The sequence below is a fragment of the Oryza glaberrima genome, chromosome 1 (genome assembly GCF_000147395.1).
Source record: "Oryza glaberrima chromosome 1, OglaRS2, whole genome shotgun sequence".
Taxonomy (NCBI): domain Eukaryota; kingdom Viridiplantae; phylum Streptophyta; class Magnoliopsida; order Poales; family Poaceae; genus Oryza; species Oryza glaberrima.
The window spans coordinates 31875424-32013243 of NC_068326.1; the positions used below are offsets into that span (position 1 = coordinate 31875424).

Sequence of the window (137820 nt, forward strand, 5' to 3'; positions counted from 1 at the left end):
TCTCAGTTTGTCCTCTCGGGGAAGATGATATCATGCATGTAGTAACTTGTGAACTCCATATTCCTTTCAGTAAATACTTTCAGCTGCAGAATATCAACCAGCTTATCATTAGACTAAACTCCGAAGAACATTTCAGCAGTTAAGTTGCCAAGTAAACGGCACATGTGACATGTTGTTCGCTTTGACCGATTACTCCCACAGAAGAAAAAAGAAGAAACATTTTTCTCACACCAGTACATTTCATACGAGCACGATTGTCACCAAACCATCTAACTCAACTGCGTCAGGCTTATATTTTCAATTAGAACAATGGACGAAACAAATGCGAATGCATTATATCAGCTGGCCAGTGGAAGGAAGCAAGAGGCAACTGGGTGCCATTGAGTTTTGGCCTCATGCAGAAGGATCTTTTTCGTGTGTCGCCGGCTCCGCCATTTGCTGTGTATATAGTGCACCTAATGTTACCTGATGAAGCTGTTAACAATACCTACAAAAGGAAGAAGCCGGCCGGCCATGTATTAACAGAAATTGGCCTTCCTGCCCCACTGAATGTGACCGTCAATTGCATAATTTACGTTGCATGATGTCACACCGAATCATTTTTCGGTGTTTACTTTGTTGGATCCAGCGGAGAACATAATCCTCTACAAAATCTTGGCTTCTTGCTGACATAACTCAAAGCTTTCACTGTCCTTGAGAAGCCTGCAAAACAAGATTTTATATTCATGTTCTATTGCTTACAATCAGATTTCTAGAGCTTTTTCTGAATCAAATTTCTGGAAGATGAAAATTTGAAACAAGACCAACCATGGAAGCATTCACAGGCAGTTACTTAGGAAAATATGTCGATCCATTTTCTGATGCCATATCCCATCAGCAAGGTTGGCATTGGCAGGCACTTTGACTTAGCCTGAAAACTGTTGTTTACAGCTCCAACGGTCCCAACTATACAAGGGAAAACAGATATGATAAGAACAGCCTGAGCGATTAACACAGTGTCTGACATGCAGGTACAGGACAAAAATATCCAATCAATGGCCGTATCAAAAAAATAAATTAAGTAAAAGCACAGAATATACTGACCAAAAACGTATAAAAGCCAAGAACGTCCAAACCAAGAAATTCTGACTGGATCAAAACCCAGAAGGTGTTCCCAGATAAGGCTCCATAGATAAAACAGGCAAGAAGTAACTGCAAGTAAACGGTTTCTTAAATCATTTCACATTTTGATCAGCAACTGAGCTCTTCAGAGGTTTCTTTTAATTAAGCCTCCCACTACCACGCATACATGCATTTTCTATGTGCATGTTGCTTGGACCTGGTAAGCATTCTCATAGGCAGTGTTTGATAAGAATTCCCTTGAATCAAGTTATATAAGGTTGTCTTGTTTGATTAGCTATTTTCTTTGCCTGGTTGCCAGCCTCAAGGAGGGAGACGCCATTTGGCATCTACTCGAGTTTGTTCACTGCACAGTGCTCTTCGACAAGAACAATCAGCAGATTTTGCTATCCTCCGGTGTGAATTTGATTTGCGTGGAGGGTGACACCGTGTGGTACGATGGTGGAGATGCAGTCGCTGCTACTTCTGTTCATGCTCTTGGTGAGCCTACGGCTAAGCTTCAGTCAGACAAACCCTCAAGATGGTAAGTCTTTGATCTTTCTGCTTTTCAATAGGTTACAGGAAGAAAGGTGACATCTTTTCCAGGATTTGTCACTCAGACTGGCCATTGACCTGAAAACAAGGTGAGTAGGATTAGGTCTGCCAGAAGTACAGCAAGAGAAGAATCTATTTGTGGAGCATGAATGACTAGATGCTACAGAAAAACAAAATCCTTAAAGGCATAGCCTTCTTCCATCAATACTATGTTCTCCTTGGGTAGTTATGCAACAAATTGTGATCATTTGGTTATTTCCATCTAATAACCTAGGAAGATTTTTTTTATGATCAAATTCATAGTGTCATGTACAAAGAATAGTTTCCCATGATGAAAAGGGGAGCTGCAACAGCTATATTTCATGCACGCACGATCAATAATTTTAGAGAGATGACTCCTTCCTTTCCTGCAGGAGCGAATCCATGTAAAAGCCATGTGATGCACCGGACACAGGCGAAACTTTTGAAATCCCATTAATTTTAGCTAATGTTAGAATGTAAACATAGTATTATATCCATAATTCATACAGGACACCTGGTAATTTTTGTTTTTAGATTCGCCCCTGCTTTCCTGGACCATACTTTTCTGTGAAATTTTCCATGATGATGATAAACTAATGGATGATATTGACCTAATAGGCCAAAATGACTTGGATCAACCACTGGAGTTGTTGACACATTTTTCTTGACTAACATTTGTTCCATTTATTCTACAGTTTCTGCACTCCAGGCATTGATGAAGAATTGGCAGAATGAACCGCAAAGCTGGATGGGATCGACTGATCCCTGCACCTCCTGGGATGGAATTTCCTGTTCCAATGGGAGGGTGACAGAAATGTGAGTGCTCAACTTCGATTCATCATTTTTGTACTTATTTTTGAGACAAGAACTACACCGAAACCTGGTATTTACAGGAGATTATCAGGCATTAATCTGCAAGGCACATTAAGCAACGCAATAGACCAACTTTCTTCTTTGACATATCTGTAAGTCCCTGCTTACTGAGTTTTGAACAAACTACCACACTGCAAAATGCTTTATGCTGCTGATGTAAAATAAACTACATCCAGGGATCTGTCTAACAACCTAAATCTTGGAGGTCCACTTCCTCCAAGCATTGTGAATCTGAAGCAGCTCACAACTCTGTAAGAACAGCTTGTCACTATAAGAAAACATTTCTTCCTTTTTGGTCTGTGGAGAGGACTAAGAAAAATAGGGGAAAACACTGATTTATATCTTGGTTTTGTCAGGATTTTACTTGGATGCAGTTTCACTGGTGATATTCCAGAGCAGATCGGAGCATTAAGGCAACTCACATTCCTGTAAGAAACAACTCAAATGTGGGCAGATATATTGAATGGACAGCAATCTCTTTATGATATGATTTACTTTAGCCTAAGAAATGCTCTCATGCAGGGCCCTGAACTCAAATAAGTTCACTGGTGGAATCCCCCCAACACTTGGCCTTCTCTCTAAGCTTTTCTGGTTGGACTTGTCAGACAATCAGCTGTCGGGGAAAATACCGGTTTCATCAGGTTCAAACCCAGGGCTGGATCAGCTTGTTAATGCAGAACATTTGTAAGTTCTCAAATGGTGTACCAGTTCTAGAACAAAAGAATCAAGATATACTGCTGCTTAATGGTATCCTCATATGACTCATACATTTCCAATCAACAGCCATTTCAGTGAGAACCAGTTGACAGGCCCAATTGACGAAAAGCTTTTCAGTGAAAAAATGAACCTTATACACGTGTAAGCTGCACACTGTTTGTTTGTGCTTGGTAGTATCATCTTGCCATCACCTCACTGCCTTCAGTAATAATTGTCAGGATATTTGACAACAATAACTTTACTGGACCTATCCCAGGATCTCTCGGGAGAGTCTCATCAATTCAAATTATGTAAGTACCTCGTAATATGATTTACCCTATGTTTTGACCCCCCTTTGAACAGTTTCATGTTTTTTTTTCATGCCTATTGCAACAGCCGACTAGATCATAACCAATTTAGTGGTCCAGTTCCAGGAAGTATAGCAAACCTATCTCGTCTGATGGAACTGTAAGTGATTACCATCAAGGAACATCAACAAATATTTCTTATTCCTGGAAACAACATTGCAAATATTTGTTTTTGTTTTTGCAGGAGCTTAGCAAGCAACCAACTGAATGGGACAGTGCCAGACCTCACCAGTGCAAATGCTCTCACTTATGTGTAAGGAAGAAAGTATATGAGCATTTAAGGTTAATGATTCTTTGAGTTATGGGAAATTTTCTTCCTTCTTACAGGGACCTAAGCAACAATAACTTCATGAGCTCACCAGCACCGCGATGGTTTTCAACATTAACATCCTTGACTACCTTGTGAGTTGTCTGATGACGAAAAAACAGTGAGTATCAAATGGACTTAGTAAGATACATCACAATTAATGTTTCTATTCATGTTGACAACTTACAGATTTATGGATAGTGATCATCTTACTGGAACAATCCCCAGTGCCCTGTTCAGTTTCCCGCAATTGCAGCAAATGTAATTTCCTCATGGATCATGCTACAGCTCTCTGATAGCATCTCTAGCTAAAAGTTTAACTTCAGTGAACTTATGCCTTCTGATGTTATAAATTGGAATGCAGATCATTAGCTAAGAATTCATTCAGTGGGGAACTTAATATGAGCAGTAACATCAGTTCACTACTGCGGGTTGTTAATTTGACAAACAATCAGATCTTCAACGCTGAAGTTGACCCAAGCTACACCGGCAGCCTCATGTAAGCATCATTCTGTACTGTATAAGGGTGTACAAGTGAGTGCATGCATTCTCACCCAACGTATTCTTTCCTTGTCCAGACTATCAGGCAATCTTATATGCTTCAACAATATCAGTTTCTGCACACTCAAGCAAAAGCAGCAAGTGCCATACTCAACAAACCTAGGTCCATGTGGTGCCATTCCATGCCCCACTGACCAGTCAGCAAATCCAGTGGCTTCACAGAACTGTGCTTGCGCCAGCCCCTTCCAGGGTTTGATGATCTTCCGAGCACCAGCCTTCTCTGATGTGACCAGTCCCAAGTCATTCCAACCTTTGGAATTTACTCTTGTTCAGAACCTTAGCCTAGCTCCAGGATCAGTTGCCATTTCCAATGTTGAGTTCAGTCCAGGGGAGCCACTAACATTCACAGTGAAGGTTTTTCCAGAGAGCGGAACAAGCTTCAATCACTCAGAGGTTATCAGAATCAGTTCTTCTTTGGTCAACCAAACCTACAAAGCTCCAGCTTATTTTGGACCATATAGCTTCATAGCAAGCACATATTTTGCAAGTATGGCGTTGTTTAGGTCTGCAATTTCTTTTGTTTGCTTTATTTTCAAACATTACATAACTCATTCATTTCAGGCCCCAGTGGTAAAAGGTCGTCAATGGGCAAAGGTGCAATAATCGGAATAGCGGTTGCTGGTTTTCTCCTTCTTGTTGGCCTTATCCTAGTAGCAATGTATGCTCTAAGGCAGAAAAAAATAGCTAAGGAGGCAGTAGAACGAACTACTAATCCTTTTGGTAATGTGTTATTTCATCATTCAGTATCCATCCAATAGGGAAGTGTTAAGCATGATTGCTAATCTGTGCTAGTGAATGCTCTGGTGCCACAGCATCATGGGGACAAGGTGGTAAAGATAATGGAGATGTGCCACAGCTGAAGGGAGCAAGATACTTTGCATTTGAGGAACTGAAGAGGTGCACAAACAATTTCTCAGAAACCCAAGAAATAGGATCAGGAGGATATGGGAAGGTATATTGGTGAATGAATTTCCATGCTAGTATAGTCACAAAAAGAAACAAGGATTTCCAAAAGCATTTAATCTATTATCTTTTCTGTTAAAAGGTGTACAAAGGAATGCTTGCAAATGGGCAAATGGCTGCAATAAAACGCGCACAGCAAGGATCTATGCAAGGTGCAGCTGAATTTAAGAATGAGATAGAACTACTTTCCAGGGTTCATCACAAGAACCTGGTGAGCTTAGTAGGTTTCTGCTATGAACAAGGGGAGCAGATGTTGGTTTATGAGTACATTCCTAATGGGACCTTAAGGGAGAATCTGAAGGGTATACTTTTCAAACTTCATCACCACTACTACCCCCATTTATAACCTATTTACATAATTAATACATGCTACAACAAAAGGACATGGGGGTTCATCCACATCTTAACTGCAGGTAAAGGAGGAACGCACTTGGATTGGAAGAAACGCCTTCAAATTGCAGTTGGCTCTGCTAAAGGTCTAGCGTATCTTCATGAACTTGCTGATCCACCAATTATCCATAGAGATATCAAATCAACCAATATCCTTCTGGATGAAAGTCTAAATGCAAAGGTTGCTGATTTTGGTCTTTCAAAGCTGGTATCTGACACACGAAAGGGCCATGTTTCTACCCAAGTGAAGGGGACACTGGTATGTACTTCTGGAACTTCAAAATGCATAACTTTTATTGACAAAAAAGATATTTCTAGTTGATTACTCTTCTGTGTTGATATCTAGGGTTATTTGGATCCTGAATACTACATGACTCAGCAGCTATCTGAGAAGAGTGATGTATATAGCTTTGGAGTTGTCATGCTAGAACTGATAACGTCCAGGCAGCCCATAGAGAAAGGCACATATATTGTCCGTGAGATCAGGACAGCAATAGATCAGTATGACCAAGAGTATTACGGATTGAAGAGCCTAATTGATCCAACAATCCGGGATTCAGCAAAAATGGTTGGCTTTAGGAGATTTGTGCAGTTGGCTATGGAATGTGTAGAGGAGTCTGCTGCTGACCGCCCGACAATGAATGATGTGGTGAAGGAACTTGAGATTATAATACAAAATGAAGGGGCACAGTTGCTAAACTCAGCATCTTTATCGGCTCAGCAGTTTGGATATGCAGAGGGTAGAGATCCAGATCCTTATGGAGATCATGTGCCTATCAATGATGACAGCAGCAGTGGCGCTTTTGATTACAACAGTGTATATTCATACTCAGTTGTTGAACCAAAGTAGATATGATGTATTGGTTTTGCTTATCTCCTACTCATTGTAAAGGACAATATGTATTCTACAATATCATCTTTTCTGTGTTGATAAAAACCAAGGTCTTGATTTTTTATAAGCATACACTGGCCAGATGAAACAGCAGAGGATGATCTTTCTATAGAATCATTCATGTCATTCTCTTCATTGAAAACCCAAAATAAATATATTTTTTGACCATTCGCATGCATGTCAAGATAAATATTGTTTTGTAATTTAATATGTTTCCACTGATGTTTAACTCAAGTAGTTACCAGGTGCACCTCATTAATTTTTCTCTAAACAATCCTACATCAACATGATGCCCTTTCATAGCATAAAAGTTAAATATTAATGACAACAGCTGGAACAATAACAGCCTCTGATTGGCCAATGGGATTAATGAATAGCTGTGAAAATGCTCTCATTGTGGATACAAGATAGGATTAGTGAGAGAAACATGTATTTAGAATTTATTTTAATTGGTGGTGTCATGGTTCAGAAGATGCTGCCTTGTACATAGGAAACATCATTTTTTAGATTGAATTACCAATTGAAAAGATCCAGTTCCATTACTATTTATCCATCACAACGTGTGCTAACTGCTCAGTGTGCCTTTTCTGGGAGAAAAAAAGAACAGGTTGAATTCTAATCCCCACTGAAAATGTCTATTGTGCTAAATTAAGGCAACCTTACACCCAATCAAGGAAATGAGATAATTCAAAGCTGCATTCTCAAAGTTAATGATACAGGAACTTTACCTCTTAACGGTTAAAACAAGGAAGTACCTTTCATTGACATCGAGATGAAAGGATGCTTGTTACCTTATATTGTAATATATATTCCTTTTGTCACAGGAATACTAACATCATATTCCTGTGACAAAAGGAATATGATTTTATTGACTACTTAACAAGAAATATATATTACAATATAAGGTAACAAGCATCATTTTCATCACTGTAAACATGTGCAGACGAACATATTTCAACACACACACACACACACATATAAAAGAAAAAACGAAGAACCATCTGTCCCAAGCACATATGAAAATTTTATTTCATATCAGGTCACCAAAGATTAAAGCAGAGTTAAGACATGAGAAGGTTCTCACATAACTACATTTCGGAACAGCCTGCATAGGAAGGTTTAAGAAATAACATCTGTGTGAGAGTCAGTTATCCTTATACAACTTGGTTGTCTTGCTTTCCATTGCCCATCGCTTTTCCTCCAGCTCTGAAACCAAAGCTGCAGCTGGTTCTCATGAGGTATATGCAAGCATGGATCGGTTGACCTATTCTTACTTCCTGAACATATCGCTATGTACTTTTTTGCACATTTCTTTCTTAACTATTCGCATTCTGTATTCTGCAGCAAGTAAATTTATCTGGAATGGAAAAGGATGCTCAGGATTGCTCTTGGCGTAGCCAGAGGACTAGTATAATTCATGAACTTACCAATCTGCCTATTATCCATAGAGACGCCAAGTCAACAAATATCCTTTTGGATGACAACCTTAAAGCAAAGGTTGCTGATTTTGGTCTGTCGAAGCTAGTTGCAGACACCAAAAAGGGTCATTTGGAACTTTTTTTTTTTTTTGTGAACGAACCAGCACAGTTTGCGCCAATTTTATTGAATATAGGAGGAGTAAAAGTTACATGTACTGATGTACAGAAAAGAAAGAACTGTACAAAAGGGGAAAGGCCTAAGGAATTAAAAGCGGTAGGTGTTTCGCTCCCGCTGAGGCCCTAGTTTTGGCTTCCTCCGTTTGGAACCTGAGACATGACACAACAGTCCTCACAAAAGAGTGAGCTGTACAGCTTTGGTTCTGTCATGATTGAGCTACTAAGCAGAAGGCTTCCCCTAGCGAAGGGCAGATTTATTGATCAAGGATGGCAATAGATGCAAGCAACTACGACTACTATGGCCTGCAGGGCATCATCGACCTAGCTATCGACGACGCAGCCATCTGCTACAAAGCTTGAGCCTGCAGGGGCGACTACCGTGCACCCGTATTTTGGTTCGGTGGTTGCAACCAGCACAAGCAGCAGTAATACCAACATAGTGGAAGACCCTTCCAACCCTGAAATTAAGTAATGAAAAAGCACTAAAAACTTCAGAAGGAATCGCTCGATTTCTCTCTAAGGCACGACGTTTTTTACGCACTAGTTTCCTTGATCCTTGCTCCTATTGCACACATTGTTTCTCAAGGAATCAAGGATTACAATTCCCAAAATTCCCCGGTTCTCCAAAATCATAGGTCACCTTCTGAATAGCCAACAGCGACCAGGAATTCATCCCGTGAAGGAAAAAGAAAAACAAATCATTCACGAACACATCGACCTCCAAACAACATCACAGAAATTCATACTCCTAAATTACTGAGTTTGAGTCGGATGCAGTTCGAAGACTAGGGCATGGATTACACTAGCGAGATTGCGAGAACAGGGAGAAATGCAGCGCACCTGTGCGCCGCTCGCCGCTCGCGGATTTCAGCGCGGGCTCGGCCGGCGGTGGCGCGGAGCGCCGTGCACTTCCGCCGCGGATTCGGCTCTACTCCTCTCCACTCCACTCCCCCACCTCCCGTCTCTGCCTCTCCCCTCGCGCCGTCAGCTAACTTCCCTGCGAGGGCTAGTGTGCCTCTCCCACTAGGGGTAAATCAGCCCAAAAGGCCCAACTATCGAGACATTTCATGGACAAGGCCGAACGGGCCGGCCCAGACACCAAGAACCATCTCGTCCCACGCGGCGACCAGCACCGACGTGGCGTGCGTGCGTGCGTGCATGCATGCATGCGGCGGAGGAACGAGTCAAAGGTTGGGGTGAGCCCCCGGCGGTGCCGAGGCGAGCGGACGCGCGGGCGTTGCGGCCGTTGGGGCGAAAGCCGTCCATCCGCCCGCCCACGGAGGCGCGCCACGGACACGTCCGGCGCGCTCTCGCGGGCACCGCTCCTTCCCGCGGCCGCTCCACGCATATAAGCCACGCCTCCTCCCGCCTCCCCTCCCCACCACCGTACACACCCCCACCCTGCCTCTCTCCGCACCGGTCTCGCACCCACCTGAGACCGGCCGCCGTTTCTCGGTCTCTCTCTCTCCGCCCGCTCCGGCGAGAGGGGGTGCCACACACACGTTCGTACGGGAGGATCAGGGCAACAAGTGACCGCGCGCGTGCGTGCTCTCCCCCCGACCGATGACAACGATGCGCGCCTCCGCCGCGCTGCTGCTGGTGGCGGCGGCGGTCCTCGCCGCCGTGCGCGCCGAGGACCCGTACCACTTCTTCGATTGGAAGGTGACGTACGGGACCAGGACGATTATGGACGTGGCCCAGAAGGTGATGCTCATCAACGACATGTTCCCCGGCCCAACTATCAACTGCAGCTCCAACAACAACATCGTCGTCAACGTCTTCAACCAGCTCGACCATCCCCTCCTCTTCAACTGGTACGTATACGTACATTGGTACATGCAAGCATACATCGATCCGTTATTGATGTTGAGCTGATCGATCATTTTGGTATGTACGTGGCAATGCGACGCGATCCAGGCACGGGATCCAACAGAGGAAGAACTCGTGGATGGACGGAATGCCGGGGACGAATTGCCCGATCCAGCCGGGCACAAACTGGACGTACAAATGGCAGCCCAAGGACCAGATCGGGACCTTCTTCTACTTCCCCAGCATGGGCATGCAGCGCGCGGCCGGCGGCTACGGGATCATCACCGTGCACAGCCGGCTGCTCATCCCGGTGCCCTTCGACGAGCCGGCCGGCGACTACCCGGTCCTCGTCGGCGACTGGTACACCAAGGACCACACCGTGCTGGCGAAGAACCTCGACGCCGGCAAGAGCATCGGCCGGCCGGCGGGTCTCGTCATCAACGGCAAGAACGAGAAGGACGCGTCCAACCCGCCCATGTACACCATGGAGGCCGGCAAGGTGTACCGGTTCCGCGTCTGCAACGTGGGGATCAAGACGTCGCTCAACGTGCGCATCCAGGGTCACAGCCTCAAGCTCGTGGAGATGGAGGGCTCGCACACCGTGCAGAACAGCTACGACTCGCTGGACGTGCACGTCGCCCAGTGCGTCTCCTTCCTCGTCACCGCCGACCAGAAGCCCGGCGACTACCTCCTCGTGGCCTCCACCCGCTTCTTGAAGGAGTACAGCGCCATCACCGCCATCGTCCGGTACAACGGGTCGAACACGCCGGCGTCGCCCAAGCTGCCGGAGGGGCCGAGCGGGTGGGCGTGGTCCATCAACCAGTGGAGGTCGTTCCGCTGGAACCTGACGGCGAGCGCGGCGCGGCCCAACCCGCAGGGGTCCTACCACTACGGGCAGATCAACATCACGCGCACCATCAAGCTCTGCACCAGCAAGGGGAAGGTGGACGGCAAGGAGCGGTTCGCCCTCAACGGCGTGTCGCACGTCGACGACGCCCAGACGCCGCTCAAGCTCGCCGAGTACTTCAACGCCTCCTCCGGGGTGTTCGAGTACAACCTCATCGGCGACGTGCCGCCGGCCACCACCGTCCCGCAGAAGCTCGCGCCCAACGTCATCTCCGCCGAGTTCCGCACCTTCATCGAGGTCGTCTTCGAGAACCCCGAGAAGAGCATCGACTCCTTCCACATCAACGGCTACGCCTTCTTCGCCGCCGGGTAAACACATGCACAAACGTATAAAGTTCCATGCTCGCTCCGTTCTTGGTGATCGATCGCCATCGCCATGCATGAATATATGGATGTGTGGGTGCGTGCAGCATGGGGCCGGGGATATGGACGCCGGAGTGCAGGAAGACGTACAACCTGCTGGACACGGTGAGCCGGCACACGATCCAGGTGTACCCGAGGTCGTGGACGGCGGTGATGCTGACGTTCGACAACGCGGGGATGTGGAACATCCGGTCCAACATGTGGGAGAGGTACTACCTCGGGGCGCAGTTGTACGTCAGCGTGGTATCGCCGGCGAGGTCGCTCCGGGACGAGTACAACATGCCGGAGATAGCCCTCCGCTGCGGCAAGGTCGTCGGCCTGCCGATGCCGCCGTCCTACCTCCCCGCATAATAAAGCAGAACCCCCAACCAATCTCAGGAACCCATCCATGGTGCTAGCTGCTGCTGTACACACAAACAACGCAGGCGACAGGGAGAGCACGAGTTTTTCCGTTTCCTTTTTTCGTACGTCCCCCCGTTTATTCTTCTTGCTCGGTTTACTTTCTCTTTCGAGGAATAAAATTGGGCTTCAAGATCGACGGCTTCAATTACCTGATGTCGTCACACCGGAACGAGGATGAAAACACAGCAAGGAGAAAGATTGGCCGGCGAGATGCATGGAATGCATACAAAAGCTCGAGATGCCCTCTCGAATCGTCGTTGCATGTAGTAGGAGTATTGATTCTACCTGATCGTCAATTAATTTATCCCCCAGTTAATAAGTCCTTCAAACCAATTGATTGTTCTGTGTCTATAATATATATGTACATGAGTATCTCCTCTCGATTGTTTTAATGTAATTTTTGGTTATTTCTATCCTCGATTTTGTTCGGTACTTCACCTTTGTAAGCTGTTGTTCCGATAGATGAAAATCACAGTAGTATATGAGACATATGGCATGTGCAATTCAGTGTACCTTTTGAATTCGATCAGATTTGCATTTTCAGTGCCATGCAGCAAGTGATTTGCGTTTTGTGCAATTCTGTATGACTCTGTTTTCTTCAGCCAAAAACAAGCATATGCCTGGCTAGCTGGTATCCCATATAACTTTACTAATACGTGGGCATTGATGTATGGATCGAATGCTATTAGCTTTGCCAGATATTGTAGAGTAACGGTTTCAAAAAGATATTGTAGAATAGAGTAGTACTCCCTCCATTTTTTAATAGATGACGCCGTTGACTTTTTCTCACATGTTTGACTATTCGTCTTATTAAAAATTTATGCAAATTTATAAGATATAAATCACACTTAAAGTACTATGAGTGATAAAACAACTCATAACAAAATAAATTATAATTACGTAAATTTTTTGAATAAGACGAATAGTCAAACATGTGAGAAAAAGTCAACGGCGTCATCGTTTGGATTGTGGTCAATTCTTGCCCTACCAGTTATTTGATAGTTTTGAATAGTATTTACTAACTATTTGGATTGAGGCCAAATTATGCCAATTCAATAGAGTTGAAACAATACAATCCAACCAAAAAATTGATAGGACTTAAAAACAAAACAACCCATAGTGTAGAACGTGATTTCACCGTTACTCGCGAGGGAACATTCTCAAAGTTGTTATGCTAGCAAATGCTGCTTTTATCCCTCTTCCTGTGTATCCAAACAGTGATGAGATGCAATTGATAGTGCAATGGTAAAAGATGTGTGGTTTCAACTCTATAATTATGTGTTCAATCCCCAAAACACACATTTTCTTTTTAAAAAATATTTGGAGGGATATCTCTCCCCCCAAAACACATATTTTTCTTCTTAAAAAATATTTGGAGGGATATCTCTCCCTCTAAATCTCTTTTTTTTACGGAGGGTGTACATCCAAATGTTTGGAGGGATATCTCTCTCTAAATCTCTCTCTCTACGGAGGGTGTACTTCCAACCTTGTTGTATTCAGGTGCAGGTTTTGCCCTTTTTGGGGTTGGGCCTCGAATGTTAATTTTAAAGTATATTGTGCACCTTCTTAGGATGAGTTCTTTTCAGCAAATCAAAACGACAAACGACATCTTTCTTGTATTTCATTAGCATATGCTTCCCAAATTGCCAAACAATATATTTTGTGCAAAATTGTATATATAGAAGTTCTCTTTTTGAAAAAAATATTTTTAAGTTTATAATAGTTAACACTTAATTAGTCATGCTAATGATTATTCTCGTTTTGCATGCGGCGAAAAAGATTAGCCAATCTGTCTTCTCGAACGAAGCCTTTGATCGAAAAGGTAGAGGTACCTCATCTGCAGGGTTACTTAGGAATCCATAAATGTACCATATCTTCTTCTCTATCTTTTTACTTTTTGAATTTTAGGGACAACATCCTCAGGTATTAATCTATTGAATTATTAAAACAGCTTTAAAAGAGCGCATCATATTCATTGTGGTTACTACATATTTCCACATTAATCGAAGAAAAAAAGATCTTAATCGTTAAATCATGGTGGGTCCGGATTGTAACGGTATGGATTGCTTGATATAATTGTATATAAAATAAAATATAATTGTATATAAAATACAATTATATCTATAGAAATAGAAGTTAAAAGTTTGATATGAAATCTATGTCTATAGAAATAGAAGCTAATAGTTGTATATGAAATCCAAATATATTTCTACATATAATGATTTCTATATCTTTACTATTATAAAAATTGAAGATGTTTTTGCCGGTATTTTGGTACGTCATCCGTGTATGAGTCGGTTTTTTAGTTCGTTTAGGTTTTTAAGTTCGTTTGCTTTTGGAAATACATATCCGTATTTGAGTCGATTTTTAAGATCATTCACTTTTGGTAATACAGAAGGAATCATATAAGAAATCTGTTTAAAAAAAACTCGAATGCTAACTTAAGACGATCGGACTCCTAACTGTAGCTCATGATTTTCTAAAAATATATATATCCAAGCAAACTCCCACAGTGAATTTCATTTTAACTAAACCATATAACAATAATAAGATTAAAATAGACTTCACTCGTTGCAACGCACGAGCATTTTTTCTAGTAGAAATAAAATTTCAGAGTTGTATATTAAATCTAAGGCTTGTTTGGCATGGGTCTAGTTTCAACTCCACCTCTCCTAGAGCTGGAACCCAACCGTTTAGCTTCACCGAAGAAGGAAGTGGAGCTAGCTGAAGTGCTCTAACAAAATAAACTAGATAGATGGAGCTGGATTTAGGTTTCTTCGCAACTTTACTTTAAACCCTATTCCTGAAGTTAAATTTAGAAGTTTGAGCCTTATCAAATGGGCTCGAATTATCTAGCTCACGTGGTGCCGTGGGGCAATCCCATAGTTTGTGTTAACTTAGAAATAAAATGTACTTAGCAAGAAGATTACACATTTTTTATAATATGTATTCTGCTCCATACATATATGATTTAAGGGTTAATTAGATTCATATCATTAAAACTTTATCAAATTGAAAAAAATATTGCTACAATTCGTGTGTACCACTACATTTGTCTCGGCCCCTCCACTGCTATCGTTGTCATCCTACCGGCCGCCGCCGGAATCGCCGGGCTAGATGAAGTGTTGCAAAAAAAGATAAGGGTGCGTTTAGTTCACGTCAAAATTGAAAGTTTGGTTGAAATTGGAACATTGTAACAGAAAAGTTGGAAGTTTGTGTGTAGGAAAGTTTTGATGTGATGGAAAAGTTGAAAGTTAGAAAAAAAAAGGTTTGCAACTAAACTCGGCCTAAGTCTCTAACCTATGATTCGAAGGTAAAGACTGGTGGCAATAGCAGCCTGCTCCAGTCCATATCTGATTGTTTCTACATATACTCCATGACGTTGTCATGTAGTGCCGTGTGACTGCATAGACCACGGAGAATACGACTCACGCAAGGCCGCCAGCGGCAAGCGCCACCGCCCTCTGGCATAGGTCCGGCCAAACCCCTTTTACTTGTAACCTTTGTTTTTAATTTCGTTTAATACTTTAGTGTTACTAAATTATTAGATACTAGCTGAATACACCTAAGTTGCGACGGATTATTGTCAGTATATCGCAGTGAAGACAATTTGTCACTGAACATTGCACTTTAGAGGCTCCTGATTATAATAAAGTTGATTGCCTTGCCGATGATTATAGTGCTACAATCGTCTGTGTAGACTTTGATTGTCTCGAGTATGGAGAAAATGTGTAGGTCTTTCAAAATAAATTGATTTTATAAATAATATTTATTCGGCTATGATATATTTTGGTACAGAGTGATTGGAACATTAGTGCCTATAACAAAATCATTCAGCAAGGGGACTAGCTGCTAGCCTTAAGCCTACCATTGTCAGTCTGTGAGCGGACAAATGTGAGCAAGGTACGCGAGGGAGGAGAGAGATCCTCTGACGTTAAGTTAGAGAGACTTGGTGGCTGATATGTGGATCCATAGATAATGGATCCCACATGTCAGTGTCCATATCACGCTGTGCAGTAACGTCAGAGGAACTGGTTCCCATGAGGGACAGAAGGCAGTATTTGAATCTAAAGGGCACATGCTACACACCGACAATTAGGGCCCACACGTCGACGATAGGATGGTGGTGGCAGTTTACTGCTACCACCATTAAAGTCTTTTAAAATAGTATGGATTGATAAGTACAACAGTGCATCGTAAAATATTGTTCTATTTTACGTTGCTATAAAATATATCATGAATTCATATGAATTATTATCATTTTATTTTTGCCACTTAAATTAGGGCTCGGTTTAAATTTCACACAGGCCTCCCAATTTAAGGACGACCTGTTCTTGTATTCTTTTCTTTGTAACTGTTGGAACACAACTTCGGCCAGTCAACTTCGAGTATCTGATCCACCCAAAACACCCAAAGGCAGTCGTCAGGAACCGATATGTTTTAAACGTGTTGCACATTTGAGCGTCGTCCCCTGTTTTTTCTAAGCATACCACGAAGTTCCAAACAGCAGTGGGCAGAAAGCGCAAAATTGATTATCTCGACCATATCTCAGTCAAACTCAAACAGCCAAACATAATCCAATGCGATTACACGAAGGTCGCTATCAGACAAATCCAAGCAGAAACAGGCACAGCGATCTGGAATTCTTGATTCCTGAATCTTGCCATCTTGATTCCAAGAAAGCGACGTCCCGCTTAGCAGCAGCGGCCGCCGTATCATGCCAGGCATCTTCGTGCGCAAACAGGGTAAGTATCTTGACTTAAACCAAAAACTGATGTCAACTTGGGTCACCTGGCCAGGCGGCTCAGACTGAGTTCTTCTCCATTCTTTTCCAACTCACCTCTTATTTTTCCGCACATACATTTCAAATTACTAAACGGTGTGTTTTTTACAAAAAAAAAATTTCTATAGTAAAGTTGCTTTAAAAAAGTTATATTAATCTATTTTTAAGTTTATTAGGTTAATGCTTAATTAACATGTGTTAATGGGTAACACCATTTTCAGTACGGGGAGGTGGAGTTCTGAACTCAGTCTCAGGGTGTGTTTAGTTCACGTTAAAATTGAAAGTTTGGTTGAAATTGGAACGATGTGATGAAAAAGTTGAAAGTTTGTGTGTATAGGAAAGTTTTGATGCGATGAAAAAAATTGGAAGTTTGAAGAAAAAGTTTGGAGCTAAACTCGGCCTCAGTAGAGCTAGAGGCTAGAGCCGTGGAGGCGCGGGACATGCTGGCCTACGCCTCGCCGGCGCCGGCATTATATTCAAGAATTGTGGGTGGCGGAGCGGATCATCCGCCGTGCGCGGGCATCAGGTTTCAGGCTCGACGACCCTGTCTGCTTTTGGACCATTGCTTTCATCCACATGGAACCATCGGCTCAAAACTGCAAGGCCCTTCATTAGAAAATGAATCTCGGCCTGATTGCGATCAGACTATTTTATTTTCAGCTTATGCATGTAGACTGGTTGACCATTTGTGGAGTTCTCATTTTCTTTTCTTTTTCTTTTTCCCATTTGTGGAGTTCTCCTTCAGGACCGGCCGGTGCATTCTCTTGAAATGAATCGCAGTTCTCTCTTGCTTTGGTTTCAAAAGGTGCATGTGTATGGTAATGTCACAGTAGTTTACAACTCATGGGAGATCAAACACACCATCAGAATGCCCTGGTATCGTTCTGTCCTGTTTTGAACAGTAATCACCATCACACACTAGCAGATCAGGCACAATACAGAAAATATATGGCAAGTATTCGAAATCGACCAAAAAGACCATAAAGCTAATGAATCTGTCCACATTGCACAGTAGATTAGCAGTGGCTGCAGAGATACACAGCTCTCGGTAAAGCTTCTGGTCATATGATCATACATGCAAAGCTTTCCTTCCAACTATCATGTGCTTGTGCTTCAGCATTGTTACAAAAAAGGATTATAGTAGCTATTAAACCTACACATTTGCATAATGGAAGACCATAAAAAGGGTCGCAAAAGAAATATGTCCACCTCGGCAATGCAAAATATCAGCTTTGCTAGTATTTTCTTGATCATTACTCCAAGAAAATTGAACAAGAAAAGAAGCAATGGTAGATTAGTGTTTGAGCGAAGGTTGTCATTTGTTAACGGACAACTCGTGAAGGTGAGCCATGTCAGGGTTGGGAGTTTGGTTTGTGCCACACATCTTCTCCAAAGGACCTTTACAGCGCCTCTGGAGCTCCAGGTACCTATCCAGGTTGAAGTTCTGCCTCTGAATCAGCTTCTTCTGCCGAGACTCAAACAGCCTCTCCATGAAGTCTCGGTAAGTTGGATCCCTTGATGTGATGAGGAAGTAGGCATACCCTACAACCAGGCCTGTCGTGGTGGTGAAGAAGGTGATGGGCTCCATGACATCCCACGAGAACTCCCAGAAGGTGAGCCTGAAAAAGAGCCCAACCTGTGTGATCAAGAACCCTAGCCCAGACCAGAGGATTCTACGAACTTGCTTGTGTGCGAGCTTGTTTATATCTTCCAACTGTGTCTGCAGCTTCTTGAGTTCTTCCTTTCTTGGATCATCCTCAGGTGTCAGTGCGAGTGGCATAGCTTTTCTTACAAGATCCACGATCTATAAGAAACAAACAAAAGGAACTAGTTAGTGCTAAGTTTCTTTATTTTTATTATTATTATTATTATTATTATTATTATTATTTTGCTAGCAAGTTAATGCAAAGTTAAATATCAGATAAAGTTGCTTGCTGTTTAGAGTAAAACCGCGTAGAGAACTTCTGCAAACCTAAAGCCTGCACTGATTGATTTGATGCAAAATCGTAAAAACTAATTCATACTTATCACAACTAGACACAACACAGAATACTGCACAGATGAACAATTTACTCACTCCATTTCATATTGTAAGGCTTTCTAGCATTACCCACATTCATATAAATGTTAATGAATCTAGACACATATATACGCTTAGGTTCATTAACATCTATATGAATGTAGATAATGCTAGAAAGTCTTATATTTTGAAACGGAGGAAGTACCTTTTAGTGAATCAGTTTGCTCATTACCAAGAAATGGGGCTTGCTATCAAACAAGTGTTATGCATGATAGATTGGTTGTCTCATACTACATGATAATGAAAAGAACTGTTGGATAAACCTAGTCAGACCCAGCAGGCACTCATCTACTTTTACTAACAAGTCAGTAATTAACTAACAGGGACCCGAGAGGCCAAGAGCCCAAGACTAGAAAGCACTGTAATGAATATGCATCAGCCTCTACACGGCAATGAGCCAGTGACCCACCATCGACCATCCCATATGACACCGAAAGGGCAAAGGAAAGAAAGGTAGAAGAGAAAAGCATTCAATAGATTCTTTATCAGCACACTTAATCGGAAGAATTCCTCTCCATCGAAGAAACGAGGACGGCTTTTACACCGGTGCGGTCCGCGTGCGCACACCTGCGCGGTGCATCTTGCACGCACGCAGTGAGCCACCAGATGCCACCACTTGGAACCGCGTCCAGAAGCAAGCGAGACCTTTCCTTTTCCTGCAACAGGTGGATTTGCCAAGAGGTCCAAACAGTACGGCCAGTCCCCACGATGGTTGGTCAGTTCCCATCAGCAGTTAAACGGTACTACACAACAAAGCTGAAGATGGATGGATGGATGAAATTGTCAAAAATATGGGGGGTAATTACTCATTAGAGCGATTTGGATGCCATTAGGCAAAACCCACTAAAATTAGGGCGTCAAACTTGGGCCAGAGTTTGCATGAGATGCATGCAGCATTGGACCACCGATGGTTAAGTGCACTTCTGCTCGCGGGAGATCTACCAAATGTTGCATATCAACATCACAAATTCAGTACCAGGGGGCCAAGGATCTGTACTTTAGGCGTTAACCGCGGAGTGATCTGTTCCTAGTGGACCATATGCTTCTCCGGCCGAATTGGGGATGCGCCAAACAAATCTCTGGGTTGCACCGAAAAAACAAAAACGAAATCTAATCGATCAGGAAGCTAACATGGGCTGTCGGCCGAACACACCAAACTTCGAATCGGCCAAGTCCCACGAATCGCCGAGCGGCGAACGCAACAATCCAAAAAAAGGAAGAGAAAAAATTCTGGAAAAAAAAACAGTGAGGTGGGCGAGGGGGTGAGCTGACCTTGTCGGGCTGGAGGTAGACCTTGTCGCGGAAGAGCAGCACGACGCCGGCCTCGTCGAGCGCGCCGGCGAGCGCCGCGGCCTCGGCGCGCGTCCTGGCGGCTCCGGCCTCCTCGCACGCGCGCAGCAGCTCCGCGTACGGGATCACCTCGCCGTCCCCGAGCTTCCGCTTCAGGGCCTCCACGTTCGCCAGCCGCATCAGCCTCCTCGCCTCCTCCGCCGTCACCTCCGCCTCCCCGTCCTTCCCCGGCACCGCCGCCGCCGCCGCCGGGAGCGACGCGTACCAGCACCTCTGGAGCTCACGCGGCGTCACCCACCTCCGCGACGCGGCATGCTTCCCCGCCGTGGACGCGGAGGCACACGCCGCGGTGGCGGTGGTGGTGGTGGCGGCGGCGCGGAGGAGGGAGCGGGAGAAGCGCCACATTGACATCTCTCTTGGGTGAATCGCGCGGGCGGGAAGTGGAGGAGAGGAAGGGGAGATGATATGGGGGAAGGGGAGGCGGTCAAAGCGGGAAGCGGGAAGTATGGCGATTGGAGAGGAGAGAAAGGAAAGGGAAGGAGGGGAGGGGAGGAGGAAGAAGAGGCGGAGAAGGGGTCGGGATTCGTTTGGTTTATTTTTGGAGGCGAGGGGTTTTCTGAACCTCGCTTTCCATTTTATCGATGGGTTGCTTCCTGTATACCTGTACTGTACACACAGGGAAAGGGGCATAGTAGTGCACCTGCTCCTCTGCTGAACGGCCGCTGCCGTGCTTGTGCTATTGCAAAGGAGAATTCTCCCCGTAAAAAAAAAGTCAAACTACGTGAACACGTGTATTCAGATTCATTTCTAAAGTTTACTCCATTTATTTTAGGTTATAAGTCGTTTTAACTTTGATCAAGTTTAACTAAGTTTGTAGGAAAATATAATAATATTTTAATACTAAATTAGTTTCATCAAATCAATAATTAAATATATTTTCATAATAAATTTGTCTTGGGTTAAAAATGTTACTATTTTTTCTACAAACTTTTATTTTGACCAAAGTCAAAATAACTTATAACCTGAAAAGGAATAATTCTTTTTTGACAAAAGAGTACTAGTATTTACTCCGTGTTAATACTAAAACAATGATTCTAAATATTTTAAAACATCTATATTCTAATGTTTTAGAACCTACAATAAATTTAGTCGCATGTAGGTTATAATATCTTAGAACAAAAGTACTCCACATCCATTTCATGTTATAAGATATTTTGACTAAAGTCAAACTGTTTTAAGTTTGACTAAATTTGTAGATAAATATAGTTATATTTATATTACCAAATCAGTTTTATTAAATTAATAATTAAATCTATTTTTTTTAAAAAATATTTTGGGTCAAAAATATTTTTATTATTATTTTATAAACTTGATCAAACTTGAAGTAGTTTGACTTTGACCAGACTCAAAACATCTTATAACCTGAAATGGAGGGAGTAGTAATAAATTTCTTCCATATGCCATTATGCAAATAGTGGTAACAATATGCTAAATAGTCAAAACGGTGACAGAGTATGACGATATTGTTTATGCTCATGGCAAAATTCAACTCTAAAAACGTGGCATCCACCAAAGGGGGAAAGGAACAAAAGCAGACGATGTAGTGGTGGAGCTTAGTTCTTGTCTTTATTTCAGAAATTTTCCTTTTAATCCCATATTTGTTTTCTTAATTTTTGTGGGGGAGCCCGTCTTTGTATCTTTATTATGTTTTCAAACGTTTAGTATTCTGTTTTGTTTTCTTTGTATGGCTCTATCAACTTGATATAATCGTCTGACATTAATAAAAGCTTCCTTTATAAAAAAGAATCGTATTCGTCCATATATGCAAATACACTTGCTGTTGAGTACTCAACGCCATCACAAATTATATAAGAGCATGTACAATGGTCTTTATTAGTGGTCTCTCTCTATTACCATGCAAGTAAGTTTGGTAATATGGAAGAAAGATAAAGGAGGAAAGAGAAATATAGTTGTTATGCATGGTAACTGTTCACAGTCGACTCTTCGTATTTATTAGAGCAAATTTTGTTGTATGGTGGTGAAAGAAAGAAAAGAAGAGTAAGAAAAAGTATTTTGATATACTAATGGTAGAGATCATATTGTCTTCAACTATTGTAGGACGTTAGTCTCTAGATAGCATAGAACTCATACCTGTCTATACCTTTGTACATGCTTATGTTCATATGCAAATAGTGATAACATAGAATAAGCAATAATGCAAATAGTCAAAATAATTGCAGGACACTGTTCATACTCAGACCAAAATTCAACTTAACGTGACTCCTACTCAGGGAAGGAAAGAAAGACAAACGTCATGATGGCAGGCGTTAACACTTTGTCTTCCCTTTTATTTCAAAATTGTCCTTCGCCCGTATTCGTTTCTAAATTTTGTTTCAAAACGCTCAAGACTAGAGTTTAAATCTTATCATACCAGATTTTAGAAAACATAGGTCACGTTTGGAGAGCTAGAAATTGGGGTTTTAGCACCTACATTCTCCTAAAATTTACAGCTTTGTAAACCATTTGGATTCTCATCGACCATACAAAATATGTAGTGTAAATAACATATAAGGTGTATGGCAAAATCTATTGAAGAGAAAGTATCTCTAAAATCAGTTTATAACCCAAGTTAATAAGAAACAGGGCGATTCTCATTTTTGGTCAGGTCTTATGAAGGTCAAAGATACCTTCTTAGATATGGGTTCTTGGATTGTAAATAATAGAAAACAAATAAGGTTCTGGGAAGATAAATGGCTAGGAAACCTGGCTTTTAAAGACAAATATCCATCTTTATACTCTATTGTCCGAAGGAAAAGTTCTACTATTGTTAATGTTATGAGATATGTTCCACTCAATGTTTCCTTTAGGAGATCATTAGTTGGTCAGAATCTTGCATATTGGCATGAATTGTGTGCTTCTATTGTACATATTCAATTGAATCAATCCTCTGATAGCTTTAGATGGAATTATCATCAGAATGGAATATTTTCTGTTAGGTCGATGTATCTAGCTTTAATTAATAATTGTTATATTGAGAGAAATAAGATTATTTGGAAGCTTAAGATGCCACTTAAGATTAAGATTTTTATGTGGTACTTGCTTAAAGGGGTTGTGCTAACCAAGAATAATTTGGCAAGACGAAATTGGAATTGCAGTTTAAGATGTTTTTTATGAAAAATAAGACTATTCAACATCTTTTTATAGAGTGTCATTATGGAAAATTTGTTTGGAGAGCAGTACAGTTCTCTCTTGGTTTATACCTTCCTACTACCATATCTAATATGTTTGATGGTTGGCTCTTGGGGGTAGACAAGAAGAAGAGTAAACTCATACTTGTAGGAGCTTCTGCCATATGTTGGGCTCTGTGGTTGACTAGAAATGATATGGTTTTTGACAAATCATCATCTATCTCATATATGCAGGTAATTTTTAGGGCAACATATTGGCTCCGATTTTGGGCACAGCTGTAAATGTGTGAAGATGATCGAGAGCTTATGAAAGTTGCATGTCGTAGGCTTGAGACAACAGTCATGCAACTCCTTGCAAACTATGGATGGAGATTCACAAATAGACTTGAATAAATGTGCTCTTCTTATCTTAGTTTGATCTTTTATTTTGTTGGGTGTGTTTAATTCATTTGAACTACACTCAGTGTTTGGGTGTTACTTTTGTAATAATTGGCTGTAACTCTGATGAACAAAGGCCGGGATGTTTTATTCCATTATCTAAAAAAAATAACATATATATTGTGGAAATTTAAAAACTATCGTAGATAGGATGTGAAAATTAAAACATATGATATTTTTTTACACGTTACCATGAGTGAAAATTAAAACTGACTCTTGAATTTACATCATACTAAGAGTTAATTTCACTTGTAACGATGTAGACGAAATCTCAATCATTCAATTTTGCATCGTACAGTAGTTTTTTAAGTTTCTACTACATATGATTTTGATCACATATTTTGCCCTGCCAAACTTTTTCCAGGATTGATTTCTATAGCTATCTACGCGCTTTACCTGACCATCCGGACGATGTTTCCACAAAGAAAGAGAGGGGCGAGCGAGATTCGGAGGCCAAAGAGGAACTACCATTAACAGCAGGAGGAAAAAAACTTGGAAAGCGAAACGCTCCCGGACGGAGTCCACTACTGGTCGACACGTCTTTGACGCTGCGCTCGCATGTTCCGCGGCTAAGGCAAAGCTCACGCCCAAACGCTTGGCCATTTTTTTTCTACCACCACACACTGCCACTGCTATTGTCACCCCTAATTGTCGAGGAGGTTTCATCAGATCCACTACCAACCCCACAAAGGCCCGAAGCACCAAACTACCAATCCACAGGTTTTATAACAAGAGCAAATGATTTGATTCGTTCAAAAAAATAACAAATGATTTGCTTATCGATCCACGAAATGCACGTGGAAGTCCACGAAAATTGCTGCAAGTTGCCGACAGTTCGATAGTACAATATTACTGTGTGTCTGTAGGTGAGCAGCTCCAAGCGAGGAGTGACAATGCTGTTATAAGATAGTGTACAGTTGCCTGGATGGACGATTAAAAAGAGGAGAGGTTAGAATTATTGTAGTGACTGCAGTATGCAGGCTACTCTACAATAAAGCTCTCACACTCGCAGGCAATTAGAATTGAAAAGATATACTACTAATGAATAGAAAACGCCCAAATGTAATGTAAGTACAAAGGATGTTTAACTTTGATCTGTCGAAAGTTAGACGCACTAACAATAAAAGTGAACAAAACCTCCTTCCACCTTCCTTGTAAGTTCTACTCTGCCTTTCCGTTTTCACTTTGCTGTCTCCTTTTAGACAGGGTCTTCAACATTCCCTTGAATATCTTCCAGAACCAAAATAGGTTCATCACTGCCAGCGCCGGTGGCACCGTCAGTATACTGTAGAAGCCCAGGGGGAAGATGGACTTCACCTGAAAGTATGGCATATGCGTACAGAGAGCATTAGAACAGAAATGTAACAAGAAAAATATTGCCGGTAAAATGTAAAGGTAGATGAATTTAATAGCTATATTTGATTTGATTATCTGGGAAACCTGGTAAAGTCATGCATACCTGATCAAAATGGAAGTACATGTGAGTGAAGAAATATATGAACAAGATTACCCGAGCAACCTGCAAACCAACCAAAGGTTTGTAAATCACGTGTTTCAAAAGAGCAATAGGAGAGCTGAAAATTTGATTAATTATTTAAATCAAGTCATCATGGGTTATACCAGCCATCCGACAAACAGAGCCAATCCATTGTATAAGTAAAGGTTATGCGTCTTCTTACCAGCAACCTCCAAATACCTGCAGCAGACCATCATGAATTCAGAATGAGCAATAGCTTCATCAGGATAAACAGATTTAATAGAACTGGACATTACCATCTAAGGTTCACAAAGGGAGTGGTGGCTTCAGTAAAGAGAACCATGAGTATGTACATGTGTGCTTTGCCACTCAACAGAGCAAGACAGATTGCATACATCGAAAGTCCATGATGCAGGAGCTGAGATAAAATAAATCCTGGTCAGGGAGAAACTGAGACAACAAGTTTTACAGATAGCCAGTATATTCACGTGCACTCACTCTAACAGTGTAATACTTACATATTCCTTTCCACCTAAAGAGGGGAAATACCACAGAATCATCACCAAATCTGTCAAAAAGTAACCAATCGAGACCTGCACAATACATGAATTTAAAATGATACATTATACGGTTATCATTTGCATGTTGTGCCAGTTGATGCAAAGAACAATATGAAGAACATTTTTTAGATTTTCTTTTTATTTTGTTCTGAAAGGTGTGCATAATTAAATTATATGAGAAAATTTAACTTTCTCAGAACAGAGCAGGAAATGAACAGCTTACCCCAAACATGGCATCAGATAGCCATGAGTTTCTATCAATTATTATGTTGCTATGGAAGAGGTCAGATATCACAACCAGGTAAATAGAAACAACAGCTGCAACCAATGCATGGAATGTAGAGAAACCCCTATCAACAAGTGGCATCATGTAGTTAGACTCAAAATGGAAAACAAGCAACAATAATGACAGCAGATAAATAACAAAAATTGTGTTGGAGAATATCTTACCTATTATTCCATTCAACCTTTTTCATTGGGCTTAAATTGTCATAACCCTTGAAGCAATGAGAGCTAACCTTTTGAGTTATGTCATATACCTGGAAGGGCAAAATGATGAGTGTTGGTAGCAAGATACAATGAATTCTAAAAGAGATAAAACTATCTGCTTCAACATTGGTAGCAAGATATAGAATATCATTTTCAGTTTAGGAGACAGTAGTTAACGAAAATAAGAGGCAGCTATTGCCACCATTGACTATTGAATATATGATATGTAACCTAAGTACCACTCTTATTCACATAAGACATAACCCATAACAGAGCATATTTTTCACACACCTTTGATGTGAAGGAGGATGGCGTATACTATGAAGAGGATATCACGTCTAATTTCAGCAATCTGTACTTTTAAAAATAAATTAGCACTACCATGTGATCTAGGGAACAAACTCCGCAACTTCTGCATACGGATAAATATTCCCCTTTGCAGATGGCATGTACTCGTTTATATGCTTCATAGAACTTACATTGAGATCTGTAAATCTCAACAACACAAAGGACAATGCTCAACTTGGTTAAATAAATCGATACATGCATATATCTTGAGCAGATTTCTTTTGTTAATGCGTGAATGTATCTCCAACTAACCTCACATTGGAGGATGCATGTCTAATTGAGGGAAACATACTACCTTGCATAAATAAATTGCAGCATAAGTTTTCATGATATTGGTATTAGGCACATTGAGAAAAACAAATACTTATTCCTTTTCGTGCAAAAAAAAAATCCTTATTCCTAACAGAACTGAATGTGCCCGGCCAATGTTTCCTTCTTTTCCTTCTATGAAGTACAGTGCAGAGAAACAGAACAGAACACGACAAATGACGAGAAACAGTGCAGACTACTCCAAAATAACTAGAGAACCTTTGCCAGAGCACACGAGTTATACTGACTGCACTAACTAGAGAAATTCCAACAGGAGAGCAGTAATTACACGAAAATGAGATATTTCGCTTAAGCGAAAACTATTCAACAATCAACACTGTCTTGCTCAGCTCAGCACGGTTGAATGTCACATTCTTGCATTGAACCTACGGCCTATCAATACCAGGCAGCCACAAATCATGAATCAGTTATCACCAATTGACAAGTATAAGCACCATCATCCAGACTTCCAGAGCTGTGGCCACCCGCATTAATTTCACCAGCTACTAACCTCTTATCTTCCTAACGATATTGACACTTTAACAGTAGTATTTGGACAACCTCCATGCAACACAGAAAGCAACATGCACAACTAATTTCATAGAGAGAAAAAAAACAAAGAGTAAATTTCACAAAACTACATATTTTATGGTTCAAGTTGCAGAAAACCACACATATTTTGACACTTGGCACTTAAGTACATATATTTTGGTAGTTTAGTTTCACAAAACCATACTATCGATGAATGGATTCACTTGTGATATGACGACGTGGTTGTTTCATCTAGTATGAGGACGTGGCATCATATTAATTTCGTGCGATGGCTAGTAATAGAATGTCATGTCCTCGTCCTAGGTGAAACAACTACATCATCTCGCGGGTGAATCTATACATCGATAGTGTAGTTTTGTGAAACTACACGACCAAAATATATGTACTCAAGTGCCAAGTGTCAAAGTGCGTGTGGTTTTCTGTAACTTGGACCATAAAATATGTAGTTTTGTGAAATTTACTAAAAACAAAAAACCGAGAAAAGCATGAACATGGCATCAAACTAGCAGACTAAAACTGAGCGATTGAAGTGCTGAAAACTAAGCCAGAAAAAGAAAGAGGGTTAACGGGTTAAGTGGACATCTTACCGCGGCGCACATGGCGATGCCGGCAAGAACCGACACCGGCCACAGAATCCGCTCCTCGCTCCCGAAATTCCCATCCATCCCTCCTCTATCCGCTCAAATCCAATCTAACAGAGTTAATAAAGAGAAGCGAAATTTCAAAAGAGACTCCTCCAAGAAAACAACCTGCACTCCCGAATAATCCGGAAACACACCGCTCGTTCTTTAGTTCTCTTGCAAAAGATAGATTCGCCATGGGCATCAAGAATTTGGTGCGTACTTACCTGGATGAGATTGGGATGGGGAGTGACCCGCGGCGGTGGTCGCGTCTCTCCTCGTCGTTCGCTTTTGCTTCTGTGCTTGTGCTTCGCGCGGGTTGGGTTTTCTTCCTCGTCCTGCTCGGCTGCTCCTGCCTCTTCGTTGGGGGGTTTTAAAAGGGGAGGAGACACACACCTCACGAGAGGACGAGGCGAGTGGCACACTAGTACACGACCATCTGGTCCATCTCCAACGCTAGGCGCTACGGGGGATTGATTTGTCCTCCTTGACTCCTTGTGCGTGCACTCGTGCTGGACCTGGACCATGGGAGTCGTCATTAGAAATTTAAACGGAAATAGGATGTGACGTACGGCAGTTTTTTTTTTCTCTTTCGACAGAGAGTGATGGTGCTTTTTTTTTTTCCCAATCTTCTTTCACGTATTTTGGTCGAGCTAAGCTAGAGCAATTAAGAGGTGCTTTCAAGGTTCATGTGCGATCTCACCTCCTCCATGTCTGTCCTAAGTAAATAAAAGCACGTAATGGTGAGGTACCATATTTAGAATTGAACATCAGAGTGTTGTGCTAGCTAGTGTCACCAACAAAAGCGGAACGACTAGGCAACGCATCATAGTATCATACCATATACATATATGCTCTTCAAAGTCATTAAGAGTTCACTTTGATGCCATTTCAAATCATACTCTTTTTTTTCTAAAGTTAACGAAAATGTGCATTTATTTGTATCTTATCAAATTTTAGTAAATATACTAAAAATTTGGCAACTGCACAGTAATGATCAAAATTTAGTAGCATGTACGTTGGTAACAAAGTGAACATATTCAAAATAGCTATCTTGCCAAAATTTGACAATATTACTAACCTTACTAAAATTTTATTATTGCTTTGGTAAAGTTTGAAATGGCATCAAAGTTAATACACCCTAAGCCAAACTAATTGTCAAATGAACCTCTTGGCCTCATTCCTCATTTTAGCAATATACCTGGAGAGACGTGTTAGAGGCATCAGCATATAAAAAATAATAATAATGTATGACATGATGTGAAAAAAAATCATTAGTCAACTATTTCACCGAACTCTAGAAAGAACCTTTGCATAATTCAACATATTATAATTATTGGCGTGGTACAGCCGTACAGACTACAAGATTCACAGAAGAAAAGGGCCATTCCAATGAGTAACTGAAAAAAAAAACGTGTCTAACTCCGTGAAGAAAAGCTGTTCCAATGGATTTTTTTTTCTCTAGAACATATAGTAGTATAATCCAACCAATCTACTCGAAAAAAAGGCTACATTTGTAGCACAATTATGTTTCTGCACAACTTATTAGTTTGCTATGTCAATAGAAAAATAGTAGAAGCCAAGAACACAGATCTTTCCAGGGGAAAAAACAAATGAACATAAGCAAGCTGAGAACGATGTTAATAACAACGTAGGGTGGTTTTTTACAACTCGTGTATCTCTACAACAGTTATTTTTTTCTTTAACTAACACACTACGATATCCAAGTGCATATATAATTTATATATGACAAGGACAATAATATATTTAGTCGATTATGTCATGTAAAATAGCACGCCTAATCAACCCGTTTTTAAAGTTGTTTATAATGTGGTTGGAGATAACGTACAACCGATACATATACTTTATTTTCTCGAAAACCAGCCAACTAACTGAATAATCATCCCTACATCTGCCATCTACTACATTGTATCATAAGAGCAAGGTCAATAGTAGTGCTCGCTACCGGCGGCAAAAATACCATGTCAGCATGTTGCAGTTAATATTCAAAACTAGCTCGTACAGTAGTGAGCTGCACTCCATCTCTACATAGCTTCCAATGACAGTTTTTCTATTTTTTTAATCACAGTTTCCCTGCTCAGTCGATTTTGGTCCCACGTAAAACATTATTTTACTGTCACCTGTGCTACTCGCGCATGAAAACTTGTACTGGCGCCAGGCGGTAGATTAGCCGCCGGCTTTATTCTCTTTCCTTGTTTCTCTCCCTTTCACCTAGGAATTAAATGATGTGGCATATTTTGAAGCCTGCTGAGTCATCCAATTGTACCTGCTCTAGCAGTCCCTTTCCATATAATGTCAAGCTACTTGCATTGACATTGAAATTTCCTAATCAATCGTGAACATGCATAAGGATATATGACGTCCGCCCGGGTTTTATTCGTAGTACTCCCTCCATTTACTTTTGATAGTCATATTTCATCTTGTCACACACACCAATAATAAGTAATTCTACTTATCATCCATTTAAACATATTACTAGTCATTCATTGTAAACAAGCGATTCATAAATATTTACATTTCTCGATGCCCATGTAGCCAATCTTGTGTAGAGGAATGGAGAGTCACGTATTAAATCCAAGAAAGTCATTAAGAGGATAGATTGTTGGATTGAAATATGGCTATCAAAAATAAATTTTTCAAATTTGAAAATATGACTATGAAAAGTAGATGGAGAGAATAACTCATATACGGTCGGTGCATTTATCTCCGGCTTAATTAGTAGATCAAAGTATACGGGACTTTGTCATTGTCATTCAAAGAGAAAATTAAGCAAGGCACAGACGCGACATCGTGCGTCGTAATCTTTGTTAGTCACACGCTAGGACGACTGCGCAGCAACACATCATAACGCTAAACGCTCCCCGGAATTACGCAAGTACGCATTGATTAGTTAGGCACGCCGGGAGCCCGGGACAGAGTTGGGGCAACACACGAACCAAATCCCCAACGCACCCAACCAACCCGCCCTCCGTTCCACGCACACGCGCGCCACACGCCACGCGAGAAACGAACGGCCGGTGCGATGCGACGCACGGTCGCACCACACGCGCTTCCCTTCCACTGCTCGCTCCGATGGCGTGTGGCTGCGCGCCTGCGCCCCCGGGGCCACTCCGGCGTTTCGTGTGGGCAACTGGGCAACCGCACCGTTCGACGGGCCGAGGGGCGACGAGGACTCGGAGGCGGGAGCGCTGCCAAGGCGACGGACCGGCGTTGGGTGAGAGATCGCAGGCACCTGTCCCACGGGCCAGGGGTGCATGTGTAGCGGAGGTGTGTCATGTGTGTGGTTTGGCTGGTTGCTTCGCGCGAGCTTTTTATTTATTTATTTATTTATTTATTGTATATTTTCTATTCAGCCTCTACATCTAATTGGAAATATGCGACCAATTAAATTAGAAACTTAGCCCCGCAAACAACCCAATCTAAAATTTGCTCCTATCTACTTAAATACCTTAGGGTACTACTTAGATCGCTGCAACCACTAGGCTACCTTCGCACAAGCTATTGGTGCGGCATTTAAAATAGGCAAAATTTGCTACAGGACACTCAAAAAATGTGTAATTAGCTATGTGACATTGTAAAATCATGAATTGGCTACAAGACACTCTAAAAAACATGTAATTTGCTGAAAACACTCAAGCTATTATTTTATTATTTCCAAACAAAACGGAGAGAGAAACAACGAAAAAAACCAGATTTTCGGCTCCCAACGGCTCGCTCCGTTCGGCTCGATCCCCTCTCTAATCTGCTGCACGGCCGTCACTCTTGTCTGCTCGCCGCCATATTCTATATTCCACCGTCTTCTCCTTCTCGGTTTGATTCGCGTGCACTCCGCCGGTCGTCGTTGGATTCTGAGCTGCAAGTCTGCAACGTGGGTGGATCCCTGCGTGCGCGTGCCGCAGCGCATTCTCGCCGACTACGGTGGAAAGGTGGTCTAGAACCCTCACCACCGGTGGCACTAGGACGCCCAGGCGAGCTCGGCTCCATGACTCCGGCAACCTCGTGCTCGAGAACTACAGCGGCAACGCGGTGTGTCGGTGTAGTAGAGCTTTGACTTTTCCACCGTTGCCTTGGTACTCAATATGTACTAGCTTGCATTCAGATTGCAATATGTACCACTCCAAATAAATAGATGCAAGAAAAGGCAACAGCAGCAAGTGGTCGTGCTCTAGCTAGCTCCGGGTGGTGGTTAATGAACCCATCCATACCGGACCTAACCCTCTTGTGGCCGGGCATGACGGATGGTGCCGAGTGCCGACGAAGCCAACATCGGAGGCACTGGGCCGTTGTCGTTGGAGCCGGCGAAGAGCGAGGAGAGATCGCCATGGCCATTGGAGCTGTTGCGGCGCTCACGCGTCATATCGCGGAGGGCGGCGATGCCGGAGATGGTGGTGCGTGCCAACTGGAGCGCTCGCTCGCCATGGGGTAGCGTCTGTCGATTAATTGAGATAGGGGCAAAATAGTACTTTTCTTGTTGTTTCTCACTCAATCCACACTGGATATAATAAAATAAGGTGTTCGGTGTCCAGTAGCTAATTACCAGGTTTTTGCGGTGTCCTATAGCCAATTCACGTATTTGCAGTATCTCATAGCCAATTACATATCTTTTAGGTGTCCGATAGCAAATTTTTCCTTTGGAATAACTTCACCTTAAGTGTCTATCATATTTTGACGTTGGATTTAAATTACATCATTAACCCAATGTATTTGAGATCCTAGCAGTTGATTTTAAACTTTTAATTGGCATGGTGAGTTGACAACAACCAACACAGCTGAGTCAGCATGGGCTCCATATGTCAGTGGCCAACTCTTCTTCCCCCTATCCCCTCTCTACCCCATTTCTCATTCGACCATCTCTCACCCAACCTATTGCTTCTTCTTCGAGTCCCCATCTCCAGCTTCGTCATCATCCCATCTGGTGTTGCCGCCTCCTCGGCTTGCTGGTCAACACGAAGAGGAGGTCAATAAGGAGGCGGATGAGCTCTGTAAGCCATGGAGCGCGAGACGTGAGAGTAGAGGAAGTGAATAGCTTTTTGTTCCCCTCGTGGATGTAATCAAATGGCAGTGAATGGAAGCAATCAGCACAGCGAGGAGAAGGGGAAGGGGAAGGGGAAGGGCCAGCTGCCACCCTCCAACAGAACCATCGCTCTAGCTCAAGCTCCTCACTTGTTGCTGCCGCCCTTCACCGGAACCACTACTCCAACTCTAGCTCGAGCTTCCCACTCACTGCCATCGCCGCCCCTTTCCTCTTCGGCCATCGTCTCTATCCACGCCTCTCATCCTGGATTTATGGATAGAGTTGGGAAAAGAGGGGAAGGAGGGAAGAGGAGGAAGAAGAGGCTGCTGACATGTGGGGCGCACGTGGTCCCACGCTGACTCAACTGGGTTGGCTGCAAAATCAAAAACTATACTATCCTGGGACCTCATGTATACCAATTTTGTAAGTTGAGAGACACATTTTATCTGGTATCGCGGTCAAAGGACACAATTTAAACCCGGCCTACATAGGACCTAAAGTGAACCTATTCGCAGCATTTTCCGTGTCCCTAAGACCACGGCCCAAAGGGTTGTTTTTGGGCCATGTGGCACGTCTTCAATCCATGCATGCATGGTATGGGCCTTGTACAGAACGCATGGGCTGCATGGGCCAAAATATAACACGAGATTTGGGCTTCAAATGCAATTTCCGGCCTCAACGAACACCACGCAACGCGGACATGAAAAATCGGAGACCCTCCACAACTCCAAAGTCCCCGGGCGACCGGCCAAGAAAGCAGCACGACGTCGAAATCGACCCCCCCTCTGACCTGTTCCTCCCTCCATTCGGGCCATCTCTCGACCTCGTCGCCACAACCACCATCTCCCCTGAAACCAACACCGGCAAAACACAAAGCAGGGGAACCGGTGAGGGGCCCCCGTGCGTGCGTGCAGCGTGCGTGCGTGCGGACGTGCCATGCGCCAAGATGGCCTCGACGGTACCGGCCCTGATCGCCGACGACCTGCCGACGAACGTGACGTCGCAGATCACCGATGCGGCGCGCCCCAAGACCACCAGCTCGGTGGTCTGCTACTCCCCGATGATGATCACCACCAACGGCATCTGGCAGGGCGTCAACCCGCTCGAGTTCTCCCTCCCTCTCTTCATCCTCCAGGTCGCCGTCATCGTCGTCACCACCCGCCTCCTCGTCGTCCTCCTCAAGCCCTTCCGCCAACCCCGCGTCATCGCTGAAATCCTCGTAAGTAAAAGATTAACGTGCCCATCAATCCCTCTCGTCCATCAGATTCACGGCGTGCATGCGATGCCGATGAATTCACCGGCGTTGTCAGCGTAGGCCGGGGTGGTGCTCGGGCCGTCGGTGATGGGGCAGGTGGAAGTCTGGGCGACCATGGTGTTCCCGCAGCGCAGCCTGCTGACGCTGGAGACGGTGGCGCACCTCGGGCTGCTCTACTTCCTGTTCCTGGTCGGGCTGGAGATGGACCTGGACGTGATCCGGCGGTCGGGGAAGAAGGCGCTGTTCGTCGCCGTGGCCGGCATGGCGCTGCCCTTCTGCATCGGCATCGCCACGTCCTTCATCTTCCGGCACCAGGTGTCCCGGAACGTGCACCAGACCTCCTTCCTGCTCTTCCTCGGCGTCGCGCTCTCCGTCACGGCGTTCCCGGTGCTCGCCCGCATCCTCGCCGAGATCAAGCTGCTCAACACGGAGCTCGGGCGGATCGCCATGTCGGCCGCCATCGTCAATGACATGTGCGCGTGGATCCTGCTCGCGCTCGCCATCGCCATCTCGGAGGTGAACAGCACCGCGCTGTCGTCGCTGTGGGTGCTCCTCGCCGGCGTGCTCTTCGTGCTCTTCTGCTTCTACGTCGTGCGCCCCGGGATGTGGTGGCTCATCCGCCGCATCCCCGAGGGCGAGGTCGTCAGCGACATGCAGGTCTCCCTCATCCTCACCGGCGTCATGCTCGCCGGCGTGTGCACCGACGCCATCGGCATCCACTCGGTCTTCGGCGCCTTCGTCTACGGGCTTGTCATCCCGGGCGGGCAGCTCGGCGTGGCGCTCATCGAGAAGCTCGAGGACTTCGTCACGGGTCTCCTCCTCCCGCTCTTCTTCGCCATCAGTGGCCTCCGCACCAACATCTCCAAGATACGCGACCCCATCACCGTCGGCCTGCTCGTCCTCGTGTTCACCATGGCCAGCTTTGCCAAGATCATGGGCACCATCATCATCGCCGCGCTCTACACCATGCCGTTCCGCGAGGGCATCGCGCTCGGCTTCCTCATGAACACCAGGGGTCTCGTCGAGATGATCGTGCTCAACATCGGACGTGACAAGGAGGTACAAAACACATACTAGTATTTGACACACGTTGATCTCCTCCTCTTCTAAGCTCCGTAATGGCCGCCAATGGCGTTCGTTGTAGGTGTTGGACGACGAGTCGTTCGCGGTGATGGTGCTGGTGTCGGTGGCGATGACGACGCTGGTGACGCCGGTGGTGACGGGGGTGTACCGGCCGTCGCGGCGGCTGGTCGGGTACAAGCGGCGGAACCTGCAGCGCATCAGGCACGACAGCGAGCTCCGCATGCTGATCTGCGTGCACACCACCCGCAACGTGCCGTCGATGCTCTCGCTGCTGGAGCTCTCCAACCCCACCAAGCGCTCCCCGATCTTCATCTACGCGCTCCACCTCGTCGAGCTCACCGGCCGCGCCTCCAACATGCTCGCCGCTGCCGCCGCGTCGGCCTCGAAGCAGAACCGGAGCAGCTCATCCTCCACCCTGCCCCCCGTCACGGAGCACATCTTCAACGCCTTCGAGAACTACGAGAGGCACACCGGTGAGCATCGCAACGCACGCCGCGCGGTTGCTTGAGCTGACACGGGGTGCTTGTGTGACGCAGGAGGCATTTCCATCCAGACGCTCGCGGCGGTGTCGCCGTACCAGACCATGCACGACGACGTGTCCGTGCTCGCCGAGGACAAGCACGTCTCGCTGATCGTGGTCCCGTTCCACAAGCAGCAGACGGTGGACGGCGCCATGGAGCCGATCAACCCGTCCATCCGCGGGTTCAACGAGAGCCTCCTCTCCACCTCGCCGTGCTCCGTCGCCATCCTCGTCGACCGCGGCCTCAGCGCCGCCGCGGCGCGCATGGCGGCGCTGCACCGCGTGGCGCTCTTCTTCTTCGGCGGCCCCGACGACCGCGAGGCGCTCGCGTACGCGTGGAGGATGGTCGAGCACCCGGGCGTCGCCCTCACCGTCGTACGGTTCGTCCCGCCGGATTACCGGGTAAGGTCCTACTCCAACACCAACTACCGGTCGGTCGCCTCCGACGCCGACCCGCGCTCGATCGGCATGGACACGGAAGGCAAGACCGAGCTGCAGATGGACGAGGAGTACCTCGGCGACTTCAGGACGCGCAACATCGGCAACGACGCCATCTCGTACTCCGACAAGGTGGTGGCCAACAGCGAGGAGACGGTGTCGGCCATCCGGAACATGGACGACAGCCTCCACGAGCTGTACATCGTCGGGAGGCGCCCCGGGGAGGCCGGCTCGCCGATGACGGCGTCGCTGGAGGACTGGATGGAGTGCCCGGAGCTGGGGCCCATCGGCGACATGCTCGTGTCGTCGGACTTCTCGATGTCGGTGTCGGTGCTGGTGGTGCAGCAGTACGTGGTGGCCGCGGCGGCGCCCGCGCCTGCCACCACCGCGCCTGCCGGGAACGCCGATCCGGTGCGCCAGTACGTGAGCAACGCAAACCAGCGGCCGTCCGCGGCGTACCGGACCTCGGCAGCGTCGACGGCCAACAGCAGATGGTCCGGTGGTGGCACCGTAGGCTTCTGATGATTTGATATGTGTACGTTCCTATAGCTTAAGCTGTGTGATTGTAGTAGCTGCTCGTTACTCCTCTTCTGAACGTGGAGGAGGAGTTTATTTTGTTGTCTTATCGATCAGATAGCATACTGCCAGTTACTCAATTTCAAAGGGAACAAGTTTTTTAATTCGATTATCAAGTTCAGAACAAAACAAACCAGTCAGATATTATTGGAGTCCGTCTTGCACAGAGTATCACCAGGAAACAGAAATGGTCAAAAATTTTAGAAATCTAATGTTTCCGGAAGAGACACGATTTGTTCGTGTTTTACATAATTCATTCACAAGGACCGTATATGCTCTTGGTTTGCTCGGAATCTGACGAAGCCGCATTATGAAACAAAGTAAATTCGGGTAAGCCTCAATCCCACATCCATGTGTGATCAATATTTCGAACTAAAATCCCGGCCCATTAACATAGATGGGCCAAGATGGCCCAAATAAAGTCAGAAAATCATGAAACCCATATGCTCGAATATTTTTAGGGCCCGGTGAAGTTTTTCCGGACCACTTGCAAGCCCACCACTATCGGCTCATCCATCAGCTATCGCCTATGGGACTAGCTTAGCAAAATCGATCGCATATCGGGCTAACGTGTGTTTGTGAATGGCTCGGAGCTGTTAAGCTATCGATTATCATGTCATACAAGCATATATGATGTTTACTGACCAACATCACAGCTTGCTCGGCGTAACATTATTCATTGCTGTTTAGCTATAGTAATTAGGAAGCAAGTTTGGCCAAGCTCAGGGCCTGTTCACTGATACTATTTTCAACCTTACTAAATTTTGTTAAAGTTATTAAAAAGTGGCTATATTTAGTTTGCTATTAAATTTTAGTAACTATATAAGAAATCCTGTCAAATTTTTGGCAAGTTTGCCAAAATTTTGGCAACTATATCAAAATTTTGGCAAAATTTGGGGCCTGTTCATTTTGATGATTTCTTATATAGTTACCAAATTTTGACAGCAAACTAAATGTAGCCACTTTTTTTTTTGACAACCTTACCAAAATTTGGTAAGGTTGAAAATGACACTAAAGTGAACAGGCCTTTGGTAAGGTTTTTTTTAGCATCAAAATGAACAGGCCCTCAGCGTTACATCAGCGGATTAGACATTGCCCGCTGAATTAATTAAGTTCTAGTAACATTTTGAAAATAACATAATAATAGCAAAATATGGAGTGTATACCATATGCATGCATCCAAAAACATTTATGTACGCAAGACTACAAAGCACATGCCGATCCCACAACGCGTCGCATGCTAACTCCAATACCAGAGGCCCCTGCTGCCCACCCTGACGCTAGCTCGACCCTATTTTGGCTTCGTGCTGACCCGATAGTACAATACACTATCATTTTCTTGCATGATAACTGTCCAAATATGTGCATGCCAAACACGCCGAAGATCTGAGCAGGGAAGCAAAGCAGGTCGAGCCAACAAAATTATATTGCAACTTTGCAAGCACTACTGAGCCATCTGCCGTCATCAGCAGCTCGATCGCTACCACAAACTAGAGGCCACGCACAGTACAGGAGATCCCATGATCCCATCCGTCTATCCGGCGCGGCACTAACACAAAACTCTCTTCTTTTTTCGCCCCCCCCCCCCCCCCCCCCCCCTTTTTCTTTTTCTTAATGAACACAAACGCATTCTCGGATCACCAACTCCAGTACAAAATTTATCTCCCCACATGGCGTGTCCCGCGCGGCATATGGGGATCCCACACGCCACAGGCAGCAGCCATGCGCTTTTGCAACGCCCCACCGCTGTCCGTTCCCGTCTCCTCTCCTCGAGCCCATCGGTTCGGTTGATCGTTCGACCGGCCGCCGCACGCCCTGGGGCCTTTGCACACCGAACTCGTTCGTGGACGCGCACCGCGCCACGCCGCCCGTGGCCAATGCAATCAACCGGCCCCCGGCCCGGCCAAGTGCCCTCGCATCACGGGAATCCCCTGTACGCTACGCTGTACAGGCGTACAGCTCCCCTACCACCACCCGGCACCCGCGCACACACTGCACAGTTGCGCGCGCGTACCCCCATCCACCGCGAGTCGCCGTCCCGTCGTCCGGTTCGCGGTGTGCGGCGCGGTGCATGCATGCGATCGAGCGATGGGTTGGGCGTGTGAGTGACGGAGAGCGACGGTGTCGGGGGACGGAGGCTGTGGCCTTGGCTTTGTGGGGGTTGGGGGACAGGCTGCCTGGTTCGACGGGGGTAATCCGAAAGCGAAACGAAAGCGTACCGCACTGCTGATCGATCGATCGATCCGACCCACACTCGTTTTGATTTAATCGCGGCTGGGCTCGCTCGAACGCCACTGGGACATCGAATTAAGGAGAGGGATTAAGAGAGACGACAAGAAGACACAATGATGGGATTTTTTGCTTAGTTGGGGTCCTGCAATTTGGTTGCCCGCATTAACCCGCCTGTCCCCTGCCGCCCTCCCACCATGTTTGCACTTGCAGGCGATCGCCCTCGCCCCTATCGGAGTGTGAATGTGATCGATCTCGCATTTCTCGCGGTACGACCGTGTTTTGGACCATGCATCATTTGTCTTAACCATGCAAGCATAGGACCCCTGCCGTGCTGGCCGGGACGTACCGTAGATGTCTCCCCCAGCACTGCAGAGTTCCCAGCTGTTTGGGCTAGTTTACCTGCTGGAGACGCCTGTGGCCTGCCATTTGCGTACTTCACAATGGTCACATTTTCTGTTTCAATGTGTGCTAGTATTATATATCTATGCTTGGTAAAATATGATCAACTCATCAACATGAGAATCTGAGCAAAAGACCCTGCTAATTAGATATATATTTTACTATATAGAGGCCACTGTCGAAATAAAGATATATCTTTCGTCTAGTAGGTTTGATGATAATTGATAAAGTATTTCTTTTCCCCCTGTTTTATGAATAAAACCTGCTACTAATTAGATGTTTAGATTTTCCTACAGATGCTACGGTGGAAATAAAGGTAGGACTATCTTTCTTCTCCTTTTCTTTTTCTTTTTTTTTTGCAAGAAAGGACTATCTTTGATCTTAGTACTTTCACGATAAAGTATTTTCTTTTCCTTTTTCTAGATTATGATGAGCAGGTCTGCAGGTGATCGAAAGATGTTTGCACGCATTACTAGCAGTTGAGAGCAGAAGCAAGTGGGGTGATGTGTGCACTGAGTCATGCAACCTAAAAAGTGTCAGTTTGAAAACTACAAACACCATTCTAAAATCCAAAGATGAAAAAAAGGGAGTGCTGCCACTCATAGAACTTCTCGAGCGAAGGGTCCGCTGGTATCGATAACGGCGAGCAAGGGCTTAATTTCTTACCCCGTTTGTTGATTGTGTCTGTCCTTTAGCCATCGTCTTTCTCCATGAAAAAACAAGACTAATCATTAATTTCTCAGTGGGTAAGTGTGCGTGCCTAGCTAATTAATTTATTTGGGTTAAAATAACGGCATGAATATTGTATCCAAACAAAAAAAAATGTTTCAAAATACATATAGTACAAGCTTTGCCGAGGTTAAGCAGTGCGTACCTTTCTTGAGCAATGCAATGCTGGAGTCCACTAATTATTGCAAATGGAATAACGTAATTAGCACCCTAACAGATATAGATTTTTGCTACTGTATGCTAGTTGTTGTTTGGATTTCCAGCTTATTTTTCTTGTCAAAAGAAAATGTAGCAACCTTACTTCAAATCCATGATATTTTGCTTAGATTCTTCAATACACGTACCCCCCCTTATCGATTACACTACACTATTATACGGTCCTTTAGAAGTTGATTGATTAGGCCGGGAATTATGGACAAAATCATTGTGCCATAAGCACCGGTCTCCCCCAGTACTGTTCCCAATCCTAATCGAGCATCTCACCGAGCTACCAACGGCCGAGGGCCAGAGGGCCTGATTGCTCACCGGTTTGATGGACGCCTCATCAGCATGTATGTACATATACTGCTGCAGACTCTGATGCCCCACCTAAACCGATGTACTACTTCTGTAGAATGTACTTGTATATGTATAATTAAATCTCATTGATAGTATTATTAAAATAGGAGGAATTAAGTGGGTAGTTTAATTTGAAGAATGTAAATACCCCTTAGACCATATTCAAACGGAACTACTATTAAATCTTCAGACCAAGGAGTATTAAGTACAACTACTGTAAGTCAGGCTTTCCGACCTCTCGTGTCGCCCCTCCCTCACGGGCGACTGGGAGGCGACGACCTCATCAGCGCTCGTCTCCCCTTCCCTCCTCCTCTGCCTCGCCGCCGCCCGAGCGGCCACCGGCAAAGCCACGCGGCCACAAGGACGGCGGCGGCGGGGCTTTGTCCTCGCGCTCAGGCATGGGAGGGGGACCTGCTCGGGGGCAGCGGAACCGGCCAGATCCGTGCCGCCCGGCAGGATTTGGCGGTGGAGCAGCCGGCGGCGGGGCTGAGCGGTGCGGCGGCGGTGTCTGGTGGTGGTGGCAGCGGCGTCAAGGCGTTGGCGGCAGCGGAGGAAACCGCCAGATCCGCGCCTGGATCTGGCAGGACGGCAGCCAGCGGCGGGGATGGCGACGGCGGCAAGGGCGGCGAGGGGATGGCGTCAGTGAGGTGAACCTGGCCGCGCCGGCGGCGGATCCAGCGCCCGGAGGTCTGGCGGTCGCGACGGTGGTAGCGACGAGTTCGCGGCGACAGCGGCGCGGGCTACCACGGCGGGCCGTCTGCGCCATGTGTCGTCGGAGCTCGACGACGGCAACAAGGTGTGGGAGGATGACGAGATGGCGGCGGGGATAGAAGGGCAGCAACGGCTGCTGTGGTGGCGGCGGAGGTGGCAAGGGGATAGCGTCGGTGAGGCGAACCTGGCCGCGCCGGCGGCGGATCTAGCGCCGGAGGAGTCTGGTGGTCGCGGCGATGGTGGTGACGAGTTCGCGGTGGGCAGTCTGCACCGTGTGCTATCGGAGCTCGACGACGGCGAGAGGATGGTGAGATGGCGGAGGGATGGAAGGGCAGCAGTGGCTGCGGTGGTGGCGACCGTCACCACGATAGGGGGAGGCATGGCAATCTCGGGTGGCTAGCCGGGGGCGTGGCAGACGGCCGCATCCGGCCGGCGCGGCAGTGTTTGGAGGAGGGGTTGGAGGCTGGCTTGGCGTAGAGAGGCACAACTGATGGCAGCGGAGGCCGGCTCGGCGCGAGAGGCGCGAGCGGCGGAGATGGAGGTCGGCTTAGCGCGAGAGGCGCGGCCGGCGGTGGAGGAGGCGACCTCAGCGCGAGGGAGGAGCTGCCGGTGGATGTGGGCGGTCTTTGTCGCTCGAAGGCTGGCCGGCGGGGGGCGCCGGTGCAGTGATCCCACATGGCGGCAGAGGTTGAGTGGTGGTGGATTCTTGGTCTAGCAGCGGTCGGTCACGCTTAGCGGCGGCCGGTCCGGTGCTAGCCTTCTCCCGGGCTTGTGTGTTGGTGCTGTCGGTGTGTGGGTGGTGGTATATTTTTTCCTTTTTCCTGGTTACGACCCTCTAGGGTTGTAATCTTGTAATATTTTCCTGCTTTATCAATAGAACTTCGCACCGTCTCGTGCAAGTCGTTCAAAAAAAAATCTTCAGACCAGATTAACTGACTGTGTGGCCTAGTGATAAAACCCGGAGATGTACACTGTTTGTATTATCTACAGAAATTAGGTAGCATAGAAAAGAAGAATAAACTTCGTATTAGTAATACAAGCTTAGCTAACGTGTATCAAAATCGACTGCACACAAGCGTGGGTGCACACTTGATTGGTTACAGCTAGGACAAATCACACAAGAAAATGGCAAAGTAATGTTGCGAACAATTTGATGAAGTCAATCAGTATACGTAGTTTCTCAAATTATGGCCATAAACTAAAATACCCACACTTACCAAAATTAATGACCAAAACTTTACCTTCCTATTTTCTTGGCAAGGTTTGTATTGGCTAATTAAAAACCCTATGTGTCTTGGTGCCTGGGGTGAATTGCAAGTATAAACCCCCTCTCGTATACTCCCTCCGTCCAAAAAAAAAAAAGGCAAACCCTAGGTTTCCGTGTCCAACTTTGACTGTCCATCTTATATGAAATTTTTTTATAGTTCGTATTTTCATTATTGTTAGATGATAAAACATTATTAATATTTTATGCGTGACTTGTCTTTTTAATTTTTTTCATAATTTTTTCCAAATAAGACGGACGGTCACGTTGGACACGGAAATCAGCGTTTGTCTTTTTTTTGGGACGGAGGGAGTACTTGTTGTCTTATTCAACTTAACTATAAATTAAAATTTTAACACTTAATTTAAAGTAAATGTGATGATTTTTTTGTCGTTGTTTATTTTTAAAATTTTGTTTTTAAACTGCTAAAAAAGATGGATTTGTTTTGCCCGTATATATTTTTTGCGGGTTGTTTAGTCTAATTTTCCACATCTCTTCAGCCGTAGAGAAACAATCAGAGCCCTAAAGATTCATATCACACGTTAACCTTCTTAAATATGTTGACTCGAAATATTAACATATATAATCTTCTTAGTTGCGCTCAACTCCATTTTTTGTGCTGAACATGGCCGTGCTCACGTAAGCTCACACCAGCTTGTTAGTTTATTTATTTATGGCACTATATCTGCAGCTATTATCGCTAATACTCAAATGCCAAGAATTTCTAATGATTGGCTAAATTACGAACGTACAATTAATAGTGATCCTAATAGCAGGTACAATAGTAGACTATTAGCTGGCTATAAACATATTTTAATAAGATAAAAGATGAGAGAAAAGAGCAGCGGGCTACAGATCTGTAGCCAGCTGCAGCACAGACTCCAAGACATAGTATGTGTATGACAGGTGGGACTATATACTAATAGTATAGTAAATAGTTATTGTATGAATTGGCTATTAGATTGGTTACAGATAAATTGGAGCTAGTAGTGGGCTATACTATTAAACTTGCTCTAAATCTCTATATTAGTTTAGTTTAAGGAGACCAAGGCAGCCAATGAAGGACATACAGATGGCTCTGATTTACTACACCGTACTAGTCAGTCTCAAACTCTGACTTTTTTGCCCCCCTCCACATGAAAGAAAAATCAAGAACAAATACGACGTGCACAGTCAACTCCCAAAACCCGGTCTACAATCAAACAACTGAAATGATCAACGTCGTCTCGAATGCAAACAAAAGAATTGTATAGCTAGCTAGCTAGCTATAGCAGAGGCTGGCTCATCCTCAACCAATCGATTTGTGTCTAGTCCACCAGTTAATTAATCACCAAAGATAATTAACATGACCTAATTAATCCATCATCAATCACACATTCCCACGCGTTCCATATGTGATCAGTTCACCCCACTAATCATCGTGCTGCTTAGCTCTGCACCAATAGAACTCCTTCAATCTGCAATAATCTTAATAATCTTTCGCCGACCTTACCCTTCAAGGCTCTGCTTCTACTCAAAATCTACCCACCCAAAGCCTCGCGTCTCGCCGCGTGTCACAGATCCGGGCCCCACCCGTTCATATTTCTACGGCGGCGCGTTACGTATGCATGGATAACATAAATAGCGAGAATTATTAGGGTCTTAATCCCGGACCGGTAATGCGTCTACGTTTGATGCGTAGCCCGCCTTATCGCCCAAGGAGATAAACCCAACAAAAAAACGCTAAATAAACAGGTATATGTTCGGTCTCGTCGATCACACATGTGTAGCACGCACAAAACGTTTTGGTTTGTAATCTGTGGATATATACATGATCGGTGGATTGAACGGTATACTGCATTACGTATGACATAGAGCTATCCTGCTTGATATGCAGAGTGGTAATGCTCCATATATAAAACCACCGATATTATATGATCTAAGTTACACAAAATCACAACGACTTTAACATATGGCACATCATTGACGGTAACATAGCTTTGCAAAACCATGCCATTGACCAATTTGGCTTACTACCTTACCAAAAAATAAGAAATGATTTATTACTTGGATAGCTAAAGCATGTATGCTTGGAGATCAAAGATTTTGTAAATTTGAGATTTGATTTTAGAACTTTCGTATGCAGTGGATCACATTATAATTGGTAAGCAGTATAGTTTTGTGAAACTCTAAAATCATAATACCTATGCCACATGCTAAAACAACTGTGATTTTGTGTAACTCGAGTCACAATATCAGAGTTTTATAAAATTTACTTTAGCGTGAGTTTGAATCTACATATTCTTGTCTTCTACTTCCTCTTTTTTCACGTATACGCTTCCCAAACTACTAAACGGTACAAAAAAAAACATAAAAGTTGCTCTACAGACATATTAATATATTTTAAAGTCTTTTAGCTAACATTTAATTAATCATATACTAATAAACCATTCCTTTTTTCTTTGCATATAGGAGAGGTTTTCAACCCCTGCTTCCGAACATATATTTAGATTAGAGGATCTTCACATAATTTTTAGAGGAATATTAATGTTGTTCATATGATTTTTTTTCCTTTCCTATCGTTCGGATCATGAAAATTATTTGTAGAAAATCCAAAGGAAAATTTCCTCCGATGCTGATTTCACAGCAGAAGTATAGGAAAAATCCATCAACTCAAGCTATTTTTTAGTTTTTGCTTCCTGCATGCAAATACTAGTCGATCAACTTCATGCGATCCAAATACCTCAACTTTGGTATTTCTTTGTTTTTCATTCTTCTACTTTACGCTTAAATTCCTTTTCTATTCATATATATTTTATATCATATATTTTTTAAGTAAAATATATGGTCGGTCCTTAAAGTTGAGCGTGGGTGTCACTTACATCCATAATCTTGTAAATTGCACATCTAAACATACCATCTTGTTTAAGTGACTCGTTGAGGTCCAAACTTCACTTGACCGGCTCTGACCGCCGACGTGGCACACCATACAAGCACCAATTTTACAAATAAGCCCCTCTGCCACAGTAGCGCCATGAACAACACAAAAATCCCCAAATCCTCCTTCTCCGCGCGCGCTCGCCACTGGCCGCCCCCTCCTCATCGCGCACCATGGTTGCGGGCGGCGGCGGGTAGAGCAGCGGTGGGTGAGCGCATGGGGGCGTGCGGCAAACGGCGGCGGGTAGAGCAGCGGTGGGCGAGCGCATGGGGGCGTGCGGCGAACGGCGGCGTCACGGCAATGCCGGGATCCGTAACATCATGGCGACGTCGGGATCCTGCTGCCGCGCCGCCCCTCACCAGCTCTCCAGCACGACGGCATTGAGAATGGCGATGGAGGAGTGGAGGACGACGACGAGGACGACGCTCGGGCGTTGACGGCGGCGGCAGAGACGGAAGTTGCTTGGGCGGCCGTTGGCGGAGCGGAGGAGGAGGTAGCAATTTACAAGATTATGGATCTAAATGACATCCGCGCTCAACTTTAAGTACCGGCAGTATATTTTACTTTTTTTCTATCTAGGTATAATCCGAACGAGCCCATAATTAGCGTGCATGTAACGTTGCTATATGGGTTTCTTTGAGCTGAAGCGTAGTATATGTACGTGATGGAATTGATTAGAAGCCAGCCAGGCAGGGGAGGGTCGTTAAGTAGCATCCCATGTCACCCCCTGCCCCCACACATGTCAGAGCAACATGCATTTGCTTCCTTGGTTTTAATTAATTCAATTTCTCGCCTCTTTTCTTCCTAGGTGTACAAGTGTACAGCCCCTCTCTTTTTGCTTATCACAATTCAGAAGGTGTGTGTGTATATATATCTCTCCTACCTCCAGCTACTTCACTTGTCAAATCCCAAACACAAACACCTAGCTAGCCTCCTGAGCTCATCAGCTTAGCTTCGCCTAGCTAGCTAGCCTGACTGCAATCACCTGATTGATTTGGTTGATTTGTGGGCGCGCGCGCGCATGGCGAAGGTACATCCTAACGTGGTGCCCGTGGCGGCGGCGGCAGGGCCGGCCGGCGGCGAGCGGCGGGGGGAGGAGGAGGAGGAGGCGGCGGCGCTGACGGTGTGGCGGAAGTCGCTGCTGTTCAACTGCAAGGGGTTCACGGTGTTCGACGCCAAGGGGAACCTGGCGTACCGCGTCGACAGCTACGACACGGAGAGCGGCGACGAGGTCGTCCTCATGGACGCCGCCGGCGCCCCGGCCTTCACCGTCCGCAGGAAGAGGCAGCTCAGTCTGCAGGGGGAGCAGTGGCTCGTGTTCGCCGGCGAGGCGGACGGCCGGCGGCCGCCCGTGTACGCGGTCAGGCGGACGGGCCGCGGCGGCGGCAAGTCGCTGGCGCGCGTGACGCCGTGCGCGGGCGCAGCCGCGGCCGGCGCGTCGGCGGCGTACGAGGTGGAGGGGTCGTACGCGCGGCGGTGCTGCGTGGTGTACGACGGCGAGAGGCGGGCGGTGGCGGAGGTCCGGCCCAAGGAGGCGGTCGGCACCGACGTGTTCCGGCTTGTTGTGCAGCCCGGCGTCGGCGTGTCGCTCGCCATGGCCGTCGTGGTGGCGCTCGACCAGATGTTCGGGAGGCCGTCTCTCCTGAGGAGCTGGTCCTCGTAGACCTCTCCTCTCAGTTTTTACTTAAATTTAGTAGCTAGTTTCTTTCTGTTTGAATTTTTTTTGCCCCTATTTCTTGGGGTTAATGAATATACATGAGTGTTCTTGATTCCTACAAATGATCTTTTTTTTTTTCTATATACATGGTTAACATGAAGTCCCAAATCCGGCCTTGTCTATGGCTTTTTTGGCAGTAGTACTAATCAACTTGACCAAGACCTCTGTAAAGATGTTTTACAGGTGTGTATGTATATATGTACAAAAAAAAAGAGAAATATCAAGAATTAACAATGGGCAGTTATTTTTTCCCCATACAATTCTTGGGTTCTTGAAATGTCATCTTATCCATTAACGCTACAGTGCCATGTTAATCATCTCAACGCGTAACCATCGTTCGCGATCCATCCAGAGATGGGGAGTTTGCGTCGTCTTGTAGTAGCCTTATTAGCCCCAGCTCTGAATGGGGGAAGATGGAGATGGGAATAGCGCACTTGATGAGTCAGTGTTGTTTGCATCTGCATGTGGACTGTCAGGATCGTGACTCCTTGTCTAGCTAAGCTCGGGGGACCATTTGCCATGCACATCGCCATCCTGGAGAAACGAACTCGCTGTTTTTTTTCAGTCTTTTCGCTCGCCTGTCTGAAGATTTCAGTTATTATGAGAAGGGAAGGAGAGAAAGTTGCTGCTGCTTTGGTGCGTTCCAGGTATCGGGGCGAGTCAGCCCCGCTAGGTAAAAATCCCAGGTGGCAATGTGCCAGATCCACGCCGAAAGATGGATATCTGCAGCCTGCAAATGAGGTCGTGTGTGTGCCGCCCTTGCTTTCTTTTGTTCTTTGCATGTGCTTGCGAGCTGGGTCTTTTGCGTCACTGCGTGTGAGGCGTCTGCCAATTGGTGATCATCAGTAGCATCTCACCGTTGATAGCTTACAGAAATCAAAGGTTCTTGCGAGGTCTGGCCGTCTGGATGAAGTACTCCTAGTTCATCTTCGTTTTTGGAGGGATGGGATCGCCAGAAAAATGGCTTGTAACATCGTAAAAAGACGAGAACGATGGTTTACACTACGTTTTGTTGGGCTAGAACAGATGGGCCATATGTCCAGCAACACGTCCCAGCCAGAATACGTCAAAGTTTAATCGTCATCCTTAATCGCAATACCAGAAATTTTAAACCTTTAGTCACAAAACCGGCTTAAATTAGATCTTCCGAGTTCCGATGGTATAGCTGATAGTTTTGGCTGACGTAGCAAGTTGATTCGGTCCACTTTGTACCGACTAGGTGATTACGTGGCTAAAAAAAGTAGGTCCAACATGCCATCCTCATTCTCTCCTCCTCCTCCTCAACCTCTCTCTTTCCCTCCTTTCCTCATCGAGTGCACCGGCCGCTGAGCCTGAGTGTTTGCAGCCCCCAAACACCCACCGCCACTTCTGCCTTCGAGCAGACGAGCACTCGTCGCCGTCGTCGTTTGCACCTCGGAGCAACTGCCATCCCCGCTCGTCATCGTCGTAGTAGCCTGCACCTCGTTTTTTAACCAAAGGGCGCATAAGATTTGTAGTATTGTGGGTTAGGGATGTCGATTATACTCGACGTAAAGCATAAGGACAACAAGTAAACTTATTTCATCCCAGCCAACCAGACATGGGCCGCATGGCCGACATTGCTCCCTACCAGGCCCAGGATGTACCGGCCGGCCCAAAGTAGTAGCAAGGTAGGCTGGCCAGAGCCCAAGCGCCAAATCTGACCGACTGCCACCGTGCCGCCCGTGATGAACACTGGAGTACCCGTCTTATGGAGAGCGAGAAGAAAGTACACAGATGTCGATGTGCGAGAAGAAAGCGAGAGCGCCTTCGGGCGTATCGCACATTCCAACTCTAATGGTTTAGCCCCCAGGACGCCGGGGCCCGTGGCGGCGCGGCCAACACAAGACCGGAGAGGAGCATTCGTTCGGCGAGGAGGGCTTTTCCCATTGGAAAATCTGGAGAAACCCGGCGAAAAATCCCGTCGCCGCTGGGAATATCTCGATGGAATATCCAAACCCAGCGACGGAATTGGACTGGGACCGGACTGGACGGTCACGATGGAGTCTCGTCGCTCCCACGTGACCGCCGCCGCCGCCATCGCGGCCGTCCAATACCAGCAGCGGCCGTAGTAATAAAAAAAACAAAACTGGTGGATCCCGTCCCCCGTTTGGAACTTTGGATCCACCAAATCAGACGGAGCCACCTATCCGCGCCGTCAGATCTCTCCATTTCTCTCCACGTGGCGTCGAGAGGACCGTCCGATGGTAACGCGACCATCCTAAACAAGGTATTCGCGTGGACCCTACACGTCGCCGTCGCGCTGCTTATTAATATCGCGCCGCCCACTTCGTCATCCTCCTCGCGTACTCCGCTCTCGAAAAAGAAAAGAAAGGCTTTCGTCTCGGTGGGCAAAAGCGCGAGGGCAAAGCGAAGGTAAGGGCCTCTCTGATCTTCCTCATCGATGGATGCGTCGTTGGTTTTGAGCGCGGTAGCTTGTTTGTGGTTCGGTTGTTCGCCGATCGATCGGTAGATCCGCCTGTGCGAATCTGATCTGACGCTCGAAATCTGATAAAAATTGGCGAGATTTACAGCGTTGCTTAGTGTTAATTATGCTCGATTAGGCCACGAGTTGGTTCGGATTGCTAACCCTGATATTAGTTGACTTAATTATGTGTAGTTTCTGTACGGATCTGAGGATTTGCTGCACCTAACTGTTGTATCTGAGCTTTGCGTTGGTGTGATTTGGTAGGTATAGCATCTAGTAGGCGATGGCGAGCTCCGGTTTCTCATGGACGCTGCCCGACCACCCCAAGCTCCCCAAGGGGAAGACGGTAGCCCTCGTCGTGCTTGACGGATGGGGCGAGGCCAACGCCGACAAGTACAACTGCATCCATGTCGCCCAGACGCCCGTCATGGATTCGCTCAAGAATGTATGCTTCCTTGCCACATGATTATGATTTGGGGTCATGCAATTTTTTCTGCCTTTAATGTTGTTAGTGATTGCAAATTGCTTTTCTTGTTTTATTTTCTGTAGATTAGGCATCCTGCTTGTAACTGTTTGGTTATCCCATTGACAACAGACAGTTTGGCTAAGATGATTAAGTCGTAGGTTTAGCCTGGACATATATTTAATGAAGTTGCATCCATGATTCCATGTTGTGCTGGGTTGCCCTTGTGCTATGAATTTACGCCTTTGCCTGCACTCTAGTTTCAGCAGTTAACTCTTTTTTTTTTGTACATTAAAAGGGTGCTCCCGAGAGGTGGAGATTAGTGAAGGCTCATGGAACAGCTGTTGGTCTTCCTAGCGAAGATGACATGGGCAACAGCGAAGTGGGTCACAATGCTCTTGGTGCTGGTCGCATTTTTGCTCAGGGGTAAGCTGTTGTTGAGTTTTGATTCATTTGGGAACTATAGGTTGGATCACTCTGCATGTTTTGTGACAAGCGTGTTTCATTCTCACTGTAGTGCTAAGCTTGTGGACCTTGCTCTTGCCTCTGGGAAAATTTATGATGGAGAGGGGTTCAATTACATCAAAGAATGTTTTGACAAGGGTACCCTGCACCTTATTGGTTTGTTGAGTGATGGAGGCGTTCACTCCCGTCTTGATCAAGTGCAGGTTTGTTAAGCTCTGATGAATGGCGCCTTATATTGCAATGTGTTGTTTATTTACTGTCAATTTTTAAATTGGTGTGTTCTGTTTCACTCTATTTCAGCTGCTTCTGAAAGGTGCCAGTGAGAGGGGAGCAAAAAGAATTCGTGTTCACATTCTTACTGATGGACGCGATGTTTTGGATGGCAGCAGTGTTGGTTTTGTAGAGACACTAGAGAGTGATCTTTCTCAGCTTCGTGACAAGGGTATTGATGCACGGATTGCATCTGGTGGTGGAAGGATGTATGTTACCATGGACCGCTATGAGGTAAAATCTTCATTTAGTTATACGAGTTAAACCATCAACTTTTAATATTTAACTGTGCAGATCGCTATTTTTAAGTTGTTTGATTTCATTATTTCTGAATTTAATAACATGTTATATCCATGCTGAAGTTTAAGTCTTAAAAATGCACAGAATGACTGGGATGTGGTCAAACGTGGGTGGGATGCCCAGGTGCTTGGCGAAGCACCCTACAAATTCCAAAATGCAGTCGAAGCAGTGAAAACTCTAAGAGCAGAGACCAAGGCCAGTGATCAGTATTTGCCTCCATTTGTGATCGTGGATGAGAGTGGCAAATCTGTTGGGCCTGTTGTAGATGGTGATGCAGTTGTGACTTTCAATTTCCGAGCGGATCGTATGGTTATGCTTGCCAAAGCACTAGAGTATGCAGACTTTGACAAATTTGATCGTGTTCGTGTACCAAAAATCCAGTACGCTGGGATGCTTCAGTATGATGGTGAGTTGAAGCTTCCGAGCCATTACCTTGTCTCCCCACCAGAGATAGAGAGAACATCTGGTGAATACTTGGTAAAGAATGGCGTCCGCACCTTCGCTTGCAGGCAAGTACCTGGCTTCCCACTCTCTTTCCTCTGATACTAAAAATATTGACTGGTGACTTAGTAATTTTTGAGGTACTTAGGCCATAAGGGAGTTGATTCAAATCCTCTATACTGAGTTTTACTTGCTGTGCTAATTTTGGTACCAAGTTTAGCAGTGATATAGTATTTTTTGCTTTAATTGTAGTAATAAAACAACTCATTTGATATAAAACGACTGCTTGGGTGCAGAAGAACTGAGGGAATTACCTCTGGTTGCCTATTAGACCTTTCCATGATGCTATTTCGGTCCTTAATTGTGGAGTTTATAGTTGTCTATTGTGCTTATACAAAATAATATTCTGTCTTAGTCCATTTGTATTTATGCTGTAACTCATTGATTTGTTCTTTTACAGTGAGACAGTGAAGTTTGGCCATGTCACATTTTTCTGGAACGGAAACCGATCTGGATACTTTGATGAAACTAAGGAAGAGTACGTTGAAATTCCTAGTGATATTGGAATCACATTCAATGTTAAACCCAACATGAAGGCACTTGAAATTGCAGAGAAAGCCAGGGATGCCATTCTTAGTGGAAAGTTTGATCAGGTAGGTAATTGTTTCGTCGGTGCTCAGATGACTGTTTGCCTATATAAAATGTTGCTTAAAATTTTTATTACTCTTTTAGGTACGTGTCAACCTGCCGAATGGTGACATGGTTGGTCACACTGGTGATATTGAAGCCACGGTAGTTGCTTGCAAGGCAGCTGACGAAGCCGTTAAGGTGAGCACAAACAAGACAAAATATATGCACACAGTTATTTCTGCAAGTCGTCATGTACCGTAATGGTAATCCCTCCCCTCCTGGAACAGATTATTTTGGACGCGATTGAACAAGTCGGTGGTATTTATCTTGTCACCGCTGATCATGGAAATGCTGAGGATATGGTGAAAAGAAACAAATCTGGCCAGCCACTTCTCGACAAGAACGGTGGTATCCAGATTCTTACCTCACATACTCTTCAGCCGGTACGTGCAAATGTTCATATGATGCTATGTTTTATGTTGTGTGTTTGTTGATTACTGCGATGCACCTTACATATTCGCCCTGTAATACCAAGTAGAGTGCTTTTTTTTTGTTGTTGTTGATTTGAGTTTTTAATGCCTATATAAAACTTGCAGGTCCCGGTTGCTATTGGAGGTCCCGGTCTTCACCCTGGTGTGAAATTCCGGTCTGACATTCAGACCCCTGGGCTCGCCAATGTTGCTGCAACCGTAATGAACTTCCATGGTTTCGAGGCTCCTGCTGACTACGAACCAACCCTCATTGAAGTTGTGGACAACTAAAATAGTAAAATCGCGGTAGCGAAGTTTTGTTCCTATAGTGTTGAGATGATCAAGAGTGATCATATCATTTAATAATTGAATAATTTATGTTTGCCCGCTCGCTGCTCAAACTCTACTATGGAGAGAAAAGAGTGTATTTGACTTGCAGTTCTGCTCTTATCTGTAACTAGACGTTGCCACGCAGGCTGGCCTGACGTTTTTTCATCCGTTATATGCGATAATGCGAGGCGTCAAACATGCTCTTGTCCAGTACTTAAAGTTTGGATCGTGTTAAAATCGCGTAATGTTATGTGCAATGTGCTTGGCTCGCTTTGCTCCAAGAAAGCAGCAAAACCGGAGCTGCATCATTTGATGACCTTTCGCTTGTTTATGCATCATTTTGACGCATCGCCCATCTGTACGCTTCGCCATCAGAATTCAGAACACAAGACGACATCTCTGACCCCGAAGTTGTACGCTTCGCCATCAGAATTCAGAACACACAATGAATCTCAGATTGAATCAGATATATATAGCTCGGGGGGGTAAGATGGCACGCTAACAGTGACAAACCTTCCAAAACGATACATATGGTAAACAGTAAACACCCTTGGAGCTACACCGATCAGCTCTGTGCTCAGGTTAACAGATGATGAACTACGGTTGTAGCTAGTATCTCCCCGATTATGCCACGCTAGGTGAGGATTGCTGTTGCCCGAAGGAAAGCTTGACTGCCTGAGCAACTATCAATTTGACCACACATGGACAAGGCCTAGTCGGTTGCCGGTGTATATCTCCTCACGCTCTTCATCGTAGTACAGAGCTGTGATGTCCCCCAGTGCCTCGGAAGGTGTACTTTGGAACTTAGACACCCTTTGCTTGTTAAGGTTCCCTGCCTTTATTTTGGCCAAGCATTTTCCGGTTAAGATCTCACTGATATTTATGGAGCAAGCTGCAAAAGAACCAAAGTGAAGATCATGTTATGTGGGGACAATAGATGCATTAGCCTCAATTACCTACTGCAGTAGGTCTGAAAAGGACAAATTTCTTATCAACTGCAGCAAGTCTGAAAAGCATACATTTTACGAGCATAAAAAATAATTAGAACGATACAGTATATAATAAGTGCATCAGTATGTCAACCTTTTGAGGCCTCTTATATTTTATTGATATTCAAAGCTGATATACTCACTCCGTACTCATAAAGGAAGTCGTTTAGGATAATGTTTAAGTCAAAACTTGGGAATATAAATCATAAATAACTCTCAAGTTGTTGAGTTTGAAAATGTAAAAATTATATGAATAGATTTGTCTTGAAAAATACTTTCATAAAAGTATACATATATCACTTTTCAATAAATATTTTTATAGAAACAAGAAGTCAAAGTTGTGTTTTGGAGACCGTGTCGCTGTCCTAAACGACTTCCTTTATGAGTATGGAGGGAGTATATCAGAATGACAAAGAGGAATGCAATAACAAGAAATGGCAACAACCAAAAACCAGCCAAATATAAGAGGCAGTAGATCTATCATCACTTCACTAATAAATAAACACACGGGCAACACAAGTTTGATTATTACCATTTTCTTCTGAAGAAGGATCATTTGGATCAGCCTTGCAGTAAGAAATAATAAGATCTTGGTTGCTGGTGATGTAAATACTGTTGGTATTGCAATCAGGGTGCCACAACATATGGTCCTCAAAAGATGTGACTAATTCACCACGGAAATTCCAAACGGATACTGATCTACTACGGAAGGTCAGGAACAGCTGCATCTCATACAGAAAGATAAACGCAGAAGGAGTCACAAATTCACTTCTGCTTACTTCAATTGATTGGAAGTTTCTTACCTGCAGCATTGCACAAAAATTAACTACAATTCTACAAATAAAGAGAGGAAACTGTGTTGTTTCATTTGCTGTTATCCATAATCTATACCAAGAAAAAAACTTACGTCAAGAATTTGAAGGTTCTCCCCTTCCTGTTTGATCAGAAGTTTTTCATTGAATTGCTCAATGAAATCAACTTTTTTATTGCGATGAAGAAGGTGTTTGAATGACTTCAAGCGTTTACCATCTTCAATAGAAAGAATGTCAAGGGGAATACAGCCCTTTTTTCTTGAGTATATCAATAGCATTATGCCAGGGCTGTTGGAAGGTAGCAATAAGCAAAAAGGTATAAATTTGGAAGCTCGAAAATGGAAATGACCTCCATAAGTTACACATACAAAAATTTCAATCAATCCAGCCACATCTCACTTGACAAAAAGCAATCAATTTACCATATATAGGACACCAAGAATAAACCCATGATAGCTCAATTGGCAATAGTATTTCTATGCTCTCCACAAAGCTAAATTACATAAATGTTCAATCAGTAAAGTTCTCGGTTTAGTAATCAACAGTTGCCAATCAGGCCGAAAGGTTTGTTTTGAAAGTATGCTATTCAGCTTTTGCATTTTAGCAGAACTTCTGTTCACCTATAGGGAAGCATTTCACAAAGTGCATTGAAGAAAAGCCTATGAACTGCTCACCATTAGTTTCCCATCAAACACAGGCAAGGTGTATAGAAAACATGCAGCTCTCCTAACCATTGACCAAATATATTCGAAGTTTTGGGGGCATAGCACTTCAAATCAATTTTTTTAAAAAATCTCTTCCAATGAATAAAAAGGCAAAGCATAATTTAGGTTGTACAAATGTGAAACTTAATCATGATCAGCAAGCAAGAAAGATTCCCTTACCTGATCTTTATTTCTTGAACATTCTTATCAGATATTGTATACAACAAAGTGTAGTTTTTCAAGTCAAACACCTTGTAAGTACTGGTTGGAATGAGAAAGGAATGTCACAATTCGAATGAGGTTAATCTTCTCGCCTTCAAAGAAATTAGAGCTAGAATACCTGTCTTGGGCAGAATAAGTCAGCACCTTCCCGTTAACATCATCAAATTCCACAAAACCTGGCCATTTCAAGGACTCTGTCTCGAAAAGAGGGAAACCAGCATCTGGCTTCCCCCGTCGTATATACCTTAAAAGACAAAAGAATAAAAAGATTCATATAAACAATATAACACTACCGTAGCAGAATCACAGGAAGACAAGCTTACTCTATTCGAGTTGTCCTGCATCTTAAGGCACTGAAGTTTTCAGAACCATAAACTGATACAGTAATGAGTGAGTCATTGTTCTTGTTGTAAAACAAACTGCGAATGACTTCATCTGGTCTTCCATTCAGAAAGCAAATCCGCTGGTTTGAGACTAAAACAAATACATCTCAGAATTCAATGGTAATTTATAACATCAGTACATGACCAATCATTATCGAAAGTTGTACCTCTGCTGAATGCAGCACATACTCCTGACTGTGATAAAGCAAAGATGATATCACTGGCTCCAACTATCTCAATAATCTCAGACCTTTTCATCAAGTAAGGTAGTAGTGAACCCATCTCCTTGGGATCATGAGTATCAAACTCTTCCTAATTGTAAGTGAAAAGAATTTGAAGATGTGTTATAATCGTAAAAAGAACAGGTCATGCTAACTAAAAGTTAGAAACAAAATTTTGGTGAAGATCGGCTGTTCTATGATATGAAGGGCACTGAAGTTTCAACCTTTTCCAACCGAGTTATGCTCCAGAGTATACTTTTATCACAGTAAATACCAAAGAGAGCGACCACATCTCAAAATATAGCACCAAACACACCTTTCCCCTCTTCCTATCATCGTCCATAATGCTAAAACAGCTGTACTAATCCAGGGATTCCGATATCCGATGGAGAAACTCTCCGCAAACAGCCAAAGCTATCACCATCATTGGGGAATATTTACGCCTCGTGAATTCTTTGACCGTAGGCGAAAGTTCCTCCTCACAACACCCACACTACCTATATGCTCTCGGGCTCCAACTCTTCCCGCAATTGATTCATTCAAATAATCATTTTTTTAAAAAACAATTATCCTCTCTCCAAGCCCTAACCTACCGACCCACTCCTGCCCTCTACGCCATATCGATCCAGACCTAAATGCTGGGAGACAGGGTGTGGGGAGGGGGGACGCGCCGCGCGGGCCGGCTGACCTGGAGCTGGATGTTGCGGAACCGCTCCCGCGTGGTGCTCGCGGAGAACGCGCGGCACGGCAGCGCGGAGATCTCCCGCCGCTGCAGCTTCCGCGCGCTGTTCGCCGCCGCCTCGGGCCTCCGCCGCTTCCGCGCGAGCACCCTCCGCACGCAGGACGGCCGAGGGTTCGCGGAGACCCGCCTCGCCTCCATCCCTCGCCGCCCCCGCCCCCCGCCCCACCCCACCTCGCCGCCGGCGAGCAAGGCTCAGACGCCGGTGGGCATCTCGCCGGAAATCGAATGGGGGTTAGGGTTCGAGGCCTCGGCTCGCGCGGAGTCGAGCTGGCGCCTCCTCGGTCTCGTGCTACACTGTGGTTGCCATCGAAGTGGAGTAGTAGGTGTGCTTCTTTTAATTTGGAGTACAGTGAAACCGAGAGCCTAAATGGAAAATTACCTTCGCCGTACAATGTCCGTCCGACGGTATGGATTCCATACCATGGAAGGGCTTTTTCGATGGGTGCGATAAATAAAATGAAATGTAAGGTCTTTTTCCGAAAACTCGTGTCATGCCTCGATCTTAGCCGCGTATCGTTCGTCTGACGGACAATGTTAGCCATCAGGAATACTTGCGAGTTGAAGGAATAGAAACCTTTGCACTGTTGAACATCTTCATAGAATAAGCGAAACGACATATTTGTAAATGAAAAATAATTTGTGAATAAAATTTTTATAAATGTGTTTTTAGCGATCTAAAGGCAAAGGCTGAAAAATAAACTTCGATGGAAAAAACCTCAAAATCACCTTCAAATTTAAGAATAGAAATTTAAATTTTGACTGATAAGTATATGCATAAACGAAAAGATGAGGTCCTTCTTAACTTGTCATGTAAATGATGTAGCCTTATATCTAACTCAGGCCTATCTGGAGGAGGTTAGCAGTTGTAACTTATTACAAAATCTTCAGCTCTTAAACAATGCATAATATCATCCATATTCCAAAGAATCAAAAGCTAAAGAATCTATAGAACAAACTAGAAGCTAGAAACCGGAAAACCAATTTCTCTATATTCTAATAATCTGGTTACCGACCGGTTGATTATCAGCTCTCCAAATATAGCCTCATTTAGATGATTTGTGTTTGGATTCTGTTGTTTTGTGGACTAACCTACTAGAGAAGATTAGTTCCTTTTAAAACAAAAGGCTTACCGCGAGAAGGATCTTAAATGTAAATTTTTTGTTTGCTTTTATACAATTATCGTTGCTTTTAATCAATATAAATATTGATACTCATTTTATACACTAAATAATTTTAAATGACAAAAATTATAAACAACAAAGTTTTAGATCTCATTTAGATCTACAGCTTTTATATAAAACTTGTCTTCATCAAAGGTCATTTGAAGTATATATTTGAGATTTTCTAAAACAAACTTTAGATTTTGTAACAAATATTTGGACTCTAAACGATCTTAAATGAAAAAGTTGTGAACCACAAAGCTGTAGATATCCTCAACTATGCAATTTTGATATAAATTTTAATTTCATCCGATTTCATATGACCTATTTTCAAATTATAGAAATACAAGTTAACAACATATGCGGTAAATTTTACATTTAAGCCACTTGCCGCTCTTCTAGAGGGCGATTTTTTTTAGAAAAAAATGCCCTCCCAAAGGGCGGGAAGGGTACAGATCTGTAATTTTGTAAACACAAAATTATTTTTGTAAATATTGTTTAATAAAAAATTCAATGCGTCTTCAGTAGTCATTGAGGCTGAAGGCCTTATTGCTTTCAGAGTCCACAAAATAGGACCTTCCTGCCAATTGGACTTAAACGGGCCAATAAGATCCAAACACATCGAAGGCCTAACAATTTGCTGGGCTTTGACTGGACCTTGGAGGAGGCTGGAGGCCTGGGGCCTACCTACTTATAGGCTAGCACAAAAGGGGTTAATATTCAATAGAGCAAATCCTATTTGTCAAAAGTTCACTTAACTTCAGTATTGCTACCAGTACAGTCACAGTAACCCTCTGAATCTTTGATAGAGAAAAAAAAGAGAGCGACAATTCTCATGTTGTTTACATCATATAATTACCACCACAAAAAATTTTCACATTCCTTCAACGCTACGTACTACGTCTGATTTGGTGGTGCAAGCTTAAAATGCTTTAATCCTGCCTAAGTCCTAACCAACCGTGCTGACCACAGACTCTATATTTTACTTTACTGCTTATTAATCCTGCTTTATTAGCAGTATATTTTACTCAACAAACACAGCATTTACCTAGCCCGGTTCATCGTCGGCAGCCTTCAACCAGCCCGGCTGTAACTTACAAAAGCTTCGATAGGTGTACTGTTTTCTGGAGGGATCGATAATTCGATGTAGCTCCAGGACAAATTACGAGACAGTGATGGCATTTTTGCTACAGACAACACTGCAGCTGCACAGAGCTTAGTTGCAAATCCTCCTATGCCACAGCGCACATTTTGTAAGTATATAGATTAGGTATACAGTTAACGATTTCTAAGGCTAAGAACGGTAGGTAGAGTGCAGGTGGAACATAAATTTCTTTTTTCCAAAAGACTTTTAGCCTTTTTTCTATGAACATATGTAGTCTCTTTTTGGAATGGATCGAGGTAGTAAGCTATATAAATGGTGATAAATCTGAATAATTTCTACTGCTAATAGTTAGCTGCTTGATGTCTGACTGATAACCAGGTCACTGCAAATTTCCCATTTCGTTGACTGAAACAACGAAAAAGTTCCAGTAACCAAATTGGCACTTTCTTCGAAAGGCCAGTTAGATGAATTGACCCCTGGACGCCTCAAGTGCCAATTTAGAAGCTGCTACTGCTGAACTAAGCTAAACTATCTGCGAGATTGCACAAGCTACGTACCTAAACCACTACTTCTTAGGAAACAGTAATCCAAAGTCCTTTTCTAGGATCACCTAACTAACCTCTTTAATTTGTACTACTTCGTCAGCGTTACTAAACTCTCTTGCATGTCAAAATTAAATTAAAGTAGCTACCTGGATCAGGATGCTAGAAGCCTACAACAGTCAATGTTACTAGAGATACTTATTACTACATGCTGCTTTTCGTTGATCTCCTTATGTGTCAATGTTACTGACTCCCAGGTGTCAAAGTACATCATCCATCTCAAAATAAATTAACATTGTACTAAGACAACAAATCTAGACATACTCTATATCCAGATCTATTATACTAGAATATAGTATCACATTCTACTACGATGGGTGTGTTTAGTTCACGCTAAAATTGAAAGTTTGGTTGAAATTGGAATGATGTGACGGAAAAGTTGAAAGTTTGTGTGTGTACAAAAGTTTTAATGTGATGGAAAAGTTGAAAGTTTAAAGAAAAAATTTGGAACTAAACTCGATCGATGTTGGTTTATTTTTGGACCGAGAGAGTACATGTCAAAGTTTCTTTTTCTGATCTTTTTGGCCAAGTGTAAGAAGTTGCTAGCTGCAGGATCAGGATGCTACTACCAGGCGCCGGATGCGCGTGCATCGCATGGTTAAAACTGCGCGTGAGAGTTGGTTAAGACGCGGCCAGCTAAAACCAGAACTCGGTGGAGCTTAATAATTGGCCATACCTGATGACCACCTGTGAGAGTCTTGATCTTTTTCATACCTCCTGTATCGATCGAGAAGATGACAACTTTTTTTAGGGCGATATGCTGCTGATTTGGGTGATTAACTGACTATCTGTCCGTCTTCCCGAAGGCTGTACTGTGTCGCACTTGTTCTTAATTCAGCTTGCGTGACGACTGTGTTTGACAGGTAGACTAATATGCAAGATTTTACATTGTTTTCTTTATATATAACAAACGATGCTACTTTCTTATTCTATACATACGCTACTCTAAAAAAAGATCAAATATCTTTAAGTTTGTAATATTTACAAAAATTCCAGCCAAACCGCTGGTTGGTCTTTATTGGTATACTCTCTCCGTATAAAGAAAGTCGTTTATGACAGCGACACGGTCTCCAAAACACAACTTTGACTTCTTGTTTCTATAAAAATATTTATTAAAAAATAATATATGTATACTTTTATGAAATTATTTTTCAAGACAAATCTATTCATATAATTTTTATATTTTCAAACTCAATAACTTGAGCGTTATTCATGATTTATTCATGATTTATATTCCCAAGGTTTGACTTAAACATTGTCCTAAACGACTTTCTTTATGAGTACGGAGGAAGTATATAGCAAGAATAATCATGGTATCATAGCATAACAATTTGCTATTGGGATAGTATAATTTTCATTGGTATAGCATGAATCATGCTTGCATATGGCATGGCATAAACAATCTCCTTTTGGGAGCTTGGGATAGAATAGTTAACTACACCCTCCCGAAGCAATTTCTTAGTTTTGACCCCCCTCTTTAAGCAACCGAGGTGAATCGTTCCTTTCCTGGCGCTTTCGTTGCGGCGACGGCGACATCTTGCCATCTTGGACCTTCGTCACAGCCATGCATCCCTTTCAGCGAAGAAATATAAAGACATTCTCACGATCTGCTCGAGCCGGCTTGGGGGAGCCAGGTAGTTTAATTATAGCCAAACCGCCTGTACGCGCGTCCCGTTCTCGTAGCTGCGCCCTATGCTGTGATGATCTGTGCTACGTATACTTGTTACTATGTTATATATACGACGATTGCTTTCGCTAAATTGTGCCACCTAATTACACTTAAGGTTTTTTTATTGAAACCAATTTATAACCTGCCAAAATTTTAATAGCTGTAATAGTATTGTTTGTATATTTGGGGCATGTTTAAATTGTAGCCAAAATAAACCTTACCAAGTTTTGACAATGCTAAAATTTTGGCAAGATGACAATACTACCAAAATTTTGACAGGATTTCTTATGTATTGACTAAATTTGAGAACAAACTAAACGTATACTTTTTTTTAACTTTACCAAAAAATAGTATGTTTGAAAATAACATTAAAGTGAACAGACCCTTGGTTTAATGCCAAATTTTACCCATAGTATATACACAAATCTACTAATGTTTTGTTTCGGCATTATCAATATGACAAGATGTAGGCTTCAAACGAAACTAAGCGTTAATACCTGTGATATGTATATCCTTGTTATATATAGTCAATTAATTTTGCTAAATTGTGCCACCTAGCTACACTTATTGCTAGAGATCCTCTAGAGTATTACACACTGGTATATGGTTCTGAGGGTTTGTGGGAAAATGCTTCATGTCGTGCGTCTGATCGGAAGACAAATATCGAACACCAACTTTCTCCTTTGTACTAGTTTCCTCTGGACTTGGTTTGATTCACTTTTTTCATGACTCTAACTTTACATCTGCACAATTCCTTTTCTCTCTCAATGTCTCCTTCTTGCATGTAGCTAGCATCTATTTAGTTTCTTATAATCTATGAGTATATACATGCACGAAGTTCTAGTTGTAAGCTTTAAATGAATTTTTCTTGAAAACTATTTATCCAATTTACTATCTGATTGCACAGTTGTATTCGTTGCAATTAAATCTCTATAACAAGATATCACATGATTATATTCCGATTAAAAAATACATATGTTTCAACCGATGAACTTGGATGTTTCACGTGTAAGAAATAAATGTTTTAATCAGAGTTTGGCTATGTTGCACATTTTAAGTTTTATGTTGCTATGAATCTTACAAAATGTTCCATGCCATTTGAAGTTTCAATAAATATTTTTCTGATGTTTCACTAGTTTATTTGTGAATATTGCATGTTGTATTATTGGATATTTCAGTAAGTATTTTCTAATGTTTCACTAATTCGTTTATAAATGTTTGCACATGTTGTTTGGGATGTTGCAATGAATATTTTCTAATGTTTCAATAATTATAACTCATTGTTTCACGTATAATATATAAATGTTTCAATTAGTAATATAATCATATTTATAAATTTTATCAGAAATATAACCAAGTGAGATCTTATTGTAAAGATTTAATTATAACGAATACAATGGGTGAAATCGGATGGTAGATCGGATAAGTAATTTAGAAGAAAAAATAGTTTAAAGCTCTATTAGTAGAGAAGATGAAGAGAGAGATTTCATGCATGCATGCACGAGAGTAGGGTATAGCCTTGCATCATAGCAGCTTAACTAGTATGGTTTTTTTTACGCAGTTAGACATGTGGGTGAACAATATCCGATCTTTTGCTAAATATCGGACGTTCGATATGTACCAGTATCCGAGTTTGTGGGGACTCAGATATAAGTGAGCAGATGACCCCTGCATCCCATATATCTTTATATACTACTCCCTCCATCCCATAATAAGTGCAGTTTTGCACTATTCACGTTCAACATTTGATCGTTCGTCTTATTTGAAATTTTTTTATAATTAGTATTTTTATTGGTATTAGATGATAAAATATGAATAGTACTTTATGTGTGACTAATTTTTTTTAATTTTTTCATAAATTTTTCAAATAAGACGGACGGTCAAATGTTGGACACGGATATCCACGGATGTTCTTATTTTAGGACGGAGGTAGTAATATTAGGTTGGATAGTTTTAGAGAAAACCTTATAAAAAAATTAGATAGCAAGATGGCTCGAGTTCCATAAATCCGTACGAATGGAGAAAACAACCAACTATCTCATCACCATTTACCAAAAATTACCAATCGCGCGCTATAGTCAACGGGAACATAACTTTGAGATTTTATTGCTTTGGGTGTGTTTAGTTCACACTAAAATTGGAAGTTTGATTGAAATTGGAACGATGTGACGGAAAAGTTGGTAGTTTGTGTGTGTAGGAAAGTTTTAATGTGATGGAAAAGTTGAAAGTTTGAAGAAAAAGTTGGGAACTAAACCATGCCTTTGTATAGTGACGTTGTTGGAGACACTCACGCGCATACTCCGCCGTCTAAAAAAACAAATATAAAATTGGATGTGACATATCTTAATAAAGTAAATCTGAACAACGATCTTTCCAGATTTACTGTACTACAATATATCTCATCTAATTCTAAATTTATTTTTTTAAGGACAAAGAAAGTATATATGTAGGCTATCAGCCATTGGCCAAGATCCAATGGCGATCCTAGGTACATTTTCCCGGTGTCCTCGAATCCCGGGTAAATTATTCAATTCTAACTAAATTATATGATGATAACTATTATATAAGTAAAAAATTAGATAATTAGTACGCATTGGATCCCCGGTAATTTTTTTCAGGGTTCGCCACTGTCAAAATCGGATTCGGACAGAGTAGTAGCAGTGCATGTGAATGGATGCAAATCGGACAGTCTAGATTCCATGGTGTACGGCGCGTAATTACTGTAGCATTTGATATAAACCGTTTATCATGCAAACGGATGGTTAAAATTGTGTTCGTATCTTGCGTGTACAGGTATAACTGCACCTGATCTCAATCCGTAGGATCCTATGTTCAGGTACTGACGTGATAGGTGAAAAATCAATCAGTATTACGACCATTTAGTTCCCATCAACTATCCCAATCAAAACGGGAATCTGGATTAGTAATTAGTACTACCCCCGTTTGTTCCCATTGCGATGGCTTAGTCAGAAATAAAATTATTGTGATGGCTGCAGCACGATCGATCGAGACCCAAGAGACCCCCAATCGTTGTTCTCACACGTTAGCACATCGATATAATTCACAGTGAACTTAATTCAGCAGGAAGAGAACTTGACGAGCGTTCGCTAGATGAATGAAGGTGAAAGCGACCAGCCGCTTGTTCACAGTCACCACACCAGAAGCCTCTTTTGATTTTCTCGGTTTTGTGCAAGGGAGCCTTGGAAGAAAGGATGGTGGCGGGAGAAGCATTCCTGCGAAGCTTCCCTCTCTTTTTTTTCCTCTCCTTTTCCTTTGGGGTAATTATATTTTCAACTGCAATTATACTTTTACACCTATTTTTCTAATTAGGTGTCTTTGTCCTTTCTTTTTAAAACTGAAGCTCCGATTTACCCCTACTTCAAAATTCTGTGAGATAGACCTAAATTAAGTGAGGTAAAGAAAAAGAAAGAAATATGACTGAAAAACGCAAAAGGACCTATCTACCCCCCAAGGCACTTCGTCCACCCACCATGTGTTGACTCGGCGCTACCCTGCATTTTTCTAATTTTGTTTTCATTTCTCCTTTTCTTTTCCTGATAATATGTTCAGCAATAGTATTAAGTGGTAATTGTAGATCCATCAACTCTTGTTCTTTATGACGTGACAAGGAATTTATAAAGTTAAAGAGAAAATGAGTTTCATTTAGATGAAACCATGCCTATATTGTTTCCCATACAATTTATCTCTTTCATGTATTGTCTATAAAACAAGAAAAATAAAACCACATTTTGAAACATAAAAACGATACCACCCATTGGAAATGGCCTTATGCGATTGTCCTTGCTCAGGATTTTGATCGAACAATCAAAGGTTATTATTTGGAAACACATTACATTATTTGCATTTAAAATATAAATATATCACATTCCTGGAAGAGGTAAGAAAATAAGGTGACAACTTTAAGATGGATATGTAGTGGTTTTTATAATACGAAGTAGATCAAGTGGTAAAAAAAGAATGTACTTTTATAGAAAAAAACCAATTCAAACAATCCAAGAACAACGATTTCCTTTTAGATTCGGCTAAAATGGAAAAATGTTGGGTCTATTAGCTAGGATTGGTGCAAAGTGTAATCTACGGAAACGGAAACTAGTACTTCAGTCGATACTACTCCCTCCTTCCCTAAATGTTTAACATCATTGACTTTTTTTTAAACATGTTTGACCATTCGTCTTATTCAAAAACTTTTGTGAAATATGTAAAACTATATGTATACATAAAAGTATATTTAACAATAAATCAAATGATAAGAAAAGAATTAATAATTACTTAAATTTTTTGAATAAGACGAACGGCAAAACATTTTTAAAAAAGTCAACGGCGTCAAACATTTTGGGATGGAGGGAGTACTATCTAGCTAGGCAGACTCTAGCTCATCAAGATCTCTCTTCCTATTGTCATTTATTTTCCACCACGTACAATTTTCTTACTGTGCCATATTTCCCCGTCTGTCCACATCTGAATTTTGATAGAAACAACTAATTTATCATTTGCTTCCGTTCTTTGTCCAAAATATCTTTGACTTCTGCTTCTACTTGTTCCACGGCTATTGCCCACGGATTCTGACAGAAATGTAAGTGTAAAACAGAGGATTGCAAAACACAGGAATAACGTAGGAATGACTGTTTGATTGGACTACAGGAAAAACATAGGAATTTGAGGAGAGATAAAGACTTAAAGGATTTTTTTCATGAGGTTCTACCTCTTGTTAAAATTCCTCCAAAACTTGTATGGGAAAAGGCATTCCATAGGAATTTTATAGGATTCCATAGGGTTCATTCCTTTAATTCAAAGGGCTTTGTAGGAAAAATTCCTATAGGAATGAAATCCTCTAAAATTCCTATGAATTTCCTTTGAATCAAAGGGGGCCTAATTGTCAAAGTGCCATATTAATCACTCTCTCTGATCTTAAATGCTCATGTTATCATCGGGTACTATTCAAACCTCTAATTTATTTGAAGAACTTCAAAATGTAGCTAATTAGCTAATTTTATGAAGTGGGCGTAGCTCAACTGATTAGATTTCTCGAGATGGAATCAAACCATCTGATTTAAGTCCTATACTTAAACATGAGTGTTCGCATTTATGGCTAATTATTCTTTTGGTGGTAAATGACGTACCCGTGAACAACGAGACGCCCGTAGCGACTTCATCAATCTCAAAATATACTGACCTAGTCATCCGAAGGTGCTCATAAGAGTAGGGTGTGTGGTGCTCATATGGATAGGATATGGATATACGGGTTTAGGGGTGAAAACGGCTACAGAAATTCCCGATCGACCGAGCGCCGTTTCCGTATAAGTGGTACCGTTTCCGACCATACCATTTTTGGGTTTTTTTATTTTTTTTATCACAATTCTTTATGCATTATATTAATGTCGATATTGAGTAGTTTAAATGATAAATATAGTCATTTACCGACTGACCAAACATCGTTTCTGAAGAGATGCTACCGATTTCGATAGTTTCTGACCGTTTTCACCCCTATATGGGTTCATATTGATGAGTATGTGCGTGTTGTGATCGTCTGTATATGTACCGTGTTTCTAGAAAAAATATGTAGCTAATTTTATTTATGTATCTAGATCCTAATTTTAGCCATATTTTGGCATTGAGGGATCAAGTAAATCACGTTCTAAATTCAACAATACAAATTTTTGTTTGTCAATATTCGATAATTTAAAAAGTTGCATTCAAGAACAAAGCATTGCTCATATTTTCGGCTACTTATTATTTTTGGTGGTGGACGATATACTGGTCAACAACAAGACGTTTGTGGTAATTAACTTCATCAACCTGAAGACATGTCGATTCCGTTTTCGGATGTGCTAGTACGGGTAAGGTGTGCATCTGTGTTGATAGGAGTTGAGCGTACATGCATAAATTTGTAATACTTGCATATGTACTATGTTTTGAGAAAAAAAATCCCCGTCATGCAAACAATCAATTGGTAATGCTCCTTGTGGTGAAATTTGGCCACCTGCTAGTTCTTAAACTTGCCACGAGGACCTGCATTAACGGTTAATTAATTTTAGTGCTAGGCGCCTGTATCAATGTCAACAATCTCAAATATGCTCGTTCAGTCTTCAAATTGTTCAAAGAAGTAGGGTATGCATGCATTGTGCTCACTTCTCAGCTTTTGAAGGTATCCATGGGATATGGTGTATCCGTGTATGTGTGTGTTTATACAATAAACTAAGTGAAACCCCGTGCGTTGCTGTAGGAGTTTAGTATGATAGCAATAAGTGGAAATAATGTGTAAAATAGGTAGACAACATGAGCTTACATAAATTGATATGATTTATGATAATTTAAGTAGTATATAGAATGATGATAAGGTGATGTGCCTTTATAAGAGAAGAAAAGAAGATCAGGTAATTTGGACCATAACTTAATCATCTATGGGATAAAAAATGGGATGATATGGTCTAATGAGAGAAGAAAATGAGAAAATAACTTGGTCCATAAATTAATGATCTAATTTGATGTGATATGCCTTAATGAGATAAGAAAGTAATAACATTAACTAAGTGATGATGAACTATATATGTATATAGGATATTATAAAATATGATTGAGAGATGTATTTAAATATTATTTGAATTATGTGGGATGATGATTTAACATCTTTATATTTTAAAACTCTAAAATTTAATATATTATAGAATTATAGATAATATAATATGCTTGCATGATGTTTAAGATTTAATAATTGTTAGCGAATAATAATGTGGTATTTTTGTATGTTAAGTTTTAGAATCTAGTCGATCGTAATTCTATAAGAAGGTAGGATGTGGAAAATGCTTGTGATCTGTCATCTGATGTAGACAAATAAAATGAACGCAGAGACATCCCCCCATGTGCATGTACATGTATTTCTCTCTCCTCTCATCCGTGAACCTATGATGCATACAATATCTGCTAATTTTATGTATGCATGAGACTATAAACGTAAGCTTTAAATATCTTTCCCTCAAAACTACTTATCCAATTTACGATCTAATTGTACCACTATATTTGTTGTAATTAAATCTTTACAATAAGATCTTAGTCGATTATATTCTAACAAAAAAAATAAAAAAATATGTTTTATGTTGTGAAAATTTAATGTTTCATATGTCAAAAATAAGTGTTTCAATTGAAATTTGATTATGTTGCACATTTAAGTTTTGTGTTGCAATTGATTCTTTTTTAAGTGTTTGCACATGATGTTATTCGTATGTTTTAATAAATATTTTATGATGTTTCACTAATTTATCTGAAAAATGTTGCATGTAGTGTTATTAGGCTATTTCAATAAGTATTTTTATGATGTTTTACTGATTTATTTACACTTGTTTCACGCGGTGTTATCTGGATGTTTTAGCAAGTATTTTGTGATGTTTCATCAATTACAGCTTGTTGTTTCATTTATAATATTAAAATATTGCAATAAGTAGTATAATCATATCTGTATATTTATAGTAAATATAATTGAGTAAGGTCTTGTTATAAGGATTTAATTATAAAATATAATGGTGAAATCAAATCATTGATAGGATAAGTAATTTAAAATAAAAATAGTTCAAAATTTTATTTAAAATATTGTTAAAAAAGAAATAGAGATGCTATATGTAGCATGGTAGTTCATATGCATATGCATGTAACCTGCGTAAGCGTTCGTACCGCGTTTGAGAAAACCTGTAACATAAAGTCCAAGTTCCTGTTTTCACGAATAGAATTCAATAAGTCGTGGTTTTTATGTTGGTGTGTCCCTCAATCAATTTGGTTGTGTCCTTCATATTTCGTTGTGATGTGATTGGTTTGGTCTCAAATTCGATAATAATTGGTTCTAACTATATGAGCAGAGGCCGAGATTTTATCTAGAAAGAAAAATCGCTGTTTTTCTATGCTGCTGAATATTCGCTGATCTTTGACCTCGAAGAAATACGTAGTAGTAGAAAATAAAAAGAAATCAGGAGAATATGATCCACCATTGGCAGCCGAGCACGTCTCAACACGCACGGGACGGGACGCCATCGTCGGCCTTCCGCTGCGGACTCCAAAACGCGTATAAATCAGCGTGCATCGACCCACCCATCCGGCTCGACTCGACCCGACCCGATTCAATCGATCCATCCCGGCTCGGCTCAGCTCGGCTCGAGCGACTCGGCTGGTCGTCTTCTCTCCGGGCTCCGGAGCCACCAAGCCAGATCCCCCACAGTATCCCACCCGCCTTGCCTTGGCCGCCTCCCTCCGTCCACGAATCGCCGCCACTTTAACCAAGCCTCCTTGATCACACTCCTAATCCGATAGCTTAATCTCGAGCGCTTCGAGTTCGATCTCTCGTGAAGGGGACGACGAGGGCATTGTCTCCCTCCTCGCGCGCGCGGAGTCGCCGCCGCCGCCGCCTCGTCCTCGGCCACGCGGTGAGTCCTCGCGCCGACCTCGCCGTTTTGGTTGCGTTTTTTTTTAGTTTTCTCTGCAGCGGGATTTGGAGACGATGGGTGTCGCTGTGTGTGCTGTGAAATGGGGATTTGTGGTTTTTTTTTTTTTTTTGGTTTGTGGAGTACGAGTACGCGGGGGAAGTTTCGAGGTCGGCTGCATCCGGAGCTCCCGCTGGAGTGGTCTACTCTAGTGCGGATTTGGAAGCGGAGAAGTTGGAGTTGGAGGTGGCGTGACGGATCAAGCGGAGTCGCGATCGCTCGCCGGAGCCGTGCGGATTCCGGTGCTAGCGAACAACGGCGGCACCGTCGGCGTTTTGTAGCGGTCAAGCTGCTGCTGCTGCTCGGAATCTAGCTAGGTTTTTGTTCTGTCCTAATCCGGGCTTTCCCGATTGGATTTGATGGTCTTCTCCCCACGCATGAGAGTTGGTTAGCACAGAAGCTTTGGGGATTGTTCCGTTTAATTCGGCGCGCTTGCTGAGTTGTGCGCGCTCACGCTGCGCTCCAGTTGGCTAGGCCTGCGGGGGAGGCGATCTCTGTTCCGTTTTGGCGCTCTCTGGACAACCGACTTCAAAAGCGGCTCCTGATTTTTTTTCCTGCTGTTGCTTGTATATTTTGCCTTCTAAGTCACTCATGTTGGCAGGAATTGCGTGGGTCCTGGTTGTGGAAGTCAGGAAGTGAAGAAGAAGAAGAAGAAGTGAACTAGTGAAGCCTGGGGCAAGCCATGATGGAGAGGTCGCTGATGGAGGCGCTGGCTACGGCGGCGCAGGGAGGCACCGTGGGGACGTCGGTTTTCGACATGCTCAAGTACGCCGTGCTGCCCATTGCCAAGGTGTTTACCGTCTGTTTCATGGGGTTCCTCATGGCCTCTAAGTATGTCAATATCCTCCAGCCGAACGGCCGCAAGCTTCTCAATGGGGTGAGCCTTGTTCATTCTCTTGCAATATAATTTTATCTGTAAGATTTATGAGTTTTTGCTGTGACTATGGAGAATGGTAAGTTGGCTGCTGTCTAGAATAGGAAGATGTGGGGGCAGTTGCTTGTGCTTACTTGCATTCCTGATGTTCTCGATTATGCTTACATTTTGGTCGTTTGGTGCAGCTTGTGTTCTCGCTTCTACTTCCTTGCCTTATATTTTCCCAACTGGGTAGAGCAATCACAATCGAAAAGATGCTGCAATGGTAATGACAGATTCTAGTTAATATGCTTTGTTAAGTTTGCTGCATGCTTTTCGCATTTCATTGTGTAGTCTATTGATCATGGTTCTTACCATAACTAGATCGTTCTGGTTGCGGGAATTTTAAGTCATCATCCAAATGGAGTAAATTAGCTCCCAGAATTTTCTGCAAAAAGATCTTAAGTGTACCAATCGAAAGCGAAGGAAGTGTTGCATTATCTGAAAGTTTCAGGACTAATTTAAGACGTCAAAATACTTAAATTACCATATTGTTTGTTACTGGCAAAATCCATCTGGTTGGAATTGGTTGGACTTCATCAATAAGGCCATCCAATCCTTGTTATTATTTATGATGACATAAGGCCTTTTTCTTTGCAAAAGATAATCGCATTGTGCCTATGTTTTGCTTTTACTGTTTTTAACATTCTTACAGTAGCAATATTTTGTTGTTTGCAGGTGGTATATTCCAGTAAATATTGTTGTAGGTGCAGTGTCAGGCTCTTTGATTGGCTTTGTGGTGGCTTCTATCATCCGACCACCTTATCCATACTTCAAGTTCACTGTGATTCACATTGGAATAGGTACCTGGTTTTCTTTATTAAATAAAGTTGCCTTCTCATTTATCATTCTTCTATTTTATATTGATCCGATCCCTTATTTCGATTCAGGGAATATTGGAAATATACCTCTGGTTCTCATTGCAGCATTATGTCGAGATCCCACCAATCCTTTTGGTGACTCTGATAAATGTAATGAAGATGGGAATGCGTATATCTCATTTGGTCAATGGGTACATGTCTTTTCTTTTCTGAAGTTGCATGAGTTCATGCTTTATTCAGGACCTCTACTATGCAAAATAAATGTAACAGGTTGAATTTAGGTTAGGTATGCATTGAGATCATTCACTCAGTGAATCCTTTAAATGTTTCAGGTTGGTGCAATTATTGTTTACACATATGTGTTCAAGATGCTTGCTCCACCACCTGGTGAATCCTTTGATAGCGCTGAAGAAGATATTCTTCCAATTAAGGCATCTGGAGATAATGTGGTGCCTGAAAAAGGGAAATATCCAACAAGCACTCGCACTAGTACTGTACCTGAAAATGAGCCTTTGTTATCTTCTGAAGGTGATAAAAATGTTTCTACTTCTCTAGGATCGAAGGTGAGAAATACCATCAGAAATTTGGTATGTTTACTTCTTATATCAATTTGATTTCTAACATGAGCTAAAAATCATGCTCTGTTGATGCAGATAATGGGCATTGTTAGAAGCATGGTTAAGTTCCTAAAAGACAAGCAGCTTCTTCAGCCACCAATTATTGCCTCTGTATGTATCTCACTACAATATTATGCTAGCAATAAACACAGAACATTTCTGTATACTGTGGTTTGACAGCAACTATTTTACACTATGCACAGGTTTTTGCAATTGCCATTGGTGTTGTTCCAGTCTTGAAGAATTTTGTCCTCACTGATGATGCACCTCTGTTCTTCTTCACAGACAGCTGTCTCATTCTAGGGTATTTACATGTCTAACTTTCAGTTCCCTTTTTGTAAAATAAAGTACACTTTCCTATAAAATTACAAAAGCACGATGAGCCACCTTGGTTCCTAGTTTCTAATTCTGTCATTCCTTTTTCAGGGAAGCAATGATCCCTTGCATTTTGCTTGCAGTGGGGGGCAATCTTGTCGATGGTAAGCACCTAGTTCTGTTGAAACTATTGCGCGGCTCCTACCATTCTATAGTACTAGGAGCCTAGGATGCATCTCCAGATCTTATCCTAGCTCATGTAACCATGTTTATTGCATCAGGTCCTGGTGAAGGAAGTAACAGGCTTGGTGTGCGGACAACCGTTGCTATTATTTTTGCACGGCTCATCTTGGTTCCTCTTGCTGGGGTTGGCATCATTGTGTTGGTTGATAAACTTGGTTTCATTCCTAAAGATGACAAAATGTTCAAGTTTGTCTTGCTACTGCAGCATTCTATGCCCACATCTGTGCTGTCAGGTACTAAGAAATGAATAAGGGACACTACTTATCACTTATTATCATGTGAGCATGTTCAAAGATAGATTCCTTCTAATAGTTTTATGTGTTGGTTGAGATCTGTAAGGCATTGGTGGTGGAACACCATGTGCTTTATGTTAGCGACCAAATAATGGAATATGATCTGAGTTTTTTTTTTTTTTGGCAGGTGCTGTTGCAAACCTGAGGGGCTGTGGAAAAGAATCTGCTGCTATCTTGTTCTGGGTGCACATCTTTGCTGTGTTCTCCATGGCAGGATGGATTATTTTGTATTTGAGCTTACTCTTCTAAGTACGTCATACCCTGGTAATGGCAGTTAATCTGTGGCATTTGTGCTCAAGTTGCAGCTCTACAGATTAACTACTATACGAGTCCTTGAATACTTAGAGCCACTCTCTGATTTGATTTGCAGATGCTATACTGCACAGGAACGTCCATAAGATCAAAATATCACCAGATATACCAGAAAAAGATAGTACCATGACATGTACATTAGCCAGTAAACCATGGCGACAGCCTGAAGGTACGAGTTGTATCAGTATTCAGTATAGATATGGTTCTCCTGCCCAGTGCCCAATCGCTTAAGCGCCACTGCTATGTTAATTTTGCTAATCGCTCGCTGCTACAAGCAACTGAGCAATGAGAAAATGAGGGCATAGCGGTATTGCCGATGCCCAGATCATCAGGTCCTCATGACCTTTAGGTCGGTTTCCTATATAAGCCTCTTTCCTTTATTAATGTAGCACCCCCCCCCCCCCCCCCCCCACAATGATCTTCATTGAATGAACTACTAGCTTCAAGTGTGTTTTTGTGGTGCAGTTATATTTGAAAGAGTAAGAGGTAAACTACAATTTGGACCACTGTTAATTGGCAAAGTTTTGCTTTGGGCCTCCCTTTAACCAATGTTTTCACTTTGGACTAGATAATTATACTTGTGTCACTTTGGATCACCCCTAACTCTTATGTTAAGTACATCAATAATCTCGATTATACCGGCTTTTGCATGCCGATGAACTCGTGAAATTGTATGTAGACCACACCTTTGGCACAGAATGAGTTGGATGTAAATGGATAAGAGTTGAGAGTTGTCCAAGTGACACAAATAAAAAATTATCTAGTCCAAAGTGAAAATATTGGTTAAAAGGCAAGCCCAAACCGAAACTTTGATTATAAAAGGTGGCCCAAAGCATGAACTTCGGTTGAAACTTTGATTATATATCTTGATTATATGGATACAATCTCTCATGCATGAACTGATGCGTGCACATGCATAATGTTTATGTGATCACATGATTCGCATCATGCAGGATGGGTGCCCGACATCCACCCACGCACATACATGAATGCCAAAATCAAAATATTTGCCTGCAAGCTCATGCCAGCGGTTCCTAGGATGCATGTGGGTCATGTAGCCTTAACTAGCATTGGTACTTCCAGATCCAGTGATATCAGAGTACATATGTGATCTCTCCATGTGCTTATAGATCTGGGAACCTGCAGATCTGAAGTTCTGAACCCACAGTTTTCATTCACTTTTAGTCTTTTGAATCTGAAGGAGAGGGAGATTCATGATTCATCACCATACCAAAAAAAAGGTGAGAGATTTCTATAGTGAACTTTAACCAAGCAGACAGCTCAATATGCCTCTTGGTGTGCGTATTGGTTGGGGTCTCAAAATCAGATGCAAATCCGTCAAATGGAATATACTTGGAAGATACGTATCGCGTCAGCACTCAGCATGGAGTCAGACAGGTACTGACATTCAGACACGCTAGGGTCGGACAAAAAACAGATACTGCCAATATTCGTTCATCGGAAATAGAAAAAAAAACATGTATTGACAATAAATCAGTGTACAGAACAGTACCGTACCGATATGGCGAGCAGATAATAACGCAAGGATACGTATGAGCCGTCTCTCATCAGCAGAAATGGCTGCATGTATTCGCTTCGCACCCAGAAGAATATCCTACGAGCGAAACGAGCAGATGCCTTTTCGTTTCGTTTCTGCTTGTAATTTGGGGTCCGTAGAGTTCATCATTTTTTCGCAGGATTCAAAGCTTGCGTAATTAGGCCTGTCGCGAGACACTTGTAGTCTCCCGATCCGACCCATCCCTCAAATCTCCGTTTTAAGCTTAATGGTGCCATCATTTGATCCAGACTACCCACCTGCCTTCGCAAGAAGAAAAATCTCGACATCTGCCTAAAAAATGTCTGGGCGGAAAATATGACGACATATTTTTAGTACATCCGAAAAAGAAAATCTCAAAATCTGTCAATCGCTTTAGGATATCTGGTAAACAGAACGGGATTGGGGCCGGCGTGAGATCCATTGTACTTTAGAGGAATAAGTTTTCTTCAACTCTATTAAGTAGTGGCCGAATCTGATTCATATCCTTGAATCGCAATACTAGATATCTCAATCCTCATCTATTGAAACGGATGCAATTTGACTCTTTCGACGGTTTTGGAGGTCAGTTTCGCTTACGTGGCGCCTATGTGGTGGTGTTTGACCTGGTCTTCGTTGAACGTGGTGTTGATGTAGCGCTTATATGATATTAGAATAAAAAGTATGTGGGATCCATTTGTTATTCACACAGAAAAAATATCGTGGGACCTATTGACATATTGGCCCACATATCTTCTTCTCCTTCCCTTTTTCCTCCTCCCTCTCTCCCTTCTCTACCCCGCTCTCTCTCTACCTCGTGTTTTCTCGATGGCAGAGCAGTGTGTGCACGGCGAAGCGACCGACGGCCAGCGGGACAATTCCGGCGACGAGGTGGGCGGCGGCCGCAGTGGGGGAGTAAGCCGGGCGTCGCAATGACGCCTGCCTCCTACGCGGGACAATTCCGGCAGCAGACGACGATGGCGCGACAAAAGGCGTTGGGGGAGATGGGAGGCACGCGTGACGGGCAGCTGCCACGGGCTGTGGCCGCGGCCGGAAGGGAGCGAGATGGGGAGAAGATAGGAGTGAGCTAGGCGCCGCGGAGGGACTACCCAGGCAGAGCCACAGCTGTGTGGCCCCAATGCGCGGCAGTGGGCTAGCCTTGAGCAGAGTGGCTGCGACCTACCTTAAGGCGGAGCAACGGCGCATCGGCACCAACGCCTTCTGCCTATGTCGCCCACGAAGAGAGGAGTGGGGGAGAGAGAAGGGAAAAAGAAGTCCCTGCCATGTGGGCCCCACACGTTGAGTTAGCTGGTTCAAGCTAAGTTAAAGCGCAAGTCAGCGAAACCGCTCTCCAAAACCATTAGGGAGTTAAGCTGCACCGGTTTTAATAGTTGGGGGTTGAGATATCCGTTATTGCGGTTCAGGATACGAATCAGATTGGAGCTATAGCTGAGGGAGTGTGAGTGAACTTATTATTTTAGACGGAACGGGATTGCCCCTGATGTTCGGTCCATAAGAGTTAGCCGGAACGGAATCAGGGATGCGCTCGGCCGTGTGGCCCCATTTCACTCGTGGCCCTTTTCACTTCTGAACTTCGCTTTCGGGCTGGGGTGCTCTGCATGGTCAGGCTGTTTCTTTTTTCTGTGCCCGGACCAAAATAGTGAGATTGCGTCTTCCCGGTTTTGCTTGGCAATCAAATTCCTGAGTCACAGAGATGCAGCACAAACCACATTTGGGACCAAAATGCCTTTTGAAATCACTATCAATTTCATTGTCAAACAGGCCAGGAAAGAAAGCCCGAATGCTTTTGGGCAAACACAGTAAAGAAAGGAACAGATGGTTCCCCGATTCTTCCTCACATTACATAAGAAAAATATGCCTTTTACTTGCTGTTTCTTACCCAAACTTAAGACATGATTCCTTCTAGGCGCATTAATCTACCTGCCAACCAGATGAGATGCAGGGACATAAACAGGAACCGAACCTCTAAAATTTTACAACACATAAAATTTGACACGAGAAAACTAAACAGAGAGAACGAAAACAGTCTTCTCCTTAGGTTGAACGGATTGGCAATCTGAACTCTGAAGCACCTCTAGACGTTGAAGCATAACGGCATCCCAGAAATTATCACTAGTAGCAGAGCGTAAAATGATTCTGTCGTCATCATCTATCAACTATCCTTTTCTCCCTCATAGTGCCTAACTTTAGAATTGATTCCATGACCCTGAAGCAATAGAGTAAACACGAAGCAAGTTCGCATTATCATTTCGGAATAACTTTGTAGCAAGGTAAAGCCCTAAAAGTTACCTATGGGATGACAAATCCCGCAACATTTCCCTGGGTCGGCATCACAATTCTGATACCACCCCAACTTTTCTCTTCACAGAAATGACGAAAATATCAGTCGAGTTCTGCATAATCTCCGCGCGTGGTTTAGGCCGCAGATCAGCATTGTTGAAGCCACAGTGGTTTTCAGTTGCATGGATTGATCCAAACAGCAAGTACTGCACCAAGATTGACGCATCAGGGAACTCTGATGTGAATTGGGGAACTAAGTTCTCTCTTTCTGTTGATGAACATGATATGAGCATGCAGCAGATGGAACTAACAGTTGAAGTTTACAGGAGAGAGCCCGTATTTCTAAGGGAGCATCTCCAGGGAACTGCAGTCATCCAGATGAAGGAGTACTTTGATAAATTTTCACAGGGCAAGGATCCTTCGGGAGTAACTGAGGAGACTTCAAGTTTTCAGCTTAGGAGGAAGAAGTCAGACAAACCCCATGGATTTGTTGATATCTCCATCCGTATCTGCAAGGAAGAAAACAATCGTGCTACGTTCTCAGGTAAAGAGATATTTCTCTCTTTTCTATATATAAAGAAGACACTATGATTTTGCATCCGATATACTTATTTGCACGAAACATTAGAATGTTTTTGCGAGCCAATTTTATGAAAAGAGGATAAATATAGCAAGAATTTAGATTATCCAGTTACCAGACACACCTAACTATCATGCTGACAACAGAAGAACAAGGAAATAACCAACTCTTTTCCAACATGCCTTACAAAGTTACAATCATGATTGACAACAGCATTTGAAGTTAATAAGGTTTCTGGAGTACTAACTACTAAGAATCATAGGTTAGAAGGAAATAACAGGAAAAGTAGAAGCCGTTACAGGATTTGTGGGTCAATTTTTTGTTACTAAAAAGGTATTTAGCCAATAGTGCAAACATGACTAGAAACAAGATATGCTTCAAAACTATTTATTTTATGATTTTAACAGGACTGACCTATAGTTTATCAAACTTATGCAGTCCATTCATAATTTTGCAGGATCACAGGAAGGATTGAAGTACCCAGATCAGGTTGGCATCACATTAGCTATAGAAGATGGTCCAGTTTACAATTATCCACCAATGCCTTCCAGCCATTTTAAGGGGTACACCCAAGATGTTGATCATTACAGCAACTCCATGCCAGTGACCGCTGCCACTCGCCCAGGACAATCACCACCAGGAAGCAACTACAGTTACCAACCCACAATGGTTCCACCAATCCTGCCACATCCAACTTCAAACCCCAGTTTCTTTACACCACAGTATCCAACAAGGGGGCCAGTGCCACAGACCTACATAAATGTGCCACCAAGAATGGGAGGTCAAAACAGCACACGGAATTTTGGAATGGGGCTTGGAGCAGGAGCACTGGCTGCAGGAACTATGATATTTGGTGAAAACCTCTTGTCTGGTCAAAGTTTAAATACTGGTCTTGATGGAGCGAGCCTATCAATATCCAAGGATGCACCATTCTGATCTCTGAGAAACTTCATGTCCACAGCTCTGTGCAAGATTGTTATGACTTCTGTAACAAAATATGATTATATGAATAGTCATGAGTGTTCTACTGAATATAATGGGGTCGTATTACTCAGGTGGCTGCAATCCCTCATCCAACTTATCAGCGCATGTAACATTTCGTAGATCATGTCAGCCTCAGGGTGTCCCCTATCCCCACTGACAAAAGCATGCATCACTGCTCCACTCCCCCTATCATCTCCACCCACCTCAACCCAGCTGCAGCCTGGTGCAGCTTTCTGTACTCCTCGCCGTTTCATCTCGCCCCTCACCTCTTCCAGTTCGTCAAAGTTTCCCTCCCAGCCATATGTATTCGCTAGCAGCACCCACCCACCACTCTCAGACTGCTCTGTCGTCATCAGCATCCTAGCTGCCTCTTGGGCTCTCTCCTTATCACCATGCATCCGGCATGCTGCAAGGTATGTCCTCCAAGCACCAACCCCCACATCCCCTGCATCCTCTACTACCTTTCTAGCCTCCTCCAGCCTCCCTGCACGCCCAAGCATGTCAGTCACACATGCGTAGTGCTCTAACTGTGGCTCCAAAGAAAATTCCTCTTTCATTCTCTTCAGAAAATTCTTCCCTTCTTCAACAAGCCCGGAATGGCTGCAAGCCGACAATGCCCCCAACAGTGTTATCTCATCTGGAAGAAGCCGTTCCACCTCTGTCATCTGGCAGAACAACTCCAGTGCTTCCTTCCCATGCCCGTGCGATGCATATCCATCAATCATAATATTCCATGATGCCACATCCCGCTGTTGCATCCGATCAAATATGCGACGAGCCTCATCCAAAGCCCCACTCTTGGCATACATGTCCACCAGTGCATTACAAGCAAACGAGTCCAACGCGCCATGGCAAGCCAGTCCACTAGTTACAATGTACCCATGCACTTCCCTTCCCACCTGCAATGCTGCAGTCTGCGCGCATGCAGGAAGAACAGCCGCAACGGTCACTGCATCTGGCCACACAGCAACGCGTCTCATCCTTGAAAACAGCTTCATTGTCCCAGCATGGTCAGCGGAGTAATGCAGCGCTGACAGCATTGAGTTCCAGCTGAACAGATCCTTGACTATGTCCGCCATCCCCTCAAACACCATTGCTGCATCATCCACCTTGTGGCACTTCCCGTAAAGATCCACCAACGCATTGCACACAGACACCTCCTGGTCAAACGCGGACTTCACCACTAGCCCATGAACCGCAGCCCCGTGCCCCAAATCCGCTGTGGCGGTACAGACCGACAGGATGCCGGTGACGGTGAAGCTGCTGATCTCGACCTCACCGTCCTCCCTCATCATCCGGAAGCACTCCACGGCGTGGCCGAAGCACCCGAGCCTGGCAAACCCATTGACCATCGCGTTCCACACCACCACGTCCCGGCGCGGCAATTCGCCGAACAGGCGGCGCGCGTGGTCCGCGAGTCCAAACCTGAGGCACGAGCGGAGCATCGCGCTGGCGCAGAAGAGGTCGTGCGCGAGGCCGCAGCGGAGCGCGAGGGCGTGGAGCGCGAGGAGGTGTGGCGGCGAGGGCGCGGAGGAGACGAGGGGCGGGAAGGAGAAGGCGTCCGGGGAGTACGCGTGGCGGAGGCCACGGAACACCGCGAGCGCGAGCGGGTGGGGCAGGGAGAGCCCCGCGTTGAAGCAGGGCAGCGGCGGGGGCGACGGCCGGTCCAGGAGGAGCGGGGCGACGTGGCGGTGGAGCGCCGGGGCGGCGGCGCGCGCGTAGAGCGAGACGAGGGAGGTGAGCGCGGCCGGGGAGGCGGCGAGGCGGCCGGAGACGAGGAGGTGGGCGTGGAGCGGGAGGAGGAGGCGCGGCCCCGCCGCGCGCGGGGTGGCGAGGATCGCGCGGAGCGGGACGCGCAGCGCCGCCATCCTTTCCGCTTCGCTCGCGGGGGCGGATCAGCCGGCGACGCCGCCGCCGCGCGGGCGTGGAGTCGTGTGATCGCGGCGAGCCGGAGAACTCGCGAATCTGAGGCGCCAACCGGAACCAGTTCGTTTTGGGCTTTTGGATGCGCTGCGTGTGGGCTGCTCAGCAAGTCAGGCCCAACTGAGGCCTCCCAAAACAAAAATTTTTACGCTGTCACATTGAATGTTTAAACACATGTAAAGATTATTAAATGTAGGTAAAAAAACAATTATACAAATTGTGTGTAAATAGCGAGATGAATCTTTTAAACCTAATTGTGCTATGATTTGACAATATCATGATACAGTAAACATTTGTTAATGACGGATTTATTAGGCTCAATAAATTCATCTCGCAGTTTCCTGACGTAATTGTTTTGTTATTAGACTACGTTTAATACTTCAAATGTGTGTCCGTGTATCTGATGTGACAGCGAAACCCACAAATTTTCCCATAAACAAGGCCTGAGTTCACAACAGCCATGAATAAGCCCAATGAGCAGACAGTGGATCTGCACTTTCTATGGGCCGGGCCGTTTCCTTTTGTGCAGACACGTCACAACTCACACGTGTGGGGCAGTGGGCACGGTGAAGCTGACCGAAAGGGTTGCGGTGGTGGGGATCTACACACACAGAGCGCCTGGATTCTGAGGTCAGATAAGTACTCCCTCCGTCCTTAAAACAAAAAAAAGGCAAATTGTTCATCTTATATAAATTTTTTTTATAATTAGTATTTTTATTGTTGTTAGATGATAAAACATGATTAATACTTTATACGTGACTTATCTTTTTAATTTTTTTTTAATTTTTTTAAATAAGACGAACGGTCAAACGTTATATACGGAAACCAGATTTGTCTTTTTTTTTGGACGGAGAGAGTACTCCAGTACTACTACCGCCGCTTTATTGTTTTGTTTACTTGGAGAGAGAACAGGAACAGCATCATCAAAAGGTAAAATAAGCCACGGCACCGTGGTATGGGTCAGATCATCCGCAGATGGCCTCGACCCCCGCTTGTCTGTCACCGTCCGGAGAACGCACCGGGACCCCCCCCCCCCCCCCCCCCCCCCCCCCCCCCTCCTCCTCCTCCTTTTCCCCAATCCGCTGGGGACAGCAACAGCAAGGTTCCAAGTCGCCAACGCCCTCTCGCGTGAGCGTGACCCCGCGCGTACCGTGCGGCGTGCGCGATGCGGTGTGTGGCGCGCGTGGGAGGGACGTGTGGGTGTTCCATGCTAAAATGCACATGTGAAGGAAGGGCAGCGGCAGAGGGGCTCTGCTGCATCAGTGCAGCGTACGCCGCGGCCGCAGGGGGCCTGCATGCATGCCGTGCCCGTGGACGGTGTCTGCAGTAAAACGTGGAGTACTCCATCCGTGAAAAAAAAAAACGTAGTTTTCCGTATCCAACGTTTAACTACCCGTCTTATATAAAAATTTTTTATAGTTAATATTTTCATTGTTGTTAGATGATAAAACATGATTAATACTTTATGCATGACTTATCTTTTTAAAAAGTTTTTAAATAAGACGGATGTTCAATCATTAGACAATGAAACCCAGGTTTGTTTTTTCTTTTTAACGGAGGGAGTACGCATCAAAACCGATCTATCCATCAGAGAGGCAGGCATCCAATGCTCGGCGCCATCTCGCTTCTCAAAATAATTTTTTTTTAAAAAAAAACATTACTGCCACTACTAGTAGTACCAGCGTAGAAACGGGAGAGAGGAGACAAGGGAGCATATGCGCGGATTTGTATCTGTTCTACAAGATGACAAGGAGCAATGGGAGGATCACACATGGGCTAGATGACAGGCGATCGAGTATTGGTCCTGAACCAAAACGTTGTGCCGGGTTCTCACCAAGGGCAAGCACACGGCTTTGTCATTGGGCAGCCATCGGAGTGGACGTACGAGTGCACGATCGGGGATCGATTTCCATGTGCGCCCTTCCTTCCCCTGTTTCCAAAGTGCTCCTTCCTCCACGTTTTACAACTTTCATGTGTATTTTTTTTTAATACAGTAGAATTCATTCCGGTATTCGCTTTAAAGAGGCTACGATCAAATTATTACATGATTTACATGTTAAAAGACTGGCAATTATATCGAAACAAGATTTTGACAATACTAAAAAGGGTGGCAATCAAGCTGAAAAAATAGATAGGTTAGGAGACACAATGTTTATATAGGTTCAGGCCTTCTCGATGAGAAGTAATAACCTACTCCTGTTGGAAGATTGATTTGCCGAGTGTATTATTAATCGTATGATATGAGAGAAAAGTTATGCCCCTAAGAGCATCGGACCCCTTCTTATTTAGGGGAGGAGCCGAGATTATAACATACAGCTCATGTTCCTTACGGACTAGGCATGTAAAGATAAATTACGATCATAACCGACTAGGACTATCGAGTAAATACTTGATATATAACTTAACATAACAACTGTGTCATTTACTAAATATATTATATCTGCATAAAGTATCCCTATAACCAGTCGGATATCCATGCCATATGGGTATGTGGTACCCATAATCTCCACAAATTACAAATCACAATTTTGATTATAGACAAGATAATTACTTAGAACTCAAGTAAAAAACAAAGATAACACATATTTCTAAACATCTATGTATGGTTGATGAGAATATGCATAACCGTTGTTTCTACTCGATGGTTTGCTATTTGTATGTAGTCTTTGCCCTTCTTAAATTAGGAAACAAAATCTTCGAAATAAGCAGCACCCCTGGGACGCTGTCGAAGGTAACACTCTTACTTTCTTGGCGACTTTCTGTAGGTGAAAACTACATCTTTCTTAGATGGGCAATGGAGGCGTCCTTGGCGTCATGACCTCCGTGGTGGCATTGTTTTCAGAGCCTCGTCTTTGTGGTGTTGTCATAGGTTCGGCGACTATTGACCACACATAGCCGAGGGGGGGGGGGGTCGTTTTGGTGCTAGGCTCCATTCTCAATGGTTTCTGTGTGGTTAGAACGTGTTTTCTTGGACGTGCACTTTGGTGCACTTTCGATCTCGACAGTTTCTATCGTGTTTTTCTTATAACTTCATCATCCGATCACTGTGATGATTGCATTCACCCACATCATCTCATGTGGCGGACATCAAACCAAAGTGGAAGATAACATCCGAAAGTAACTAAGTTGTAATTCAATCATTCACCCCGATTTGCCACCACCACTACTGTCAAAGCTGGTCCGCTAGGACGCCGCACCAAAGACTGCAGTTCGTTGTCATTCCAGTGCTGCTAGCGGCATCGACAAAAAGGTCACCCCCAAATGCGCGACTTGCAGGCACAACAACACCGCTCCATGCATTGTTCAACTCGGTGACCATGGCAATATGATACAACAAAATGACAATGAGACAGTAGCTTCACGTACGGCTGCCAACTTGGTGCCATATCACGAGATGTTGGCACCTCCGGTGAGGAGTTAGACCAAGAAGCCTCACCTCCGCGACTAGCTAGCTGTGTGCAGCCGGCAGCGGTAGTGAGAAAGCACGCGTGTGAGAGAAACCTCGGGATCGTCTCAGTTATTACGTGTGTACTCCTAACTAGTTAACTACTACTCTCATGCGTGTAACTACTGATGTTTGTCATGCAAAATGTTTAGGCTCTGGTTTTTAATATAAAAGATTCATAAAAGTTGGAGTTTTTTTTAAAATAGAAATAAGAGTACATGTTGGAGTCTTTGAAAAATACCCCAGTCCCAAACGTACATCTCTCTATTCAAATGCTAGAATTTTGTCAAACCATATGTATTGTGTCATGGATGAGACATTTCTCTACTATTATAAAAATTGAATATGTTTTTGCTGATACTTTGTTACGTTGTCTGTATATAAGTTGGTTTTTAAGTTTGTTCGTTTTTGGAAATACAGGAAGGGTCATATAAGAAATCTCTTTAAAAAAAACTTGCATAGTAACTTGAGATGATCGGACTTCTAATTACAGCTCATGATTTTCCAGAAAAATATATATTCAAGCGAATTCTCATAATGAAACTATGGTAAAGATTGAAGATGTTTTTCCGGTACTTTGGTACGTCATCCGTGTATGAGTCGGTTTTTAAGTTCGTTCGCTTTTGGAAAATACAGGAGCAATGGTATAAGAAAATTCTTTAAAAAATTAACTTACATGCTAACTTGAGATGATTGGACTCCTAATTGCATCTCATGATTTTCTAGAAAACATATATATCCAAGCGAATTCTCAAAGTGAATTTCACCTCAACAAAACCGTATAGCAATAATAAAATTAAAATAGTATTCACCCGTTGTAACGCATGTGTATTTTTTTAGTAGGTATAAATATTCGAGATATATTTTTATGTGTTGAAAATAATAAAAGTCGGCATGTTTAAAAAGGCATGCCAAATGCGGGTTTATGGATTGGATATAAGTATACATTACCTAGAAAAAATGACCGTGCGTTGCAACAAGTGAAGACTATTTTAATTTATTATTGTTATACGGTTTAGTTAATGTGTTATTCACTGTGAGAATTCGCTTGGATATATATTTTTTCTAGAAAATCATGAGTTGCGGTTAGGAGTCCGATCATCTCAAGTTAGCATGTAAGTTAATTTTTTAAAGAGATTTCTTATATGACCGTTCCTGTATTTCCAAAAGCGGACGAACTTAAAACTTGACTCAAATACATATCCGTATTTCTAAAAGCGAACGAACTTAAAAACCAACTCAAACACGGATGATGTACCAAAGTACCGGCAAAAACATCTTCAATCTTCATAGTAGTTTTACTGTGAAAATTCGCTTGAATATATATTTATCTAGAAAATCATGAACCGCAATTAGAAGTCCGATCATCTCAAGTTAGCATGCAAGTTTTTTAAAGAGATTTCTTATATGACTCCTCCTGTATTTCTAAAAGCAAACGAATTTAAAACCCGACTCAAATACAGATAAGTATTTCCAAAAGTGAACGAACTTAAAAACCGACTCATACACGAACGATGTACCAAAGTATCAGCAAAAACATCTTTTTTTTTATAATAGTAGAGATTGCCAACCCGGTCAAAAAAAATAGTAGAGATTGCCAATATGTTTTAATCACGATATTAGGGTTTATAGCATTGCGCTATGTATAAAAATATATTTACATGAATCTTCCCTCAATCACCTTACTGGTTTCGTCAATTTATATATACGATAATTGAACGTGAATTATCATTACATTTCTCGCTAACGGTATATAACTATCATGGAAAAAGTCTATTCAACACATAGAGATTAACAGTGCTAGAGAGTAGAGACACTGGAATCAAAAGCATAGATCAGTGCGCGTAGCATTAACTTGCGAGTGTTAATACCTCGATAAAGAAATCCAAAGGTTTTAATCACCATATTTGCCAACAAAGAAATCCAAAGATTATCTTGGCAACGGGAATTATCTGTATCACATTTAGTTAGAAAATCTCTACTATTATAAAAATCGAAGATATTTTCGTCAAAATTTTGATATGTCATCCGTATTTGAATTAGTTATATATCGCTCATATATAATTCGATGTTGTCTAGAATAACAATTTTACACCCCTATCACAGCAACCCCCTCTCTCTCCCAGCCAAATCCAACCAGCTCGCACCATCCCCCCTCCCCCCAATACCACGCGTCTTCACTAGGCGCCGCGCGCCCCTCTCCCAATCGGGTTTTTTTTCTTTTTTCTCCTTTTATTTCTCCCGAAATCCTATACTCTTCTCCTCCTTCCAATCCCCTTTCTTTTCTCCTCCCTTTCTCTTTTTTTTCTCCTTTTTTACTTCTAAATTTCTCTCCTCATACCTATTTTTTTTATTGTTTAAGGGGTATGTAACAAGTTTGTTACTTTGCAAATGTTTTCCAATAATAATTTTTTACTAATTAAATAATTAAAATCTCAATCTTTCGACACATGAGGTATAATAAAATACATAAGCATCAACTTATAAAATAGCCAACCGATTGATTTGTGAGGCTATGGAAAGATGTACGTAAGGGATTCTTGTGTGATAATGGATGAAGTGAGCGTATCCGGATTCAATGTCATATACAATTTTTTACTTTATTTTGTTTATGTTGTTTCGGTTTATCGTTTAAATTGATAGAGTTTTTATCAACCGTAAAAAAATATCTTCACTTGTTGAAACGCATAGATATTTTTGCTAGTTAAAAAAAATACAACTTTTCAATTTGAATGGATATTTAATGCCTTAAATTATCCTGCTGTAATGTATGGTGATTCCTGGGTTTCACATTATTATTTTCATTAACTCATGAGTTGTATTTCATTATGTTCCGCATATATCTACCTATTTCCAACCTGTCACACAGATTTTATGGGTTGTTTGGTTGATGCCTAAGCTTGCCATAACTAAGATTAGGCAAGTTGTGGCATGTGGCAAAAGTATGGCCAAGAAATAGTTAGCCACAAGTGTGGCAATATTAGCTTTAGTTATCTGAGTATGACATGTGGGACCTAAGGGTAATAAAGTGTGGCATGACACAACTGTGGCATTGAAACAAACACACGCCTAAAAACAGTGGCATGACTGAAGTGTGGCGTGACAAAGTGAAGCAATCAACCAAACACCTCCTCAGTGTCAGGCTGGCAACACTAAAACCCTACCTCTCTATCGGGGAAAAGAAAAGAAAAAAAAAATCAGGGGGGTCGCCAAGACACCAACCAGAGCCGGTGGCGGCTCTAAAAACCTACCTGACCGCAGCAGCTATAAACCCTACCGGGGGTAAAAAGATTTGAGAGCCAGCGGAAGAACCTCCAAAAGGATCCATTTTTGACACCTCGCGTGCAGGATTTCGCCGCAATCTCCCAGCGCTGATTGTTACCGCGCCGCACAAAATAGGAGATAAAAACGCAATAAAAACGGAAGAAAAAAAAGAATAAAAAGGCAAAATCACATCTTTTCGGTTCCCCCATCTTGTTTTCCTCTCCATTGCTAGCAGCTAATCCTTCCCCCAATCCAATCCGCCGCCGCCGCCATCGCCATGGAGGCGTTGACGAACGCGGAGAAATGCTTCTCCCCTGCCAGGGCGATGTCCCCGCTGCCGCTGGTGAGGCCGCCGCCATCACCGGGCGCTGCCGGGTAAGATATTGCTACCGAGATTGGATTCTTGGGAGTTTTTACTTCCTTTTTGCTTTTTTTGGTTGTTTTGTTGGAATCGCGACGCCATCTTTTGTTCTTGATGTTTCTGGATCGTCGTCTGAAATCGTGTTTCTTTATCTGTACGGGTTGGATACCTGGATTTGATTGGGCGGCGCAGTCAGTACCTGGCAGAGTTGCTGCAGGAACAGCAGAAGATTGGTCCCTTTGTGCAGGTGCTCCCAATCTGCGGCAGGCTGTTGAATCAAGGTGAGAGATTTTATTCAGGAATTTTAGTACCGATCTTGCTTAGATTCACAGTTTATTAGTTATGATACTTTATGAGCGCCGTCTTTGTGTTAAAAGGACAATCTTTTCATATGTGTTTGTTGATTATGTCACGTTGAACTGATGTATGGGTGACTTGTACTTTGAACTTCATAGTTCCTCACCTCATGTGTTTGTGCATAAGATTAAAGTTTTTTTTTAACGTTATGAAATTGTGTAGCTCTGTAAAAAGGGTAGCCTTTTCGATGATATATAATTTGACATGTACTAACAGTAATGCTGATCATTGATTCGTGCTCTGGGAAACGTTCTGTGCAGAGATAATGAGAATGTCTGCTATTGTTTCGCACCTTGGAGTAAGGGAACATGATAGGCTGCCCATTGCAAGTCCAAACCAGATGCATCCGTTGCCGCAGGTGCCTAATTTTTGCGGGAATGGATTCAATCCATGGACTGGGACGCTCCCAGAGGTATTTGTGTTGATTGCTACATTATTTTGTGATGTTCAGTTATTTTATATTATTTGCTATCTCTGCGTTATGTGCTAGCAAGTCTATACAGAAATAGGAAAGTAAAGAATATACAAGTAGTTGCAATTACAACTTGTGCGCGGGGAAAGTTAGGGAATTTAATCAGGACCTTGTTGATGGTTTCATTAAGATATACTCCAAATTCATATGAAGTTGTCTTAATTGCGTTTGGACATAGAATTGCGCTTTGAGTGACAAATTAATTTACCCTGGAATTCGATAAAATAAGGACATTTCCAGTACTGACAGCAGCTCCATCTGAAGCAATCGTGATAACTCCTAATTTGATCAGAACAACTAATATACAGCAGCTATGTACAGTTTGAACATGACATATTGGCAGTATGATACATACATAAACTCTAGAAAAAAAAAGTGACAGGTTTAGAGGGCATATGGAATACAGGATAGGATTTAGTTGTCAAAGTGGACAGCGATTCTCTTGGTACATCTTTCAATTCTACTGTTGTAAGTTCTTGGTTGATTGAAACAATACATGCATATCAAATGATCTCTGAACATTTGGATGCTTCGTCATTGGATTAGCTTATGAATAGTGCGAAGATGAACAATACAAATCTTAGTCTTTTTACAAGCATGTTGAAAGGGCACTAGAATTGTATTTTTCCTGTGTTCGTAGATTCTGATTCTCATGTTGCTTGATTATTTGTTTACCTCCAAAGAAGTGTATTACTGAAGTACTCATATACTAAGAGTTGATCGGCAGAAAAATGGCTTTCCTCGGGGAACTATGGGTTGGGAAGGTGCAGCACATGACCCATCTTACATTGTGAAGAAGATCGTGCGGCTGGAAGTTCCAACAGATGCTTATCCTCATGTATGATGTTTCACAACCACAATGGACATTGATACAAAACCTTTATTTACTCTTTCTTTATCCTACTTCTTATTCAGTTCAACCTTTATTTACTCTTTCTCTATCCTACTTCTTATTCAGTTCAATTTTATTGGCCGTCTGCTTGGGCCAAGGGGAAACTCACTGAAGAGAGTTGAAGCCTCAACAGGTTGCCGGGTTTTCATCAGAGGGAAGGGCTCCATAAAAGATCCCATCAAGGTAAATAATGAATTCTGAGCTTGCATGCATGAACTATTCTGGAATTATACGGATGAAGTGTTTGTATGGTAACATGTCATACTGAACAAGTAACCATTGTTCCAAGTTAGATCTTAGGCAGTTATCTTGTATCCAACTTTTGGCTTCTGGCAAGCGTATAATGCTGACAGGCAAGTCTTTTTGTTACATTCAAGGAGGAACAATTGAAGGGAAGGCCTGGCTATGAACATTTGAGTGATCCGACACATATCTTGATTGAAGCTGAATTACCTGCTGATGTCATTGACACAAGACTAGCACAAGCTCAAGAAATACTAGAGGACTTGTTGAAACCAGTGGTGCGTATATGATATTGCGACTGTCTTAGCCTTACTTCGTTTCCACTATTTCAGTCTGCAACTCTTGGGTAAACCAAAACATTTGAAAGAGATGGAATTATTTTGGAAAGAACTATTTATGGCTTAGACATGTCAATCATAGTTAATGGTTCCTCTGGTTGTCTGTTCCATGTTCAGCTTAGTGTTTTGTTTTCCTATGTCAATCATAGCAAGTCATAAACATTTTATTTTCTGGAGCAATTGTGCTAACTTGTAAATTATTCCATTGATAGCAATTGTGCAAATTAGTAAATAATTCCATTGATTACTACCCCAGTGAAAGAAATGGAAGAGAAGCAAAGTCAAGTACAATATATTTTCTTTTCTACACGCCTAAATCCTAATTCTTTCATGTTTTCTTATGTAGGAGGAGTCACAAGACTTTCTCAAGAGGCAACAGCTTAGAGAGCTTGCTGTGCTGAACTCCACATATCGAGAGGATAGCCCCCATCAAAATGGCAGTGCCTCTCCCTTCAGCAATGGTAGCACAAAACTCGGGAAGCAATGACTTTGTGATTCCAACCCCCTTGATCCCTCCAAAGGCGCTCTAGTCAACTTGCTTTCATGACATAGAATCCTGCTTTACATTGCATAGATTTGATGATGATGATGAAGCTTCTGTGAGACTATGATGTTGGAATTTTGCTATTGCTAGCTGCTGAATTTTGATACTCCCCCTTGATGACATTAGCTCGTGGCTGAGGTGACTAGTTGAATCTCCATGGCTGTAAAATGAGAATGTTCATTTGTTTCTTTACCATCGACTGTTAGTTCTGATGACTATGGTGACAGTGCACTGAGTTGCCAAAGTTTTACCTAAGGTAGTAGAAGAATACCAGAATTTTCAACCTATGCCTGTGCAACATATATTTCGTGTTCTTGATCACATATATCTCCTGCAGGTCTGATCTGCTACTTATGTCCTGTTTCATCTGCCTTGTACTTCTGGTTTTGCGTTTCGGTCTTAACTTTATCTTATGAACTTTGAATTTGTTGAGTTGAGGTCAGCAAACGGTGAAATGGGTGGCGGAGTTGCTGTTTAGCACATGTTTGTTCCGGCGCACACTTTGTCATGTGGAAGTTTTCATATGAAAAGTTGATGAATTTTTTTAGGCTCCTTTGGAACGGAGGGTAAAAAGAACACACTAGAAAAACCGTATAAATAGAATAGGATCACACGTAAAAAATAGAGAAATTTTATAAAATATATTGTTTGGAACATACGACTCTATGGGGACGGCATATGGTATGGAATCTATGCTATGGCAGATAGTGAAAAAAATGAAATTAGAGTGCATGTTTAGAATCCTTTAAAATTCCTACTTATTATTACAGGAACGGTACAGTATTTACCCATATATAGTTTGAGCAATTTCTAGCACCAAAAGTATGAATAGTGACAAATTTAAGGATCATAAACTTTTTTAAAAAAAATACGCGTGGGTTAAATAGCATTCCCCGATACTCCATAGGTCCAAAAATAAGCAAATCTAATACGAAATGTAATACATCCTAATATATTGAATCTGGACAAACCTCACATCCACATACCTCATGTTAGTATCAGAATATATCACATCATGTATTAGAGCCCGATTTTCTGATTAATGTATTAGGCCCCCTTTTTTTTTCTGATTGAGACATATTACTCCCCCGTCCCAAAATATGTAACATATGACTAGATAAAGCACATAGGGTGTGTTTGCAGGAACATGTTCCCAACCCAAATAGTGAACACGGAAAACGGAGCGGTCCATTAACACGTGATTAATTAAGTATTTGCTAATTTTTTTAAAAAATGGATCAATATGATTTTTTAAGCAACTTTCATATAGAAACTTTTTAATAAAAAACGTACCATTTAGCAAGTTGAAAAGCGTGCGCGTGGAAAACGAGAGTAGGGAGTTGGGAACCATATCTTTCAAACAGAGCCATACTAATGCAACGAATCTGGACAGATGTATGGTCAGATTCATTATAATAATGGTTAGATTCGTTATAATAGGATGTGTCGTGTCCCATCCAGTTTTTAGGCTGCTATATATTGATACAGATGGAATAGATTTTATACGCATTTCAAACTACTAAGTAGTGTATTTCGTGAAAAACTTTATATGCTGATGACTTTCTAGTTCTTGTGTCTTAATTTTATCTTCATCTCTCGTGAAAACGAATATATATAATTAAGATTTGTTTATTTTTGGATACAGAGGGTACTTGTGGCCGCAGGGAAATCAAATCACCGGCGCGGTGGGCGATGTGCACGTGCCGGCCGCGCTTGCCTCGCCTCGCCCCTACGGGCTACGGCCTACCAACCTTCGTGCGGCCCACCATCAGTCGGCCGCGCCGTTTCTCGCGCGGCGTCCCGCCGCGTGTGGGCTTCCACCTGTTTGACCCACCCAACTTGGCTCAAGCGGCGGCCCACTCACCGACTAGCCGTACTAGGCCGGCTAAAATCAACCGGGACCTCGCGGCCCGCGGCCTCACCTGTATCTGCATCGTCGTGTACAGTCTCTCTCTCTATGGCTCCGTTATTTTTTTCCGACAAGAGTTGAATTAAGATTAAGATATTCGTGGCATGCTTTTTAAATGATACGTTTCGTATGAAAACTTTCTATATAAAAATTAATATAAAATATCATATTAATCTATTTTTCAAGTTTTTAATAATTAAAACTCAACTAATTATACGTTAATACCACCTCGTTTTACGTAAAAAAAACTTAACCTTCGTCTTTAATATATGACTCTGTACACAGTCTTCAGAAGTTCAGAGATAGAGGCAGCAGCTGACTCTGCTACAGTCGTCTATTCGTCCTACGTGGCTATACGCGCCTATATACGGCCGAGCTGTACCTGATTTTTCCTTTGTGTTGAAAAACACTGCACAAAGGACAAAAGCAGGTACGGGGGAGAGGGGAAAAAGTGGTTACAAAATTCAGAAGAGGAAGGAAAAAAAAAGAACCGTGACGCGCAGACACGGATGGCGCCAAATTCCGGTGTCCCTCTTTTCCTTGACAGAGATTAGAGAAACCATGTGCGTTCCTAGCTAGGTAAACACTTGTCCGAATCTCTTAATAAAATCCAGGGTTAGGGGCACAACACTAAACTTAAAAAACTGGAACTTTAAATAAGTACAAAGCTCTATGTTAATTGTAGCCAGCCTCATAGGCGATTGGAATCCCCCGCAATCAATCTTATCTTTTCACTTATACTTATACTTATAAATTAGAATATAAATTTTCAACCATAAATTTTCAGTTAATTTTGGAATTTTTTATCATAGTTATTTTCAGCCTTTGACTATAGATCGCTAGGAACATACTGGTGGAGAAACCATTTTTGGTCGGTCCACCCAAATCTACAATAGTCCTGGTTTCATTAAAAAACAGGACTAAAAATCATTTTTAGTCCCAGTTTATAACTGTAAGGGGACTATATCATCTTTAATCCCGGTTGACTAAAGATGATCTTTAGTCCCGGTTCATGTCGTGTCAGAGGCTGTCAGTCCCCTAGAGATCTTTAGTCCCGATTGATGTTACCAACCGGGACTAAAATCCTAACTTTAGCCCCGGTTGGTATTACCAACCGGGACTAAAGATCAAATATACCGTATATAATCCATTGCTGCTATCCTCAAAAATTTCTATCTCCTACTCCTCCTCCTCTCTCTCTCACACGGTCATACCTATCCTTATCCTCTTCTCAGACTTCTCTCTCAACACTTCAGACTTCGGCGAGGAGCTTGGCCCCGGAGCGCGGCAACGGGGACCCGGGCGTGGTCGGTGGCCTCGGTGGGGGTCGTCCGCGGCAGGAGGCGCGGCGGCGGCCCGCGGCGGGAGGCGGCGGCGACGGCCGCCCGCGCAGGAGGAGGTGGCGGCGGCCCACGGCGGTGGCCGCCCGCGGTAGGAGGCAGCGGCAGCGGCAGCCGGATTTTTCCTTTTTTTTCTTTTTTTTAATCACTTGTGATTCATTGGATCTGGATCTGGATCCGTGTTATTTGATCTGTGATGTATTTGTGATCTGTGATGTATATGTGATTGTGATTGTGATGTAATTTTTTTTTAGAATTTGTGATGTTTTTTTCTGACAATTTGTGATGTGAATATTATGATTTGTGATGTAGGGAGCATCTCAATTTCGATTTGGAATTTCTGATTAATTTTGTGATTTTTGAGAGATTGGTGTGAAATCAATATTCAAAAGAACAATGGAAAAAAACGGGGACTAACTCTTTAGTTCCAGTTGGTGTTACCAACTGGGACTAACTCTTTAGTCCCGGTTGGTGTTGGTGTTACCAACCGAGACTAAAGATTCTTCTCTTTACTACCGGTTGGTATTACCAACCGGGACTAAAGATCGATCTCTAGTCCCGGGTATTTGAACCGGGACTAAAGATAGTGATCTTTAGTCTCGGATTGTTACTCCCGGTTGGAAAACTGGGATTATAGAGGGGTTTTTAACCAGGAGTAAAGAGCATTTCTTTACCAGTGACATGTATATACAATTTTTATTCATAAATTATATTTCATTTCTATAAATATGTATGCCAAACGATGGAGCCGAATATGCAGAGAGGAGATTGGGGCTGCTTCAGGGAGTTTTTAGCAGCCGCATAGCTTCTCTCACAGTAATCTTTTAAACAAAATTGAAAAGCTCTATCAAACAGTTTAACTTTTCATCTTAATTCCGAGAAACTGTAATTGTAAAATAAAAATAATAATCTTAGAACTATACTCCCTCCGTCCAAAAAAAAAAGGCAAACCCTGATTTCCGTGTTAAACATTTGACCGTCCGTCTTATTTGAAAAAAATATGAAAAAATTAAAAAGATAAGTCACGTATAAAATATTAATCATGTTTTATTATCTAACAACAATGAAAATACGAATTATAAAAAAGTTTCATATAAGATGGACAATTAAAGTTGGACACGGAAATCTAGGATTTGACTTTTTTTTTTTTTGACAGATGGGAAGGTAGAACAAGTGTTTCAAGATTTTTATTAGTTGGATTTTCATGGGCCGTTTAATTTTTGTCAGAATTTATAGCTACCCAAACATACGCCAATAGACGCCGGACGCGGCTGGATTAGTGGTGGAAAAGAGGGGGAGTTTTTTTAGGTGCGGTGCACATGCATGGAGCTACATGCGGAGTAGTCCAAAAGAGGGAGGCATCGCCATCACATCGGCCTCTCAAAAACCTTTCAACTCATGCCGGCCGGGGGTCAAATGACACCTCTCTCTCCCTCTCTCTCTCTCTCTCTTTGTTGACACTTGACACGCCTTCGCTTTTCCTCTCGGTCTGTCTATACTACGGCTAGTGTGTGTGTGTGTGGGGGGCCTACACTTGTAGCCAATCGATTGCCTACCCATTCAACCGCGCACTTTGGAATCTCTCCTCTGCAGCGTGATGCTGTGCAAGTCCAAGAGCTAGTCAAGTGCTATTACTACCTGCGACAAAAACAAGAGAAAAATCTATCAATGAATATAGGAGTAGTAACTTATAGCAAATGCTACCATGTGAGCTGACTTGTCCTAAAAATACCATCGCCGTCAATGATGGTATTTATAAGATAAATCGACTCATACCACGACATTTTCTGAGCTGACTTGTCCTAAAAATACCATCGCCGTCAATGATGGTATTTATAAGATAAATCGACTCATACCACGACATTTTCTGAAAGGTACTTTCGTCGATGGTAATTTTTTAATAGGGCGTTTATCAATAGTATTTTTGAACTTTCTAAAAAGACAAAAACTGATTGGTTTTCCTCGGTTACCTCCGCAATACAAACTACTCGATTTCTTGTTTAAGTTTAAATAGAAGTAACTTTCACATTAAATTTTATATTTGATAAAAATTAACCAAATTTTCCTAGGACTCAACGATTTCCGTGAAACCAGAAAACAGCCAACCACGGTTTTTGGCTCGAAAACTATACTACTCCCTCTGTCTCATTTTAAATGCAGTTGTGGGTTTTTATATCTACCGTTTGACTGCTCGTTTTATTTGTATTTTTTATGAGTAGTACTTTTATTGTTATTAGATGATAAAACATGAGCAGCACTTTACGCGTAACTTATTTTCTTAATTTTTTTATTATTTTTTTAAATAAGACAGACAGTTAAACATTGGATATAAACTTATAACTGTATTTAAAATGGGACTTATGGAGAACTATCTACTACTACTGCTTATGCTCTCGCAGTGATGGGGCTGAGAGCATAAATGGCCAAATGGGGGGATTGTTGCTGCCAATAATACCGTATTCCACTATCTTAGACTCTGGTTGTCTGATGTACTCCTACGAGCTAATTGCCCAACAGCTAATTTAACCATGAGTAGAGTACGATGCCTTCCGGCCGGGTACGCGCAATCAATCACGATTTGTGTGGGTCGTCCTCAGGCCTCACATGGCCACGCCACAATCATTCTTCCCCTCCCTTTACGGACGCGCTACACCTTTCTTTTCTTCACGCACTTCCACTCTACTCCTACTCCACTCCTTGATCAAAACCGATCCACGATTCCACCTACACCACGCCTGGGGTTGAGTTGTTGTTGATAAATGCATCCAAACTCACGCCCACACGAAATTGTGAGTATATGATGCATGGTATAGCTGAATTGGTATCCTCTGCAGCAGCCAAATTTATGATGCCTTTATCACTGACATGTGGATTCAGGAATCAGTGATAAAATCACGTGACTTTAACTGTAGAGGATCCGGATCCTAGCTCAAATTATAATGCAAATACAAATGATGTTCTTTTTTGTGAAGAGTTGTACAAGCTAGCCTCACCCGTGTACGCACATCATACTCACACATCCACACGCACACACCCATGTGAGCATAAATGATATTTATCACGATTCCAATTTTAGAATATGGAATGTGAGATTATTCACTAATTAGGCTTATAAAAGGCGGGTGTGGAAATACTCCCCATTCAAATATTTGATGTGTAGTATAAGATTTTATTGAACTTTTAAAAAACTAACAATCCATTTTGTGTTAGAATAAGTTTATAATATAATGATTCTTTCAGGATGAATATATATATATATATATATATATATATATATATATATATTTATATATATTTAAACGAATCATTCGAGAAATCATCGTTGATCGAAACCTAAAAAATTTAATAGTAGAATCTCATGTTAAATGCTAAAGATTTATGATCAGATGAGTTAGTTAATTTCCTCCAGCTACATCCAATGATGTAATACGAATAACAGCCTAAACAAATAATTTATTTATTTAATTTTGTGTTTATACAGCAAATGCATACACGCACACACAAGAGACGGAGATCTCTTTATATTCATATTGAAAGTTCACTTACATGTGTATAGGATTTAAATCTTGGTACCATAATATTACTATCATTATAATCGATCTTATTCTCGTATTATTTCGCACGTCAGTGTCTACTATAGTAGTTTTATTATAGCAAAGGATACCAACCAAGTCATATATCAACGACTCCACCATCAAAGCTTATGTTTTCTCAGCCTAAACGAATTCGGAGCATATCCTACTCCCTCCAAAGAAGCAAATATGGGATAAGATAGTACTGTATACGACTTAAGCCAATGAATATGAAAAAATAAACTTGTTTTTGAACTGAGGGAGTCCTACTGATTTCTCTGTTTTGCTTGAATGGTCCAAGCTCTGTATATGCTGGTCTCTCTCTAGGGATAAAAAGAGTGACAGAAAAAAAAAAGGAGTGACAGAAAACTGAACTGAATAATAATGACCAAACCTGGGGGTAGCAGTGCCCAATACTGCTCCTACAAAGACACTGCCACATTCCTTCTCCTTCCTCCTGCATACTGTCTCTCTCTCTCTATCTGATCAGCTGTTCCGCTTCCTCCTCTTCTTCTCTCCCCCAACCCCGTAGCCCTCCCACCCATCGAGCCAGGCGGCGGCGCTCCGGCGGCGCGACGGCCGGTGGCTAAGGCGGCGGCCGGTGCCAAAATCTCGAGCAATCGCGTCGCGCCGTCTGGCCGGCTTGCGACATCGCTCGCCCGAGAGCGTCGTCGTCTTCGAGCTTGTGCCGCGCGCGCCGTCGCCGCGTGGTCCGAGGGCCCCGTGCCACCGCGTGCAGAGGGCAGAGGCCCATCGCCTCCTCCTCGAGCCCCTGCGTCGCCGCCGGCCGCCGGGGCTCCTCCTCCTCGTCCTCCTCGTCATCGACGCCCCAATCGGCACCGCATCCTGGTCGTTAAAACCATCCTCGGGCCTTTCGCCAATTGGAAGGCGCCATCTTTTCCGCATTCTTTCCATCCGGATTCCGGCCGCTGTTGCTGTCTGGCGGAATATCTGTTTCGCCAGATTTTCTTGCGTTTCGATTTCTTTTTATTATTTTCCTGAGAGAGAGAGAGAGAGAGAGAGAGAGAGAGAGAGAGAGAGAGAGAGAGAGAGAGAGAAAGAGAGGGTTCCTTCCATTTCTTCGCTGCGCCAAAGAACACAACTTTCCCAATTCCTTTTCGCCTCCCTGTAGAGGCATGGAGTGGGACAAGGCCAAGGCGTCCTCCGGCGAGGCGGTGGACGACAGGGGCGGAGGGGAAGGAGGGCTCGGGTACGTGAAGGTGATGACGGACGAGCAGATGGAGGTGCTCCGGAAGCAGATCTCCATCTACGCCACCATCTGCGAGCAGCTCGTCGAGATGCACCGCGCCCTCACCGCGCAGCAGGACTCCATTGCAGGTCAGTACAGTTCACCGAGTAGCTTGGTGTAAGGGTTGCATTTACTCTTTCTGCAGAAAGGGGGGGGGGGGGGGGGGGAAAGGTACTCTGTTTATGTCGTGTACTAGTACTAAGTTTGTTTAGGGATGCATCATTGAGTCGAGTTTCAGATGGTCCCTCAGAAAAAGAAATTGTCAGATCTGTAGTAGTAGTTAGTTTGCTTTTAAAGTTGGAGGCAATTTGGCTGGGACCTGTTTAACTATTTTGCAAAAATAACAGGGATCAAGTTTTTGTTTCAGGTGTTTTTAGCAGTTTGCTACTTCATGAACTGATCCCTATACATTGCAATTGCTCTTCCGATTATTATGTTACATTGCTTGGTAATTAAACTGAAAACCATAGAAAGTGCCAGAACATCAATTTGATGCATTGATAGGAAGTTGACAATTGGTTGGGTCCACATTGAATATTGAAATCCTAAATGCATCGTTTTTTTATCCATTGTGCTTATTATGTTTGATTTATTTTCTGTAGGTCATATTTCATTGCTACTCTATTACATTTATTTATGTTAGCTGTAAAATTTATCTGGTATACTGTATTAGACACGACTCAGCATAGGCACGGTTATGCTTTTTTAAAATTTTATCCCATTTAGATTTATACTAGTATTTGTGTCCAAAGAGCAGTTCGAATGCAACAAAAGAAATTTAGTATAGTATCACTAGCTAGTGACTCAGAATTGTCATGTGGGACCATTTACCATTTTGTGACATGTGCACCTCCGCAATCTTCTGCTATCTGCAGAATTTGAGCTTGACATGCAGGAATCTCATAACATGTTACTTGTCTTTCACTTGGTCAAACACTAATGCTTCTGATGCAATTTTAATCATTTCATCACACTTGTACGTTTTTTCATACTTATCAATTTATATCAAGTACTTAGCTAGTTTTCTTTGAAGCTTAATATTTTTGTCCTCGAAAATTATGTGGAGTCATTGTGCATTACCCTTCTTTCAGAAAAGACTCCAAAACATAGTTTGTTTATCTAGGGCTCTAGGCATTTGCCCATTCTCTCTTTCTTTTTTTTTTAAAACTTTTCTTTGATCAATCTGCTGTATATGTTTTAATAGGACAGTTTCTTTGCTGTCAACTGAGAGTTGGTTTCTTCTTCAGGAATGAGGCTTGGTAATCTGTACTGTGATCCTCTAATGGTTCCCGGAGGTCACAAGATCACAGCAAGGCAGCGATGGACACCAACCCCAATGCAGTTGCAGATTCTTGAGAACATCTTTGACCAAGGCAATGGAACACCAAGCAAGCAAAAGATAAAGGACATAACAGCAGAGCTCTCACAGCATGGCCAGATCTCAGAGACAAATGTCTATAACTGGTTCCAGAACAGGCGGGCACGATCGAAACGGAAGCAAGCTGCTTTACCAAATAATAATGCAGAATCTGAAGCTGAAGCGGATGAGGAGTCCCCAACTGACAAAAAACCCAAATCAGATAGGCCGCTTCACCAGAACATAGCCATGAGAGATCACAATAGCGAAAGGATCTCGGAGATGCACCACTTTGACATGGAGCATGAGCAAATCCGTCGTATGATGTATGCATCCAATGACAGTAGCTCGCGATCGTCAGGCAGTTTGGGCCAGATGTCCTTCTACGACAATGTTATGTCAAATCCAAGTACCTCCTACAAACACCCTTGCTTCATTTGACACTGTAAAACCGCAAAGAAGTTACTGAAAAAGTTTGGTTTAATTTTGCAGGAATCGATCATTTCCTTGGTAAGGTGGAGAGCCCCGGGAGCTTCCCCCACATGCGATCCGGTGAAAGCTTTGATATGTATTGATGACGCGGCAATTCTGGATTCTGGTTACTAGGTTCGTGGCATTAGACACCATACTGTTTTCCCCTGTAAAAAGTGAAGCTGGTAACTTGCCGTTCATTTTGCTTACTGAAATTGCGAAGTTTGCCTTACGTCTACACGTTGGTTATCATGGTCTTGTCGACATTCTACGGAGAATAGCTAGTTCTAGTGTAAACCTGTTCTGTTGCTGAATTAGCTGCAAGAAGCCGATAAATAGCACTCTGCACACTTAGGTGTTAGGTGATTGTGTGGATATTTCTTGATGGTGAGTTTGTAACGATCTTCTTTCACTTTGTCCTGAAGGCTGAATCGATCAGCGCTACAAATGAGTTAGTAGTTTTAAAGGTTGCTCTTGTCCATGGTAAAGCTTTTGGTCTGATAAAGTCTCATGATCGCGTTGCCATCTGCCAGAAAATTGGAGTTTCTTCGATTGTGAAGATCATTGAGTTGGAGATTAGACAATGCTTGTTGATGATACTATGGGCATGTTGGCAAGTGGCATGGTTTGCCAGATTTTGACTAAATCAAATGTTGCTTCTTGACTATGTACAATCCTCTATTGCTTCAATGAGCAGTTTTCCCTATGTTGTCCTCATAGGATTTGCCTTACACTATAGTTTGAAAGGACTATGATCTACTAGCTATACAAATTCTCGGAATGCATCGTATCGTTTAGATGGGCAAATGGAATCATGAAACCGGTACTGTATTCATTAGCCTTTGAACCATTGTATTTATTTAGGTTCATTAGCCTTCTGTTATGTATTGAGCTTAGATATTTTGCATGTCATCCTGTCTTATTTTCACAAACTTGTTGGTTTCTCTTTTATTAGATTTTCTGGATTATGTATCTTTTAAATTCTTTTATGTTTTGTTACTATTTTTTGAATATTCCATCATCATAATTATTATTTAGATAATGAAAATATTTTTCACCTAAGGCCTCTGCCATGGGTCACACGTGTAATGAGTTTTTAATAAAAAGACAGAAGGTGGTAATACAAATCCTTATCTACACTTATCACTTACAAGCTGAAAGGTTTAAAATAATCACAAATATTCTAACAAGTATGTTTATATATGTAGAATAAGAGATCCTTGACAACTGATTTTAGGAATGTAGCACTAACAAGTATAGTACTTCCTCCGTCTCAGTTAAAGGTGCCCCCTTTTTAAGAAAAATTAAACTCGATAACTTTTAACTAATAATCATACTAATTATATATATGTCAATTATTATGCATGTTATATCACTATATTCATATTTTAAAGTACTTTCATGTGATACTAATTTTATATTTGTTTGGCACATAACATGTGATAAATTAATGGTCAAAGTATATCATTGAAGACCATGTATAAGAAATATATGTCTTATAATTTAGGACGGAGGGAGTATATTGATATTGGAGCCACATGAAGGACACGGAAATACTTTCGTAGGGTTGGAGAAAGATAATTAAGAAAAACCTTATTATTTCAACAACTCCAAATTAACGAATATAGGTACTCTAGTCCACCAAATAAAAACATTTTTTTCATGTGTCTAGGCACTCCTTGAGGAAATTAGTGCTACCAAAAATATTTGTCAGGTGGCACATATGAAACGTAGTAAGGAAAGAAGAAAAATATCTTAGCAGTGTCTTAATTTGCCTGGTGCCATGCCAGGATCAACTTCACATCTTCTTCAATTCATGACAAATCAGCCAGGAGAGTCCGAATCCGCGGGGCTGGCCGTGGTGGTGGTGTGGTGTGCGTGCGCTGGTGCCTGGTGGCTGGCTGCCTGCCCATGTGCCATGCAAAGCATGTGCCTCACACGGCCACAACCCCCCGCTCACCCGCTGTACGCGCCGCTTCATCAGGCAGCCCCGCGCGCGAGCCCCCCACCCACGTACAACGTCGCTGTTGCCTCCGCACGCAGCCGATCGAGGCGTTGCCGTGCCCGACTGCTGCTGCTGCTGCCGCGCCCGCGCGGCTCGCCTCGCCGCTGTCGCTGTGCGTCTTGGCCGTCCGTCCCATGCACGTCCGTAGCGGTAGCGGCGACGCGCGCACGTACGGGGCCACTCGACGTCTCGACCCGGTCTACCTCGCGCGCGCGGCGGGGGGTTGGCTACCGTGGCCCGGTCTGCATTGCCGCTGGTCTGAACAAATGGTGGGGGGGCTCTCGCCGACACGAAACGATCTCTGCATTGCCGGCCGGCATTTTCCGCCTGTCTGAACAACGGTGGGCCACCGAGGCAGCAACGACACGCGGCAGATTCGGAACCAATAATACAGACGTCCTTGCGTTAGCCATTATTGTAATGTAATTAATCCTGGTCTGAACGAATGGGTAAGGCCGCGTACGTGCGGCTGGCGCGGAAGTCTCTGCAATGCCGGCCGGCATGCCGCCGGTCTGAACAACGGTGAGCCACCGAGGAACCAACGACACGCGGCAGATTTCGAACCAATCATAGAGACGTGCTTGCGTTAGTAGCTAAGGCCATTGTAATTAGTCCTGTTTAACAAGAGCTATTAGGCTGTGTTTGTTTTGGACGGTTGAAAACGCTCCCCTCGCACGAAAAGCAGAGCAATTTATTACCACGTGATTAATTAAGTATTAGTTAAAAAACTTAAAAAATAAATTAATATGATTTTTTAAAATAACTTTTCTATAGATTTTTTTATAAAATACACATGGTGTACTAGTTTGAAAAACGTGCACACGTAAAACGAGAGAGATAGTTGGAAACAGTAGGAAACAAACTTAGCCTAAGAAGCTGTATTTTCTTTTAGGATCATCAACTCACGTCTCAAATAGTTGAGATTATCAATCAAACTGTCAGAATCTGCAACTATAGAGTACAAAATAATTACAAGTTAGAAGCAGAGTAACTTAACTCTTATAGGTTCTCAAAAGTTGACCACCAAACAACCGCTTCTTAAAATTTAAACTCGCCAAACAGGATCTAAACGTTGGTTAGCAAGCATTCATGATTCATGATTCATCTATGGGTTAATTACAACAGCGGCCAAATCACCCACTGTAAAGACCAAGAAATCACCTGGAACAGCAGCAAGACCACTCACTCACTCGCTCGCTCACTCACTCAGGAGTACGTGCTACTACCATACAGCTAATTTACACCGGAAGAAAATTCCCTTCCATTTTACACCCGACGACGCGAAAAGGAGAAAAAAAAAACGTTACGTTAGCCCGGCACGCAACGCTACCGGGGAGCCACCGTGCCGGAGGGGATGCCGCTCTTGGAGTTGGCGTGGCCGCCGCTGCCGGAGGAGATGAAGAGGGCCCCCGTGGTCGACGACGACGACAGCGGCCCGGTCGCCGTCAGGGAGGTGGAGGTGGCCGACTGATCGCCGTACTCCGGCAGGAGCTCCTCTCCCTCCGGCAGCGCGCTCCGGATGGCGTCCAGCTCCCTGGCGACGTCGGCCATGGACGGCCTCGCGTCGGTCTCGTCCTTGCAGCACTTGACGGCCAGCGAGGCCAACCTCGCCACGCACTCCGGCGAGCTGGAGGAGGATATCCGCTCGTCGATCACTCCGGCGATCTCGCCTGATTGGTACGCCGTGTTCACCTGCGACAAAAAAAATAAGGTGTTCAGTTATAAGTTTATGGCTTCTTGATGACAATATGACATTGTTCAGATGGATTAGTTTTTGCACAAAGATGAAGGATCAGGTTGGAAACATTTCCTTACCTCTCTGACAATGTTCTTGCCATGCTGGATTGGCTTCATCCCAGTCAATAGCTCTAGAAGCACGACGCCGAGGCTGTACACGTCGCTCTTGTCTGTCAGTTTGTGAGTTAGGAAGTACTCTGGATCAAGGTAGCCCTGCCACCAAAAGGAACAATGGATAGTTATTGTAGAGTTTCCTGTTGTCTGACGAGGAACACAAATGTGGGATCATGGTGAGTTTCAGTGTTGCCAGGTGTAGTGGCACTTACTGGGGTCCCCTTAACAACGGTGGAGATATGAGCTGGCATGGTTCCATCGACATCCGGTACTGGCGCAAGCCTTGAAAGACCAAAGTCTGCGACTTTCGCTACAAATTTGGAGTCCAGGAGGATGTTGCTGGCCTTAACATCACGGTGAAATATAGGAGGATCTGCTTCGGTGTGTAGATAGAGGATTCCCTTTGCAGCACCCAGGGCAATATGTATCCTCTGGCTAAAGTTCAGAGGTCTTCTTGACTTGGCTGTGAAAAAGCGAAATACATATAAGGTGCTTGGCATCCAACGCAAGTTTAAAACTATGTATTTTTTATAAAGAAAAAGCAAAATATACAACATATAAATTTTAGCAGATGGTCTGGAATCATAGTCAATATGTAAAAGTGCGCAATGGATGTATGGAGAAAAATTCAGATGCATTTAAACGTGTCAATGGTCACTTACCAGAAAGGTGATCACGCAGAGTACCATTCGGCATGAACTCATACACCAGCATCTGTGAAACATAGTTCTATGTGAGCAACAATTATTACAGATCTCTTTTGTATATATGGCTAATTTAGCAGATTTGGGCAGCTGTGGAACTCTCATTTTTAAGAACGTTTATCACAACATCACAGTTTATAGAGCAAATTAAGTAACTCAAAGATTGAGAGGCACCTGTTCATCTTCTTCATCACAATAGCCAACCAGAGAAACTAAATTACGATGATGTAGTCTTGATAGCAATTCTATTTCTGTGCAGAACTCCTTTGAACCTTGAAGAGAACCTTCGTGTGCCCGTTTGATTGCAACAGCTGTTCCATCAGTTAGATTTCCTTTATAAACTTTTCCATAACCCCCTTGACCAACTTGAGCTGAATCAGTAAAATCATTTGTCGCTGCAGCCATTTCATCAAATGTGAAGCATCTCACACCATCAACCTTGACAGAATACCTTGAGAGTACTGCACGATGATATATTGATATGTCTTTAGATGCTGTAGTTTGAACTGTCTACTACAAGCCTAAAAAATTACTTGCTACAGCACTGCAACATTTTAGATTTTCTTTCACCTATAAAAAATCCCAATCTAATTTATTCAAATGAGGTCATGGAAAGAAGAAACACAGCTCAGTTACTACTTCCAATATTGCAAAGTATTAGAAACTACTAAATGATGCTCCTACACATGATTGGTTCTGATATTTCTTTTTCAGCTTAGGTTTCTGTTCCTAAGGTAGCCACTGCTACCTATGTAGCACATGGAAAGCTGTCTGCATAAAAAACATGATGTCTTACATGACCGCCTAGATGTAGTTCGACGTTTGGAACGTCTTCTCATTATAAATATTGTAGTAAACACAGACGCTGCAATGGAAGCAGTGATTGTCCCTGCCAAAATACCAGCTAATGCGCCCCTCTTTAGACCTGATGACGCCACAGTTGGGAATTCTGCAAAATAAATTAAAAAGATATAAAAATAAGGGTAATTTTACCATCCTTAAAAAGGTAACTAGAGGTACCATATTTTTTAGTGTAAAATTTGGTATCTTCAGATATCAAAAAAATTAGTGTAAAATTTAGGTACCTCAAGGTACTTTCTCAAGAACCGTAAAATTTCTCTAAAAATAAAGCCGCAATATAGTGGGTTACTAAAATGGGTAGAATATTTTGTTGAGCAATCTGAAATGTGTAGTGGTGAACTATAAGCCAAGAAGTTATATATTCTTAATTCCTTGGTTCAAAACCTTCATAATCATTTTTTTTTAATTCTTGTGCAGTGCTTCACCCGTTGAAGACCTTGAGGAAATGCATATCGGGGTATGGGTGTGAAAGGGCATGTAGCCTAGTGGTTGCAGTGACCTAAGTAGCACCCTAAGGTCCTGAGTTCAAATCTCCATAGAAGCGAATTTCGGATTGGGTTATTTGAGGGCTAAGTTCCCTATTTGATAGGCCAAGTTCCTAAATTAAAATAGCTGCATATATTCGGTTAGATATAGAGACCGGGTAAAAAATATCCTTCTCTAAAAAAATATATATTTCCATTCATCTATCCTCTGTTGAAATATTGTGACAAATTGTCATCTAGAAACTAACCATGATGACAAATATGTCGTAAGATGAAAAGTAGTAACCAAGACTGATTATGTTGCATGAGATCATTATCTACTACTCCCTCAGTTTCATATTATAAGTCGTTTGACTTTTTTTTAGTCAAACTTTATTAAGTTTGACTAAGTTAATAGAAAATTTTAGCATCTAAAATATGAAATTAGTTTTATTAAATCTAATATTGAATATAGTTTGATAATATGTTTGTTTTGTATTGAAAATACTATTATATTTTTCTATAAATTTAGTCAAACCTAAAGAAGTTTGACTAGGAAAAAAGTCAAATGACTTATAATATGGAACAGATGGAGTACTATGTATCATGTTCTCTATGAATACTATAGGGCAGAAAAATCAGGTTAAAAATGAAAACTATGTATCCTTTTGTCTTGGCAAAAGATTTACACATATGGTGTGACACATTTCAACTGTTAGTTCATAATGACATCCTTTGGTGGAAAAGTAAATTGTACATACCATCTTCATAGGAACCAAGCGTGAAGTTGAGAAGTTCATACGGACCAAACACATTTGATAGAGTAATCTCCCATCCAGCAAGTAGATGTCTGAGCCGCACAACCTCGGACGTATTGAATAAATTTGTATTGTTTGGAAATAACTTCAAATGCATATTCAGCCTTGGACCGACCTCCCATATGTACCGTTCCATGTATATTTGGTAATCAGCCAGGACCAACAGATGGGCTAAGTTTTTCTGAAAGTCTTCCTTATAGGGACGGAAATCTGAGATCCCTGGACTCTTCAACCGAAATCCAACTCCCAGAGGCACAGCACAGAAACAAGGTAGGGGTGATGATGGATTGTATTCATAATTTTTATCCGTTGGGCAAGGAGAACAGTTTATGCTAACTTGTGATCCCTGTCCAGATGGAGCTTCAGTTACAGATGTGGGTTGGCAAAGACGAGCAGCCCGAGCTGGAGTAGAGTTTGTGCATACAGGGTTCCCATAAAGCCTGAAAAAAGAAGATGATGATGGTAATTGATTGTTTGTCAGGCCAGTAAAGATTCAATTGAAAAACAAGTGTGATTCTTTTGACAGATAATCTTGAATACGAATAACATTAACATCTGCTAAACCAGCTATAATTAGACAAATGCTAGTAGTCAGCAAATTGTTTCAAATCTTCAGTATGATAATTTCATATTGCAAACAAATATACAGCTGAATAAGGGCTGTGCATGTGTGCGCAAGAAGGCAAACTGATAAAGACACATCTCCATGGTAAAGAAACATACAGAATAGTGACTTCTTCTGGAGGCTCAAATGCAGCCGGAATATTTCCAAGAGAATTATTTTGGAAGTCCCTGCATTAAGTAATATACGTTACAAATGCATATATCTCTAATAGAAAGCAGAAAGTACAGTTGCGAGTATCATACACAACAAGGCTTCGATTTCCCACAAAAGTGATGTTACTCCAAATTGTCGATGGAACAGCACCATCTATGTGATTTCCTTCAATCGATCTGAAAAATAATCATATACCTCTAACAAATAAGTAACAGAACAGTACTGGCCAACAAACAACACAAGTTCAACAGATAAAGCATTAATTTACGATGCCAGGGCAGGTTGGCTGTGTAGTATATAAAAGCATTGTTGACACGAAAGAAACATGTAGCAAGTTAAATATTTACTTACAGGAATTGAAGATTAGGCAGCCCCGAAAAGCTTGATGGAATAGTTCCATTAAGAGAGTTATGTGACAAGTCACTGTCAAAAACTAGAAATTAGCTTTTCTTTAAAGGGAAAAATACAAGTAAAAAATCATTGCTCTTATAAATGACGATGTACATTGTAGTGACGTTTGAAGCAAGTTTATTAGTTGGTATAGATCCTGTCAGTTGGTTCCAGCTAAGATCCCTGAAAGTACTTGACAGAGTTAGTTAGTAAAGGTGTATACACAATAACCTCCTGGATTATTCTCATTCATGAAGTGAATGGCCAATCTTAGGATTTGAACCTTGCTGGGTGGAGTCATGAACCCATGACTAAACCACCACACCAATGGTGCGCTTCCCCCCTAATAAAATGAAATGAGTGATATATTTGATCTGTACTTACAAATAGCCAAATTGAGGAATGCCACTCATATCTGGAATACCTCCTTGCAAATTGCAATTCCTAAGACTCCTGGTAAAGTGAAAAGGAATATCTACTGAGCACATATCTTTGTCTGAGTTTAAGAATGATAGAGATTGGATTCTGTTGTTTTGTATTTCCTGGACTTCTGATATAAGTCTACAACAACCATATCTACTAAACCTTAGGTTGTTAAGGTAAGAAGATTGATTTTTACTCCTTTTGTTTTCTTTTTGTCTTTTCTAGTGAGGAATCTCTACTCATCGTGAGCCTCAACATATCAAACTTCGAATGGAATCTGCTTACATTAATCAATTATATTATGTACCATGTTAATCTTCTCCATCCAAACTTAAAGGTGGCCTATGTACTTTCTAAAATAATCGAGTCCCCTGCATCTACAAGTAGTAAGAAGAACAAAAGTACAACATGAACTTGTGAAAGAAAGAAGGTTGGACTCACAGCTTTAGAAGTGTTGGTATGTTTTCGTATGCAGCAGGGATGGAACTTCCGCTGAAGTTATTGTTATCAGCCTGACTTTAAGTAGCACATATAAGAATTGAGTGTCACAAGCTAACAGAGTATCAAAACGCTACCCAAGTGGAAAGCTCTGTGCTCATAAAAAGTCATGTAAACCCACATACATATACATAAAAGTAAAGGAATAAAAAAATGCTCTATCTGTCTAGCAAACAATAAAATTGCCTTAGTTTTAGATAATGGAATATAGCATCCTGGCCACTGCATCAGAAGATGCAGAAAACCACACCTTAAATAAATTTCTGGACTTGATATCACATGCTCAACAAATTTGCAGTACCATTTTTTTTTTTTTCAGGAATACGCGCGGCGCGCATTTTTTCATTAAGAGGAATAAAGTTTATTTACAAGTAACAAATTTAAAAACAGCACGGGACCGATACTGGAATATAAACAATAAGAGCTAATCTCGCAAAACTATTGTGCTACCACGACCTCCTGGGAGCTGCGAAGTGAGGGATGGAATCGCCGAGTTTGCCGCCCGCCAGAGCGCTGCTTCTTCGGCCATTCCTTTCGCAATGTCGACCCATGTCCTGCTCTCATTGTTGAACACTCGATTGTTCCGTTCCTTCCAAATTGTCCAAGCAATCAGAGTCGCTATTGTGTCGAATCCCCGACGATGTGGTTTGTGGACCTTCTCCCTTGCGCTGCATAACCAGGTATGGAAGGATGCTTCGTTTATTGGCAGGCAATCCTGCAGCCTTATCGCGCGCAGCGCCCACCACCACAGTTGCCTTGATTCTGGACAAGCGACCAAGATGTGATCGATGGTTTCTTCGTGTTGGTCACAAAGCACGCATCACAGAGGATGTGGGAGCCCGCGGCTGCGGAGGCGATCGGCAGTCCAACATCTATTCAGCACTACCAACCAAAGGAAGTATCGGCAGCGTGGTGGTGCGAGGGAATTCCATATCGGCGCCGATTGGAATTGGATGCGACCAAAGAAGAGGGCCTGATAGGCTGATTTGGAGTAGTTGCCGGAATTCTCCCATCTCCAAAGCAGTGTGTCCGGTTCTGTGGCCGTTCGATCAACCGCTTGGATTATCGACCAAAGATTCAGATATTCAAGGATGGCTTGAATGCCGAGGTCACCTCGGATATCTGATATCCAGGTTCGGTTGAGCAATGCCTCGGCAACCGTTCTTCTCTTCCGAATGCGCACTGGAATCTGGTTGAAGAGGGATGGCGCAATGGAGCGGACCGCCCCTTCCTTTAACCAGCAATCCTCCTAGAATAGAATGGAAGTGCCATTGCCGACGAGGCATATCGTTGAAGCGGCCACAAAATTCTTCTCCTTCTGCGAGCCCAGGATGGTTAAACCTTGCCAAGGTTTTCCGGAGGAAACTCGTTGCAGCCATGTCCAACGGGATCGAAGGGCAATGCCCATGAGCTCAAGAATTGGTACCCCAGCCCACCATACTCCTTTGGCGAGCAAACTTTTGCCCATGCTACCCGACAACAACCTCCCTTGGCCTGCACTTTGCCAGCCCATAAGAAGCCGCGACGAATTTTGTCAATGCCCTTGATTACCCACTTAGGGGCGTCAATAGCGACCAAGAGATATATAGGTATAGCGCTCAAGACCCAATTGGTACCATTTAATATTTCTAAATTTGAAATTGAAGTTATCATCAGTCAGCTTCAAGCAACTATAAACCCATGATACTCTTAATTAAATGAAGTGATAGATATCAGTCCAAAGAAAACAGGAGACACATTCTGATGCGCTGTAGGTAAATTTTTAAAAGCAACATTCGGGTAGAAAGAAAAATACACTTACAGTATTTGTAAACTGCGAGTCTCTGCTAGTTCTGGAGGAAGAGGTCCAGACAAATTGTTACTGTCCACAAGGCTGTCAAGTTTGTGGTATAAGATAAAATTAATTACACAGCTCATGCTAAAAAAGGTAAAAAAAAACAAGTGAAGTCCCACTTACAGATGGAGGAGTTCAGGCAATCTTGACAATTCAGATGGGATTTGCCCACTTAATGAGTTATTGTTCATGTGACTGATGGTAGAAGAAGAGTCAAGATTATAATTAAGTTTAAAATATGGGGGCAACATGGGGAGGAAAGATCAAAATTTAAATATTTATACTTACAGATGTCTCATGCTTGTTAAATTAGCAAATGATTTAGGTATGGGTCCTGATATTTCATTTTGGTCTATCTGTAATCTGTTCAAGTTTTGGAGATAGCCAATCTCATCTGGTAAAGAACCAGATAGCTGATTACCGTTCAAAGTTCTGCAAAAGTTATTGCGACAACAGTCAACATTTTGTTATATACGAGCACCTATTATCCTGGATGCAATTCATATAAAGAAATTTACAGAATTTCTGCAAAGAGAACTACAACATTTACTGCATGTTTAATGCTTGGGAAACAGGTAATAAAAGTAATCCTCAAAATAAAATAGTGTCGCATGGTGTATAAAAGTTCTAAGATATACTGCATTTAACTAAGATATGTCAATATTCAGCTATTAATTCATGGCAATTTATATAGAATACTTTACAGTGCATACTTTTCCTTTACAAATTTTACTGAAATTAAGCGGTTGGAATAAACTCTCTGTGGTCTCATTGAGATATCATTTTACACAAAAAGGGGATCAATTTATCCTTGTCAAAGTGTGTTGCCGGCTTTGCTGGCATGTAACTCTGCTGTAGCTTGTAACATTTTCTCCCTTTCCTCTTCATAAATTTCGGCTGGCTCTCTTACGCCAGCCCGGCGAAAAATTTATCCTAATGTTTTACCCGTGGAAATATGCAACCACTATTAACTGTCTGCACATCTCTCTGATAGTACTGTCAATTAGCAACTGATTGGGATATTTAATAGAAAATGTTCCCCTGAAAACCCAAAACAACTATTTAGAACCAAAATGAACCTACCAAAATGAAATATCTTTAAGCTATAGCTAGTATATTATTGTAAGGATCCTATATGTCCAAAGCTTAGTACTATTAGCCCCATCACAGTACCTTTGGGTTAAGAAGGGCAATCCGGACTTTGTCCATATGTATATAAAATACTTGCTGACAATGAAGAAACCTTTAGATTCCTAAGCTTATGTGGTTTTGCAAGATAAACTGTAAGATGCTGCGGCCTGTGGATAATGTGCACACTGAAAAGAGAGCACAAAAATTGGATTGCACAGATGAAACTTACATAAGCCTGAGTGTGTGGATATTCCCTATCTCTTTCGGGATGTTACCAGTCAAGTTGTTCCACATGAAATCCCTTTCAAAAGAACAAAATATAGCAGTTAGGTACCAAAATTTTGGAAATGTAACAAAAGAAAAGGCTTCACGAGACTAAATGCACAATAAGAGTCAACCATGCAAGAAACAATTCCTTTATGTCCCAGTTATTATATTATGTAAGTTTCTTCTTTCTTGTGAGTCAGAATTATGTTTTTTTGCTTAAAATATACTAAATGTAGAACCCCATGAGATACAATATTATCTTTAAATTCAGTTAACTATTCCAGCTTTCTATCAAGTTGGTACTTACAATGTTTTCAATTGAGATAGAAGACCGATCTCTGGTGCCAAAGTCCCAGAAAGATTCATCTTAAATAACTGCCTGCATCCAGAAAAAAGTATGCAATTTCAAGAGAAAAAAATAGCATGATATTGGCAATCCAATTATCATATTGCACATCATACAGAATGGACAGAAGTAGATAATAAACAGATATCAGAATGCAAAATGGATTTCATTAGAGAATGATCACGGCTTTGACCAAAACATGAAAATAGCAACTTAGGCTAAAAGTAACTAGAGGTATGTGTCATTGATGATAGCGAACACAATGGGAACTTGAATTATTTTACCCAGTCAAGGCTGAGGTATTCTTCTTTTTTTTTTTTTCAGAAAGACGCACGAGGGCTGCGCATTTTGCATTAAGAGGTAGAAAACTCATAGTACAGGTGATGAACCTGCTTAAAGAAAAAGAGAGAAAGCCAGAACCTCTGGCTGGAGCTAAGACAATTATACAAACAACAATTGCAGAGGGCTCACTCAACAAGTACTTGGGAAAGAACAAACCACCGTTACCACTAAAAAAAGAGGGAGAAGAGTAAGCGTATAAAATAATAAGGTTGAAAGATTATCATACAATTCTGTTACATGAAGATAATTATTTATTGGTATATTGTCACAGAAGACTCCTTTCCAACTTGATGTGCATGGATCTCCACTATTCCAATTCTTAAGATTATTCATCGGATCAATTAATCTTCCTTTGATAGCTCTGAGAGCATTTACTGCACATAAGAGGGAAACAGTTCAATTCACAGCAGTTTTAAAATTTTAAGTATCTGAGTCAATATTACTGTTTAAACTAAGCATCACACATCTCAGCAACAACAAAAAAACTAATAATGATTATTCTTACTTTGATTGCACAGCTATCTTCAGATTATCTATAAAAAAACTATTCTTCAGATATTTCTTTGGAAGAACTACTGGGAAGCAACCCTTTCAAATAGTTATTATTCTACTTCTCTAACAAAGTTGTTCATACCAGATTAACTAACATAATGTTATGTAATTGCCAGGCAATATAATGTTATGTAATATTGTAGGTTTACTTACAATATTGTGAACTTCTTTAATTTAAAATCTGCAATATTATGAACTTCTTTAACTCTGAATTAAAAACATGTTATATCATGAACTTTTTAAATTACCACATGAATATAACTGATTACTGGTGTGACAACAATTGAGTGTGCGGCAATTGATGGCATGAACATTGTAGAAACGGACAATTCACAACAGGTTCAGATGGGGGGGACGGGATCTTCGAGATACTTTCAAAACATAGCACTACTTACAAAAAGATATGCTTAAATCCGCACAGATGGGATATGCATAATTGAAACTTTGAAAGCTTAAAGCCCAATTCTGTCTTCCTGAACTATAGAACTAGTAGCTATTCTGAGCTCCGGCAATTCAAACTGCCTGGCTCAAAAGTATAACAGAAAGCAAGCAAGCAAATGCAGTACAGCACATGTCCTACTAGAGATTACTATATATTACCTTCAGCAGGGTCAGTGCTCTGTCCCCTTACGACATTCACATGACAAATGCACAGAACAACCACGATCACTGCGCGCCGAAAACCTCTGAAGTTCGCCATGTCTGTACAAGAGAATCAGGAGCAAGTGATCAGCAACTTAGTCATCCCTGCACGATCCAGACATCCAGCACGCTTGCTACCATTCTAAATGATCGATTAGTCCAAAATGGAGGCGCTTATCCTACCCACAGAAGACTAGGATCCAGTATCTAAGGTGTGAAAGCGTGTCAACTCCATATGATGCTTAACGCGCCTGACCTAACCATGGTGTGTTCAAACCAACAACCATGGAAAAAATATGGCCCGGGCACAATCAAAATCAACTCTCCTCTTGACTAAAGAAAAGTAAGCTTGCAAGTTACTTAAGCTCCTCCACATAAGGTGAAAACAACCTATTAACACTGACAGCAAGAGCCACATCACAACCAGCAACTGGGACTTCCCAACTAAGCCTGCAGACTGTACGGCACAAGAGCACAGTACACAAGGTTCAGGACTTCGAGCTACTAATGGTTGTCAACGTTAGGTAAATTTTTATGGCGACAAATATGCCCTTTTCCGCATACCTTCTCCGTCGAATATTTTCACCAAAAGTACCAAACTTTTATAGCTTCAAAGGTACAGATACAAAGAAGAGAAGCGAGGAGCCGAAGAAGACCAAGAAGCTAGGAGAACAACGAATAGGGATAAAAAAAAATCCAAACCTTCTTTTTTTTTTGGCAAATAGCGAGAAAACTGTAATCTGAAGTGAAATTTCAATCCAAGAAAAGAAAACAACAAGATCGAACTCACACTAGAAACAAATCCTGAACAAACCATCCGCACAATCCTCGAGGAATCGAAGAAGCGAACCTGCAATCAAACGCAGACCGACCAGCCGCTCCAATCCGAACAGCGATTTGCAGCAGCCCCCCGATCGGGGAGCACCAGCCGACGAGGCGCCCGGCCGGAGATTGCCCTCACCAACGAACTCGGGAAAGGCAGGCGAGAGCGAGCACCGCACCTTCACCCACAGCGACAACCCCCGCGGCGCGGGGGGACATATACTACTACTGCTGCTGCAACTTTTCAGCCCGTGCAGCTGTCGCATTCCTCCCCCAATCCCATCCGCACCCCACTCCCTTTCCTCCTGGATCGCGGCAGCTACAGCGGCGAAGGTGAAGGCGAGGTCGAGGCGAAGCTCTGGGTGCGGTGGGTTGGTGGGGGAAGGTTGTGCTTTGGCGAATTCGGGGAGTTATTAATGGCGGCTTCTGCTTCATGCGGCGCGCTAAAATACTTTGGATTAGTAGGAGAGCCCCCCCTTGGCGCCATATTTTATTCGGTCAAAATTGCATCCAGGACCTCGGAGGATAGAGTATTTACGCGAATAGGTCCCCGTGCTCGTGTGAAAGAAGGAAGCGAGGAGGAAAGTAGAGTTGGGAAGGAGTCCGCCGCGGTTCAACCATCGGCGACCGCATTCGCCTCGTGCGGCCGGAGTGAGTCCGGTGATCTCCTCCTCTGACAAACCGGGCCCACAGGTCAGGTCTTATTTTTTTATTTTTATGAGAAAATAAATGTATTCTATCATTTTATTTTAGGTTGATTTTTTTTTGATGGATGTAGTAGAGGAGAGTGACCTGGCTTGGTTGCTTATCATGTTTATTATACGGTGAGATGATGCAACTGATGGTTGGTACTTTTCTGGTGGTAGTTTGGATTGTTCTGTGCTTTGGGAGGTGTTGACGGATGCATAGTGATTATTTTGTAATTTAGTAGCAATTGTCTAAAAATCGCACAAGAGAATTGTCATTTAAGATCATGAATATAAAATGATTGATTGTAAACAGCCGTCACTATCCCGTAGCAGCATCGCAATAATTTGTTCGTAGCATCGTACGGTGGCACAGACAAATGGAATCAAGAACAAGCATAAAGTACAAGATTATGAGATTAGCTTGACAGAAGCACTTGATCAACTCTCTAGCTAAGTCTAGAGTTGAGCTGAAAACGTCCTAATTTTGAATTTTCCTGACAGTTTCAAATGTAGCCAGTGCCCTTCTGCACTAGTTGAGTTTATTTGGAATTAAAATTACCCAAACAAATTAAGAGGTCAAATAATTTGACCGGAGACCTACTCCTTTTCCTACTTTCACTATCTCATAAATTACTGTGTGTTTACCAAGCTGTGCTCGATTTGACACTGTTCATCTGTAGTATTTGACACTATCCAAGTGAAAAATAAACGAGCAGACTGCTTCTCCAACAACCTGTGGAACGACTTCACTAAGAACACTACCTATGATTTCATACCGAACAACTTGGGACTTAGCTGACAAAAGTCCATAATTTCATAGCAACTTGTTAATTCGTTTCGAAAAATACCAAGTTGGTAACAAGATGATCTAGAGGATATGATAACAATGTCCACGCGGCTCATTAGTAACCCCCAAAAAACAGGGGTCGACTAACAAAAAGTCAGAGAGACAAACACAAGCTGTAGTTTTCAGCTCCAGTTGAACGTGACCAGAGAAAAAGAAATTGCTGGCCATGATCTGTTCGGCTGATATTTTTTCTGGGAGCCATATCGAGTTGCTTTCTAGTACGGGTCGCATTGATCAGTCCAAGATAATGACACTTGTTTCTGCAGGGATGACACTTTGACAAATGTTGAGGCTGCACACTAAAACTGTTCCCCTCCTATAACCAAAAAAATTAGGAACATTGACATACCATTAATATACTATTAGACCAGTCTTTTTCAATCTACGGAGGCTGTGAACAGTGTGACCATATGATGACGAACTGATGATGTGGTCTTGTTGTTGTGAGGCTCCCATGGTTTTCAGAAAACAAGACTGGTTGAAGTGTTCTAGTTCCGTGCACAGAAATTATGACATGTTTGTAGTGTTTAAATTTGGTTCTGTATTACACTTATATGGGCTAGTAACATCTTGTGTTGAAATGACATTACAGCTGAAGTGTTGGATACGCTGCAACTAGAGTACAACAAATGTTCAGAAGAAGAGTAGCTTGGAAGATATTTCAATCGTGTAGATGTTTCATCTCCCTCAGACAGATGTTTCATTTCGTTTTCATGGTGCAGATTTGATAACAACCGTGTAGAATAAAACCAAGATTATAAGTCAATTTTTTATTAATACTCAAGATGGATACGTCTGTGTTTCGCAGCTGCTTCTGGATGGCCCGGGTTGGTTAACTTACCTCAACTGCTTAATATCTTCGGGGAAACTGATATGCTTCTGAAACCCAACTGTTCTTCAGAGATTAGCTATTCCATTTTTCACTTGCGAAGCTTCTTTAGAGAAAAAAATTGTTCACTTGCCTATGATCCATGGCACGGTATCTTCACTGATTGGTACATACAACCAACACAACGCGACTAACCTGCGAAAGAAAAGTGCAGAATGGATAACCATAAGATTGGAGTGCTTAATCACTTTAAATCTGTCAAAGAGCACGCGAGTTTGACTGCAGATTGCAGCTTCACACCGACGACGGTAAAAAGTGCAGACTTTACCAGTTTTGTAAGTGGATTTGGGGCATCTATCTTTCGCCTCTTCACCTTTTCTTGTAGTGAGATACGCGATGATCTTGCATATTCTCAGCAACAGAAAAAAGGCAGTAAAATATAACACTTGTCCTCCAAATTGGGTGATACAACCAAGAGGAAACGGTTCTGAAGATGATTATACTAATCCTGATGTGGTGATGATATGGTCAGATCAATGTCACCATTAGAAAGTAGCTAGGAAATTGAAGGTAGGGAACAGAGGAAGATTGTGGCTGGCTTACTTTTAAACGTCGACGACACCGGTGGGTCTGATGCTGATGTTCTGCTCATCTTTTTGCTGGCATTATCTTAATAGAGCAGTTACTGCTAAACCGCTGGTATATAGCTGAATGGGATCATCCCAGTGCAACAGCAGTTCACACTTGCCATGCCCATTGCAATCTGCAAGTTAGTAGCTGTAGCTTTCAGTTAAGAGGAATCATATTATAACCTTTTAAATGCTTGATTTTAACGGCAAACCAAGTGCTAGTTTACACAGGCATAGGATTTTGTACTTCTGATGATCTGACACGGATGCGTTAAAAAAAAAAAGATCTGACACGGACAGCTGGGATATTCAGATGTTCATCAACACAGTACGTGCACATTAAAAAAAGGGGAATACGCAAAGAGCGTATTTTTTCCATTAAAAGAAATAAAATTTATTTACAAGGATAAAAGGAAAACAAGTACGTGCACATTAGGACAAAGTATTCAGATATATGTGGCAATGGGTTTTGCATTGGATTCTCTCTCTACTTTGTAACACAGAGCAAGTGTTCTGTTTTCAGAGGTTAAATGCTACATGGACATGCTTCTCTCTAAGATAATCACAAGTTCTGATATGGCCACCTATCGCAAAGCCAATTGAGATGAACATGTCAACAGGCCAAAAAAAAAAAGAAGAACCGGAATGAATAGGATTCCATTAATCACAAGTCTAAGGTTTGCCTTTACAAATATCTGATGATATCAGTGAGTTTAAGGATTGCACCTTGGCTGTCAGCAGAGACAACGTAATGTCGCCAATGCCTCTCTGAATCGAAGCCTGAACCACATTCTCCACGAGTGCTCTGACAGGCCCCTGGTTCTGGAGCTCTTCCAAGTTCACTCTACAAAATAATCACCTTTCTTCCCCTCAAAGAAATAATAATAATCACCTTTCTAATATCGCCCTATGAGTTTCAATCAAGAACACAACGCAGAAGTTCAGTGAGAAAAATGATGAAAAGGATGGTACGAGGTTGCATTGCCCCATCCCAGCGTGTACTCGGACTAGACGGAGCTTCAGGTCGTCTTCTTGCACGGCGGCTGCTCTTCGGTTCTTCTTGCTGAGGTCACTATTGGAAGCGGCGAGGTGCAAATCTAAGCCATAATCGCCGCCGCCGGCGGCCAGGGGGGAGGGGGACAGTGCGCCGGCGAGGCGGCGACGAGACCGGCGGCGGCTCAGAGGGCGGCGCGGCCGGCTAGGTCGCAACCAGTGGTCGCGATCACGAGCCGTTCGATTAGCATTGGGCGGTTATGATAGAGGCGGAATTCATGTGGTTTCCAGATACCGTTTTGCAAGAAGACCCCTCGTATTGTTCGCTATATCAAGTACATCCTTGTTTCAAATAGAAAACAGAAAAACGAAGTACATTTCGAGTCTTGGATTGCTACCAAGGGTAGCGATTCTAGACCGTTAGATCAATGTTGAGCGGATATGATTGAGGGGGAATTGGATGTGGTGTAGGTGGGCACTTTTTTTTTTGCAAAGCACTACCATTATATGGTTTGCCTTCTTTTTATACAGTTCTACTCTCTCATAGAATGAGTTGTATATTCTTTTTTAAGAAGCATGAATAGTTATATATTAGTAATTATGATAGTTTGTTTTACGGTAAATCTAGTCATCAATCTTTATGATTTTGCTGACAGTCAAAGTGTTGATTTAATTACAATTTAACATTTATATTTGTGGACAGAAGAAGTAGCTTGGAATGGTATCCCATATTGTTCACACTGGCATATACTATAATTTGTAAGTCGATAACTGTACCTTTCACCTTTTACTATTTTAGGAATAATTTAGGCCTTTAAACAGTTAAGTAAACAGAAAACCCTATAGCATGTGCTACATTACACAAGCACATGATCTTTACCTCTGGTCTGAGAGACCGAGACAGATGAGATATAAAGTGATTTTTGGGAAGCATTTCAAGAAACAGTAAGTAGCTAGCTTCAAAAATTTTGGAGAAGCTAGGAAACTTAGCTTTTGACTTCTAGTTTTTATTTTATTTTATTTATTCTGTATAATCTGAATGAAAACAAATAAATCGTTTGTTTGAGGTAGCTTTTGTTACCTGAAGCACCGCAAACAGACCTTTCCACCAAAACAGATGAGATTTTGACAATCCATGACCAACATTCTAGGACGCCAATCACTTCACAGTTCACAATGGAGCAATAGTGTTTCAACACAATCAGATGTTTGAGGGGAGCTTGAGAAAAAGGAGGATACACGTTCTAGAAGTTACTACATGTTAGGGAATGAAGATGTAGAAGAGGAAGATGTTTTTGTACGATAAACTCCTGGAACTACAACTCTTGTTCCTCCACTTGAACTCCCTTGGGCCAAAAGCTTTTGGTGGGATGCCGTACCGGCCCAATCTGCAACCTTTGTGGAGTACTTAACACCATGCTTATCTCTGTTGAAAGGAATGTGATTTAAGCAATAATTATGACCTGATAAATTTCCCTCAAAAAGAAAAATATGACCTGATTGAATAAAATTCTATTCACCAGCTCAATATAGCAAGAAACTTAGCATGGTTGGTAATGGTGCAATTCGAAGAGTCTATGGTTTTTGTTATACATATGCTTACAAATTTTGTATTTGTAAACTTAATTTTGGAGTCGATTTTATTATTTTTAAAAAAACAGTACTATTACTATATAAAAGTGATTAATGTTACTAATAAACGGCTATAAGCGAAATAATGATTCCCGGTTCATCCGAACGGAAGGTCCACAGTCCAAACGTACGACGAGCTGGGCAGAGGGAAACGCAGCTGCCGTTACCTTGTCACCCTCAGGCAGAGGGAAACGCTAGCTGGCCAGTGGCCACGCATGGCATGGGTTCATCCCGGGAGTAAGAGTAACTAGGGTCGGACCACCGGGCCCCGGGCCGGGTGGCACGCATGTAAACTCGCGATAAGATGTATATCGATCATAAGATGCAACGGCATGCATGTGACAGCGTATGCGTGCTGCGACCACGACGAATGTTCATGTGTGCCACTAGCGGATTGCTCGAATGCATCAATGCGTGTCAACTCGATCGAGCTATAGCTACATATCCGTGCTTCACGAGAGGGCGCTGAGCCCTAGTAAATGAAAGCCCGATCGATCGATCCCGCCATTACTAACCATTACAACCGGTCGTTGCTCTTACCTGCCCTGCTCTTAATAAAAGCCTTAATTGATTAACTAACTAACCCCAACGAACTTACGAACGTACGCACAAAACTGTAGCGTCCCCGTCCTGTACATGTGTGCGCGATAGATAAACAGTTGCATGCATATATATACGTCCAATATTTTCTCGTTTAGTTCTTCGGGCTAATTAAGCGCTGTACGATAACGTTCGCCTCCGTGTACATGAAAACTCGCCGCGACGCTGGGCGACGCCGACGCATGCGGGATACGACGACGACGACCCATGATAAGCTAACTGAGTACTAGTACGTGTCTCGTGACGCGGCAGCTACCGATTTCGATCGATCGCCACCGGCCAACTACCGTGCGTCGGTGCGTGCAATGCGTATTACGTGCCCTGCCGACTCGCTCGCTTCGGTTCAGCCGTGGACACGCGGCCATGCGGCTATCCAACCAGATGCGGTGATGTACAAACACGTACTCCCTCCGTAAAAAAAAAAAAAAGAAAAGAAAAGAAAAGAAAGACAAACCCTAATTTTCGTGCCCAACATTTGACCGTCCGTCTTATTTAAAAAAATTATAAAAAAATTAAAAAAACAAGTCACGTATAAAATATTAATCATGTTTTATCATGTAACAATAATAAAAATACGAATTATAAAATAAAGTTATATCAGATGGACAGTCAAAGTTGGACACGAAAATTCAGGGTTTGTTTTTTTTTTTACGGAGGGAGTAAAGCGCAAGCCTACCAAATGCAAAATTTACGACATGAGAACCTGTGTTCGTTTAATTAGTTGAACAATCAAGTCATGCAAAGCAACCGAACTTAGTACATTTTTGTTGCGTGGGGACCAATGCTTTAGGGCGTAATCATCCATACTCACGAAGGAAATCGTTCTGGACAACGACACGTCTCTAAAACACAACTTTTAACTTTTTATTTCTATAAAAATATTTATTGAAAAGTGATATATGTATGCTTTTATAAAAATATCTTTTAAGATAAATCTATTCATATAACTTTTACATACATTTTCAAACTCAACAGCTTAAGAGTTATTTATGATTTATATTTTTAAGATTTGAATTAAATATTGTCCTAAATGATTTTCTTTATGAGTACGGAGATACTGCTAACCTAAACAACCGAGCGAATCATCTTTGACTAATCATCGCCACCAGATAATGGCAAACCTTGAATCTTTAGATTTTGGGAGGTTTTGACCGTGAGAACACCCGAGCCCGCCCGCTCGGACCAGCGATCTGATCTAAGGGCATGTACAATAGCTGTTAATAATGGTTTTTTAGCGTTGTTAATTATAAATACTTGTTGATATGGAGGAAAGAGAAAAAGGAGAGACAAAACATCATTGTTATGTATGACAACAGCTTAACAACGACTCTTAGTCACTATAATATGGAAATATGGTTGCATGAGGATATAAATATGAAAAGAATATTAACAAAAGAAATATTTTATGAGTTAATGATTAGAGCCTTTGTCGTCTCAACTATTATAAAAACATGGCCTCTAAATAATCTTGTATTGTTTAAGAGACCATACCCGTCTCTACCATTGAACATGCCCTAATCTACCCCCAACATCCCAACTTTGACCGGGCCTCGCTGCTACGGCACGTGGGCCCACCCACTGACAAATGGGCCCCACCATGACGTTCTCTCCTTCACCACTCCCCCTCGCGATGCGACACATCGAGCCCGACACGTCTCCTCTATCCGAGCAACGACGCCGCCGACTTTTCCAGACTTACCGCCTATTCTAATCCCCCACACCTCCCACCTCTCGCCCACTGACGGCCGGGCCCACACGGGCGGTGGGCCCACGTGTAAGAAAAAATCGCGTGAAGGTCACGGGGGGCCCGGTGTTTTTACCGCCCAGCGTTTCGAAAGCGAAAGGGACAAAATTGGGAAAAAAAAAGAAAGAAAGAATGAAAGAGGAGAAAATTTCACGGCGCGGCTCACACGCATTCCTCTTCTTCCCTCCTCTTCTCTCCCCGCCTCCTCGCGGTGTCTGCCTCTCTCTCTCTCGCGCGCGCAGCCTACCGCCACAAGCAAAGTCCAGGAGGGCTCGGGCACGGAAGCTTCTGGAAGCTTCCGCGTCGGCGTGAGGAAGGAGGCGGAGGGGAGGGGAGGGGGACTGACCTACTCCCTCACCGCGGTCGTTCCAAGTCCCGCGCCGCCGGGGATTCCCATCCCCTCTCGCGGCGCGCCGCTTCGACGGGAGGTAGGGAGGGTAGGAGCAAGAGCAACAGAGTGATGTCGAGTTCGGGTGGCTTGCGGTTGTTATCGGTCTCATCCGGTTTTGCGGTTGCAGGCATCGTCGTATCGCATCGATCTGGTTTGGGGGGTTTTGGGAGTCTGAAGTGGTGGGTTTGAGATGGAGGACTTGCTGGACACGGAGATCGGGAAGCATGACTACGACTGGTAATTGACTGGTTTCTCCTTACTTATTTGGTTTTCTGAATTTTGCGTCGATTTCATGTTTGCTGCAATTGGTGAACCCGTTGTGCTAAGTTGGGTAAGCCGTTTCTCTAATTTGGAGTAGCTGGTGGCAATGCCGCGTTTGAAATTTATTTTGGGGGCGTTTTATTGGTTAAACTTGGACGACGTTATACTTATCGTGCTTGTGGTTAGGTGAATGAATGGTGCTTGTTTATCCGAGGAATCAGTGGTATCATCCCAGGGAAATCATGATTTGGTGTATTTAGGTTGAGTTCTGCTGACTGCGATTGTTTCCGGTTTTAAGATTGGCCATGTACGGATGCTACTTGGTTTAGTTAGGGAATTAGTTTCGTTGACAGCAAAGACAAGTAGGTGACTGTATTGTTTGGTCTGTGGGCTCCTTCCTAGCTTGAAGAGCAAAGCGTTGGACCTCAAGTAATGTCTTCTCTATATTGGAAAGGGAAAAAAAATTCGGCAGGCAAATAGCATTGCTAACTTTAGGATGTTTTATACTGGCTCGTATTATAGGATAATTTCAATAGTTCAAATGAATTCTATAACTCTTTTGTGAAATTTCTGAAACTGAATTACACCAGCACCCAGCCACCCACTGGGAATTACAATGACCAGACATTTTAATTGCAAGTTTAGTTGAAATAACTACTGCTACACTTTAGTTGACTTTCATCACATTCCACTATTGTGGTGATAAGGCCGATTTGGATGTCACGTCTATGGGCTTGCCACAAAACGGGAGTGCTTCGTGTCACCAAAGGATATGCCTTTCCATTATTTATGTGTCATCTGTTCTATGACCAAGTTATCTAATTTTTATTGGTCTGATCTTCTATGACTTGCATAACATTGGAATATTTCTTCAGGCTTCTGACTCCCCCAGGATCACCTCATGCTCCTATACTGGAGGTTGTGGAGAAAGCTCCATCCTCAGATGTCCCTAAACGCATTACTACTAGATCATCCTCAACCACTAGAGCATCAAGGGTTGGTGCTATTTTCTTCAAATTTTTTTTACATGCAAGTGTTTCGAGATTCTTTTTATTCAAGCAGTCTACTATGTTCCAAGAGCATAGTAGATGTTTTTTTCCTTGTATTGAATTCAATGCCTCATTGGCATTTGAATTCAGCCATCCAGGTCGGTTTTCTTGCATAAGAGGATAATGAAGTAATATAACTCTGAACTGGAAAGTGGAAATGATTTTTGATGTTTGAAAACCCTACCATGCATTGCCCACCAAAATAAACTAGTTGAAAGAAAATTATGTTCGCCAGAGTGATTTTCCAAATTTTAGAATGCACCTAGTCACATTATAATTGCAATAACTGTTTCAGTGCACATCGCCTGCATTGGTAGGTTGTTAGGTGCTGCAACTAGCGCTAAGAACAATACTTGTTTGAATTCTGTTTAGGCAACAATAGTAGAAAGGCATGGTAATCCTTTAACTTGCCTTTTTATTGACAACTGAATGCCAATCTTACGTTTCATGCAAAAGGAGTTATAAGAAAAAGGCTTGATGAACCAGGTGATCTGTCAATACCATCATAGGATGTTGAAAACAGATAGTCACCAATGCTACCGTGATTTGCTGTATTATTGGGTTGTAATCATGTAAATTTGGAGTATTTCACGTTATTACATGTTTGCTCATATTCATATAGTGCAAAGTGTACAATCTGCAGTAGTCAGTAATACATTTTTGTCTACAATGAATTGTAATTTGTTTTTGGGAAGCAATCAAGTTCCATCTAGTTAGCAATATAATATTGTAATAATATTGCACCACTTATCATATAACCATTGATACATGCTTTAGCTGTATGACCTGTTTCTTCAAATCTACTATTTGCTCAGCCAGCCATGTGTTGATGCTCATAATTAACAGAAATGTGCTGCATGTTTATTGCAGCTTTCCATTCCTGAAACAGAGAATGGGCATTCCACAGTACCAACTAGGCCAGCACGGAGTAACTCTGTCTCTCGCCCTTCAATCCAATCTACTCTTATTTCCAGCAACAACAGGTCATCAGTTGTCAATGCAAGCATTTCCTCTGTCTGTTCGCCACCTACAACTCCAAGCAAGAGGACTAGCACTCTTTCTTCATCAAAGCCATCAGTTCCAGCTTCACGTCAAGTACCAACACGGCCCTCTACTCCAACTAAAACCCGTCCATCTACTCCAGTGAAACCTCGGCCATCTACTCCAGTCAAACCTCGGCCATCTACTCCAAATAAAACTCGTCCTTCTACTCCAGTCAAAACTAGATCTTCTGTACCCAACACTATGTCCACCTCAACTATTGCCAAAACAACATCTGCACAAAACTCGAGACCATCAACTCCAACCTCTCGGCCTCGTATCATGTCCAATTCATCTTCAAGTACAAGTTCTGCAGCAAGTCGTCCTAGTTCATCCTCTGGAAGAACTAGTACAATTAGTCGGACCTCCTCTTCCACAAGTACAGTTCCTTCAGTCAGCCGCTCTAGCTCTCGTTCATCTACACCTACGCGTCAGCCTATCACACGTTCATCAGCCCCACTGGCTGGCCACTCACCTTCTGTTGGGAGGATATTTGGCAGCAATAACATAACATCCATCGGGCGGCCTGTAACCAGTAATGGTCGAAGTTCAGCACCTTCTTCTGCACCATCATCTCGTCCAAGTTCCCCAAATTCACGTGCACGAGCTCCAGTCAGGCCGTTAGATATTCCTGATTTTCCAAGTGAAACTCCACCAAACCTAAGGACTAAGCTACCACAACGGCCACTATCTGCTGGTAGAGCACGCCCAGGAGTGGGTTTGGGACCCAAGTCAGCCCCAAATGCTGAACAAGTTCGCTCAGCTCCTGTAAAAAAGATGACTGTGCCTGCTATTACGCGTAGTAAATTTCCTGATGCACCATCTAGGGTATCTTCTCTTACAAATGGACACCAAAGCAGACAGTCCGAGGGGTCTGCTGTGGAAGGCCAACATACTAAACCATTACGGTCTATCACGGGCACAGATAATGGCTTTGGTAGGACAATATCAAGGAAGTCACTTGACATGGCAATCAAGCATATGGTATGTTACATTCCTCATTTTACATGACAGTAAACATGACCTGCTTACTTTTATTTGATGTATTTTAGTTACTGTAACATCTCCAGAAGAAACTGAACAGTTCTTGTCTATAAATAGGACATTCGACAAAACCTGGGTGGTATTCGTGGTGCATCTCTATTCCCGCCTAGCATTCGCTCTGCCGGTGCGAAGGTCCGGTCAGCTCGAATGTCTGATCCCGCTCATCTCAGTTTATATGGCGATTGTCATTTTACTGACAATGGCAGCATCAATGGACACTTCTCTGGAGATTCGAACGGAACTCTTTCAAACAACGGTGGCAGCTCAACTGGTTCTCCAGACAGGGAAAGCATTGGAACTAAGGAGACACTGAGTGAACTAGATCTGTATACCACTGCACGGTATGAGGCATTGTTGTTGAGGGAGGACATAACGAACACGAACTGGTTGCACAACGTTGATGACAAATCTGACCAGAGCCCAGTGTTTGATCACCGGTTTGAGCCGCTCCCAGAGCCATTTGGTCCACTATGATGGTTATTAGCTGTAAAATCTCGTTCCTCGTTATGTTTACAATTAGTAGTTGCAAGTTGTATGCGGTTATATCTTTCTGTGTGGTTGTCCATTTCCCCCATCTTTTCATGAATCTTCTGAAAGATAAGATTGTGGGGTTTATGTTTTGAAGTAGTACTCCATAAATACCTGGAGATTCGATTTTGAGTTATCGCTGTACTGAAATCCAAGTGTCAGAGCACGATATAGTTTCTCTTTTTATCCCTCTACGGTTATTGTGAGGATTACCATACGCGATTTTCAAACATCTTGACTGGGCTGTACCATGTTCTTATATTTGAGGAATACAGTATGTGTTTCACTTGGATGCTTACTGGTTACTGCCCTCTTTGAAGCAACTGTATATGTGATTTATCTAATGCAAATGTTTTGCTTGGGATCCAGTCAGGTCAACTAGTGGTCCTCTGCAGGAGCATACGAGGGTCTGTACTCTGAGGCAGCTGGTGGACCCTATGAGAAACTCTACTGGTCGCTGTAAAATTAGTAACTGCAAATTGTGCTTTTCTAATCTGTATGTGTGTACAATATCTTTCGAGTTAGAACAGTTCCCAAAATCTGGAATTCTTTTTGTTTGCTCGAGGAATAGTTTACTAGGGTAGGGGCTTCTTCTCATTGGAGTTTACTTCTGTCCTAAACCAATAGCCTCTTGCTAAAAGCTTTGGGTATTCACCTGATTAAGCTATGATATGTTTGTTTTTTCCTCATATAGATTTCAGGTTTCAGGTAGGAGTATGCGTTAGTTGGCGAATTGATTCGTTTTGCCATTTTTGGAGAGACATAGCGGCAAAGTTAGATAAACACGTAAATTTCATGTCGTTGTCAGCAGAAGGTAGGCCAACGATGTCAGTTTTTCTTCTAATCTGAGAAAATGATTTCTGTTGGCACCTGCTAGAGTCAAAAGGTCGAAGTTACCGTGAACAGTAAAATGACATTTTTGTCCGCAGTACATGATTTGAGCCCGTGCTAAATTACATCGTCGACTGTAACCATTGGCACTTAATTTAGGAATGTCTATAATCTTCTTATTATGTTGAGGTTCTCGAGAAGGGCTGCCGATAAATAGACATACAGGATGATTACCTTTTAGAGAAGGTAAAAGGCAGAACTCCCTTTTTTTTTTTTTGGTTAGATCGAAGTTTGCAAGTTGCAACTGATCATATATTAGAGTGTAGAATAGCCTACATAGGCAAGATGATAGAAAAAGTAGATTATTTGATATAATCTGTAGGCTAGCTCTAACCACCAATCTACGGACCACGGGGTGCAAACTTTGCCATGTCCTTTTATGTCATAGCATAGCCTTTCCATCGTCTGATTACACGTCTCAAGATGCCATGTTCATTTTTCATTTTATAGAAATTTTAAAAGGAAGGATATATTGAATCATTTGCTTAAAAGGTTTTCTTAGAAATTTAAAATTTCTATGTTTTCTCTACAATTCAAAGCGGCCTTACATTTTTAGCAACTGCACTGGTTTTATACTTATATTGTCACCTCCTCGTCATTTCCATCTTGTTACAATTTACCGCTGCCTAATTTCCGTATGTACCCCTGTCAGTAAGACGGGTAGCTGCACCAATAAACACTGTCTTGCGTTGCTCTCACGAGTTCACCAACCATCAGAGTACCAACGTACTACTAGTACTATCCACAAGACAAGTGATGGTAAATCACTTGATTTGTTGAAGTAGGCTTCTAGGATTCCCAGCAATAACTGTGCTCAAGATGAAAGGGGGGAAGAAATCAAAGAATGCGCCAATTGGTACGCTGTTCTCTGGCTAGACGGTCAATACGGTAGCAGGTGACAAATTGACAATATGGCATGGAACCCAGCTGGTTCACACGAGAACCTCAGCAAGACTGTCAGTGAAAAAAAAATCACTGCGGTTGATACACAAACCACCCGAAAAGGATGAACACCTGTAAGTGGCCGGCAGAACCAACGACAACTGAGTTCAGATGATAAAAGACTATTTCCGAATCTCAGCAACATTTCATAAGGATTTTCGAAAATTGACAATAAATATCAGTATTAGCTAGGCTACTAGCGGATTGAGATCCTCCATAGTGAACTGCATCGTGCCTTCATCACTGACATGTGAACCTGATAATCTTTAGGTTGAGCAAAGGATTCTAATCTGCTACTAGCTAAGCCCGAGTGGTTGCCCGACCAACTCGGGCGCAGGCTCCGCCGCTTTGTCTAGGGTGTGTTTAGTTCCTGAAAAAAGCCGGAAGTTTGAAGAAAGTTGAGAGTTTGGAAAAAAAAATTAAAAATTTATGTGTGTAGGAAAGTTTTTAATGTGATATGGTGGGATGGAAAGTTGGGAATATGGGGAAAACTAAGTACGGCCCTAGTGGATGCGTTTTATTCTGCCGTGCTCAAATGGCTGAAATTAAGCTCACTCGGTAGGAGCTCAGCTACAGATCCAAAAGGCGGTAGGAGCAAACGAGCAATGCGTGTGTCGTTGTGTTGCATTGATCAAACGCGATTTGTGCAACAGGAATGACGTACCAGTGTACAGTGGCTTGAATTGTCCGACGGTACAAAAATGTCCAATATGTACTGGCCGGCATATGAAATGCAGACCGGAGGCCAGTACAATGGCTGATTAGATGCCATTGCTCAATTACTGCTGATGTTTCAATTATTGCGGCTGATAAACCATTGCTGAAGTGTTCATGAACGGTGAGCTAGCCAAGAATCAGAAGTTGATTCCGCCACTCTCCAAGCATGTGCCAGTGCGTTAGAACGGGTCACAAATACTATGGGCCTGTTCAGATTGTAGCCAAAATAAGCCTTACCAAATTTTGATAATACCAAAATTTTTGGCAGGATTTCTTATGTATTTAATAAATTTGGCAACAAACTAAATATAGATATTTTTTTGGCAACTAATGTAAAAAATAGTATGGTTAAAAATGATATCAAAGTGAACAGGTCCTATATTACCTTTAGTAATGTTAAGAAACGATAAGCAAATAAATGATAAAAAACAATAGATCAATAACAGAAGACAAGATTTTACGTGGAAAACTCTCCCACAACAGGAGAGAAAAAACCACGTGCGCTAGCCAGCAAAATATCTTCACTGTATCAGGGTGAGATTACAACGCTGAACGACGACTTACAAGAGGTCTATATGAAAGTGAAACCTTAAAAGGATAACGATTTGTACCGCGGAGGCTCCGCTCCCACACCCCCGGGTGTCCCCAAGTGCATAACGTTATTGGGTTAACCCAATGGACCAGCTTCAGCCTCCGCTTCGCTTCGGTCCAAGTCTACGGCAACGACGGGCCTCCGTTTCGCTCCAGCAGAAGCTGGCCTTTATTATATGCAAATGAATTTGGATCACAACTCAACACAATAATAGATATAATACCTTGTAGATATTAGATCTAGTATTTAGATATCATGCTGATGTTACCATGGGTACATATGATGTTAGACATGGCATCCCGTAAGTATTGGATCTAATAACTAGAGGCCTATTTGGAATGGCTCTAGCTCTAGCTTCATCTTTCCTGTAGCGAAGCCTAGTAAAACAGTTCCAACACCACCTAAAATAGAAGCGGAACTGGATGAAGCTCACAAAATAAACTAGAGAGATGTGGCTGGGTTTAGGCTACTCCACAACTCCACTTTAGACCCAACTCACCATTAGTTAGCAATCACACTTAGATCTTAATACAGTTCACGGAGGGAGCAAGTCGTATGCACTGCGTTTTCGTTTTCAGTTAGCGTTCGAGGGACTAATATCACGTCAGGCTTGGTCAACGATGTTCGTACCATACACCACTTCACTGGCAAGTGGGACCCATATGTATCTGGTCAGTCAATGCCCTGAGAACAATACGAGCACATCCTCCCCCTGCAGGGCACCACCACCAGCCAGGCAGGGGCAGCAGCGGCTGATCTCGTCGTCGTCGTCGACGTCGACGTCGGTCGGTCACTCTCAGCCTCCTCACCTCAGGGGCAGATCCGTCAACCCTCCACAAATCCCAAGAAACGGACACCCCTACTTCCTTAAAAAAAAAAGACAAACCCTAAATTTTCTGTGTTCAACGTTCGACCGTCCGCCTTATTTAAAAAAATTATGAAAAAAATTAAAAAGACAAATCAAACATAAAGTATTAGTTATGTTTTATCATCTAACAATAATAAAAATACTAATTATAAAAAAATATTATATAAGACGGATAGTGAAATGTTGCATACGGAAACTCAGGATTTGTTTTTTTTTTTTAAGGGAGGACACCACACTCCTCTTAAATACACCCACAAGTTCGCCCACAGTGAAGCGCCCACCTACACACTCTCTCCTCGCGTCCACGGCTTCCGCGCCCCGACACCCCGCACGGCGACGCCAGCTCAGTCGCCCGCGCCGCAGTGCTGGGATCACCAGTCGCCAGGCCAGCGCGAGGTTGTACGCGGCAGGACGACGAGGCGGCCCGGCGCGCTCTCCCCGCGCCGCCGCCGGGGTCGCGGGGGACGAAATGCCGGCGTGTTCGGAAGCAGATCGGTGACCTGACCTCCCCCGCGCGGCGGGATTTCGGCGGCCGGAAGGCTGGATCTTTGATTCTTGAGGCGAATGGTGGTGGAGGGGAGGAGGAGGGGGGGTTACCGGATTTCTTCTGCCTGGCGAAAGGTTGGGGACTCGACTCTCTGTCTCTCCGTTTTTTTTTTTTTTGGTTTTCTCTCTCCACCATTGCGTTCTTGTATGTAAATGGGGTTGGAATTTGGGGGCGAGATTGGAACCTGATTACCTGGGTTTGATCTGGCACCCTGATTTAGGACCCAGAATTGAAGGAGATGGTCGTAGATTTGTGCAATGTAGTATGTGCCGCGCTCGTTCGTAGACAGTGAGTGTCTCGTCAGTTTCTCCTCAATTTTCTTGTTCGAAATAAAGGGGAAAAAAGCGTTTCTAAAAAAAAAAATTTCCCCCCTTTTAATGTCCGAGGAGTTGGGTGGTCGGAGTTAATTAATGGCATCAGAATTAAATTAAAGGACTACCTTGGTGTGCCTGGTACTAAGTGCTCTCTACAGCGGCTAATTTACTACAATTAACACCCCTTTTCTAGATGTGTTAATAGTTTATTTTTTTTGTTCAGTAAAAATGTCTACTTTTGCCGCACTAAATGTTTTTCTCCTGAATTTTGGGACTTGGGGTGGCATCTCCACCTAGTTCACAGTCAGTCCATTGTACTGCGCGGTATGAATTGGTGTACTGCTGCTATACTAGTGTAGGCCGTGCCATGAGCAGGGTAAGCTCATGAAACCCATGAATATCCCCGCGCCCACCTCGCCCCCCCCAAAAGTCCAAAGGCATCGTCTTTCTTTCCTTTCCTTCTCTTCCCTGGTGGTGGTTGTCTCGCATTGTGCATCGCAGCTTTTGCTTTTGTGCCATGGCCTTAACCATCATCAGTATCTGCGCTGCTGGTGAGCATATTTGGTTTCTTTTCGAAGGCAGCCGCATGAGGGGTGCAGAACTGCAGATGTAATGTTAGGTGAGATATCTATCTATGATGCGGTGCCATGCGCTGGAGCATTTAAGGAGATCGCCCGGCTGCAAGGGAATCTTGCCATCTCCCGTTGGCAGTTCTTGTTGAAACAGTTTCTTGGAGTTGTCTGACAACTGTTTTTCTTTATGATGGTTTGTCAGTCCTAAGTGTAAGTGCGGTGCTTAGGGCACAGTGGCAAAGGGTAGTAGAAGTTCTTGTTAAGATAATTGGGTGTGTGCTTTTATTAAAACAGGGGAGAGGAGTGGTGATAGCTGCCTTGTGATGTGATTTGGGTGGTTGCTTTTGTCATATGCAGATGATCCCAACTGCCCCGTTTAGAAAATAAACTAAAGCAGATTAGCCTGATGGTGAGTCCTACGGCTTTGACTAGAGGAAGAGAACATGAGCCACGTGTATTTTATTTGGGACGGGAGATTACCATGTAGCAGTTGAGAAATGTGATGTGCCCTGCATAGAGTTGACTCACTCTGTGAGCATTTCTCCTTTTTTTTTTCTTTTATCCTGAGAAAGAGGTTGCATCAGTATCAAGTGTTGATCATGGGAATTATCAGCGGTTATTCTGAGGTGATGGCTAGCTACAAACTAGAGAGCTGTTAAACTCTGTTCTGAAACTCTAAAGCAATTCTTGTAGTATTGTACAAATCCACGTTGTTTATTGGACCTAATACTGCTGGTATTTAGCCATTTGTGTAATTTGATGTGTCAAACCCCTGTCAGGTCATATCAGTTATACTTGTATATATTATAAATATTTGCTGTGGTTAGCTGGCCTAGGAATTTGTCCTTGAAATTATCTAAGACAATCCCGATATGAAAAGTATCAACACGGAAACACTACTTCTAGATGTTAATAGTAGCAAGCATCTTGTTCATTCAACTCTAGTAGTGTTAGATTATTTTCTGTGCAAAACAGTCGCTCCTCATCTTCAAGATTTTAGCATATTTATTTTTTAAATTTGGCAATTGGTGCTGAAAGTATATCTAAGGGCAGAGTTTATGCTTCATGTTTCCTAACCTTTTATTCCTTCTTTCTACTTGCACTTTACTATATTCTTGCTGTTACGCACCACATTGATTTACTTTCTTTTTCTTTTTCTCATGCTAGAGGAGTGAAGAGCTGATGGGAAAGATTGGTTTCTAGTGTTGGACCAGTTTGTTTCCAACAAGCATCAACCATGCAAGATCATATACTTACAGCTTTTCTGGTTGTTTCTCTCCTCTTTGTATGCATTCCTCCTGCCAAGAGTGCTGATCTGAACTCCGACAAGCAGGCTCTTCTTGCATTTGCTGCCTCACTGCCACATGGCAGGAAGCTCAACTGGAGCTCTGCAGCCCCAGTCTGCACTTCATGGGTTGGGGTGACTTGCACACCAGACAATAGCCGCGTGCAAACACTACGCCTACCAGCAGTAGGGCTCTTTGGCCCGCTACCCTCAGACACGCTTGGCAAGCTTGATGCCCTGGAGGTATTGAGCCTTAGGTCCAATCGCATCACTGTTGATCTCCCTCCTGAAGTAGGATCCATTCCTTCTCTCCATTCCCTATATCTTCAGCATAATAACCTATCCGGGATCATACCGACTTCCCTTACTTCCACTTTAACATTTCTAGATCTGTCATACAACACTTTTGATGGAGAAATCCCATTGAGAGTGCAAAATCTCACTCAACTTACTGCATTGCTTCTCCAGAATAACTCTCTTTCTGGACCCATCCCTGACCTCCAACTCCCAAAATTGAGGCATTTGAATTTGAGCAACAATAACCTCAGTGGGCCAATACCACCTTCCTTGCAAAGATTCCCAGCCAATTCCTTCTTGGGGAATGCTTTTCTATGTGGGTTTCCTTTACAACCTTGCCCTGGGACTGCACCTTCACCTTCTCCTTCTCCAACATCACCATCACCCGGCAAGGCCAAGAAGGGCTTCTGGAAAAGGATCAGAACTGGTGTTATAATTGCACTTGCTGCCGCAGGAGGGGTATTGTTGCTAATCTTGATTGTTTTACTCTTGATATGTATTTTCAAGAGAAAGAAAAGCACAGAACCTACTACAGCTTCTTCGTCAAAAGGAAAAACTGTTGCTGGTGGAAGGGGAGAAAATCCTAAGGAGGAGTACAGCAGTGGTGTTCAGGAAGCTGAGAGGAATAAATTGGTTTTCTTTGAGGGCTGTTCATATAATTTTGACCTAGAGGATTTGCTGAGAGCTTCAGCTGAAGTCCTTGGAAAAGGGAGTTACGGAACTACTTATAAAGCTGTTCTTGAGGATGGCACCACAGTTGTGGTCAAGAGATTGAAGGAGGTGGTCGTGGGGAAGAAGGATTTTGAACAGCAGATGGAGATAGTTGGCAGGGTTGGCCAGCACCAGAATGTTGTCCCATTGCGTGCCTACTATTACTCCAAGGATGAGAAGCTACTGGTGTATGACTATATCCCATCTGGTAGCCTTGCTGTTGTTTTGCATGGTATGCATTTTTCCTCTTTTACATTTGAACTATTTACCTATCTATTTCTGAAATCTGAACATTTAGACTATGGAGGGCTCCTGCTTTTATTCTTAGATGATGTATAACATTCTTGTAAAATCATGCCATTTAGAAGGAACCAAGGAAACCTGTTTCTCCTCCGGGTTATTCTCTCATTTTTCCATTCATAAGTCGTAACCATAGGTTTGGAAATACATCCATCAATAGTACTCACTGTAAGCAGTGAATTTAGACTTAAACAGTCCGCTTTGATCCATGCTAGCTTTTGCATAAGCATAAGCCAAACCGCTGAAGTGAAATGACATGGTTGATGATAAATACTTGTAGGGAATAAAGCTACTGGAAAAGCTCCATTGGATTGGGAGACGAGGGTAAAGATATCTCTTGGTGTGGCTCGTGGAATTGCTCATCTTCATGCTGAGGGAGGCGGGAAGTTCATCCATGGCAACCTCAAGTCATCAAACATCCTTCTGTCACAGAACCTCGACGGCTGTGTCTCTGAGTTTGGGCTGGCACAGCTTATGACCATTCCACCAGCTCCAGCACGCCTTGTCGGATATCGTGCACCAGAAGTCCTCGAGACTAAAAAGCCAACCCAGAAGTCTGATGTCTACAGCTTCGGTGTGTTGGTCCTTGAAATGCTGACAGGAAAAGCGCCTCTGAGATCTCCTGGACGAGAGGACTCCATTGAGCACTTGCCAAGGTGGGTGCAGTCTGTGGTCCGGGAAGAATGGACCGCGGAGGTTTTTGATGTCGACTTGTTAAGGCATCCCAACATTGAGGATGAGATGGTTCAGATGCTCCAGGTTGCAATGGCATGTGTTGCCGCCCCCCCTGATCAACGGCCAAAAATGGACGAGGTGATCAGGAGGATCGTTGAGATCCGGAATTCCTACTCCGGGTCAAGAACACCACCGGAGGAGAAGCAGAAGGATGAATCTGCAGCGCCATGAGCGCCATTGTTTAGCAAAGGTAGCTGCTAGCTAGGCTGCATAGTTACTGGCTTATAGAGAGCTTCAGCAAAGTTGATAGCCGCTTGCTTTAGTGAGTTTTTTCTGCTGATTTCTGATCTTCTTTAGATAATTTTTTTTGGGGTTTAATTCTCACAGTAGTGATCTGTTGGTCATTACCATTGTTCCATTCCAGTTAAATCAGTAGCTCTTCTGATTTTTCATAGGGTGATGTTCAGTGTTCTGTAATTTGACATGCCTTTTTTTCCAGTGTGATTAATGAATTGAGTTTTCCTTGCGATTTCGGCTTTGTCAGAAATTGGACCTGTGTATAGTCAGGCTATCTAGTACATGTATTATCTTGCAAAGCATCTCCGCTGTTCATATTCCTTAACCTGGTACTTTTCAAAGTTCAAACACCATAAAACATCCCAACTTGGAAAACATTACAAGTTGGTGAAATCCACAGCTGGTGTAATCTCTGGTTTTTGAGTAAAAGATTTTACGCGCCCAATGCATGTAAATTCCAGAACAAAAAACAAATCTCTTCTGGAGCATGTTTTGTAATTTCAATATGTTAGAATGCTGTTTTTATATCTGTTGAGAAGGATAACGACCTGGCATTACTTTTCAGTTCCAGTTCCATTTTCGATGTCAATAGCATGACAACATTGTTCTGAAGGCAATTAAGAAAATATTCAACAGAATCAAAACAGATATATATATATATATGAGCAAAGGTAATATCTACAGGACTTGATCACAGGTATCGGCAAATTGTTTTTTAGCAACAGGCAACTCTAGGCGTATCCTCCTGTAGCTCGCATTGGTCAAGCATTCGCCTGTTTCCTTGCAGTTTCTACGAAGATTTCCACTGGAACTCAATCTGAATCTGGCCACGCTTTGAGTTGATGAGATCGTACATTTCAATGATCCGTTTGTTGATGAT

General features: G+C 42.7%; 16 protein-coding genes, 1 long non-coding RNA gene and 1 pseudogene across 23 annotated transcripts; 11 read left to right on the forward strand and 7 right to left on the reverse strand.

Annotated features, from left to right (window-relative positions):
* The first annotated feature begins 1557 nt into the window (after positions 1–1557).
* On the forward strand, positions 1558–6695 carry LOC127752878 (leucine-rich repeat receptor protein kinase HPCA1-like). Its single transcript, XM_052278320.1, has 19 exons — positions 1558–1642; positions 2370–2490; positions 2568–2639; positions 2724–2798; positions 2904–2975; positions 3070–3231; positions 3331–3405; positions 3483–3554; positions 3640–3711; positions 3796–3864; positions 3939–4013; positions 4108–4179; positions 4283–4417; positions 4497–4966; positions 5041–5199; positions 5292–5431; positions 5525–5744; positions 5856–6091; positions 6179–6695. Exons 1-19 carry the CDS (start codon positions 1558–1560, stop codon positions 6680–6682), a joined length of 2886 nt encoding a protein of 961 aa, XP_052134280.1. The 3' UTR covers positions 6683–6695.
* Positions 6696–9702: 3007 nt separating this feature from the next.
* On the forward strand, positions 9703–12356 carry LOC127752867 (L-ascorbate oxidase homolog). Its single transcript, XM_052278309.1, has 3 exons — positions 9703–10133; positions 10237–11343; positions 11445–12356. The coding sequence occupies exons 1-3, from the start codon at positions 9883–9885 to the stop codon at positions 11746–11748; spliced, it is 1662 nt and encodes a 553-aa protein (XP_052134269.1). The 5' UTR covers positions 9703–9882; the 3' UTR covers positions 11749–12356.
* A 5242-nt stretch (positions 12357–17598) lies between these two features.
* On the reverse strand, positions 17599–20563 carry LOC127762734 (calcium uniporter protein 6, mitochondrial-like). The gene is made up of 2 exons (XM_052287240.1): positions 19935–20563; positions 17599–18386 (listed from the first exon to the last, which is right to left on the reverse strand). The coding sequence occupies exons 1-2, from the start codon at positions 20361–20363 to the stop codon at positions 17898–17900; spliced, it is 918 nt and encodes a 305-aa protein (XP_052143200.1). The 5' UTR covers positions 20364–20563; the 3' UTR covers positions 17599–17897.
* A 3756-nt stretch (positions 20564–24319) lies between these two features.
* On the reverse strand, positions 24320–28445 carry LOC127765427 (uncharacterized). Of its 4 annotated transcripts, none has more exons than XR_008016121.1 (10): positions 28161–28444; positions 27901–28004; positions 26066–26154; positions 25839–25965; positions 25574–25648; positions 25352–25473; positions 25199–25274; positions 25038–25097; positions 24668–24895; positions 24320–24499 (listed from the first exon to the last, which is right to left on the reverse strand). XR_008016121.1 is itself a non-coding variant. In XM_052290354.1 (10 exons), exons 2-9 carry the CDS (start codon positions 27976–27978, stop codon positions 24740–24742), a joined length of 783 nt encoding a protein of 260 aa, XP_052146314.1. In that variant the 5' UTR covers positions 27979–28004; positions 28161–28445; the 3' UTR covers positions 24320–24499; positions 24698–24739. The 4 variants fall into 4 exon arrangements, 3 of the variants coding, with proteins under 3 accessions (XP_052146314.1, XP_052146302.1, XP_052146294.1); XM_052290354.1 differs by having other exon boundaries at positions 24698–24895; positions 28161–28445; XM_052290342.1 differs by lacking the exon at positions 24320–24499 and having other exon boundaries at positions 24601–24895; positions 27901–28062; positions 28161–28445.
* A 5106-nt stretch (positions 28446–33551) lies between these two features.
* Positions 33552–37012, forward strand: LOC127771658 (cation/H(+) antiporter 15-like). The gene is made up of 4 exons (XM_052297587.1): positions 33552–34187; positions 34284–35282; positions 35368–35779; positions 35843–37012. Exons 1-4 carry the CDS (start codon positions 33552–33554, stop codon positions 36784–36786), a joined length of 2991 nt encoding a protein of 996 aa, XP_052153547.1. The 3' UTR covers positions 36787–37012.
* A 9479-nt stretch (positions 37013–46491) lies between these two features.
* Positions 46492–47627, forward strand: LOC127756144 (protein LURP-one-related 8-like). The gene has a single exon (XM_052281577.1). It carries the CDS (start codon positions 46672–46674, stop codon positions 47311–47313), a length of 642 nt encoding a protein of 213 aa, XP_052137537.1. The 5' UTR covers positions 46492–46671; the 3' UTR covers positions 47314–47627.
* Positions 47628–49644: 2017 nt separating this feature from the next.
* On the forward strand, positions 49645–53378 carry LOC127772528 (2,3-bisphosphoglycerate-independent phosphoglycerate mutase). The gene is made up of 10 exons (XM_052298465.1): positions 49645–49761; positions 50078–50258; positions 50575–50702; positions 50794–50944; positions 51042–51245; positions 51396–51824; positions 52217–52405; positions 52485–52580; positions 52670–52825; positions 52979–53378. The coding sequence occupies exons 2-10, from the start codon at positions 50097–50099 to the stop codon at positions 53141–53143; spliced, it is 1680 nt and encodes a 559-aa protein (XP_052154425.1). The 5' UTR covers positions 49645–49761; positions 50078–50096; the 3' UTR covers positions 53144–53378.
* A 256-nt stretch (positions 53379–53634) lies between these two features.
* On the reverse strand, positions 53635–57568 carry LOC127772537 (uncharacterized). The gene is made up of 8 exons (XM_052298476.1): positions 57202–57568; positions 56460–56604; positions 56233–56383; positions 56028–56153; positions 55868–55948; positions 55079–55271; positions 54704–54974; positions 53635–54074 (listed from the first exon to the last, which is right to left on the reverse strand). Exons 1-8 carry the CDS (start codon positions 57391–57393, stop codon positions 53869–53871), a joined length of 1365 nt encoding a protein of 454 aa, XP_052154436.1. The 5' UTR covers positions 57394–57568; the 3' UTR covers positions 53635–53868.
* A 12351-nt stretch (positions 57569–69919) lies between these two features.
* Positions 69920–75618, forward strand: LOC127785503 (protein PIN-LIKES 6-like). Of its 2 annotated transcripts, XR_008019770.1 has the most exons (13): positions 69920–70220; positions 70879–71154; positions 71337–71416; positions 71869–71993; positions 72081–72202; positions 72344–72574; positions 72665–72739; positions 72832–72932; positions 73055–73107; positions 73225–73419; positions 73607–73743; positions 73850–73960; positions 74745–75618. XR_008019770.1 is itself a non-coding variant. In XM_052312969.1 (12 exons), exons 2-11 carry the CDS (start codon positions 70960–70962, stop codon positions 73726–73728), a joined length of 1299 nt encoding a protein of 432 aa, XP_052168929.1. In that variant the 5' UTR covers positions 69920–70220; positions 70879–70959; the 3' UTR covers positions 73729–73743; positions 73850–74670. The 2 variants fall into 2 exon arrangements, 1 of the variants encoding a protein (XP_052168929.1); XM_052312969.1 differs by lacking the exon at positions 74745–75618 and having other exon boundaries at positions 73850–74670.
* Positions 75619–77005: 1387 nt separating this feature from the next.
* On the reverse strand, positions 77006–78734 carry LOC127761625 (uncharacterized). Its single transcript, XR_008015281.1, has 4 exons — positions 78621–78734; positions 77938–78135; positions 77636–77832; positions 77006–77552 (listed from the first exon to the last, which is right to left on the reverse strand). It is a non-coding gene; the product is annotated as an uncharacterized LOC127761625 (long non-coding RNA).
* LOC127761616 (uncharacterized) lies at positions 77717–79243 on the forward strand. The gene is made up of 2 exons (XM_052285935.1): positions 77717–78170; positions 78664–79243. Exons 1-2 carry the CDS (start codon positions 77717–77719, stop codon positions 79140–79142), a joined length of 933 nt encoding a protein of 310 aa, XP_052141895.1. The 3' UTR covers positions 79143–79243.
* Positions 79220–81067, reverse strand: LOC127761607 (pentatricopeptide repeat-containing protein At3g14730). Its single transcript, XM_052285921.1, has one exon. It carries the CDS (start codon positions 81056–81058, stop codon positions 79220–79222), a length of 1839 nt encoding a protein of 612 aa, XP_052141881.1. The 5' UTR covers positions 81059–81067.
* Positions 81068–87768: 6701 nt separating this feature from the next.
* On the forward strand, positions 87769–91329 carry LOC127760851 (KH domain-containing protein SPIN1-like). Its single transcript, XM_052285173.1, has 7 exons — positions 87769–88197; positions 88376–88464; positions 88801–88952; positions 89740–89850; positions 89971–90087; positions 90282–90425; positions 90832–91329. Exons 1-7 carry the CDS (start codon positions 88100–88102, stop codon positions 90970–90972), a joined length of 852 nt encoding a protein of 283 aa, XP_052141133.1. The 5' UTR covers positions 87769–88099; the 3' UTR covers positions 90973–91329.
* Positions 91330–98289: 6960 nt separating this feature from the next.
* On the forward strand, positions 98290–101878 carry LOC127756555 (WUSCHEL-related homeobox 8). Its single transcript, XM_052281911.1, has 3 exons — positions 98290–99188; positions 100347–100865; positions 100949–101878. The coding sequence occupies exons 1-3, from the start codon at positions 98987–98989 to the stop codon at positions 101029–101031; spliced, it is 804 nt and encodes a 267-aa protein (XP_052137871.1). The 5' UTR covers positions 98290–98986; the 3' UTR covers positions 101032–101878.
* A 1935-nt stretch (positions 101879–103813) lies between these two features.
* Positions 103814–116087, reverse strand: LOC127779457 (probable LRR receptor-like serine/threonine-protein kinase At1g06840). Of its 2 annotated transcripts, none has more exons than XM_052306238.1 (21): positions 115684–116087; positions 114792–114893; positions 113866–114013; positions 113259–113330; positions 112914–112985; positions 111842–111985; positions 111677–111748; positions 111521–111592; positions 109663–109737; positions 109183–109251; positions 108913–108981; positions 108760–108831; positions 108498–108584; positions 108354–108422; positions 107574–108070; positions 106284–106436; positions 105662–105948; positions 105446–105497; positions 104996–105246; positions 104748–104882; positions 103814–104624 (listed from the first exon to the last, which is right to left on the reverse strand). In XM_052306238.1, exons 1-21 carry the CDS (start codon positions 115919–115921, stop codon positions 104259–104261), a joined length of 3102 nt encoding a protein of 1033 aa, XP_052162198.1. In that variant the 5' UTR covers positions 115922–116087; the 3' UTR covers positions 103814–104258. The 2 variants fall into 2 exon arrangements, with proteins under 2 accessions (XP_052162198.1, XP_052162205.1); XM_052306245.1 differs by lacking the exon at positions 115684–116087 and adding an exon at positions 115624–115642.
* A 7700-nt stretch (positions 116088–123787) lies between these two features.
* LOC127760297 (uncharacterized) lies at positions 123788–128237 on the forward strand. Of its 2 annotated transcripts, none has more exons than XM_052284540.1 (5): positions 123788–124055; positions 124137–124246; positions 125146–125266; positions 126190–127344; positions 127462–128237. In XM_052284540.1, exons 2-5 carry the CDS (start codon positions 124200–124202, stop codon positions 127876–127878), a joined length of 1740 nt encoding a protein of 579 aa, XP_052140500.1. In that variant the 5' UTR covers positions 123788–124055; positions 124137–124199; the 3' UTR covers positions 127879–128237. The 2 variants fall into 2 exon arrangements, with proteins under 2 accessions (XP_052140500.1, XP_052140498.1); XM_052284538.1 differs by having other exon boundaries at positions 123788–124046.
* A 3991-nt stretch (positions 128238–132228) lies between these two features.
* On the forward strand, positions 132229–137390 carry LOC127783014 (probable inactive receptor kinase At5g58300). The gene is made up of 3 exons (XM_052310313.1): positions 132229–132563; positions 134543–135900; positions 136249–137390. Exons 2-3 carry the CDS (start codon positions 134613–134615, stop codon positions 136872–136874), a joined length of 1914 nt encoding a protein of 637 aa, XP_052166273.1. The 5' UTR covers positions 132229–132563; positions 134543–134612; the 3' UTR covers positions 136875–137390.
* A 126-nt stretch (positions 137391–137516) lies between these two features.
* LOC127783024 (synaptotagmin-2-like) overlaps positions 137517–137820 on the reverse strand; it is a 5026-nt pseudogene continuing 4722 nt past the window's right edge.

What these genes read in the sequence shown, in the direction of transcription:
- LOC127752878 (XM_052278320.1), top strand. Translation starts at nt 1,558, where the DNA reads ATGGTGGAGATGCAGTCGCTGCTACTTCTGTTCATGCTCTTGGTGAGC. An exon ending in AATGGGAGGGTGACAGAAAT is followed by an intron (nt 2,491 to 2,567) that starts GTGAGTGCTCAA and finishes TGGTATTTACAG; the next exon opens with GAGATTATCAGGCATTAATC. An exon ending in GATCAGGAGGATATGGGAAG is followed by an intron (nt 5,432 to 5,524) that starts GTATATTGGTGA and finishes TTCTGTTAAAAG; the next exon opens with GTGTACAAAGGAATGCTTGC.
- LOC127752867 (XM_052278309.1), top strand. Translation starts at nt 9,883, where the DNA reads ATGACAACGATGCGCGCCTCCGCCGCGCTGCTGCTGGTGGCGGCGGCG. An exon ending in CATCCCCTCCTCTTCAACTG is followed by an intron (nt 10,134 to 10,236) that starts GTACGTATACGT and finishes GACGCGATCCAG; the next exon opens with GCACGGGATCCAACAGAGGA. An exon ending in TACGCCTTCTTCGCCGCCGG is followed by an intron (nt 11,344 to 11,444) that starts GTAAACACATGC and finishes GGGTGCGTGCAG; the next exon opens with CATGGGGCCGGGGATATGGA.
- LOC127762734 (XM_052287240.1), bottom strand. Translation starts at nt 20,363, where the DNA reads ATGTCAATGTGGCGCTTCTCCCGCTCCCTCCTCCGCGCCGCCGCCACC. An exon ending in TCTACCTCCAGCCCGACAAG is followed by an intron (nt 18,387 to 19,934) that starts GTCAGCTCACCC and finishes TGTTTCTTATAG; the next exon opens with ATCGTGGATCTTGTAAGAAA.
- LOC127765427 (XM_052290354.1), bottom strand. Translation starts at nt 27,978, where the DNA reads ATGGATGGGAATTTCGGGAGCGAGGAGCGGATTCTGTGGCCGGTGTCG. An exon ending in TATCTGATGCCATGTTTGGG is followed by an intron (nt 25,649 to 25,838) that starts GTAAGCTGTTCA and finishes TGTATTGTGCAG; the next exon opens with GTCTCGATTGGTTACTTTTT. An exon ending in CTCTGTTTGTCGGATGGCTG is followed by an intron (nt 25,098 to 25,198) that starts GTATAACCCATG and finishes GTTGGTTTGCAG; the next exon opens with GTTGCTCGGGTAATCTTGTT.
- LOC127771658 (XM_052297587.1), top strand. Translation starts at nt 33,552, where the DNA reads ATGCATGCATGGTATGGGCCTTGTACAGAACGCATGGGCTGCATGGGC. An exon ending in GCGTCATCGCTGAAATCCTC is followed by an intron (nt 34,188 to 34,283) that starts GTAAGTAAAAGA and finishes TTGTCAGCGTAG; the next exon opens with GCCGGGGTGGTGCTCGGGCC. An exon ending in GAACTACGAGAGGCACACCG is followed by an intron (nt 35,780 to 35,842) that starts GTGAGCATCGCA and finishes TGTGTGACGCAG; the next exon opens with GAGGCATTTCCATCCAGACG.
- LOC127756144 (XM_052281577.1), top strand. Translation starts at nt 46,672, where the DNA reads ATGGCGAAGGTACATCCTAACGTGGTGCCCGTGGCGGCGGCGGCAGGG.
- LOC127772528 (XM_052298465.1), top strand. Translation starts at nt 50,097, where the DNA reads ATGGCGAGCTCCGGTTTCTCATGGACGCTGCCCGACCACCCCAAGCTC. An exon ending in CCCGTCTTGATCAAGTGCAG is followed by an intron (nt 50,945 to 51,041) that starts GTTTGTTAAGCT and finishes ACTCTATTTCAG; the next exon opens with CTGCTTCTGAAAGGTGCCAG. An exon ending in TTACCATGGACCGCTATGAG is followed by an intron (nt 51,246 to 51,395) that starts GTAAAATCTTCA and finishes AAAAATGCACAG; the next exon opens with AATGACTGGGATGTGGTCAA.
- LOC127772537 (XM_052298476.1), bottom strand. Translation starts at nt 57,393, where the DNA reads ATGGAGGCGAGGCGGGTCTCCGCGAACCCTCGGCCGTCCTGCGTGCGG. An exon ending in ATGTGCTGCATTCAGCAGAG is followed by an intron (nt 56,384 to 56,459) that starts GTACAACTTTCG and finishes TATTTGTTTTAG; the next exon opens with TCTCAAACCAGCGGATTTGC. An exon ending in ACTTATTCTGCCCAAGACAG is followed by an intron (nt 55,949 to 56,027) that starts GTATTCTAGCTC and finishes CATTCCAACCAG; the next exon opens with TACTTACAAGGTGTTTGACT.
- LOC127785503 (XM_052312969.1), top strand. Translation starts at nt 70,960, where the DNA reads ATGATGGAGAGGTCGCTGATGGAGGCGCTGGCTACGGCGGCGCAGGGA. An exon ending in TGTGATTCACATTGGAATAG is followed by an intron (nt 71,994 to 72,080) that starts GTACCTGGTTTT and finishes ATTTCGATTCAG; the next exon opens with GGAATATTGGAAATATACCT. An exon ending in CTACTTCTCTAGGATCGAAG is followed by an intron (nt 72,575 to 72,664) that starts GTGAGAAATACC and finishes CTGTTGATGCAG; the next exon opens with ATAATGGGCATTGTTAGAAG.
- LOC127761616 (XM_052285935.1), top strand. Translation starts at nt 77,717, where the DNA reads ATGACGAAAATATCAGTCGAGTTCTGCATAATCTCCGCGCGTGGTTTA. An exon ending in CAATCGTGCTACGTTCTCAG is followed by an intron (nt 78,171 to 78,663) that starts GTAAAGAGATAT and finishes ATAATTTTGCAG; the next exon opens with GATCACAGGAAGGATTGAAG.
- LOC127761607 (XM_052285921.1), bottom strand. Translation starts at nt 81,058, where the DNA reads ATGGCGGCGCTGCGCGTCCCGCTCCGCGCGATCCTCGCCACCCCGCGC.
- LOC127760851 (XM_052285173.1), top strand. Translation starts at nt 88,100, where the DNA reads ATGGAGGCGTTGACGAACGCGGAGAAATGCTTCTCCCCTGCCAGGGCG. An exon ending in CGGCAGGCTGTTGAATCAAG is followed by an intron (nt 88,465 to 88,800) that starts GTGAGAGATTTT and finishes CGTTCTGTGCAG; the next exon opens with AGATAATGAGAATGTCTGCT. An exon ending in CCATAAAAGATCCCATCAAG is followed by an intron (nt 90,088 to 90,281) that starts GTAAATAATGAA and finishes GTTACATTCAAG; the next exon opens with GAGGAACAATTGAAGGGAAG.
- LOC127756555 (XM_052281911.1), top strand. Translation starts at nt 98,987, where the DNA reads ATGGAGTGGGACAAGGCCAAGGCGTCCTCCGGCGAGGCGGTGGACGAC. An exon ending in GCAGCAGGACTCCATTGCAG is followed by an intron (nt 99,189 to 100,346) that starts GTCAGTACAGTT and finishes TTTCTTCTTCAG; the next exon opens with GAATGAGGCTTGGTAATCTG. An exon ending in CAATGTTATGTCAAATCCAA is followed by an intron (nt 100,866 to 100,948) that starts GTACCTCCTACA and finishes TTAATTTTGCAG; the next exon opens with GAATCGATCATTTCCTTGGT.
- LOC127779457 (XM_052306238.1), bottom strand. Translation starts at nt 115,921, where the DNA reads ATGCGACAGCTGCACGGGCTGAAAAGTTGCAGCAGCAGTAGTAGTATA. An exon ending in ATACCAACACTTCTAAAGCT is followed by an intron (nt 109,252 to 109,662) that starts GTGAGTCCAACC and finishes TCACTTTACCAG; the next exon opens with GAGTCTTAGGAATTGCAATT. An exon ending in AACTACATCTAGGCGGTCAT is followed by an intron (nt 105,949 to 106,283) that starts GTAAGACATCAT and finishes ATCATCGTGCAG; the next exon opens with TACTCTCAAGGTATTCTGTC.
- LOC127760297 (XM_052284540.1), top strand. Translation starts at nt 124,200, where the DNA reads ATGGAGGACTTGCTGGACACGGAGATCGGGAAGCATGACTACGACTG. An exon ending in GGGAAGCATGACTACGACTG is followed by an intron (nt 124,247 to 125,145) that starts GTAATTGACTGG and finishes ATATTTCTTCAG; the next exon opens with GCTTCTGACTCCCCCAGGAT. An exon ending in CAACCACTAGAGCATCAAGG is followed by an intron (nt 125,267 to 126,189) that starts GTTGGTGCTATT and finishes TGTTTATTGCAG; the next exon opens with CTTTCCATTCCTGAAACAGA.
- LOC127783014 (XM_052310313.1), top strand. Translation starts at nt 134,613, where the DNA reads ATGCAAGATCATATACTTACAGCTTTTCTGGTTGTTTCTCTCCTCTTT. An exon ending in CCTTGCTGTTGTTTTGCATG is followed by an intron (nt 135,901 to 136,248) that starts GTATGCATTTTT and finishes AAATACTTGTAG; the next exon opens with GGAATAAAGCTACTGGAAAA.